Source organism: Panicum virgatum, chromosome 4N, assembly GCF_016808335.1.
Source record: "Panicum virgatum strain AP13 chromosome 4N, P.virgatum_v5, whole genome shotgun sequence".
NCBI lineage: Eukaryota > Viridiplantae > Streptophyta > Magnoliopsida > Poales > Poaceae > Panicum > Panicum virgatum.
In genome coordinates this window covers 31257986-31400542 of record NC_053148.1, presented here as the reverse complement: position 1 = coordinate 31400542, position 142557 = coordinate 31257986, and the positions used below count along the sequence as shown (strand labels likewise).

At 48.2% G+C, this 142557-nt stretch overlaps 8 protein-coding genes, 1 long non-coding RNA gene and 1 pseudogene across 12 annotated transcripts; 3 read left to right on the top strand and 7 right to left on the bottom strand.

The window, feature by feature from the left end:
* Positions 1-32524: 32524 nt before the first annotated feature.
* Positions 32525-33448, bottom strand: LOC120669319. Its single transcript, XM_039949092.1, has 2 exons — positions 33158-33448; positions 32525-33058 (listed from the first exon to the last, which is right to left on the bottom strand). The coding sequence occupies exons 1-2, from the start codon at positions 33446-33448 to the stop codon at positions 32525-32527; spliced, it is 825 nt and encodes a 274-aa protein (XP_039805026.1).
* Positions 33449-39281: 5833 nt separating this feature from the next.
* LOC120669318 lies at positions 39282-47745 on the bottom strand. Its single transcript, XM_039949091.1, has 3 exons — positions 46376-47745; positions 44960-46308; positions 39282-39620 (listed from the first exon to the last, which is right to left on the bottom strand). The coding sequence occupies exons 1-2, from the start codon at positions 47640-47642 to the stop codon at positions 44978-44980; spliced, it is 2598 nt and encodes an 865-aa protein (XP_039805025.1). The 5' UTR covers positions 47643-47745; the 3' UTR covers positions 39282-39620; positions 44960-44977.
* Positions 47746-49422: 1677 nt separating this feature from the next.
* On the bottom strand, positions 49423-54598 carry LOC120670210 (T-complex protein 1 subunit gamma-like). Its single transcript, XM_039950274.1, has 14 exons — positions 54370-54598; positions 54044-54105; positions 53666-53738; positions 52655-52722; positions 52499-52568; positions 52332-52400; positions 52160-52231; positions 51909-51982; positions 51528-51805; positions 51000-51384; positions 50659-50784; positions 50378-50482; positions 49986-50060; positions 49423-49901 (listed from the first exon to the last, which is right to left on the bottom strand). The coding sequence occupies exons 1-14, from the start codon at positions 54398-54400 to the stop codon at positions 49713-49715; spliced, it is 1677 nt and encodes a 558-aa protein (XP_039806208.1). The 5' UTR covers positions 54401-54598; the 3' UTR covers positions 49423-49712.
* Positions 54599-59419: 4821 nt separating this feature from the next.
* LOC120670700 lies at positions 59420-77196 on the top strand. 3 transcript variants are annotated; one of them, XR_005673303.1, is made up of 5 exons: positions 59420-59774; positions 60112-60631; positions 75572-75626; positions 75710-75790; positions 76043-77196. It is a non-coding gene; the product is annotated as an uncharacterized LOC120670700 (long non-coding RNA). The 3 variants fall into 3 exon arrangements; XR_005673302.1 differs by having other exon boundaries at positions 59426-60541; XR_005673301.1 differs by having other exon boundaries at positions 59426-60631.
* Positions 77197-81583: 4387 nt separating this feature from the next.
* Positions 81584-90842, top strand: LOC120670219 (PLASMODESMATA CALLOSE-BINDING PROTEIN 5-like). The gene is made up of 3 exons (XM_039950282.1): positions 81584-82092; positions 82241-82268; positions 90390-90842. The coding sequence occupies exons 1-3, from the start codon at positions 81732-81734 to the stop codon at positions 90541-90543; spliced, it is 543 nt and encodes a 180-aa protein (XP_039806216.1). The 5' UTR covers positions 81584-81731; the 3' UTR covers positions 90544-90842.
* Positions 90843-90885: 43 nt separating this feature from the next.
* On the bottom strand, positions 90886-91751 carry LOC120670220 (RING-H2 finger protein ATL39-like). The gene has a single exon (XM_039950284.1). The coding sequence runs from the start codon at positions 91519-91521 to the stop codon at positions 91036-91038; it is 486 nt and encodes a 161-aa protein (XP_039806218.1). The 5' UTR covers positions 91522-91751; the 3' UTR covers positions 90886-91035.
* A 2128-nt stretch (positions 91752-93879) lies between these two features.
* LOC120670989 lies at positions 93880-96650 on the bottom strand (annotated as a pseudogene). The gene is made up of 2 exons (XR_005673462.1): positions 96478-96650; positions 93880-95687 (listed from the first exon to the last, which is right to left on the bottom strand). The product of XR_005673462.1 is annotated as an F-box/LRR-repeat protein 14-like (transcript).
* A 24600-nt stretch (positions 96651-121250) lies between these two features.
* On the bottom strand, positions 121251-121913 carry LOC120669317 (RING-H2 finger protein ATL68-like). Its single transcript, XM_039949090.1, has one exon. It carries the CDS (start codon positions 121911-121913, stop codon positions 121251-121253), a length of 663 nt encoding a protein of 220 aa, XP_039805024.1.
* Positions 121914-127437: 5524 nt separating this feature from the next.
* LOC120669316 lies at positions 127438-127995 on the top strand. The gene has a single exon (XM_039949089.1). The coding sequence runs from the start codon at positions 127438-127440 to the stop codon at positions 127993-127995; it is 558 nt and encodes a 185-aa protein (XP_039805023.1).
* A 2270-nt stretch (positions 127996-130265) lies between these two features.
* On the bottom strand, positions 130266-130776 carry LOC120669314 (RING-H2 finger protein ATL39-like). Its single transcript, XM_039949088.1, has 2 exons — positions 130712-130776; positions 130266-130659 (listed from the first exon to the last, which is right to left on the bottom strand). Exons 1-2 carry the CDS (start codon positions 130774-130776, stop codon positions 130266-130268), a joined length of 459 nt encoding a protein of 152 aa, XP_039805022.1.
* Between the last annotated feature and the right edge of the window lie 11781 nt (positions 130777-142557).

Below are 142557 nucleotides of genomic sequence, written 5' to 3'. Positions count from 1 at the left end.
CTCAACATAAACCTTGGAACTCATCACACTAACATGGGCGCCAACGTCACATAGAACATTGCAACATTTTGTTCCGTCTATCATGCAACCAATACGAAGTGTGGGTAATGGATTACCTTCGCCTTGATCGCTTCCAATCGCATATACTTGGGCTATGTGCGCGTAGGGTGATGATTTCGATTTTACTCCCATGATCCTTTTGACCTCCATCACTTCGCCCAAGTCAATCTCTTCCTCTTTTTTTCAAAAAGTTTCCGAATAATATCACCGGCCGATTCGTTGTCAAATGTATATCTCGTGTGATTATTCGGCGGAAAGTCTTCCGCTATCACCTTCGTCATTCCTCGCTAATTTGGATGCGGTCTTGCTTTGTCGAACAATCTTCCGAAGTCAATTGGTATCCAATCCATTTGCTCGAATTCCCATAGCGATTTTGTGACACCTCAGGTGTCAATACTTTGAAATCCAATCAATACACATTAGGGAAAGTTAAAAGAAAAATTTGGGAAACTAATTCAAAGAGAAAGGACCAAATAAAATACAAATCATACAAAAGAAATTAAAGGAAAAAGAGAAAGGAGTGAAAAACTACTCAAATTTTAATTCAAAAATGTGCACAAAATTTTTGTTGGCTCATGAGAAGTATTTCAATTGACATGTGCTCAATTGAACTTCAGCCAAAGTCAAGTCAAAAACTGATTAAAACTAAAGTCCTTTTGTGCAAATATGTAAATGTACCAATAGTTCAAAATGTGAGTTTCAAACGAAAATTTGCATAACACAAAAGTGGTAGATCTTGAAAAGTTATACAAAAATGGTATTCAACACTTTTCCATTTGAGCCCTCCAAGTAGGAGATAATTTTTTTTTACCGAGAGGTCCCTGAAATTTTCAGAAATCGCAAAAGAGCCCCCATCTCCATCTCTCTCTCCCGGCTGGCTCTGTTTCGCCCGCCGCCCGCCGTACGCCGCCGGTGGACTTCGTCCACCGCGCGCCCACGGCCAAATGGACCCGGGGAAACCGTTTAACGCCACCTGGCCCGCCCCTTGGCACCTCCTCGCGCGCACACGCGTCCCAGGCCGCTCCCGAGCCGCCACGACACCCCGGCCGGCGCAGCGCCGCTGCCTCCTCCGCCCGCTCGCCGTCGAGTCGCCCAGGGCCAAATCGACCACCCCCAGTCACTACATTGCTCACCCAGGAGCTCTTTGGCCTATAAAGACCCCCAGAAACCCACGGTCGCGCCCCTTCTTCCTCTTCTTCCTCCTCCCGCCGCTCCGCCATGGCCGCCGAGATCCAGCTCGCGCGGACCGGCTAGCCCAGCCCCACATTGCCCCCTCCGACCACCGCAGAAGCTTCTCCACCTCCTAGTTACGCTCCACGCGCGCGGAATCGAACCCAAAACCCCTCCCGAAGCCGTTCCCCTTTTGCGCCGCCGCCGGCGAGCTCAGGCTCACCGCGGACCGGCCAGCTCCGGGGAAGGCCGAGCCCGACAGCTACCCCAGAAGCATCCACGAGCTCACGCGGTGCTCGTGCGCGCCTTGTTCCCCTACCCCGAGCCCTCCTTCACCTCCAGCGCCGGCGAGCCGAACAACCGACCCGCCATCAACGCCGACGAGCTTGAACCTGTGCTCCAAACGCTCGAACGTCGACCAGGGTAGGTGTTCCTCGATCCTTTCTCCCCCACGCGCCTCCCCGTGGCAGCCCCGGTAAGCCCTGCACCGCAGAACACCACCGGCAAGATGCCACGGCGGAGAAGGCCGGCGAAGGACCCGGTTGTAATTTTTTTTTTCGTTCAAGGGTGTCTCTGCAAGTTTTACAGTGTATACCAGTGAACTTCTAAAATGCGAAACAAATCACAGAAAAATCAGAAAAATGCAAACTCAACTGATCTGGAATCCTTGTAACAAAATCTACAAATTTTGTAACATTCACATTTGCAGAAACCCAACCGAATTTAATCTAGGGAAAAGATTAAGAAAATCACCTTATGCATGTTCATGAAGTTCTGCTCATCAAATGACTTTGATTTTTGGATATGTTATAACTAATGGGATGGTAAGATCACAGTAAAAAGATGACACCAAACCAAAACAGTTATCGGGTTAGAACAATCAAGATTCTCTAATCTGTTGTTAGCAATCTCGATTTAATTCTGGAAAATGTGTACATGAGCTTGCTCTGAAAATTTTACTACAGCCTTGTGCCACTGAATCCCTGAAAATCTCTAAAATTCAAATTTATTAGAGTTCATTTGCTATATACCATGATTTATTCTTGTTTAAACAACTTAATTCCTCATATATAGTTCTTATACTCAGAAAAATTTATATTTATTTCTGGAGTCTCTTTTTAGCTCTATGTTCCTGTCTAAAAATTTTGAGCTGCAGTTACAGAGTTTTGCCTTGGTGAATAATCATGCTTAACATCTTAGGGCTAGATTTACTATTTTTGTTCTGAGTAATCTACAATGTTTCTGATCATCATTTTTGGGCATGATCTTGTTTAGAGTATGTTCTACCTGTGATAAAAAGTTCAGATGCAATACTGGTCGGATGCATCTTGAGAAATTCATGCAAACTCATGTTAAATTAACTGAATAACTAATTTATCATAGTGAGTTAAATCTTGAAAAATTTTCTGGAGTATGTTTAACTCAGGACCTGTCTCTGGTAAAAATTTGAGAAGCAAATCCTTAGTAAAACTTTCTGTATATTTAATCTTTGTTAATTTCTTGCTGTTTTTAATCTTTTTATCACCTCTGCTATATAAGTGTATAAAATCTGGAAAATTTTCAGTACTGAGTTTATTCTTTGAAGTTGCTTGCATAAAATTTGTAGCACCAGAATCCATGTTGAACATTCTGTACAAAAAGATGAAGTAACTAGAGTAATCCTTTTGCATGAATAGTTATAGTTCTTGCTCTATGGTAGATGCTGAAATTTATACCCTAATGTTCAAGTTTGAATCTGAGTTACTTTAGTGTTTCATCACTAGCTCTTTAGTAGTGGTGTTGTTAAGGAATAATGAAAGCATGCTATGTGTTGAAATAAAAAAATGAAAACCCAAAACCCCACTCATTCATGAATAACCGTAGTTATGTTTGCTACTCTATAAACGGTTGCCCATGCAATGAAATGTGAAATCATCACTAAATTAACTTTCATGGACTACAACTTTATCGTGAAGGAAAGAAATTATATCCCTGAATAACTCAAAATCTTGCATTGCATATAGAAACGGTTAACCTCGCGGACGGAGACTACGAACTGGTGCCCGCGGACTCTCGTGCGGAGCAGGAGGTTAATCTGAACTGTACTAACTTGTCTCAAGACCTGGGCCAAGCCCCAGAAGCTTTTCTGTCTGACAGTGCCCAAGAAGGCAAGCCCCGGAGCATAATCCCACTATTTTTTCCGAATTACCATTCTGCTATCTATTTATTAATGTATGGTAATAGTTGGTTTTCTGCAATTAAGTTCTCTAGGCATTGATCGAAAACCCTAGATGCATGATCCATAGGAACCTATGTTTGATACCATATCTTTTTATCGACTAGTTGCCATGCTAAATAGGTTCGGTAGAAGTCGAGTGGTTCCCTGCCTCTCGCGAGCAAATAGGATTTGTACTGACTTTAATTCCTGTTGAAATGTAAGGACAACGGGCGGGGTTGTGTAGTTGTGATACCCCGCTGGTATAGTCAAAAATGGCTAAGGTCGCGGTGTGTGGCTCATTTCGTTAAGTGTTTGAAAGTACTAGCCACATACCGAGAAATATGGTAATCGGTAAGCTTAAGTACCTGATTGGACCGGCGAGTGGAACGATCTCGCACCCTCCTGGTAGAAGTAGGGTTTATTTTTATGTCGCGATGTACGGGTGCAGAGTGGTCGGACTCTGTAGTCGGGGAGGGTGTTCCGGATCCACGGACTGGAAAGAAAGGGGAAAAGTAGCGTGGGCGGGAGCGAAGTCGATCCCCATGCGTGTGGTCTAGGTTCCCCTGGCCAGGTTGAAATTCGATTCAGAATCGTCCGCCTCTCACGGCATGAGATTGCTTAATGTTTTCGGTCACATAGAGTAACAAGTGAAATCCAATGATGAAAATACTGTTGGTTGATTAAATGGTTGCTCTACCATGTTTGAGTAGAGTCAGTTGCAAATTTAGAATGGTTAATTCTACTAGAATCTGGCTAAGTAAAACCTGAAATTAAGGATCAACACTTAGCGGCATTTTTGGCAAACAAACCCTACCAACCAAAAAGCTTGCATGTCTAGTTATCGGACTATGTTATATCCGGAGACGGGTCAGTCTTGCTGAGTATTAGTATACTCAGCCTTGCTTGTGGCACTGTTTTTCAGGTACTAACTTTGAAGACCTGTTTGCGAGTCTTACTTGGCCTTGTACTCTGCCTCCGGGTTGGTCTGTTGAGTGGGATGGCCCTTCAGCTGGTGCTAATCACCCTCCCACTGAGTGACGCATTCGTACGGGCTTTACCGATGCGTCACGTTATTTCGTTAGTTATCTTTTAATGCTTCCGCTGAACTTTGAGACTTGAATAATTTGAGGAGTTGGAACTCCGTAGTACTTCGCTAGTCTGAACATGGTTTGTAATAAGTTTTCTTTCCGCTGCAATCACTCTGAGATGTATGAAATGGTTTGTGTTGTAATCTCTGGGCTCACCTTCGTGTGAGTGTTGTCTGCTGATCCTGGAATAGCGTGGCTTTTATCGAGGCTTCACTCGAGGAACTGCCGGTGAGTGCCAGATTGGGTCAGAGTTGCTTAGCAACGAAGATCAGTGCACCCGGGCCCTGTAGTTTTGGGTGGTTCCGCCACAGCTGGCATCAGAGCTCGCAGACAGCCTACCAGGGATGGCAACCTCGGTTTTCACAACAACAACTTAAAACTTGACTTCAAAGCTACTAAAGTTTTGAAAGAGTTTAGGATCTCCAAGGACAAGTCTAGGACGTAAAGCCCTAGGGAATCTTATGGGTATAATCAGGTGGCTTATTTTGTATGGCTAACTTCCAGCACCTTACTTCTCAGTATTTAAATCCTGTAATTTAAATTCTGCAACTACATCATCGCCACGAAGGTATGCTTACTCAGTCAGCTGAGGGAGTCTGACCTTCCCGTCGGTGATGCGAGCCGAACGCTGGAGCTCAAGCAGTGGCCTACTTGAGCTGCTGCCCATATACCAACTTCGGTTGAGTATATGGGGAGTAATAGTTCGAAATTGGAATTCAATTCCCCGTCAAAGACGGTACTCAGTCAATACGTTGTTTCGATAACGTATTCTTAACGTTGTCCATACGGCGGTAATGGTATGGATGCCGATTCTATAGTAATCGGTAATGTATGGGGACGCTTTCGTGAGTGCTGGCACGAAAGGTTCATTTTATATACTGTCAATCTTCTGCAGGTACGCTAACTCGAAATCGAATTATAGGCTATCTAGCTATGTCGAGTAGCTATATAGTGAGAGACGTAATATGTATGCCACCAAAGTCATTGCGTAAGACCAAGGTTACTTAGCAATTTTTCTCCTTGGTGAGGACGTAGGCTCTGCATTCATTCTCAAAAAGATTAGCAAATAAATCTCTGGGGAAATCGCAAGCAAATCCGTTAAAACACTATCCTAGGGAGTATCCAGAAAGTCTGCAACCTGGTTTCCACGAATTTTAACCTTCTGATAAGTTACTTAAATCGACTTGGGGTAGTAAGACTAAATGATGTTTCCTAAGTTATCAAGCTTCTGTAAAAATTTGAAAATTTTTGAAGCCTTCTAGCATGGTATTTGTATTTTTGGATCAACCCTGTGTAAAACTGTTAACTCTGAACCGTCTATACAACTGAAATTTTTCGACCTTTATAAGTTGCTCAAACTAAAAATCGTTCAACATGAAAGTTGTAGACAACTAAGTGATGAGCTTACCATAAACATTTGAAGAATTTTTGACGACTGGGTTGAGAGTTATAGTCAAAATACACCCTCTCTGGACACTCAGTTTTCCTGGTTAACACCACTCTGAATACCTGAGCATATCACCCCCATGGAATCCGAATTGAGCTTAGTGATGACTAGGTGAATTGTTCCTTAACATCAGAGGGATCTTGTGTAAATTTTTGAGAATTTTTGAAGCAAGCTCTCTACAGTTTTGGCCATTTCTTTCACTATTCCAGAGTTAGTAGTTCTTGTTACCATCAGCTGATCCATCGGTCTTTTGTTGGGACAGATGGAAGAGCTGCTGGTCGTTGACGCGCAGGGGCACGTGCACTCCGCTTGCCTGCACTGGGACGGGTTTCCCCGCCGTCTTTGGGAGCTTTTGAGTGCAGCCGGTTACCTCCAGCCACCGGTTTACGACGGCCACGAGTTTGTGGAGGACGGAGTTCGTCGCTGCAGTGTGACGATGGTGATCCCGCAGCACCCGCTCAACGGGTGGGAGCCGATCGTGACTCAGATGGTCGGTCACTACCTGCTGGACACCTGGGAGCTTACCGCCATGAGGGCGATGACCACCTTTTGCTCTTTGCGCCCTCTGGAGGTGGTTCTGACCGCGTTCGGGTTGTTCCCTGCACCTGACCCGGCAGACCCGCTTTGGCTCGACCGGATGGCACACGTGGACGTGGTCGCTACCCTTGACCCGGTCGGGGCACTTCGGACAACAGCGATGTGCTTGGACGGCCTTTACAGACTTCACACTTACCAGAGTTACGCCGTCGCTCAGTTGGTGGACCACGCTCAGGCCTTGCACCTGGCGGTCCAGCTGAGAGATGGGCAGCTTCAGGAGGCTAGTACCGAGCTCGAGAGCAGGGCTACTCTTATCGCCCAACTCCACGGCTAGGTTCACGAGCTTCAGGACACTGTGTCGGATCATGACGCTACGATCAACTTCCTGGAGGACCAGTTTCACGACCTGCAGCTTGAGTTGGACGAGGCTCAAGGGCAGCTCCACGCGATACAGCACGCGCAGGATGCCCTTCACGCACCTCCCGACGAGATGCAGGTGGACGAGGAGGACGAGCCCCAGGAGATAGAGGGCGTTTCAGAGATGGACTCCGAGGACCAGGCGCCGCAGCCCGCACCGGTTGAGGTTCACACTCCCGCGGCGAGTGAGGCATCGGTCAACATGTAGACCGAGGCGCTGTTTCTTAGCTTTTGTAGACTCCTCTTAGTGTAGCCTACTTTTGGATCATGGCTACTAGGCTAACTTAGAGTTGAGTAACCCCCTTAGTACTGATGTTAGGAGTGACCAAGTAGAAATGAGAGAACGATGGATGTAATGAACCCCTAATGCTACTAGTGTTAAACATCAGTGATCTGCAAAAAGCTGAAGGCAGCAGCTAGTTCGAATTTTTATCCTCTTTTCCTTTCGGATTTAGCTCCTGAGTTGAATACCAAAGTTGTTCCAAATTTCATCAGGAACCTGCTCGCAAAATTTCAGCCCAAACGGATTGGTATTGCAGGAGATAATCGCAAATTACAGAAGCTCTGTTTTCTGTGAAGCAGAAAAACCAGAGGAGGAGTAATTGAATTTTTCGACTAACCTACTCTGGAAATATGACTTTGTGATGACTACCAAAGTTGTAGATCATGAAATTTCCTATCTCTTGTAAAAATTTCAAGTCCATATCATGTACCAAACTCCAGTTATGAGCGTTTTCGTATCGCTGGTCTTGCTGCACAACCTGATTAAGCAATTTCCAGTATTTCCATGTCATTTTGAGTTGTATATTCCATTTGAAATGATGATAATGATGAGCCTAATGCAAAAGTACTCACATTTCAGATGGTTGGATCAACTCGAGGCACCCCTAGTGGTTTTGGAGCCGGAGGGAATGGCGATCCACCTCCACCTCCTCCACCAGTGGGTATTGCTGAGGTTCTTGCCGCCCAGACGGAAATTTGGCGGCAGCTGGTTCAAGCTCAGCAACAACCGCGGGGTGGGCATCATGCTCATCACGCACAAGAGGCGAGCTACCAAGATTTCCTCAGCACTCAGCCTCCGCTGTTCAATAAAGCGGATGAGCCTCTGGACGCTGACGCTTGGATTCGCACGATCGAGTCCAAGTTTTCTCTATTGACTACTCCTTGTTCCGAAGCGAACAAGACTCGCTATGCCGCGCAGCAGCTTCGCGGATCAGCTCGTATGTGGTGGGATCATTACCACGGGATGCTACCGGCTGATCATGTGGTGAATTGGAATGAATTCAAATTGGCTTTTCGAGATCATCATATTCCAGCTGGACTTCTTGACCGTAAGCTCAACGAGTTCTTGGCCTTGACTCAGGGCACTCGTACCGTGGTGCAGTATGCTCAAGTATTCCATCAATTGTGTCAGTATGCTGGACATCATGCCGATACCGACGCTAAGAAGCGTGAGCGCTTCCGTCGAGGCCTTAGTACCAAATTACAGGAGAGGCTAAATCTTGTCCGAGCAGACTCATTCAATGAATTGGTGAATATGGCTATATCTCAGGAGGATCTGATTTCTGCACACCGCGCTGAAAAGAAGCGCAAGGCACCTGCTGGACCCTCGAGTGCCTCTGCACCGAGGTATCGTATTGTGCAAAATAACCCACCCGCATCCTCTCAGAAGGCCCCTCAGCCAGGGCGTTGGATTATTAGGTCTCCTCAACAGCAGCAGCCGACTCGATTCGGGCTTCCCCAGCAAGCTCGATTTGCACCTCAGCAGCAGCAGAACGGCCCTAGGCCGAATGCTCAGCCAGCCGCTCGCCCCGATAATAATAACCGCTGTTTCAGATGCGGGAGTCCGGATCACTTTGCCAAGATGTGCCCCCAGGCGGGACAATCTCAAGGGCAGGCTTCTCGCAGAAATGATCAGTACAAGGGCAAGAGGCAAACCATTCAAGTCAGGCAGGGCCGACTTAACTTCACCAACCTTGCTGACCTTCCTGAGGGAGCACCAATCATGTCGGGTACATTCTCTATAAACCAACACCCCACTGTTATCTTATTCGATTCTGGTGCATCTCATAGCTTCATTAGTTCTAAATTTGGAGCAAGGGTTGGGTTAGATTTCTGTCACACAAAAGGGTCATTCATGATATCTACCCCGGGTGGTAAAGTCGCATCAAACCAAATCGTTCATAATGCGCCACTTAGTTTGGGTAGTAAAACTGTTCCTACCACCTTGATATTGTTGCCACTAGAAGGTATGGACATTATACTAGGAATGGATTGGATGAAAAGACATGGGGTAATGTTAGATATCTCTTCCCGAGCCGTTGAAATAAATTCTCCAACTCATGGTCATTCGGTTCTATATTTACCACATCCTCAATGTCACAACTCTTGTGCCTATGCCATGAAAGATATTCGTCTCGAAGATATTCCGGTAGTCCGTGAGTATGTAGATGTTTTTCCGGAAGATTTACCTGGTATGCCGCCAGACCGGGATATCGAATTTGTCATTGAACTTCAGCCTGGTACAGCACATATTTCAAAAAGGCCATATCGAATGCCGCCTAAAGAATTGGCTGAACTAAAAATCCAGCTACAAGAACTGTTGGACAAGGGTTTTATTCGCCCAAGTGCTTCACCTTGGGGCTGTCCAGCATTGTTCGTAAAGAAGAAAGATGATAGCCTGAGGTTGTGTGTTGATTACCGGCCTCTCAATGCGGTGACCATCAAAAATAAATATCCACTTCCCCGCATTGATGTATTGTTTGATCAATTGGCTGGAGCAAAGATTTTCTCCAAGATTGATCTTCGTTCGGGTTATCATCAAATTAAAATCCGGCCTTGTGATATTCCCAAGACCGCCTTCTCAACCCGATATGGTCTCTATGAGTACTTGGTTATGTCTTTCGGTCTCACCAATGCTCCGGCCTATTTCATGTACCTCATGAACTCGGTATTTATGCCGGAACTTGACAAGTTTGTCGTGGTCTTTATTGACGACATTCTGATCTATTCCAAAGATGAGGCAGAACATGAGCAACATCTGCGCATTGTTCTTCAACGTCTCAGAGATCATAAGCTATACGCAAAATTCTCCAAGTGTGAATTCTGGCTGGACACAGTCAAATTTCTGGGTCACACTATATCTAGTGAAGGCATTTCAGTTGATCCCAGCAAAGTGCAAGAAGTGATGGACTGGAAACCTCCTACTTCAGTTCATCAGATCCGCAGTTTTCTCGGCTTGGCGGGGTATTACCGCAGATTTATTCCGGACTTCTCCAGAATTGCTAAGCCCATGACAGAACTACTAAGGAAAGATGTCAAGTTTAAATGGAACACGAAGTGTGATGAAGCATTCCATACATTGAGAGCACATCTAACCACTGCACCAGTCTTGGCTCAACCTGACAACAATAAACCATACGACGTTTATTGTGATGCTTCAGGCACTGGTCTTGGTTGTGTTCTAATGCAAGACAATCGGGTGATAGCTTATGCTTCCCGAGCTCTACGGCCACACGAGCTAAATTATCCCACTCATGATCTGGAACTAGCCGCCGTTATTCATGCTCTCAAGCTTTGGAGACATTATCTTATGGGCACTCATTGCAATATCTATACCGACCATAAGAGTCTCAAATACATTTTCACTCAAAGTGAGCTGAATATGAGGCAACGAAGATGGCTGGAATTAATTAAAGATTATGATTTGGAGGTTCATTATCATCCGGGCAAGGCGAATGTGGTAGCCGACGCGCTCAGTCGCAAGGTTCACTGCAATTGCCTTTCAATGGAGTCGTATAATGACACATTGTGTGCTGAAATGCAAAGGCTGAAATTAGAAATTATTCCTCAGGGCTCTTTGAATCATATTTCGGTGGAACCGACACTCTATGACCAGGTCATCATGGCACAATTACACGACAAAAGTGTTGGTATCATCAAGCAGCAAGTAGTAGAAGGTGAAAATAAATATAAGTGTTTCCGAGTGGACCATAAAGGAATTTTGTGGTTCGAGGATCGCCTAGTCGTTCCCAAGAATCCTGACCTGCGGAAACAAATCCTGGACGAAGCACATCTCTCTAAATTCTCTATTCATCCGGGCAGCACCAAGATGTACCAAGATCTCAGGCAAAATTTTTGGTGGACTCGCATGAAGAGAGAGATTGCCAAATATGTCGCAGAATGTGACACCTGCCAGAGAGTGAAAGCTAGTCACTTGAAGGTTGCTGGAACTCTTCAACCTCTACCAATTCCATCTTGGAAATGGGAAGATATCAGCATGGATTTCATTGTGGGCTTACCAAATACTTCTCAGCACCATGATTCCATTTGGGTCATAGTTGATAGGCTCACAAAGACTGCTCATTTTATTCCAGTGCATACTGAATATCAAGCCAAGAAATATGCTGAGATCTATATTGATCGGATTGTCTGCCTACACGGTATACCCAAAACAATTATATCGGATCGTGGTCCTCAGTTTGTGGCAAGGTTTTGGGAGCAACTCCAAGAGGCTCTCGGAACTAAATTAATTCGAAGCTCAGCTTACCATCCACAGACTGACGGACAGACCGAAAGGGTTAATCAAATTCTTGAAGATATGCTTCGAGCATGTGTCATCCATTATGACAAGAACTGGGACAAATGTTTATCCTTGGCTGAGTTTTCTTATAACAACAGCTATCAGGCCAGTCTGAAGATGGCACCCTTCGAGGCCTTGTATGGTCGACGGTGTCGAACTCCTTTGAGTTGGTCCCAGACTGGAGAACGTCAAATCTTTGGACCTGAATTAGTGGTCGAGGCTGAAGAGAAAGTAAAAATAGTACAAGCAAATCTCCGAGCAGCCCAGTCTCGGCAAAAGAGTTATTTCGATAAAAGAAGGGATCCTTTGAAGTTCATGGTTGGTAATCACGTCTATTTACGAGTGTCCCCAACTCGAGGCGTTCAACGTTTCGGAGTTAGGGGTAAGCTCGCACCTCGCTATGTCGGGCCATATGAAATCATTGAAGAATGTGGACCCGTGGCTTATCGTTTGCGACTTCCTTCACGACTTGCCGCCATCCATAATGTTTTCCACATATCCCAACTCAAGAAATGTGTTCAAGTTCCTACGGAAATCATTGATCAACAGGAAATTTTAGTGGAGCCCGATCTCTCATATACCGAATATCCACTCAAAATTCTGGATCAAAAAGAGAGAGGTACTCGTCGAAAGGTGTTAAAAATGTATAAAATTCAGTGGTCTCATCACACTGAAGAAGAAGCCACTTGGGAGACGGAGGATTATCTTAATCGACACTATCCGGGTTTCCTTAGCTCTACCTCAGGTATATCATTTTTCCCCGCCTCAATTCAATCATCCAATCTCGGGACGAGATTCTTTTTAAGGGGGGTAGGTTGTGACACCTCAGGTGTCAATACTTTGAAATCCAATCAATACACATTAGGGAAAGTTAAAAGAAAAATTTGGGAAACTAATTCAAAGAGAAAGGACCAAATAAAATACAAATCATACAAAAGAAATTAAAGGAAAAAGAGAAAGGAGTGAAAAACTACTCAAATTTTAATTCAAAAATATGCACAAAATTTTTGTTGGCTCATGAGAAGTATTTCAATTGACATGTGCTCAATTGAACTTCAGCCAAAGTCAAGTCAAAAACTGATTAAAACTAAAGTCCTTTTGTGCAAATATGTAAATGTACCAATAGTTCAAAATGTGAGTTTCAAACGAAAATTTGCATAACACAAAAGTGGTAGATCTTGAAAAGTTATACAAAAATGGTATTCAACACTTTTCCATTTGAGCCCTCCAAGTAGGAGATAATTTTTGTTTACCGAGAGGTCCCTGAAATTTTCAGAAATCGCAAAAGAGCCCCCATCTCCATCTCTCTCTCCCGGCTGGCTCTGTTTCGCCCGCCGCCCGCCGTACGCCGCCGGTGGACTTCGTCCACCGTGCGCCCACGGCCAAATGGACCCGGGGAAACCGTTTAACGCCACCTGGCCCGCCCCTTGGCACCTCCTCGCGCGCACACGCGTCCCAGGCCGCTCCCGAGCCGCCACGACACCCCGGCCGGTGCAGCGCCGCTGCCTCCTCCGCCCGCTCGCCGTCGAGTCGCCCAGGGCCAAATCGACCACCCCCAGTCACTACATTGCTCACCCAGGAGCTCTTTGGCCTATAAAGACCCCCAGAAACCCACGGTCGCGCCCCTTCTTCCTCTTCTTCCTCCTCCCGCCGCTCCGCCATGGCCGCCGAGATCCAGCTCGCGCGGACCGGCTAGCCCAGCCCCACATTGCCCCCTCCGACCACCGCAGAAGCTTCTCCACCTCCTAGTTACGCTCCACGCGCGCGGAATCGAACCCAAAACCCCTCCCGAAGCCGTTCCCCTTTTGCGCCGCCGCCGGCGAGCTCAGGCTCACCGCGGACCGGCCAGCTCCGGGGAAGGCCGAGCCCGACAGCTACCCCAGAAGCATCCACGAGCTCACGCGGTGCTCGTGCGCGCCTTGTTCCCCTACCCCGAGCCCTCCTTCACCTCCAGCGCCGGCGAGCCGAACAACCGACCCGCCATCAACGCCGACGAGCTTGAACCTGTGCTCCAAACGCTCGAACGTCGACCAGGGTAGGTGTTCCTCGATCCTTTCTCCCCCACGCGCCTCCCCGTGGCAGCCCCGGTAAGCCCTGCACCGCAGAACACCACCGGCAAGATGCCACGGCGGAGAAGGCCGGCGAAGGACCCGGTTGTAATTTTTTTTTTCGTTCAAGGGTGTCTCTGCAAGTTTTACAGTGTATACCAGTGAACTTCTAAAATGCGAAACAAATCACAGAAAAATCAGAAAAATGCAAACTCAACTGATCTGGAATCCTTGTAACAAAATCTACAAATTTTGTAACATTCACATTTGCAGAAACTCAACAGAATTTAATCTAGGGAAAAGATTAAGAAAATCACCTTATGCATGTTCATGAAGTTCTGCTCATCAAATGACTTTGATTTTTGGATATGTTATAACTAATGGGATGCTAAGATCACAGTAAAAAGATGACACCAAACCAAAACAGTTATCGGGTTAGAACAATCAAGATTCTCTAATCTATTGTTAGCAATCTCGACTTAATTCTGGAAAATGTGTACATTATCTTTCTCTGAAAATTTTACTACAGCCTTGTGCCACTGAATCCCTGCAAATCTCTAAAATTCAAATTTATTAGAGTTCATTTGCTATATACCATGATTTATTCCTGTTTAATCAACTTAATTCCTCATATATAGTTCTTATGCTCAGAAAAATTTATATTTATTTCTGGAGTCTCTTTTTAGCTCTATGTTCCTGTATAAAAATTTTGAGCTGCAGTTACGGAGTTTTACCTTGGTGAATAATCATGCTTAACATCTTAGGGCTAGATTTACTATTTTTGTTCTGAGTAATCTACAATGTTTCTGATCATCATTTTTGGCCATGATCTTGTTTAGAGTATGTTCTACCTGTGATAAAAAGTTCAGATGCAATACTGGTCGGATGCATCTTGAGAAATTCATGCAAACTCATGTTAAATTAACTGAATAACTAATTTATCATAGTGAGTTAAATCTTGAAAAATTTTCTGGAGTATGTTTAACTCAGGACCTGTCTCTGGTAAAAATTTGAGAAGCAAATCCTTAGTAAAACTTTCTGTATATTTAATCTTTGTTAATTTCTTGCTGTTTTTAATCTTTTTATCACCTCTGCTATATAAGTGTATAAAATCTGGAAAAATTTCAGTACTGAGTTTATTCTTTGAAGTTGCTTGCATAAAATTTGTAGCACCAGAATCCATGTTGAACATTCTGTACAAAAAGATGAAGTAACTAGAGTAATCCTTTTGCATGAATAGTTATAGTTCTTGCTCTATGGTAGATGCTGAAATTTATACCCTAATGTTCAAGTTTGAATCTGAGTTACTTTAGTGTTTCATCACTAGCTCTTTAGTAGTGGTGTTGTTAAGGAATAATGAAAGCATGCTATGTGTTGAAATAAAAAAATGAAAACCCAAAACCCCACTCATTCATGAATAACCGTAGTTATGTTTGCTACTCTATAAACGGTTGCCCATGCAATGAAATGTGAAATCATCACTAAATTAACTTTCATGGACTACAACTTTATCGTGAAGGAAAGAAATTATATCCCTGAATAACTCAAAATCTTGCATTGCATATAGAAACGGTTAACCTCGCGGACGGAGACTACGAACTGGTGCCCGCGGACTCTCGTGCGGAGCAGGAGGTTAATCTAAACTGTACTAACTTGTCTCAAGACCTGGGCCAAGCCCCAGAAGCTTTTCTGTCTGACAGTGCCCAAGAAGGCAAGCCCCGGAGCATAATCCCACTATTTTTTCCGAATTACCATTCTGCTATCTATTTATTAATGTATGGTAATAGTTGGTTTTCTGCAATTAAGTTCTCTAGGCATTGATCGAAAACCCTAGATGCATGATCCATAGGAACCTATGTTTGATACCATATCTTTTTATCGACTAGTTGCCATGCTAAATAGGTTCGGTAGAAGTCGAGTGGTTCCCTGCCTCTCGCGAGCAAATAGGATTTGTACTGACTTTAATTCCTGTTGAAATGTAAGGACAACGGGCGGGGTTGTGTAGTTGTGATACCCCGCTGGTATAGTCAAAAATGGCTAAGGTCGCGGTGTGTGGCTCATTTCGTTAAGTGTTTGAAAGTACTAGCCACATACCGAGAAATATGGTAATCGGTAAGCTTAAGTACCTGATTGGACCGGCGAGTGGAACGATCTCGCACCCTCCTGGTAGAAGTAGGGTTTATTTTTATGTCGCGACGTACGGGTGCAGAGTGGTCGGACTCTGTAGTCGGGGAGGGTGTTCCGGATCCACGGACTGGAAAGAAAGGGGAAAAGTAGCGTGGGCGGGAGCGAAGTCGATCCCCATGCGTGTGGTCTAGGTTCCCCTGGCCAGGTTGAAATTCGATTCAGAATCGTCCGCCTCTCACGGCATGAGATTGCTTAATGTTTTCGGTCACATAGAGTAACAAGTGAAATCCAATGATGAAAATACTGTTGGTTGATTAAATGGTTGCTCTACCATGTTTGAGTAGAGTCAGTTGCAAATTTAGAATGGTTAATTCTACTAGAATCTGGCTAAGTAAAACCTGAAATTAAGGATCAACACTTAGCGGCATTTTTGGCAAACAAACCCTACCAACCAAAAAGCTTGCATGTCTAGTTATCGGACTATGTTATATCCGGAGACGGGTCAGTCTTGCTGAGTATTAGTATACTCAGCCTTGCTTGTGGCACTGTTTTTCAGGTACTAACTTTGAAGACCTGTTTGCGAGTCTTACTTGGCCTTGTACTCTGCCTCCGGGTTGGTCTGTTGAGTGGGATGGCCCTTCAGCTGGTGCTAATCACCCTCCCGCTGAGTGACGCATTCGTACGGGCTTTACCGATGCGTCACGTTATTTCGTTAGTTATCTTTTAATGCTTCCGCTGAACTTTGAGACTTGAATAATTTGAGGAGTTGGAACTCCGTAGTACTTCGCTAGTCTGAACATGGTTTGTAATAAGTTTTCTTTCCGCTGCAATCACTCTGAGATGTATGAAATGGTTTGTGTTGTAATCTCTGGGCTCACCTTCGTGTGAGTGTTGTCTGCTGATCCTGGAATAGCGTGGCTTTTATCGAGGCTTCACTCGAGGAACTGCCGGTGAGTGCCAGATTGGGTCAGAGTTGCTTAGCAACGAAGATCAGTGCACCCGGGCCCAGTAGTTTTGGGTGGTTCCGCCACAGATTTGGCGGTGCCCAAGGTTCTTCCTTTCTTTTCCGGTCGTCTTTCGTTGCACCCCAGATCGATGCTCCTTCATCGTGGTTTGTCTCCATGACTTTTCCATGCTTTGGTTGTTCTTCCCTCACTTCCGATGTCTCTTTTCTGAAAATTCCAGCAAGCACCCACACTTGAGATTCTTCCTCGGAGCTTGCCAAACATCGTTTTTCCCAATCTCTTCGCATGGCCGCACCCTTGCTGATTTTTTGTAGGAGTTGGGCGGCTTCCGTGAGTGTTTTCTCCATGAGATCTCCTCCTGCACACATTTGAACAAACTGCATGCACTCGGGGGGTTAGGGAAAAGTAAAAGGTATGCAAGAGTACTTCACCGGAAAATCCGAGCTTCGGTCCTTGTTCAATCAATCCATTGAATCTATCCCATGCTTGATCTATCCCTTATTCTTCTCCTTGCACGAAGTTGATCACTTGCTTCCGAATATGTTGAACCTTGCTTAACGGAAAGAACTGCTCGCAAAATTTCTTCATCAAGTCATCCCAATTTCCTTTTACCTCGAAGGATGCAAGTGTAAATCATCTTCTCGCTTCTTCCGCAAGTGAGTATGGGAAAAGATTCCATCTAAACCAAGCTAGCGGAACTCCATCTTGTTGTACCGTGTTGCATAGCATTGTGAACCATTTGATATGTCTATATGGGTTGTCCGTCTCATCTCCTCTAAAGGGGTTTGCCGCCACCATCTTGATGATTTGAGGCTTGATCTCGTACTCGGTGGCTCGCAACACCGAATCTGATTTTTCCAAGTCGAAGTCCTCCGATCGCGAGCTTGCATAATTCCTTAGTGATTTTTCTCCTTCCTCCACATGTTGAATGAGATGGGCCATCTAGACAATCAAAACAAAAACAAGAAAACAAAAATTTTCTAGGGAAAAGGTTAGGTGTTAGTAACCAACAAAATTAATACAAAGTTAAACGTAGCAAAATCGCTTGTTCCCCGGCAACGGCGCCAGAAAAGCTTGTTGACGCTTCTTAGAGTGCCAATTTACGTACCGCAAGCGCATGGATCGTGTAGCTTTTCCCTTAGAGTATTCCCCCAAGGTTTATCAATCCACGGAACAAGTGTATTACTATGCTTAACTAAGCACTAATGATGTTGGTAAAAGATCTATATTGAGTGATTGAGTGTGAAATAGATCTAATCTAACCAATCTAATCCAATCTAGACTAGTGAGCAATGATAGGTGTGTGCACAAGATATGAAGAGCATTTGTCCATAGGGTCTAGGATCACTAGAGATGTAATCGCCAAGCAACGAAGAACGGATCTAATCTACCAAAGGTGTGTTCCAAGATCAAAACCTTTCCCTCCCGCATACTGTCACTACACGAGGATAATCGGTAACGAATCAACAAGAACACGATAGTTGATGTAATCTAAGTAAACCATGCAAGAGCAAAGCAAACCAAAAGCCAAGTCGTGAACTATTAGGCATCAAAGCATCATCAACAAGAATTGTGATAGATCAATCTCATAAAGGATTCAGCAATTACAACTCAAGATCTCCTTACAACCCCATGAACAAACGAGGACTTTACCCCATGAAGCTAACCGAAGCGTAGTCGATCATGGTGACGAAATCTTCGGCAAGGGATGGATCCCTTGCTGTCCTCCAACTTGCAGCGGTGCCGAGGGACAATGAGGCCTCCGGTGTCGCCTTTCTCTCGTGTCTAACTCGAATGGATCTCTGAAACTCATCTCTGGATGCTCTCTTCCGAATCTCTCTGTGATCCCCCCTCTTTGACGGCGGCTTCGGGGTATATATAGGCGGTTCTGGTCGGTGGTTTTGGTAAAACACAGATTAGGGTTGACGCATACTTCGCGCTGAAGAAAATTCAGGCCGATTGGGCGCCGGAATGGGCTAGGCCGACCGGCTCAGAGGGCCCCAGGCCGGCCGGCCTGGGCCCTTTCTGGCCCCTTTAGGTCCCATCTTTTGCGTGCGGCCTCTTCTCCTTATTCCTCATCTTAGCCCAGTTGTGACCATGCGTCAAAACATCTCCGAAAATGTCCAATTTCCTGCCAAAACACAACATGCTCCAAAATCCAGGACAAAATCAAAAACGGTCAAGTTCGGGTGCCAAGTGGCGGGTTAGTACATGAATCATCCCGAAGAAATTACCAAAACCTCTCCTAATTGTATAATAAAATGGGTACTTAAGGAGCGCCAACAGTGTCACATTACCCTGATTTATCTTTATTATCATGGTTTACTCCTGCTAGAGTTTTGCCTATTACTTGAGGAACGATGTCATGATTAATGTTAAGTACAGTACGTTTGCTACTGCCATCCTTTGGGAAAATATAAATAACGATATCCTTACTCTTCGGGTGAAATGCTACAACGGTATATCCGTGCACTTGTGGATCCCATCTGTAATCGTATAGACTAAACCACGAGAATGGCAGTCCTTGGTGCAATTGCTAGGGATGGGCTTAACACCCCCGTTTCTAGTGATTATGCCAAGAAAAGTCAACACGCGTTTCTGGCGTCGTTACGGGGAACTAACCCCTCCTGGTGGCAACGTTAAGAAATGCCAACAGGCACTGGCTTATATATCCTGACGCCTTTGGTACCGGGTGAAAGCATCACCCGGTACCTAAGAAGGCTTAAGACACCGGTTACACGACCAACCGGTACCTAAGGTGAGCCATAGGCACCGGTTGGGTTGTCACCAAGTACCTTAGGTCCTCAACGGGCGGGAAATGAAATTCCCCTTTGGTACCGGGTGAGGACCTCCAACCGGTGCCTTAGGCTGCGAAATCCTTTATTTTTTTGGAATTTTGCCACGCACCCCATTTTTGCCAAAAGAAAATGGACTTTGGTTCCGGGTCATCTCGTCAATCGGTACCAATAGAATTTTGGTTTTCATTTCTTTTCTCCTTTCCGTTGATTGCCCAATAATTCAATTAATTGCCTAATAAATCATTTAATTGCCTAGTAAATTATTTAATTAAATAATAATTTGATTATTGCCAGGTAAATTTGTTAATTACCTAATAATTCTATTAATTGCCTAATAAATCACTCAATTGCCTAGTACTTTATTTAATTGAATAATAAATCTAATAATTATATTAATTTCCTAGTAAATTTATTAATTGCCTAATAATTATATTAATAGCATAATAAATCATTTATTTGTCCAAAAATTTTGTAAATTAGTTAAGTGAAGAATAAATCTGATTATTGCCGAATAAATCAATTAATTGCCTGTAACTATATGAATCACCTAAAAATCATTTAATTATGCAATAAATCAGTAAAATGACTAATAAATCAGTTCATTGCATAACAAATCTAATAATGTTCACAGAAAATATTACAAGACATAATCATTCAACTAATGAAATATTAACGATGGTTCGCTTTACAATCGTCCCTTCATTGTGATCATGGCGTGCGTAGAGAGCCTCCTCTTCGGCTAAAAGAATACTTGTGTCAACCTCCACTGCGAACGGAGTCATATCTTCAATATTATTGTATTCTTCTTCATCTGTGACATCGTCGACTCCCACAATTTTCCTTTTGCCTGCCAGAACTATGTGGCGCTTTGGCTCATCTCCAGCACCTAGAAAACTTGATTTATTTTTGGAATTGTTCTTTTTCGGTTTGCTAGACATGTCCTGCACATAAAAAACTTGAGTGACATCCTTAGCTAGGACGAATGGTTCGTCTCGATAGCCAAGCTCTTTGAGGTCTACTGTTGTCATTCTGTACTCGTCAATATCGACACCTTTTCCTATCAGTTTAACTCATTGGCAACGAAATAGAGGGATCTTCAGCAGCCCATAGTCGAGTTCCCAGATCTCTTCAATGTAACCAAAATATGATTTCATTTGGCCACTAGAGTCAGTGGCATCTATACGGACACCACTATTTTTATTGGTGCTTTTGTTATCTTGGGCTCTTGTATAAAATGTGTATCCATTAATTTGATATCCTTGGTACATCAGGATTGAATTTGCTGGACCCCTGGCCAGCCAAGCTAGCTGCTCGTGAATTTCATCATTGGCCATGACTTTCTTCTGCAACCAGGTGGCGAATGTATCGTTATGATGTTTTGTAATCCATGTCTCAGACTTCAAAGGGTACATGCTTCGCACAAATTGCATGTGCTCCTCCATGTATGGAACCACCAAGGCTGATTGTTGCAGAACTGTGAGATGTGTTTTGCTCAACGTGGCATGATCTGTGGCATTTACTAATTTTCTTCCAAGTGTGCTCTTTCCAATCAGCCGCCCCTCATGACGTGATACTGGAACCCCAATTGGGCAGAGTTCTTCCACATAGTCAACACAAAACTCAATGACCTCCTCTGTGACATAACCCTTCGCAATGCTTCCATCTAGACAAGCCCAATTACGAACGTAGTTTTTTAGGACTGCAAAGTATTGTTCAAAAGGGAACATATTATGAAGGAAAACAGGACCGATAATACCAATCTCTTTGACCAGGTGAACTAGAAGATACATCATAATATTGAAAACTGATGGAGGAAATATCATCTCAAGACTAACTAAACTTTGGACTACATCCTCTTGTAGCCTGCTTAGACTCGATGGATCGATTGCCTTCTGAGAAATTGTGTTAAGAAATGCGCATAGTTTTATGATTGTTGCTCGAACATTAACTAGTAGAATACCTCTAAGTGCAACTGGAATTAATTGCGTCATCAACACGTGACAGTCATGAGACTTTACATGTGCGAATTTCTTCTCTTTAAAGTTCAGTAGCCTCTTTATGTTCGAAGAGTAGTCTAATGGGACCTTGATACTGTTCAAACAGTCGAACATACTTTGCTTCTCTTCCTTGCTAAGAGTGTAGCACACAGGACCTATGTAATGATGTCCTTTATCCCTTTTTTATGGATGTAGAGCGGCCCGTTGTTTCATGCGCTGAAGATCTTGCCGCGCTTCCAGTGTATCCTTTGGCTTACCGTAGACACCAAGGAAGCCTAGAATGTTCACACAAAGATTCTTTGTTACGTGCATCACATCAATTGCGTGGCAGACTTCTAAGACTTTCCAATAAGGTAAATTCCAAAAAATACTCTTTTTCTTCCACATAGGTGCACATCCGTCATCACTCTGCACTGATCTGCTATCAGATCCTTTTCCGAATACTACTTTTATATCATTGGCCATTTCAAACACTATTTTTCCACAACAGTGCCTAGATTTGGTACGATGATTTGCCTTTCCACTGTAGTGAGCATGCCTCCTACTTAATGGGTGCTTGATCGGAAGAAATCGACGATGACACATATACACGATCTTCCTATAGTGCTTGAGATACGTGCTGTCGGTTTCTTCTAAACAATGGGTGCATGCCCTATAGCCCTTATTGGAATGTTCGGAAAAGTTGCTTAGTGCTGGCCAATCGTTGGTGGTTACGAAAAGCAATGCGCGTAGGTTAAAATATTCCTCTGCGTGCGCATCCCACATACGAACACCCTCCTCTTTCCACAACAATAGAATATCATCAATCAGTGGTTTCAGATACACATCTATATCGTTACCAGGTTGCTTCTGGCCAAGGATAAGCACCGGCATCATAATGAATTTCCGCTACATACACAACCAAGCGGGAAGGTTGTATATACAGAGTGTCACAGGTCAGGTACTATGGCACTGCTCTGCTCACCAAAAGAATTCATGACATCTGTACTTAAGCCAAACCTTATATTCCTCGCATCATTTGCAAATATTGGGAATGTTCTATCCACCTTTCTCCACTGTGACCCATCAGCAGGGTGTCTCAACATATTGTCTTGCTTACGTTCTTCTTTGTGCCATCGCATCAATTTAGCATTTATTTTGTTCATGAACAAACATTTCAGACGTGGTATTAGAGGGAAATACCACATCACCTTGGCAGGCACCCTCTTCTTGACACGCATCCCCTCAACGTTGTCTGGATCATCTCGAGGGATCTTATACCGGCATGCATTGCATACAGGGCATGAATCCAAATTTTCATACTCATGTCGATATAGGATGCAGTCATTAGGATAAGCATGTATCTTCTGTGCTTCTAATCCTAAAGGACAAACAACCTTTTTTTTGCCTCGTATGTTGTCCCCGGCAAGGTGTTACCCTTAGGTAGTAAGTTTTTTATAAGTTTCAGCAACTCCTCGAATCCCTTGTCAGACAAACCATTTGATGCCTTCTATTGCAACAATTCCAATGTGGTACCCAACTTCTTTTGGCCTTGTTTGCAATCTGGGTACAACAATGTTCTGTAATCCTCCAACATACGCTTCAAATATCTCGATTCCTTTTCTATTTCGCAAACTTCCTCAGCTTCGCGCAGCATCTGACCCAGATCATCTTCTACAACGTGCCCTTCAGTATCTTCTTCAGGCTCATCCATTGCAGTGTCATCAAAAAAGGCACCGTAATTGGCTGCAAAGTTAGAAATCCTATCCTCTTCTTCTTCATTTGGCCGGTCCGTCATATACATCCATTGCCGACTCTCCATGCTTGGTCCAAACATAGTAGTTCGGCATGAAACCACTACTGAACAAGTGACTGTGGATGGTTCTTGATGATGAGTAATCCTTCTCATTCTTGTAGTTTTTGCATGGACAACGAACGAAACCACCGTACTTGTGTTCTCAGCAACTTTATGAATTCATGCATGCCATCAATGAACTCCATTGAACGCCGGTCCGTCATATACATCCATTGCGGACTCATCTGGGTTCACATTTCATTTGTTAACATCGTTAGAGTGTCAAGGCTTTCCATTCTTTAAACTATATTTGAAATATATTTGAACTAAAAATTAAATTAAATCTCTGCTAACTAATGATATGGCAATGGAAAAATATTGGAAGTAAAACAAAAAATTGAATATATTGGAAGTAATTCAATAACAAACAATATTATAGTAATTCGTTCATCAAACAATATCATGTGTTCAATGGAATAAATTTCAAAGTAATTCGTTTGAAAGTAAAAAAGAATACATATTGGACAATTTGCATCATTAGAGTGTCTTCAAAATATATTATCTCACATGCGTAACAATTATAGTAAAATAATAATGAAACAACAGGTTTCCTAATAATTATATTTTGCCTAATAATTTATATAACAGTATTAACTAAAATAAATTACCACACGTATGTATAGCAAATAATATAACAACTATATATATATGTATAAATTAAATCATGTGTAATCTACATCTAAAAATATTTATCTATAAACTAAATCAAGTAATAACAACTAAAAAATTAAATTGCTAAGGTATGGAAAAAAATTACTAACTGTTCTTTAAAAAATTGCAAAAATTCTCCTCCCCTCCCCTCACTTAGCTGCCATGGACAGTGAGTTCACGGCAGCTTGGAGGGGGAAAAGAGTGGGATATTTATAGGAGCGGACCAAAGACACCGATTGGTGCCAAAGATCCGGTGCCTTTGCCTACGCATAGGCACCGGGTCGTGAGTACAACCGGTGCTTTTGCTGTAGGCACCTTCCGGAACCGGGTAGTGGCCGGTGTCTTTTCCGCCATGGGCATTTGGTACTGGCACGTAGCACCAACCGGTGCCTAAGCTGCAGTATTGGCACCAGTTGGTGCCTTTACCTGATACCAATTACCCTATTTGGCCTCAGCCCAGGCCAAAGGTACCTTTGGGCTGGACCTTTGGCCCGTTTTCTAGTAGTGTGGTGGGCCTCCTCCCCTTAATCGTGCATTTGTCCGGGATTATGGGTACCCCTATTTTCATTACGCTGGCAACCGCGCATGAAAATTATGCTCATTTTTAGGAGCGGGTGAGGGATGACCCGCCCCTAAAAATGTTTTTCTAGGGGCGGGTTGGAGCTATAGTAACCTCATTTGATTTGTAGCAACAAGTGAAATTTTAATTCACTCCTGAAAAAAATGGGGTAGTTGGCGAAGCTCGTCTTGGCTATGTGCTCAATGTTGTCCGGGTTGGCGGTGATGACGACGCCGGGCAGGCCGGGGGCTTTGAAGGCCGTGGTCTGCGTCGGGCTCCGCTTCGCAACCTCGACGGACCGTTCGATAAGGCGGTGGCCGTTCTTGGCCAGGTGAGGAAACCTGCCGACGATTGGGTAGGCCTTGAGGTCGCCGTCTGATGCGCGAGGTTGCTGCTTCCTGTTGTGATCCTGGCGCAGGTACAGCAAGCATACGAGGGGGAGGAGCAGGACGAGGAGGAGAGGCCATGAAGCCTGGGAGAGTTGCATTTCCATCGGCTACCTTTGCCTTTCTCGTGCGTGCTGCAAGGCGATTTTGTGTGTGTCCCATGCCGACCTCTTATGGCCACCCATTATCGACCTGCACTGCACATGTGAACCATCGGTGGACCAACAATGCGGTACGAGGTACGACCTCGTGCTCCGCGTGTGTCCTCCATGCGGCACGGCGAACAATTAACTCAACGCTCTGCTATTTGCAGAAGTAGCTGAAAACTGAGGTACTGTTTAGATCCCAAATTTTTATATCTAAAAATATTACATCGAATGTTTGGACATATATATAGAGTATTAAATGAAGTCTATTTATAATTTTTTTTCACGAATGGACTGTAAATCGCGAGACGAATCTAATAAGCCAATTTAATCCATAATTTACAACAGTAATGCTACAGTACCATCCACTAATTATGGATTAATCATAGATTAATTATCATCATTAGATTCGTCTCGCAATTTACAACTCATCTATACAAAAAGTTTTATAAATAGACTTCATTTAATATTTCAAATTAGTAAGATTCCGTTCCAAAATTTTTGGTCAATCATCTAAACACGGCCTCACGTTTGAACATGCCTGCACGTGTCATGTCACCCTACTGCATTTATGCCGGCTGCACGTATTATTGGACCAGTGCTTTATTTCTGAGGGCATGTTTAGTTCCCAAAAATTTTTAAATTTGGCTGCTGTAGTATTTTGTCGTTATTTGATAATTAGTGTCTAATTATGGACTAATTAGACTCAAAAGATTCATCTCATCATTTACAACTAAACTATGTAATTGCTTATTACTTTAACTACATTTAATGCTCCATACAAGTGTTCAAAAATTTGATGTGACGGAAAATCTTAAAAAAATTTAGAACTAAACATGACCTGTTACAAATAGTTTTCGTAGCTAAAAATCGAATTTCTAGAGACAGGTAATATGACCGCCCCTACAAATAATTTATTAGGGCAGGTCATGGGCTCACCCGCCCCTACAAATCGATTTGTAGGGACATGTCATCGATTTGTAGGGACGGGTCATGGTCTCACCCGTCCCTACAAATCGATGACCCGTCCCTACAAATCATTTTCTAGAATATAAAAAAATTAGAAAAAAACTCGAAAATAGCAAAATAATAACAAATATCCCTACTAACCGGCCACCACCACAAGCCCCTCTCCTATCAAGGTACAATTTTTTTGACGAGATATGCCCACTTGCGTAAATCGGTTTCGAACTGCTTACCACAAGTCTCGCGCGTACCTTTCTTACCACTACACTACGTAATCACTTGTGACTCTATAGGGTATGATATTGTTTTATATTAATTCTAAAATTAATATGTAGGGGCGGGTGATGCCACCACCCGCCCCTAAAACTAATTTTCTATTTTATCTAAATATTTATTTAATTGTTTACATATAGCAAAACAAATACAAAAAATGTGAAACTTCAACACTATGGTTATTGTGAACTATAGAAACATAAAAAAAAATATGCAATGTATATTTCAGTGTATATAAAGGTTAAGATTGTGGAAGCTTCAAAGTATGACTTGTTTTATATTAGATACTATATATTTATTGCTATTAAAGAACTTGTAATACTTTTTAGACCAATAGATGACCTTAAATGAAAAAGTTGTCAACTACAAAGTTTTAGATCTCGTCATTCTCTACAATTTTGGAATAAAATTTGACTTCATTCGAGATCATATGAAAAGTTTATGAATTTTTTATGTGCAACCATTTGTAGGGGCGGGCCATGCCATCACCCACCCCTAAAAATGGATTTGTAGGAACGGGTGAGGACATGACCCGCCCCTACAAATGCCACCATTTTTAGGGGCGGTTCATGGCGTCACCCGCCCCTAGAAATGCTCTTTTTAGGGGCGGGTGATGCCATTAACCGCTGACGGTGGGTGAGTACCGCTAGCAGGGATTCGAGGGAACCCCCGTTTAAAGATTCAGCCAGGGGTGTAAAGCACGCAAGGATCTCCCTTACATAAGTGAGCTGAGACGGTGGTTTTTAGACAAGTTCAGGCCGCCCGGAGGCGTAATACCCTACGTCATGTGTGTTGCGATTGGTTCTTGCTGATCCCGAGTTGGAGAGCCCATGCCCGGAATGAACAAATCTGTTCCCGAAAAAAGGGTCCTCTTACATGTCCTGAGATCTTTCTATTTATAGGCTACAACTGCCTTCCCCTCGTCACGTGGGGGAAGTGGGAGAGCTTGGAGCAGCAATGGCTGTACGTCAAGGTGGACAACCCATCTCCTCGCCTTCGACTTCCTCAGGGACCGCAGGCGAGCAATGCCCGGCGGTCCGGTGTGCCGGCGCTGGGCACGGCGTGGCAACCGGTGTTGGAGCGGTTCGATTAGCTCCGGCAGGTGGGCCTTACCGTGACCATGGTGGCCGCGGATTTCTTCCGCCGCTGCCTGGCACCGCTGCAGGCCCGCCCGCATCTGGTGTGGTACTACACCAGCGACGACGATGCCGGCCGCCTGATACGCGGCACGGAGTCTAGCCCTGGCGCCTCCGTGGTGGCGGACTGGCTGGACTTCATCCTGGAGGAGAAGGATCCAGTTGTTGCCTTCCTCCCCGAGGGGGTGATCCCCCTGTGCGAGGACCTGGGGGCAGAGGCCATGCGTGGCCTTCTCCCGGAGACGGACGAGCGCGGGCTGGTCCAGCTGTCACCGCCCCCTCCCCATGCAGGCGTTCAGGCGCCGCTGGGGAGGGACGATCTTCCTGGACCGAGGCGGGACATGCGAAACCAGGGAGGAGCCAAGCTGGGGAGGTGGACTCCTCATCGGTGTCGCCCTCATCCTCGACGCTCATGGGGAGCACGCTCCCGGGGGGTTCTTCCTCAGCTGCAGCCTCACCAACAGCCGGGGGGCACGCACATGCGAAAAAGCGGGAGGCGGTCATCTCCCCACGTTGGTGGCAGGTGCGTCAGCCGAGTACCAGGTATGCCCTGGGCCCGTATTCTTCTTCTTTGTCTGCTTCTGAAAACATCTAGGCCCCTAATTCGAGTTTTGGTAATTAATGACAATGTTTATGGACTAACGATTTCATTTGAGATGATGAGCATTGGTTGGTCAATGGATGTATGGGGTTTTATTGTGATCATGCAACGCTTTGGAGATGATATGCAAAGCATGAGCTCAAGACAAAGGTATATTGTAGGGCTTTCGCATTTTACCGGTCATAAAGGTGTGTAGTGGATGAAAAAAAACTGGTGGAAAGATAGCCGTACTATCAAGAGGGGTCGTGTACTCATGCTTGACGGGTCTCTAGTGCCATTTTGCTCAAAATGTCTAGTTGCATGCATGAGGGCTAACTTCATTTCGAGAAAATGGAAACTCGGTTTCTTTTTGAGTACTGACTGCCTAAGGGTGGACAGTCCGGCCCAAAAGGGCGGACGGTCTGCCATACACTTGTGAAATTCGTCTAGAGACATGGTTGTCTCTGGTGGGAAAAAGAAATGAAGGGCGGACGGTCTGTCCCTGTTGGGCGGATAGTTCGCCGGTATAAAACATTTTTGTCCAGAGAGGTTGTTTCTCTAATTGGGCCGAAGGTTTGAATGGCGGACGGTCCGCCCCTGGGGTGCGAGCGGTTCGCCCCTGGGGCGCGGACGGTCCGCCGGTCATTTGACAAAAGTGACCAGAGATGTTTGCGTCTCTGGTGGGATTTAAGGTTGAACGGCGGATGATCCGCCCATGGGGCGTGGACGGTCCACCGGTCATTTTGAGGAAACGTCCAGAGACGATTTCTGTCTCTGGTGGGTTGGAACTCATAACCGCGGACGGTCTGCCCCTAGGGAGCGGACGGTCCGCCAGGGCTATAATGGCTAGTTCTGACATACAATCATTGCACTCTGACTCACTGGTTTATAAGGGCAGACGGTCCGCGATTACGCAGAAAAGAGTGTAACGGCTAGTTTTTGAGGGGAGCTCTCTATATACCCATCTACCGGCCATGTGAGGTCTCTCTTGGCCATTTGGACAGCATAATTGACACATTAGAGCTGGTCTTCCCTTCTCTCACACTTGCTTTGCTTAGAGATTGTATTCTTGAGAGTGTGAGAGCATCCTAGTGTATTGCTTCAAGAGTTTGAGCTTTGTGGTACTAGGGAAACTTCAAGCAAGCATCATCGACTTGTTACTCTTGGGAGTTGCCGCACCCTAGGCGGCTTGGAGGAGTGGATTTCGTGGAGCACCTCCAAGGAGATTGTTGAGGAGCCCCGAAATTGGTTATGAGAGGTTTTGTGCTCACCTCACCGGAGTGGTGAAGAGCAACTCTAGTGGAATCGAGGTGTGGAGCAGTTCTTTGATTCAAGCCGGCTCAAGATCAAGAGGTCTCTTGATAGAGGAGTGGTTGATTCTTGGGATCCACCTCAACGTGGATTAGGGGTGATCGGCAAGTTATCGACACCACGGAAAAAATCTCTTGTGTCAAGGTCAGTTATTTCTCTTGCTCTATTTGATTCTTGCATTTACTTTGAACAATTTACTTTACTAGATCTTGAATTGTATCTTGTCATCCTAGGTTGCAAATCCAAACTAGAGATAGTAGTAGCATGACATAGGCCTCTCTTGTTTTACTAATTAAATTTCTCTAGTGGTTTTTTATTTAAGTTTTAAACCGCTTATTCACCCCCCTCTAGTCGGTGTTCTTGATCCAACAAGTGGCATCAGAGCTAAGTACTCCTTAATTGAGGATTTAATCATCTTGGAGTAGAACCATAACTAGTGAACATGGGATTCATGTTGGAAAGTTTCTTTGATGGAAATAATTATGATTATTGGAAGAATAGGATGTCGGTTCATCTCAAGGCAATGAGTAGAAAAATATGGAGAATTATAAATGATGGATATGTCATTTTAGATGAGAAGAACTTGACCGCTCTAGATGAAGAAAATAAACTACTCAATGATCAAGCGGTGAATGTGCTTTTTAGTGCTCTTGATGTGCTTTTAACTAGAGCTTGAATTGTATCTTGTCATCCTAGGTTGCAAACCCAAACTAGGATAGTAGTAGCATGACATAGGGCTCTCTTGTTTTACTAATTAAATTTCTCTAGTGGTCTTTGATTTTAGTTTTAAACCGCCTATTCACCCCCCCTCTAGAATGTGTTCTTGATCCTACAGCTTCTTCCTAGGGCGACACTTGACGTGTCTCCCTTGACTTGGATAGGAGAGCCATCGGAGGCCCCGTGACCGGTGCTGCGTCTGCTGCGCCACGGATGGGCCCTTCGGTGGGGATGTCAACCACGCTTGCTGCAGGGCCCTTGGTGCTGCCTGTCGCGGCCGACGCCGAGACCGCTGACACGGGGGTATCGGCCAACCCGCCGGCGGCGCCGGCGGGTACTCAGAGCACGCGATGGTGGTGCCTGACGCCGATGATGGGACCGGGCCCCTGGGGGATCGCCCCGTCCAGGTCGAGCCGCTCCAGCCTGTCGGAGCACAGGAGTTGCACCACCCCAGGATGAGGCACCGGTAGCCCCCCTATCCATGGCACAGGTTGTGCCGCTGTTGAGGCAGCGCCCAGCGATTCCTCCCGCCTTGAGGTGTGGGAGCGTGACCTTCGGGAACGCGAGGAGAAATTCCAGCGGCGGAGCGACCAGCTGCAGCTCGCCCTGATCGATGCCGCCCACCATGCGAAGGCCACGGCAATGCTAGAGCAGTGCCAGGCGGTAGAGGCTATCGCGCTTGCCACATGGGAGGCCTGGCTCCTGGAGAAGGAGGCGGAGGCCACTTCCAGCGAGGTGGATCTGGACGCGCGCGCCCAAGACCTGGTCGGCCGGGAGGAGGTCTCCCGCCGGGAGATGGCTGCTGCTGCGGTGGCCAACGATCGGGCGGCGGCAGTTCAGCAGGAGGCACACTAGCGTGTCAGCGGTGGTGCTGGACTAGGCCACCAGGGTCAAGGAGCCCCGGGCCAGCTTCGACGCCGAGCTTTGTGAGGCCACCCATCGTGCCACGTATGCAGAGGCAGTGGCAACCGACGCTGTTGCATGTGCTACGGCCATCGAGGAGAAGATTGCCCGCCTAGAGGGGGAACTGCAGGCGGCCATCCGCGCTAGCCACCGGTCGGAGGCGGCCGAGGCTCGCGGCCAGCTCCTCTGGCTTGTCGACGGGGTGCGCACCCTGGAGTGCCGGTTCAAAGAGGTCTGGGAGTCGATGGGCCTGGGTGAGGTCAAGATCCCACCCCGGTGTGATCTCCCAACGGGCGAGCTCTACCTCCTTCCCAGGGCCGCTGCTGCTCCTGCTCGGGGAGTGCTAGCCCCCAGCTAGCCAGCATCTGTCGTAGGACTCAGTCGACCGACGAGGGATCCTCATCTTCCTCATTAGCTGGCGGCTTCCCTCCGGATGTTGGAGCTGGCTGCTACTGGTGCCATTGCTGGGGCTGGGCCAGTTTATGCTGCTGGCCTGGATGAGGGGCTTGGAGCCTTTCTCATCTTCCCCAGTGTGACATCTCCACCGGCTTTGCCCCAAGGTGGGGTGTAGCTTGCTTCGTCGGCTGCGCGGAGGTCGTCAACTTCCTCTAGCAGCATCTTCAGTGGGGGCCACTACTTTGCAGAAGTTGCTCCAATCTGCTAGCTCGGGATGCGAGGGGGGAGAGAGCAGTTGAACTTATCTCCTCCTCAATCCCGGAGCCGCATATTGCCTCCGCTGCCCTTCCTGCTCTTGCTACGGCGGGCGAGGCCTCCTTGGCCTCACTGTAGCCCCGCTTCGGCTGTGGCGTGGTGCTCCTGGCGTACCAGGAAGTCCTTCGCGGCAGCTTCATGTATCTGGATCCGTCATCTGTACTGTGTATATGCCGAAAAAATTAATAAAGTTCTCCTTTTTCTGGGATCCAGAGATCCCGGTCTCTTTCAACCTTTCTTGTTTGTGGAAAACTTTATCTCTTGTTGTTGTTTCTTTTACAGAAAACTCATGTCCCGGGGTGGTTGCCTGTTCACTACTTCGGAGCATCCCAGCGCGAGGTGGAGTGGTGAGGGCATAGGGTTCCCGACGGGCAACTGGTCCCGGGGTCCGAAAATAAAGCAGGGAGTCAGAGTTGGCTAGGAAGAGCCTGTGAGCCCCATAGCCGACATGCCGACCTGGGCTAGAGTGTCCTTCTGTCATGACGCTAGGCGTCCCATCCACAAGACACAAAGGTTTTTGAATTTGCTAGGAATTCAAAACATGCTCATCATAAATGGAAAAAGCAAGGTAGTACATAGGTAGGAGGGAGCCCCAGGGCTAAGCTTCCCGAGGTGGCCTCGGGTTGCTTGGTCCTTATGCCAGAGCGTAGAGACTCTCCCCTATCTACGGGTAGAAGTTACGGAGATGCTCGATTTTCCAGACGTTGGGTACCTGCATCTCGTCCTTGTCGGTGAGCCGGAACACTCCGAGCCAGTGTTCTTTCGTCACACGGAAGGGACCTTCCCACGTAGGTGAGAGTTTGTTAATCCCTTCGCGCGATTGGAACCGGCGGAGAGCCAGGTATCCGACTTGGAGGGACCTTGGTTGTACGTGGCGCTAGTGGTGTCAGCGGAGGGCTTGCTGATAACGAACAGCTTTTAGTGCCGCTCGGCATCGAACTTCCTCCAGATAGAGAACATCTTGTTGCCACCATGATCTTTATCTTCTTCCTGGTAGGCCCTAACGCGGGGGCTTCCCGGGGTCACTTCGGCAGGGAGGACTACTTCGGAGCCATACACAAGAAGGAATAGTATTTCCCCGGTTGCTCGGTTTGGGGTGGTGCGATTTGCCCAGACCACCGCAGGGAGTTCATCTATCCATCTAGACCAATGCTTCTTGAGCTCGTTGTAGGTCCAGGTCTTTATCCCTTCGAGAATTTCTGCGTTGGCTCGCTCCACCTGTTGGTTGCTGCGAGGATGAGCGACGGAGGCGAAGCACAACTTGAGGTTGCTGGTGAACTGGGTTCCATTATCGGTGATGATCCGATTAGGATTGATGAACTTGAGCGCCGAGTTCTTGTTGGCTTTCACGACTGTAGTTGCCTCGGGCCACTTCGTGAACTTGTCGATCGCCAAGTACAACCATTCATAATCCCCGATGGCTTTTGGGAAAGGTCCCAAAATATCGAGGCCCTAGACCATGAACGGCCATGACAGGGGAATGGTATGGAGTGCCTGTGATGGTTGATGTATCTGCTTTGCATGGAACTAGCACGCCCTGCAGTGCTTAACTAGTTCGGCTGCATCTTGAAGGGCTGTACGCCAGTAGAAGACGTGCCGAAAGGCCTTCCCGACCAGCGTGCGAGAGGATGAGTGACTCCCACACTCGCCCTTGTGGATGTCGGCTAGTAGCTCGCCGCCTACTTCCTGAGAGATGCACCGGAGAAAGACCCTGTCCGTGTCGTGCTGATATAGATCCCCATCTACCATGGCGTAGCGTTTGGACTGTCGTGCGATGCATTCCGTGGTGGCATCATCCTCGGGAAGGAACTTTTCTTTCAGGTAGTCGCGTATGTCGTCCATCCGTGACCTGATCTAAGAACGTGCCGACGCCAAGTGGTTGGCTTCAGCGGGTGGCAAGGCCTGGGTCCCCCCGCTCGACGGCGGGCTTCCCCCTTCGTGACGTTCGGCAGCGGTGACAATAGGTTGGCGTAACTTTTCTTCGAACACCCCGGGGGGTAATGGAGCTCATGAGGAAGCGAGCCAGGACAGCTCGTCAGCCTCAGTGTTCTCTTTCCTGGGAACGTGTCGTAGCTCTAGTCCATCAAAGTACCATTCCTTGCACCGGACCTCGGCTATGTAAGCAACCATCTGATGGTCGACGCACTGATACTCCTTGGAGACCTAGTTTATGACAAGTTTGGAGTCGCCCTGTATGAGCAGGTGGCGGACTCCCAACCCAACGGCAACCCGCAACCCAGCAAGGAGACCCTCATATTTGGCCATGTTGTTTGTGGCTCGGAAGTCCAGCTAAACGGCGTACTTGAGGGTGTGACCATCTGGGAAGGTCAGGACCACCCCAGCACCGGCCCCCTGAAGGTTAGCGATCCGTCGAAGTTCATGCACCAGTACTTGAGGGTGGATGAAATGTACAGGAGAAGTTCCTCCTCGTCCCGGGGTGCCACCAGGATGGGAGGGGAAGTGAGGTACCTCTTGAGTTCCCGGAGCATGACGTCAGCGTCTTCCGTCTAGCTGAGGCGTCCGATTTTCTTGATCAGCTTGAAGAGGGGGAGGCCACGATCCCCGAGCATGGAGATGAACCTCCCCAGTGCCGCCATGCACCCCGTGAGGCACTACGCCTCCTTCAGGTGCATTGGGGGTTGCATGCAGTCAGAGTCAATTGCCTCCACCTTTGCTAGGTTCACTTCGATGCCTCGGCTCGACAACAAAAACACATTTTTTGAGGTTCATCTTGAGCCGGGTGGTGCATAGGCTATCGAAGGTTTTCGGCAGGTCCTGCAGGAAGGTTTCCCGCTTTAGGGTCTTGACCACAATATCATGGATGTATGCCTCGACATTGTGGGACTGCAAGTCCTGCAAGGTGATGCACATGGTCCGCTAGAAAGATGGACCAGTGTTCTTGAGCCCGAAGGGCATGCGGACATAGTAGTACGTTCCCACCGGAGTGGTGAATGATGTTTTCTCCTCGTCCTCCTTTGCCATGCTAATCTGGTGGTACCCGGAGTACGCGTCCAGAAAGCAAAGGAGGTCACACCCCGCCGTGGAGTCGACAACTTGGTCGATGCAGGGTAGAGGAAATGGATCTTTTGGGTAGGCCTTGTTGAGGTCGCTGTAGTCGGCGCACATGCGAAGTTTGCCGTTGGCCTTGGGACGACGACCGGATTAGCCAGCCACTCGGGGTGGATGACCTCCCGGATGAAGACGGCCTCCAGCATCTTCCGAACCTGGTTGCAGATGAAGTCTTGCCTCTCCGAGGCCTGACGCCCGATCTTATGTTGAACGGGCCGCGCACCTGGTGCGCGGTGAGATGGTGCTCGATCACCTCCCTGGGGAACCCAGGCATGTCTTACAGTTTCCATGCAAACACGTCAGTGTTTGCCCGGAGGAAGGCGATGAGCGCGTTTTCCTATTTCCCCCCAGCTCTGACCCTATGGTTACGGTTTTCTCAGGATCATAACCAAGACGGACCATTTTGGTGAGGGTGGAGCTGTCGAGAGAGAGGCGTTGCTTCGCCGTCGGATGGCGGATGGCTCAGGGCGCTCCCCGTCGTCGAAGGACGTGGTCGCCACCGCTTCGAAGAGCCATTTGGTGCAGTGCACCGAGCCCTTCACGTCGGCCATGATTGAGATGACCCTGGCTGGACCCGGGATCATGAGGACGCTGTAGGTGTAGTGGACCGCGGAAATAAACTTGGCGAGCGCAGGGCGCCCAGGTATGGCGTTGTAGAGGAGGTCGAAGTGCGCCACATAAAACATGATGTTCTCCAAGCGAAAGTTGTCCCTCCCGCCAAATGTGACGGGAAGCTCGACCTGCTCCAACGGGAGAGTTTTCCCGACGGTCACACCACAGAAAGGGGCAGAAGGGGCGAGCTTGCTCTCCCCTATCTGCATCTGCCGGAACACCTCTGGGGATAGCAGATTGAGGCCCGCTCTGTCATCCACCAGGGTCCTGCCGACCCCGATGTTGCAGATGGTGGGTGTTACGATGACCAGGAGGAGGCCCACGCCTGTCATGTTGGAGGGGGGTCGCTCCGGTCGAACATGACTGGAGTGCATGACCACTTTAGAGGCTGGGAGCCCCCGGGTGCCGGGGACGTAACGCAAACCTCACGCCAAAGGAGCTTGGCCCTCCTCTAGGACAGGGATGCACTTGCCCCACCGAATATGGTGGCGACCATGTGCTGCAGCTCCTGGAAGCCTAAGCCAGCTCTGCCTGGGTCAGCCTGGTCACGGTCACCGCGGTCATTGTGGCGGAACCACCCAAAACTACTGGGCCCGGGTGCACTGATCTTTGTTGCTAAGCAACTCTGACCCAAATTGGCACTCACCGGTAGTTCCTCGAGTGAAGCCTCGATTAAAGCCACGCTATTCCAGGATCAGCAGACAACACTCACACGAAGGTGAGACCAGAGATTACAACACAGAACATTTCATACATCTCAGAGTGATTGCAGCGGAAAGGAAATTTATTACAAACCAGGTTCAGAATAGTAAAGTACTACAGAGTTCCATCTACTCAAATTATTCAAGTCTCATGGTTCAGTGGAAGCATTAAAAGATAACTAGCGAAATAACGTGACGCATCGATAAAGCCCGTACGAAAGCGTCACTCAGCGGGAGGGTGGTCAGCACCAGCGGAAGGGCCATCCCACTCAACAGACCAACCCGGAGGCAAGGTACACGGCCAAGTAAGACTTGCAAACAGATCCTCGAAGTTAGTACCTAAAAAAACAGTGCCACAAGTAAGGCTGAGTATACTAATACTCAGCAAGACTGACCCGTCTCCGGATATAACATAGTTCGATAACTAGACATGCAAAGCTTTTTGGTTGGTGGGGTTGTTTTGCCAAAAACGCCACTAAGAGTTGATCCTTATTTTCAGATTTTAATTAGCCATCTTCCAGTTGGATTAACCATTCTAAGTTTGCAACTAACTCTACACAAACATGGTAGAGCAACCATTTAATCAACCAGCAGTATTATCATCATCATGTTCCACTTGTTACTCTGTGTGACCGAAAACATTAAGCAATCTCATGCCATGAGAGGCGGACGATTCCGAATCGAATTTCAACCTAGCCAGGGGAACCTAGACCACACGCATGGGGATCGACTTCGCTCCCGCCCACGCTACTTTTCCCCCTTTCTTTCCATTCCGTGGATCCGGCACACCCTCCCCGACTACAGAGCCCGACGTCTCTGCACCTGTACGTCGCGACAAAAATATAAACCCTACTTCTACCAGAAGGGTGCGAGATCGTTCCACTCACCGGTCCAATCAGGTACTTAAGCTTTCCGATTACCATATTTCTCGGTATGTGGCTAGTACTTTCAAACGCTTAACGAAATGAGCCACACACCGCGACCTTAGCCATTTTTGACTACACCAACGGGGTATCACAACTACACAACCCGCCCGTTGTCCTTATATTTCAGCATCAATTAAAGTCAGTCAAAATCCTATTTGCTCGCGAGAGGCAGGGAACCCCTCGACTTCTACCGTACCTAATTAGCATGGCAACTAGTCGATAAAAAGATCCGGGATCAAACATAGGTACCTAGGGATCATGCATCTAAGGTTTTCGATCAACGCCTAGAAAACTTAAATGCCGAAAGAGACTATTACAGCACATTATAAATAGTTAAGTGAATAATAACTCGGAAAAATAAGGCATAATGCACCGGGGCTTGCCTTCTTGGGCACTGTCAGGCAGAAAAACCTCTGGGGCTTGGCCCAGGTCTTGAGACAAGTTAGCACAATTCAAATTGACCTCCTGATCCACACGAGAGTCCACGGGCACCAATTCGTAGTCCCCGTCCACGAGATTAACCGCTTCTATATGCAATGCGAGATTATGAGTTACTCATGGATAAAAATCTTCTTTCCTTCACGATAAAGTTGTAGTTCAACAAAAGTTAATTTAGTGATGATTTCAACATTTCATTTCATAAGCATTCATTTATAGAGTAGTTCTTAATTTCACTTTACTTCATAAAAGAGCTGTGTGGTTTGGTTTTCATTTTTATCATTATAACACATAGCATGCTTTCATTATTTCATAACAACAAAACTACTCATGAGCTAGTGATGAAAAACTAAAGTAACACAGATTCAACTTAAGTATTTATGGTATAAATTCCAGCCTCTAACCATAAAGCAATTACCACTACTATCCATGTAAGTAGATTACTCTAGTTGCTTCACCTTTTTTCACAGAACGTTTTGTATGGTTTCTAGTTCTACAAATTTTACGAGAGCAACTATATAGCATATACTCAGTACTGTAATTTTTCCATATTTTATACACTTATACAACAGAGGTGACAAAAAGAACAAATTTAGCAAGCTTTTAACTAAGATTAAATCTACAGAGAGTTACATTAGGGATATGGTTCTTAAATTTTTACCAGAGCCTATTCATGATCTAAACATACTCCAGAAAATTTTTCAAAATTTATATCAACATGATAAATTAGTTATGCAGTTAACTTAACATGAGTTAGCATAAATTTCTCACAGTTCATTTGACCAGTACTGCATGTAAACTTTTTATTACAGATAGAAAATACTCTAAACAAGAACATGTCCAAAAATCAAGATCAGATATGGTGTAGTTTACTCAGCACAAAAATTGTAAAACTAGCCATGAGATGCTAAGCATGATTTTTAACTAGAGCAAAACTCAGTAAATGCAGCTCAAAATTTATAGGCAGGAACACAGAACTAAAATGAGACTTCAGAAATAAATGTAGATTTTTCTAAGCATAAGAAATATATATAATGAATTAAGTTAATTAAACAATAATAAAACATGGTATATAGCAAATAAACTATAATAAATCTGAAATTTTTGGATTAACAAGGTTTCAGTTACACATGCATGCAGTAAAAATTACAGAGCAAGTTCATGTATATGTTTTCCAGCATTAATTCAGGAACGCCAACAATAGATTAGAGAATCTTGATTGTTCCAATATGATAACTGTTTTGGTTGGATGCCATATTTTTACTGTGAGCTTAATATTCCATTAGTGATAACATATTCAAAAATCAAGTTCATTTGTTGATCAAACATAAAAATATAAATCTAAATATTATAAACTATAAAAAATTTCATATAAAAATTTATCAAACATAAAAAGTTCACCACAATTTGATCAATAATTTATCAACTATAAAAAAAATATAAATCTAAATCTACAGGAAAAACTTTATACTAAAGACTATCATATTATATTTTTTATAATTTAGATCTACTCATGTGGAGTCTAACAAAATTAAATTTTTTATTTTATAATTTAATATAATTTTTTAAAGATTCAGCCCAAAAAAAAAGAGAGAAAACCGCGCCACTATAGCAAAACCACTGTCCAAAACCAATTTGGGAGGTTATTTGATCAGTTTTGAAAAATTTAGAGGGTAGAATATCCAATTTTATAGTTTGAGAGGTAAAGTAGTCCACCCTGAATAGTTCGGAAGGTTATATAGACTTTTTTCATTATTCAGCTTAATGCAGCACCGTAAGTCTATAAATCCAAGCATTAGCAAGGCATAGAATTTCCCATGGTTTTTGCTACGATTTGTGAATTGTATTGGAGTACTTCAGGGACTGGAGCCAGATGTGGCACCAAACAGTATCTGCCCACAGAAATGCAGAGCTTAATACTACCTGCAGTCAAGCTGAAGTTGCTGTGCTTCAACAAACCAGCACTCTTAACATCCGAAGGCCTGTATTACACCGTTAATGCACAATACGGAATTCAAAATGCGAACAGAGGATATGAATGCACACTTCGTTATAGATTAAGAAACCCTAAGTGCATGTGCATCTAAGTTAAGCACTAATCATCAAAACGTCCCCATATGAGGATACATCCAAGTTACATGCGAAATGATTTATCTTTACAACAGTATGCCCCGCCAGGTAGCCACAACTGCTGATGTGTTCTCGTTGACATCAAAACATACGGCAGAAGGGTAAGGCAGTAGCGGGGAGCCATCTTCACAGCTGAACCTGATCAAAACAATGGGAGATTTTCAGCTCATGCAAAATGCTGTCCAACAAAAAAGAACATGAACCAGAAAGTATAAATTTTGATACAACACCAAAGATAAGACAAGATAAGAGGTCAATATTAAAGTTAGTGATCTCATGCTTGTTTTATTAAACCTCAACATATTACACCAAACTAGAGCAAAAAGGGAATAATAAAAAAACAGTGTATACAAAATTCTGGGTTCTATACACATACATCTCATGCTTACCATTAGTTGGATTCCAATTCTGGCAAAAGAAAACTTCCAAAACATAAAAAGATTAAAAAAGAGCATGGTTTTTATGTCGTCCCCTAGGCGGACGGGCGGAAAATGAAGCAGGAGGCATCAGTCCGTAGAACCTATAAAAAAGAGATGGTTGTGGCGTGATGCTTTCCTGTTTAGAATAAAGAACAGAGAAAGTTTGGTGAATCCTGGCATCACGGTCACCAGGAATTTCATGGGTGTGGCGTCCAGAGGCATCGCCTAGGCGGATTTGGCATCGATTTTGCACTTGCCGGATGCCGCGCACGCAATTGAGGGCGCGCGCGGGGAACAGAGGTGCAGTGCAGGAGAGCTACGCAAGCAGAGAAAGGGCAGGAGCTACGTGTGCCTACAACTCCCGGAGCGACGCATCTGAGGGGCGCGGATTCAGAATGAGGGGAAGAGAGAGGGTGGCAGGACAGCAGCACCTGGAATTCGCGGCAGCAGCACGCTGCTCCGATCCAGTCATGCTTGCTCCCCAATCCCGTGACTCCAGCCCCTACTCCTCCAATCGATCTGCACCTTCTTCCTCTCTCCGACAAATCCCGGTGGATTCCCTCCACTCCTCCATCCAGGAGCTCCTGGTTCTTCACATACGTGCTCACCTCTGCCTCCCTGCCAGCACCCCTACAACAACTGTATCACAGACACACAAGTATCTCTTCCTCTCCCGTTCCTTCGCTCTGCTCAGGTGCTTATGCTTTTGCTTGAGTTCTAGTGTATCAGCTTGTGCTTGGTTCTCTACTGTTAATCTGCATGCTACATGGAACAAGCTAACAAGGGCAACTGGAAAGAGGATTACTAGTACATGTGCTCCAATATTGGAAGCAAAAATCTATGTATCTGTGTCTCTGTTTTCAAGGCATCGCCTAGGCGACAAGGCGGTGGCGGCTCGCCTTGCTTAAGGTCTCGCCTTAGCCCGCCTTAGCCCGCCTAGGCGTCGCCTAGGCGATAAGGCGGTGGTGGATCGCCTCGCCTCGCCTTACCGCTTTAAAAACATAGATCTGTGTATGTTTGTGCTATTCCATTTTAGGTGACGGTATGTGTATGGCGTCGTCTCACTGTGTCAGGACGGGGGTGGGTCGCCATGTCTCTCCTTACTGCCTTAAAAACCATGAAAAAAAAGTATACAATTACTAAGTTGTAGGCTATGATATGGTCCCATAGATAGCTGCAAACTAAAAATGGAACACTCTTACATAATCCTCCCTAACTCTTGAGGGCTCCAGCTGGTTTTAAAAAACAGGCCATATCTGAGATTGGTACTGCAAGAATAAGCCAGAAACCAAATCCCAGAAAATTAGGCCTGCTCATCCAATGACTACTCTTTTACTCCGAAACATAGAAAACCCTTTGTATTTTGTCTTTAAGATTAAAAGTTTACAATTAATTTCAAATGAATTAGTAATAACTACTCCCTCCATTCTCTTTTGATAGTCCTATTTTCAAAACTCAAATATTCAAAAATGATAGTCCTATTTGCTATTGATAAAGACCATGGCAATAAATAGCACCAGTAACGAGGAGTTTCTAGCAAATACATTGGAGGACTAGCAAAAAGCTGTATTACCGGGACACGCGTGTCCAAAAAAATTTTGGCATGTCGCCGCGTATCCGCGCGTCGATTCGCGTCGGACGCGATTCGACGCGTACAAGACACGCCGCAGCAGTATCCTCCGCCTCGCCCGCGCTGGCCACCGTCCTCCGCTGTGCCCCCCCCCGGCCCGCCCATCCCCGCGCGACGCCGGCCGTTGGCCGCCGGCCGTCACCGCCTCCTCCCGCGCGGGCCGCCGGCCGCGGTCCTCCGCCGCACGCACCAGCCGCCGTCCTCCGCCAGCACAGGGAAGAGAAGGGAGAGAGAGAGAGAGAGAGAGAGAGAAGTGGAGGCGGCGGAGGAGGTAGGGGCAGATGCACAGAGGAGGAGGAGGCAGGGGGCGAACCTCGGCGGCGGCGGAGGCTGGGATGGCGGGGCAGAGGAGGTAGGGGCGACGGACGAGCACTTGCCAATGGACCCGAGGCGTCGAACAAGGGAGGGAAGGCGTCGGGTGGAAGATAAGGTGGGGGATAAGGTTGGCCTAGTGGTCTGTTTGGGTAAGGACATGGTGGGCTGGAGGTTAACATGGGCCAAAGAGCAGGGCAGCCCATCTCATTCTCTATTTCCCTTATTCATTTCTCTTTTCCCTTATTTGTATATTTGCATATTTATTTGTAAAATTAAAAATAAAAAATATATTTGACGAATCCTCGAATCCTGTTTTTTAGAATTTGCCGAATCGGACACCCACACCCGAGTCGGATTCCGACACCCGCACCCGTGGCCATGTAACACAGGTAAAAAGTCTTGTGTTACATTAATTAGATGACAAGCAAGGTTGCTTTTCCTTGGTCATTGTGTCAAGGTGAAATAGGACTATCAATAGAGAATGGAGGGAGTACATTCACTATACTGTCCAAGTACATTTGAAGACAGCTAGTATAATGGTACAGTTTTTACATAACAAAGGTTTACACTCGTACAGTGTTAAGGCATCGAACCAGTAACTATGTATGTGCCTGCAGCGTGCATGTTTTAAATCAATTTGGGGACTAAATATTAAAATGTAATATTGACAGCTACAGAAATTTATCAATGAACACAAAAGATTCTTATCGAACTACAGTTACTTTGAAACAAAGAACATCACTCGACAATATCATTTAGAAACTTTCCGAGTAGCTCTTTGTGAATTTTTTCTCCTTTTCTGCTAAATAATCAGCTGTTATTTCGGGGACATGTTATTCCCAAACTATGGTTCCTAAACAATCTCAACCTTGAATGCAACAGCAAAAACTAGCCAATCATGGAATGTAATTTATTAATTTAATCTTCAAGTAAACCTAACACCGGCTTACTCACATCAAATTCAAAAGCCATAGTGAAACTATCATAACCTGTCTTTAAAATATTCACGGGTGCGGACATCATGCACTGTAATTTAATCTAACACTAGCTTACTGACATAAAATTGGACACAAGTAATGCAACAGCCATATGACTGAAGTTCCCCATGGAGTAGAATATTTTTAGCTTACATCCCATATACAATGTCATTTTAGACAAACAATATGAGCACATATATCCAGACTACCAGGTGAAACTGATGCAAATAGATTTATGAGTAAAATGCATACCAGGTCCCCAAACTTGCCCCGCTAGTGCACTTAGGTCCCCAAACTCCTAAACCGTGTTAAGAGATCCATCATAGGTCCCAAATGTGTCACGCGAGCAACCAAAGCTACGTACCATGCCTCGTAGCGCCACACTGACAAACGACGCTGTTTTCATCTTCTCCCATTTGCTCCTTCATGCCTAGGTTCGTCACCTCCCTCCTGCTCCTCGGCCATCTATCACCAAGCTCCTGCTCGTCGGTCCACTGCCTCCCTCTTGTGCACTGACCATCCGCCTGCCTCCCTCCTCCTCGCCACCTTTGCGCATGTCTCGCTGGCCATGGTTGTAGCACAGACAGAGAGGGAGGGGAGGCCCCTGCTACCGCTGTGCCCTTGACGAGCCGGTCAAGTAGCCGAGCTTGGCGACACCCATCAATTAGCTCCTTATGCCGCACCATGTGGCCACCGCCGGGCCAACGTATCCTTCTACTTCCCGACGGCGGGCCGGGCCGCTGCTACACAACCATGGCCGGCACACAGACCACGCCGGTGCTACCACAAGCCCCATGCGCATCAATCTCCTCTTCTCCTTCCTCTTGTTCAGATTGGTGGAGTCCGAATTGTTGCCAGCGAGGTCGGTCGTGTCAGCAACCCAAATGGAGTAGACCTCGCTCGCCGTCAGACACGGTGCAGCTCCGCTTGGGCGTCTCGGCTGGCGACTCCACCTCCCAGATCCGGAAGACGAGGCCGTGGGTGCACAAATCCAGCTCCCGTTTATTCGTCTCTGGTCGCGGGGGGTGATGGCGCCTCTTGAGCTTCTTGAGGCGGACATGGTTTTTGATGATGAGGTCGGCGATGGAGGTCAAGAAGCCAGTTTGGATGGGAAGTGGCCCCGCGCGGGCTGGCAGGCTAGGGAGGAGAGGAGGCAGCACAGGAGGGAGCGAGGGTAGGATAGGGGATGGGCAAGAGGGAGAGAGCGAGCGGAGGACCAAGGCCGTAGGACAACCCTTGTGGCGGCGATCGAAGGACCGAGGGGAGGAGAGGAGAGGAGAGAGATAGGAGTGGAGGAAAGGAGAGAAGACATTGAGTTTTCTAAATGGTTTGTCAGCATGGCACCATAGCATGCCATGTCGACTTTGGTTGCTTGTGTGGCGCACTAGGAACCTGGAATGGACCCTTTAACACGGTTTAGGGTCCCAGATACACGTTTTGAGAGTTTGTGGACCTAAGTGAACTAACGGGACAAGTTTGGGGACATACGTTGCATTGTACTCTAGATTTATCATAAACCTAGCCCAAGCCTGGTGTAAACCTATATCTAACCATTTCCTTCCCAACCCTAACCTTATGGCATTGGAAGCTATGCTAACCCTATAGCAAGACCGCATATTCTATTAACTTACTAGAATATCCATGCTTATAGCTATATTCCTGGCATGAACCCAACTAATATGACAGGTGATTTACCAATGCATTCACCTATCAAGGATACTGGTAAAATATTATAGCTTAACACATATTAAGACAAACTCATACAATATTTACCAAAGATGGTTGCTAACAATCCAAAACGAAAAAAAAGGAGATATAACAGGCCTCCAGTGATTCCAGGATGTAACAGTTAAATGGGAAGTTTGAATACCAAAGGAAGAAGTTAATATTGTAAAGCATTTTATTATGTTTATCTGTCCTAGTTTTTCATCACTTAATTCATTTAAAGAAATGCTAAAAAAACTAAGTCTCAAAAGCATTCTCCTGATTCAAATGCAATGTGTCATACTCTATGCAAAAAAAAACAATAAATAACGCAATAAGCACATCCAAATCGTACAGAAAACATGGCATTCTCCGAGACAATTTTATTTCTTCATATTACAATAGACTGATTTTATATGCTAATCCACATACCTCTGACCGTCAGGAAACTCATTCCTCTGTAGCTGGGGTAGCAAATCTTGCTCTTCTGCTTTCCTTGAGAAGATCAATCTCCTTGTACAATCCTTCAATTCTGCTGCACAGTGAGTTGACAGAAAGGCTCCAATCGTCAAGCTTTAAGAACCATTCATGCTGGAATTTGTCAATCATTTCATTTGTCGCAGCAAGTTTTCGCTGCTCCTCCTCAAACCGAATCCTCTCCAACTCCTTCACACTAAGAACAAGACCACCACGACCAGTAACGTCGCCATAAAGAGGCTTGTTACAAGGGAATTTCTCCCTGTACTCATCAAAAGAAGCTCGGGTCTGTTTCAAAGCTTTTTTGTAGAAAGTGACCAACTGGGCCATAACATTCAGATCATGCTCGAAGCGTCTAAGCTCCGCTTGATACTTATTCTGTTGCTCAAACCGAGCTGAGTTTAGGGATTGAATAAGTGCTTCTTTCTGCTGCAGCATGTCAGACCAATGTTGTTTCTCAAACTGCAAACTGTGAAGTTCTTGCTCTTTCTGCTCATAGAGTCTGCTTGCCTCAACCATCAAGTTCTGTATAGGTACTGAAAAGTTTGTATTGAAAAAACCTGATCCAGATGATATGCTGCTACTGTTGCTATGGCGCATCCTCTTTTGCTGATTGCACTGAGGAAACTGCTCTTGTGCCTGCATATTGCCATTGTACCCATCAATATCACCAATGTGCCTCTTGCCATTATTCCCAAATAAATATGAGCTCCCTGGTTCCAGGTCCACTCCACTCTTATGTGCATCAGCCCCCATAGACAAGAATTCCCCAGGTAGGCCATGCACATTATCTGTTATGTTGTACGATGAGGGAATTGAGTTCATAGCCTGGAGGAGGTTTGATGATGTCATCCTTTCCAAGGATCCCCTTGCAGTGAAATCATCAAACCCCAACTCATCCCTCATCTCGGACTCCCCTTTATTCAAATTTTCAAACTCCATGCCCCCAAATGTATTACAGCGCTGCAAGGAGTGTGTCATTCCCTCATCCCCGTTGTCATCCCCAATTCTCCAATTCATGTCCTCTCCACCATTATCCTCCTCAAATGCATCATCCTCTGAATCCTCTGCCTCTTCATTGTCACTGTCGCCCTCATCCAGATTTTCAACATGTGTTTCCTCTTCCACATCCATACTATCATAACCGTTTGTAGAGTTAAAACCCAAGCTCAACCCCATTGCAACCTTCTCTTCATCCCCCTCATCCTCGTCGTCTCCCACCTCCTCTGCTACAGCCACCACTTCCTCCTGTGTCACAACTACTGTCTCCACCAAGGGCTCTTCTCTGTCCTCTTCTGCAGCCACTGCCATATCATCAGCCCCTGCTGGTTCTGCATTCCCCACATCCTCTTTGTCATGAGGCATCACCTCAGCAAGGCACCGCTTCAACTGCCACAAACCCCAAACCCAATCCATCCAAGTTTGTGCTGCTTGCGTGCCCATCCACTGTCCCTGATTCATCTAAGCTCTTACCCCTAACACCCTCATCCACCTCCAATTCATCTAAGCTCTTGCCCACATCCTCATCCACCGCCTCCGGTTCATCTATGCTCTTGCTTCTAACAGCCTCAGATTTATCCAAGATTTTGCTCCTTGCATCTTCATCTACCACCTCCAATTCCTCTATGTTGTTTGTGGCATCCGCATTTCCCAAACCCAACTCCTCCAAGACCTCATTCCTTGTAACAGCATCCCCGTGCTCCAACTCGTCCAAGCCCCCACTCCTTACATCAGCATTCCCCGATACCGACTCCTCCAAGCTCTTGCCCCCCACATTCATATCCGCATCTGCATCTGCATTCCCCACCTCCAGCTCCTCCAAGCTCTTGCTTTTCACATCAGTATCAGCATCCGCATCCTCCTCGTCCATCTCCACATCCACGGATGCCTCTGGAACAGCCTCCCCTCCCTCCCCAGTGTCCAACGGCTCAAACAGCTTCGGCTTCTGCGCCCAAATGAGCCTCTGCAGATGCGGCCCGAAGTAGCAAACCCCATCGTCCCTCTTGGGAAGCTCAACCAACTCCTTCTCCACGAGGCCCCAGATCAGGCCCGCCCAGTCAACCCTATGGGCTGACCCCTCCCTGACAGCCTGCTCCGCGGCGGCGACCTCCTGCGGCAGTATACACATGTCGTCGCCCTGGAACGGAAGCAGGACGTAATCCTGCAGGAGCTGCATGACGGCGGGCACCACCGCGGCAGGGTCCACATCGGGCGGCGCCGCCGCCGCGGAGGCGGGCTTCGGTGGGAGGGAGAGCGCGCGGGCGAGGTCGTACCGGGAGACAGCGACGCGGACCCCCCGGACGAAGCTGCGCTTGCAAACCGGGTCGTAGTAGGCGACAAGCGAGGCAACAAGGTCGGGCCGCGGGGCGTCGGAGTGCAGGTCGAGGCGGGCGAAGTTGAGGAGGCCGAGCGCGCGGAGGGCCGCCTCGTGGGGCGGCGGGAGGGCCGGAGGCCCGGCGGCGGGGGAGTCGAAAGGGCGGAGAAGGAAGTGGGCGCGGAGGTGGGCCAGGCGCTGCTCCGCGGCAGCGCGCTGCTTCTCGGTAAGGGGCTTCTTGAGCTTGCCGCCGCCGCCACCGAGGGGCTTCCGCGGCGGCATGTCCGGATCCGGCGAGGTGAGGGGATCGGCGGAGTCGGGCATGGCGGGGTGGGGAAATCGGGGAGGGGGATCGCGGTGTCGTAGGGTGGGGGCGCTTGCTTGGGTTCTTCGTGTGGGTTTGGGTTTCGCCGTTCCGGTTTCGTAGTGGGGTAGATGGAAGAGTCGACGAAAGTAAGGGGCTTAATTGAAAGTTGGAGGTCCTTTGTTCAGTTCAAGTTTATGCTTGTGTCTAGGATGGAATCATACGAAATGGAACCAAAGATTTGAGTAGAGTGTATGGTCAGTCCTCGAACTTGTGGAGATGTGTCATCCCGGTCCCCGAATTCAAAAAGTATGTCATTTCGATCCTTAAACTCTGTTCAGGTCTCATATTCGTCCAAACAGGTATGGATCTCTACCATGAACTAAGAATAGATTTGATTGCTTAAATAGAAAATTAGCGGGAGGTTAAATGCAAAATCACCCAGACACAAAAATTACACAAATACTTATAACTTTATAATGGTTCTTTTGAAGAAAAAAAATTACCTTCATCCTCTCATTTGTGGCCGCGTCGCCGGCTCGCCGTCGCGGCGGGGCATCAGGCGAGCCGCCACCACTGCCACACAAGCACTCGAGCGAGCACTCGCCGCGGGCGTGCGTGTGAGCGGCCGCCGCTTGGGGTGCGCAGGTGAGCAGTCGCCACCGCGCACAGGCACGCGCATGCGCACGAGGGAGCAGCCCCCGCGGTAGCGCGGCCGAGCAGCCACTGTCGCCAGCACATGGGCAAGCACCGCCGCCGATGCGCGAGTACGCGCAACAGGGCTTGGTCGCGGACCTCACCGATCTCCGGAGCTCGGACTCTTCCACGACGCCAAGTAGGTGCGGTTGCAGCTCGTCAGACGTGACGCCGAGTTCAAGACGCTATTCGGCCACCCCGCGCTCCTCCATGCCGATCGCACCGTCTCTGGCCGCAGGGTCCGCTACATCGAGGACTACATCCTCAAGCACGTCCTCCCCTTCTACGGTCAGCGTGCGTGCCTCTTCATTCCGCATGCTCCACCATCGATACATGCATCACACGCCTCCTGCTCCAGCACAGCACCGCCGCCGCTGCTCGTACCCGCACGGGACGAACAGCGGCACGCCGACTAGCTAGCCATGGCCATGAGAGAGGTGGGAGATGAGGATAGAGCTGGCATGTGGAACCATACCCATTTGGATTAATATGAGACCCAAATAGAGTTTAAGAATCGGAATGACACATTTTATGAATTCGAGGACCGGGATGACAAAGTCCACAAGTTTGAGGACCGGTCATAAACTTTACTCCAAAAATTTTATAAGTACTGTACTCCGATGACGACGAACACGGAACACCCCAAAACAATTACGAGCAGGGTTAACCATTTCGTTTTCCGATGAAATCCCGGTGTTTAGCGGAAACGAAATTTCGTTCCGAAATTTCGGTAAATTTCGGTGGATTTCGGTGAATTTTGGACGAAATTTGTTGAATTTTGAATTTTGAAACGAAATATATCGAAAAATACCGAAATTTCGGATCCCGATAACTAGCGGAAACGAAAAAAAACCGAAATTTCGGCAAAATTCGGCCGAAAAGTTAAACCCTGATTACGAGTGCAGATGATCTTCGAATCTGCCAAGGGCTTTCCACCGCACGACGTACAATAAATCATTGCAATTAGAACTTTCAACGCCGATGAAAACCAGCCGACTTTGATCAGACCACTATTTCCACTGTACCAGACTACCAGGACTTCCCTGGCAAGTCAATGATTTCTTGCAACAATGGCCCGAATCGTGCAGGCATCCGAAGTTGTAATGAGCACAGTTACAAGCATGGGAACGATAGCATTACCAAACACATAGCATGTGTCATACAACAGACAGTTAGCCACAAAAACTACTAGTCTAACTGCTGACTGTCGTTCAGCACAAGTCCAAAACAAGATGAACAGCAGCCATACTTCAAAACCTGGACCCCAAAACCCTCGAACCACTCAACCATAAGAATTCAGGTACATTTTCAAGCCAGGACCAGCCACAAACAAACACTGAAATAATGAATTCGGCTCATCGTGCTATTCTGGCCTAAGAAATGACTCGCTACATCTACTCTGGGATCATCTGCTCGTTGTCCGCATCACCTTCCGTTTCAATCTGGGGCTGCTTGGGAGCTGAGGCTCCAGGAGCCTGCTTCTTCTTGATACCGCTGACAATGTCGTCGATTCTCAAAAGCATGCAAGCAGCCTCGATAGCTGTCTTGAACGTCTGCGCTTTGACACTGTAGGAGTCCCAGATCTAAAAATAGAACACTGGCGCTTAGAGAGGCACAGAAACATTGGAGGCAAATTGGCATGTATGCAGATGGAGGGAGACATGTACCTTTCGCTCTTTCATATCAACAATGTCACCACTTCTTCCATCAAGGCCAACCCAGGCATTTTCGCCATTAGCATGCTGAAGCAACAAAAGCCATTGGTGCCATAAATCTAATGCATCCATAATATAATTACAGCAAACATCTAAACAATGAAAAGATTGTTTTGGAGGACTAATCATTTAGATCTCAAATCCACTATACGTCAAGCACTTCCATCTAAACAATGCGTGAAGTCATTTTAAATGTTAACAAAAAAATTGTTGACCTCACATCTTTTCATTGCTCGAAAATGCTAAGCCCTACTACTATTAGAAGTCAAGCACTTCCATATAGGCCAAGTCCAATAGATAAATGAAAGGTAACCCTCAATTTACACAAGATTAGGGATAATCACCTTTCCCTGGAGTTGAGTCATTGTCCTAATAACATTCAAACCACAATTTTGGGCCAATGTTCTCGGAATTGCTTCAAATGCCAAAGCAGCAGCTTCATAGGGCCACTGATAGAAACAAATAAAAAACAAAAAGATCAGATATTCAAGCATAGTTGGTAGAAAACAAAAAGATCTTTCCCTGTGCATTGAGCCACTCAGAAATTTATGTAAATACACACTATGGTATTACGAATCCTATATGATGGGATACAACAGAGGCAACTAACAATACAAAACAATACCTTTTCAACACCTTCAACTGAAGAACTCTTTTGCTTCAGTGTTGCCGATACAGTCAATTCAGTAGCGCCACCTCCAGGTAGGAGTTTTGGGTTTTTCAAAATGTTCCTCGCAACAGACATAGCATCCTGCATTAAGAATAGCATCTTAGAGGACAACTACATAACCTTAAACTTGTTGGCCTTCACATGTATTTCATGTTTGGGAAATGAAAAATAATTTTAGCACAGCCTTTTACATAGTTGAGTTCAATTTAATTATCTGATCCAAAAATATGCAGCAGAATGAGTTAATAAGGAGCAATAGAAGGAGGGAGATGGAAAAGGCCGAATGAGGAAAATACCTGCAGGTTCCTCTCAACTTCATTCAAGACATCCTTGCTTGCTCCCCTCAACAGAACAGTGCAAGCCTTAGGATCTTTACAATCAACAACGAAGGCAAAGAATTCATCACCTATCTTCTTGACCTCAAATAGGCCAGCTCCTGTGCCCACATCAGATTCCTGGAGCTCCTCAGGCCTGTTCACTATAACTGCTCCACAAGCCTTAGCAATTCTGTTGTTGTCAGTTTTTCGAAGTCTACGAATTGCACTAACACCAGCCTTGCTCAAATAATGGATAGCAAGATCACTAAGCCCTTTCTCTGTGATGACCAAATCAGGCTTAAATTTTAGAATTTGTGCACATAGGTTCTTTATGTACTCTTCCTCCATCTCTAGCAGAACCTGCCTGCAAATAGTAATTTGCCAATCATATTAACATTTTACTAAAATAACATAAGACTATTGCAACCATTGAAGTTCAAAAGGACTTATGTGATTCAGCATATTATGTCTACATGGCAGTAAAAGTTGCATGTAGGAACCTCTTACCAATCTTCTTCCTTCATCAACTCAGCATTGGTCTGATTTTCTCCCTTCTTATACTCAATAGGGCTGTCCAGCAGAATTATACGTGGGTTAACTATCTTCCTTCTCATTTTGCCAGGAGCCACAACATCCTTATTGATCATAACTCCTTTGAGGACCGTAGAATCCTCTAACTGGCCACCAGGAACCTTTTCTACTTTAATATACTTCTTGATATCAACTTCCCGCATACCCTGACCTAGGTCAACACCTGCTGTTGTAGTAGCATCGATAGCAAGGTCCTGAGCAAAGCAACATAATATGTCAGAAAATCCATAAATTGAACATAATAAAAAAAACAAGGTGGGGACAGCTGGTTGTTGAAGTTTCAAACAAAATACTTACAGCAATAAGGTCACCAAACTGACCAGTGAATTTTGTGCCGATGGAGCTCTTCACAAGACCTAGCATTGCCGTGCCTACATAATGTATATCACACTGACATCAATATATTATGTTATATAAATCAAATGATCATGTAAGAGGAGAGAGCTCATGTCCCTGGGAAGCACAAAACATAATGTTTGCAGGGTTTTTGGACTTAGAAGAAACCATAAAGTCCATGTAAACAAACCATAACATCCATGTAAACTTACGATCATTCACATCAACAGGCATTGCAATCTTGTCAAGAACAGCTATAGCGTCATCAAGCGCTTTGGTGTATGCTGAAATTGGAACAATATAAGTGTCAGAACAGATAAGAAATCAAAGAGAAAGAAAATAAGTCTTACTCCAGTAAACAGGCCCTGAGAACTAATGAATCACCTCGGCAAATGACGGTTGGATGATAGCTCTTGTCAATGAATGCTTGAGCAACGTGGAGCATCTCACCAGCTACCATTGAGAAATTTAATGCAAATGAATGAAAATATAGCTAACCATCATAACTATCAAAGCAAAACTGCCAAAAAAATGACAGATAAACCATATACCTAGAACAATCACAGAGGTTGTGCCATCGCCCACTTCCTCATCCTGTGTACGGCTTAGTTCAATCATAGACTGCACAATAACAGGGAACATAATTAGAGTGGCAACGTGCGTTCATCCATTAAACAAAAATATAGTGATCGCTGAATATGGTATACCTTAGCTGCAGGATGTGCAATGTCTATTTCCCTCAATATAGCATTCCCGTCATTAGTAACCACAATACCTGCAAAGCACAAATTACCAAGATGACACTGTCAAGACAAAAAGAAAAGGCACTAGAATACATTAAATATGGCATAATTTAATAATAGCCAAATTGATGTAATTTTATATACTGTACAATGACAAATGAAACAGTTAAAGACATCATTACACCATAGCATGACATATTTCTATTCTCAAAAGTCACTACTGCATAGACAAATATTTCATATTTTACAGGAATATAAACAAAAACATAGTTTATTTGCTCAAATAATTCACAGGCACATATGCATAGACAAATATTTCATATTTTACAGGAATATAAACAAAAACATACTTTATTTGCTCAAATAATTCACAGGCACATATGCATGTTCCCACAAAGTATGTATGCCGAGCACACATCAAGTTGTGTTGTTTTTAATCAATATGCCAAAAATATTCGTACTAAGCAAAAGGAATTTAAGTTTTCTGTAGGAAAACTATCTTAACAAAAGAATAGGGAAGAGGATCGCTAGAATTATCTCTAGGAGAACAAAATGGCATACATAACTGATCAGCAACTAAACAATTTCATCCCACACAGGTACAAGCCAGTAATAGGCAAGTTGATCCAAAATTTTCAATTAGAAGTTCTCATTGCAGAGACAAAGAAAAGGTTCATGGGAGCAGGTTAACAATATCAATGCTGGAGGTTATAATATGCGTAAAGGTTCAACTCTCTGTGGGATACCAGTGATTCCGTAATAGAATCTCAGCTAAACAGCCAAGGGGTTCAGAAAAAGGACTGGCAACACATAATTTGTATGAAGCAAGAACAATCCAGCAGAAAATATATTGCCGTATTACCAAATGCCCACAATCTCTTTAATATAAAACAGTTCATACGAACTTTGTGACCGAATTGAAATTTCAACTGATAACAATGCAATGAATATACTAGATTTGAGTTATTGGCACACCTCCGCCAGCATCAAGAAGCATCTTCAACATGGATCTGGGACCCAGTGTAGTGCGTATGATGTCTGCCACAGCCTGCAAATCAAATCCTAACATGTAACTTCACTGAACAATTAAGATTTAAGTTTACTCAACAACTAAAATGTCAAAAACATCTAGTAAGACATGTGGGGACATCCTCTAAAAAGGATACTTTTCCCCATATAACACATGGGGGCTACGGTAGTAGGCAATCAACAACAAAAAAGAACAGCTTACACAGAAAACTAATCAAACTAGTGCCGCGTCCTGCCCTGCACGCAGAAATTGACTGCCACACTGCCAAACTACCAGTCTACCACCAAAACAAAGCGGGTGAAAGAAATCGTAGAAGCGCTCACCTTGGCAGCCTGGATATTGGCCTGGTGCACCTTGGCGCCCGACTCCCGCTTCATCGAGTCCTCTGCTCAAATCAAACCATAAAAGAGATCAGACAAAAATTCGCACAAACCCAAACCGGAGAGATCAGATCAGCCTAAGCAGAACCCTAAAACCCGAAACAACAAATCGAATCGCGGGTCCCAACAGCGAGATCAAGCGGGTATCGACACGAACAACCGAAGGAAAAAGCCTAGACTAAAACCTAGGAGGAGCAAGGAAACACCATCTCGCAATCGGAAAACCAGGCACAAAAATGGCGGCGCGCACGGAGGAGGGAAGCGCATACTCATCACGAGGACGGGGGCGTGCAGCGCCATGGCGGTCTCGCGACGGCGGCGACGAGTGGGTAGTGGAGAGGAGAGGAGGGTGCAGCGCCGCGGGATCTTCCGAGCTTTCGAGGGTTTGTTTCGGTTTGTGGGTTCAAGTGAAACCCGCGACCTCGCCGCCTCTCGACTCCAGAGGGTTCGCCGCTCACGTGCTTCCGGCGTGCGACCTCGGGTGCCCTAGCTAGAGCCCAGACGGTGATCCCATATGCTATCCATATGCCATATGCTAATGGGTTGATGGCCCCTTTTTATTGGGCCTCATGCTCGGTCCGTCCAAGGCTAGAAAAGCCCAAATACGGTGGACAGGGAGCGAACAACTCAAATTTGCCCGCGGCTTTGCCGCGCGGGGCCTGTATCTCGTGTGGTAGTATTGTAGTTCATGTAAACTTTAGTTTATGCATGTAGTAGTTTTTGTCGCTTCATTATTTTTGTTTAGGTGTCGTGGTTTGTAGCCCACTATTGCACCTGGTATATATTATTGTCATTCTATTGCCGCGATGCTATTATTTAAATAGTATATTATTTTGGATATTGAAATGGAGGTATGGTATTTGTTGTTGTATTTATTGTGATGAAAAAAGGGTAAAATAATTTATTAGAGATTGCGGAGCGCAATCAGTAGGAAGCTTAATGTATTTGCAAATCATATGGCAATTAATAGTTGTATTGTTTTCTTGAAGGAAGTAGCTATTATATTAAAATATGGCGTGTTATTGAGGATGTAGCATAAGAAGTTATAGAAGAGTGGTGGTGCAATATTATATTTTTAGCAAATTAAGATGTTGTGTTGAACGAATCAGGAAAATATTTTGAATTTACAAAATTTTATTATATAGTGAAGTTGTAGGTTTTAAATTGTAGCCAAGTTTTGTGTTGATCATTTGTTGATTTGAAGATGTTTTGGTGTTCAAATTGTAGGTACAACAGGTTGCAAGTAAGCATTTGTGCAAATAAATTCTGAAAACATTATAAATTTAAAAATTTGCACTACAATGAATTTGTAGTTTTTGAATTCTTGATCCAATTCAATGATGAGCAACACTTGATTTCAACGCGTTTTGGTGTTTCAATTGTACATATAACGTTGCGCCTATAGAAGTAACAGATGCAACGAGTTGTGGATTGTTTTAATTAAAATTCGAGAGTTTTTCTTAAAAAATTTGCTTAGAGAGGACTAGGACGGCGGGTTGATTCAACGAAAACCTAAGGTCTTCTTTGCAAATTTCTATAAACCTTGCTTGTTGGACTGCAGGTTGATTCTGTAAAAAAATTGAGAGCTTTTTCGCAAAATTGATTGAGAGAGGAGGCCAAACTGAGGGTTGATTTCTTTGAAGTTCAAGGGCTTTTTTGCAAAAAAATCTGAGAAAGGTATGATCCAAGCTGTCCACCTGACCGATCCGACGATTGAGAATCGCTGGTGACATGGCGACACTGGTTGGCCTTTTTGTTCCAAGAATAGTGTATAGAGATAATTGTATCATGTGGCACGAGAAGCTGTTATGGGAGCGGTGGGCTTCCGTCTGTATTTGGTAGCCCAATAGCAAATGCGGCCTAAGTACACAGTTGGAACTTGGAAGTAGTTTTCTGTTAAAAAAATGAACACAGAAGCCCCTCATGGACAATTGGACATGATGGCAAATGCATAATAAATTGTACTGATCGGCATTTAAACAGATTAATGTCAGATGGCCTGCAATTTAAGGTGGCTGGATGCTACATTTGTACAGGGTCAAATGAGGCATACAGTTGTCCTCATAGAAACACAGCAGTGTTTTTGGTGGATAAATGCTGTGTTTAGCAAACCAATAGTACATATATGGAATTGTGGATTACATATATTACAATGAAACAGATGTTTTGGCAAAGAGCTAGAAACATTGTTGCCGTCTTCTTTGTTGGCGGCGCAAGACTTGATACCAGTTTTTTCGACTTGATAACTGGAAAGGGTGCAAGACCATTTAGTTTATTCGGCATGATACCTGCAAAGGGTGGAAGATCAGTTGGTTAGGCCTTTGTATTTTAATGGACGAATCTGAAAGCCAGGTTCACATTTTAATCATTGTATGTCAAAGCCAGGAATGTATAGAAGCTGAAACAGCCTTTAAGAGGGAGATGAACTATGCACCAATTACTAACTCGCTATGTATATTTAGTTACAAGAAATGTCATTCCCCAATTTATACGTAGGGAAACATGGCATTGCTTGAAAGGATCTTTGGCAGTTGCATGCATCTATCCAAGCTGTTGAGGATCCTAACAACAATGGGCATAACAGAATGACTTTCATAATCAAATATTGCAAGTACATAAAATGATGTGAACTTTTTTTCCTCTTCTTTTAAATTAGATTTAGGAATGCCAATATGGTTAAGACGCTATTTCTTTCTTTGAACAACTTTCAATTCTCTAATATATTTACTCCTTGTCAGTTGTTCAAAAAGTTTCGTTTTGCTACAATATGGAACCGTTGGAGATAAGGGGGAAATGATTTGAATTCCAACTTTGTGATGCAGCCTTACCATTCGTTTTTCTCTTACTCTTTCAAGCTTCTGCAGATCAGCCAGTGGGCAGTGCCCCTAACAGACCAGGATGTGGTTTACTGCTGATGAATCTGAAGAGTCCTCCAAATCCTAGTTAAATTCATTGAAACTACATGCTTGTGGTGACTGAACTGAAATTATGGGTTCAGATATGGAGATTCTCCAGTTCCCTACTTGGCTACTTGAAATCAAAATGAATGGGCCCTCATGTACCCTCCTTTCTGTTAGACGCACATCTCAAGATGCTCAAATTGAAGCTGAAACCAAATATAATGACACCTTTGTGCTGCCCACCAATTGAATTGAAACTACACTAGAGTTTTGGTTAGGTGATCAAGATTTCCTAGGTTCAAGTAAATTGCCATATCACTTAACATATTGCTCAAAACTATCCCATGAGTATGAAAGCGTGGAAAAAACTATCCTTCCTCTGCCCACCGACAACACAGGGCACTGCATACTTTTGGTGGTCCATGTTGCAGATATGAAAGCGTGAATAAACTATTGATGACCTTGGGAAATGTATCCAGGGTTCTTTTTTTTTGAAATATTATCCAGGGTTCTTTTTCGTAAACTACTGATGAACTGAGGAAATATAATGAGGTCTGACACATTGTTCTTTTTCCTAAGTTACATGTATCATATATTCAGGCCCTGTTTAGTTCCCACCCTGTAAACACAAAAACGCAAAAACGCAAAATTTTGCAAAGGAATCTTGCTAATTTGAAGTACTAAATGAAGTCTATTTACAAAACTTTTTGCATAGATGGGCTGTAAATCGCGAGACGAATCTAATGAGCCTACTTAATCTATAATTTGCAACAGTGATGTTACAGTAACCATCCACTAATTATTGATTAATCATAGATTAATTAGCATCATTAGATTCGTCTCGCGATTTACAACACATCTGTGCAAAAAAAATTTGTAAATAAACTTCATTTAGTACTTCAAATTAGCAAAATTCCGTCACAAATTTTTTGCGTTTACAAGGGAAGGGAACTAAACACGGCGTCACTCTAAATTTCATGACAGAATGCATTTAGTGGAACATCTAAAAGTCAACCACGTCCACATTAGAATTGCATGTCTAACAAAGCAAACTATAAATATTTACTTGACTGACAATTCTCTCAGTTCTAAATCTTGAAATGCAAATGGAACAGAATAATTTAAGTTTGTGTTTGCTTTAAAAATACAGAGTATACTTGGAGGCCTAATGCAATGTTCTTAACACTTAATGCCCAAACATATTTGGAAATAATACAACTGGACTTGTGTTTGTACCATAAACAATAATTCACTTATATGAATAGGAATATCCGTCGATCAGATTGTCAATAGAAATGCTGAACTGACAGGGCATTTTCTAAACTAAACAATAACCATGCACATATATGAAAAAGAATAGATGTGTCTTATATGTGGCACTCTATTTTATTTTTCAAATACAAAATTCCCACATCAACCAAATCTGGTCCTAGAACTTGCATAATTAATAGGATTGAAGAAAAGTAGCTCATAGTATCTGCCAATGTCTTGAGCAGCATGGAAGGACACAACTACCTCTAAAGGTGCTCTTGCAAGACCTGTAAAAATAGAAAGACCATATTCTGTAAATCTCTATCTCTTCTCTTCTCTACTACTAAAAATTCTCTAAGCGGGACGCCGCTTACATCGTACGTCGCCCAGGTGCGATTTTTCGTCCGCCAGCTTCGTCCTGCCTCAAGCGGTCACAGATCACCCGTTGAACCAGCGTTCCCGTCCGATCTACCCTCTTCGCACCCTTCCCCCGTGCGGCCGCCGCCATCCTCGCCGCTGTCCCCGTATCTCCTCCAGGGTTTTCCTAACCGACCGTTTGGACCGAACCGGCGCCCACCGGTTCCGGTTTACCGGACCGGTTTGACCGGTTACCGGTAGAAACCGGTCAAATTCAAATTTGAATTCAAAAAACTCAGTTCAACCGGTTCGTACCGGTATACCGGCCGGTTAGACCGGTTTACCGGCCGGTTTGACCGGTTTGAATTCAAATCCAAATTTAAAATCGCATGTGAAACCGGTATACTGGCCGGTTAGACCGGTTTACCGGCCGGTTTGACCGGTTTACCAAGTGGGCCTTAATGGGCCGTCTCATTTTTTTCTTTTTCTTTTTTGTTTCAACTTTAAATGCCCGAAAAGTATGTTAAACGAATGCATTTTTGAGAAAATTTGACACCATTAGATTCGTCGCACCTTGAAGTATTTTTAAGAATTTTTTGAAATTTTTTCATTTTTAAATTTAAATTTGAATTTTGAATTTGGACCGGTTTGTTACCGGCCCAAACCAGAACCGGACCGGACCTGTTTAACCGGTAACCGGTCAAACCGGACCGGTTCCGAACGGTTAGGGAACCCTGATCTCCTCCCAACTCTCTCAAATCTCCCCCAGACCCTCACCGGCCTATGTGCGCCGCCGCGCCGCCTCCTCGATGACTCCCGCGCCCGTCCGATTGGCGTCCCCCCTCCCCCCGGGTTCCCGAGATTCGGCGGCGCTGCTGGGCTAGGGGAGGCGTCTAGCGCGGGGCTGCAGAGGAAGGCGCCGACGATCGAGCGGCAGCTGGCTTGTAGTCTGGAGAAGCCCGGGGACGATGACGCGGGGGAGGAACCGCCGCCACAGATAGGGCGCTTGCGGGTGCGGATGCGGGTGTGTGACGCGGGCGCCGGCGACGCGAGCGGGGAGAGGAAGGAGGGGTCCTACTTCGTCCTGGAGGTGGCGGCGGGGGTCGCTCGTGGCCTCTCCATACTAAGAAGGTGAAGATCTCCAGGGATCTTCTTGACGCCACCGGGTGAGACCGCTGATTCCTTGTCCAATTTGTTTGTTGTGTACTACATACTTACGCCAGGTTTTAGCATTTTGTTCTTCTGAATGCAAATGGGGGTGTACTCTAAGATTGGTGCACTTCTGCACCAACACTCTTTTATTGAGGAGCATTAATCAAAACTTAGTTGTTTCAGTCCATGTCATTTCTGTTACTGTTGCCCCCTCGTACGGTGGTCCATGGCACTTCTGCACCAACACTCTTTGTGGTTGTTGTGGTCTGATTTTTTAGATGGGAAGTGGATTGCATGGTGTTTGTTTTGCTCACTAGAATAACATTATTTAACAACTAATTGTGGATGAAGGTTACTGGTAAGTGGCACTGGTGCAATGGCTAAAAAGATGCTCTGTTTCTTCTTGTGAGCATGGATTATGAAATTATTAACACACAGATACTGCCCAACATAAATTGGCATGCTTTCAGGACTCGTGCCTTTCGTCTGCCACTATTTCTGTGGATCATTGTCTGTGATTAGTGCCATGCCATTCTTGCTTTATCTCAAACTGATTGCCGATGAGATTATTGGTTTTGTCATTAAAGGTGGGACATATTAAAGCCTGTGACGCCTGTGTTTTCTCGTGCGAAATCAGAACCCTATCCTCCCTGAAGTTGAAGAGGGAGCTCTGCCAGAACTTGTCTCACTCCAGGGGCTATGTAAACACCTAACTGGTTTTTCAGGCATCAAAATTAAACGCCTCAGAAAGCTCCAGGAAATCGAGGATCCATTTACTGAGGTATGTGTAAGCTACTGAAGCTCATACCATGTTGCAGATTCACTACGTCAGCTGAGAATTTCAGAAGCCGGCGCCGCACCACAGCCATAGGTTTATATCCATTTCAATTTTTTTGTTAAATACTACTTAACGCTGTCAATGTGCACTGTACTTATTAGGTAATGCCATCTGTTTAACATAGATTTAGACATATGTGCAAACTATGATTTCTGACTTCACTGCTCATGTCTGTGACTTATTCTCCTTTTAGGAGAATTATCAATTATGGTACTAAGTGAACCGAACACACTATCCGATGGTGGACACTGGACACGACAATTATGTGACTTATTTCTCTTCTTGCCTAATATTTTTGTCGTGGTGTGGCAAACCATAGCCGGGTGGCAGAAGGCACCCGCCTAAGCCCAGATGGTGAGTTCTCGGGGGTTAGCTAGTGACTAGTTCAATCTCGCTCAAGAACACGATGAACACAGCAGGATTTAGAGTGGTTCGGGCCGCCGGAGCGTAATACCCTATGTCCACTGTGTGTTGTATTGCCTTGCCTCGAGAGAGTCCGCGAGAGCTTGTGTTGTGTCCTCGTGTGTACAGCGAGCGCCGCCCTTTTATATCTCAAGGGGACGCGTACATGGCCGTTGGGACCCCGACAGGTGGGCCCAATGATGTAGTACAAGATAACGTACTATCCATAATTATGGCGTCGCAGGCGAATGAGATCTCTCTCCTGGATTCCATTGTCTGCTCCTGGAGTTCCCCGTTCAGCGTGTCCAGGCGCTGTCTTGTCGAAACGGCGCCAGGTATAGCTAGCGGCGTTGCCTGCCACATAGCTGAAATGGGCCGCGTAGCTTGCGGCGTAGGCGGCATGATGGAAAAGTGACGTGCCGTCGTATCCAATTAATGCGGCAGACGGGCTCTACGCGGGTGCGGCACAGGCGGCTGCACTGTGTACCTTGGTAATACGCGGTGCACAGTGAGGTCTGACAAAGGCTGTCCCGCGTGCTGAGGCGACAGAGCACGCCTCAACCATCCGCATTAAATGCGGTGGGTGGGTGAGTCTTCCAGCGGAAGGCTCGCGCACGCGCTCGCGCCCGTGCCTCCGGGACACGTGGCGGCTCCGGACCCCCACGCGGTAAGGGAGGTCCGGATGGACGCTGGAGGTCCCGGACCCCTATGGGGGGTCCGCGGCCTCGGCTGTCAGCTCGGAGCTTCCCTTCCTTAGGGACACGTGGCGTCTCCGGACCCATCCCCAGGCGGGGAACGGGTCCGGGGCCATTGGCCTGGTGAGGAAAGAGCCTGACCTGTGGGGCCTGGCTACTCCGTCCTTCCTGCGCAGTTACAGATAACTACGCGGGTCCTGCCTTGCCGCAGTAAGAGTGGGTATCCCTGCTACAGGGTACCGACAGTGGCCCCCGGGCCCACCTTGGGGGAGGTACTAACCCGCAGGTGGGGCCACTACTGCGATTTGGCTCTGCATAGCTTGAAGCTTCTTACAACTGGGGTCTTTACCGGCTTTGACCATCCATCGGGTTGTTTGCTGCCTCATCACATCGTAATAGATTACTGACTCATGGCCCCCACGCACAGTGGTTAACCTAGTCACGCGCGCGACGCTCGGCATTGTTGCGGCCGGAGTAAACAGAACATTTACCACCGGCGCAGTTCCCGAAAAGCTCGGCCATGCCAGCGCTTAATACGCGCACGTCAGCTCAGCTTCCGCCTCGCTTCGCGCGTGGGCGACGGTTCAGATCCCGCCTTTTCACACCTTTGTTGGTTACCCGCACTCCCTGACAGATGGGCCTGGGCCCCCTTGTCATAGACCGGCGGTTAACACCAGGTGCGGGCGTCGCTTGGGTTCCAGCGACGGTTCCGGGGCGCGCCGGTTGAGTCAGGCTTTATAATGGGGCGAACCGCATACCTTGATTACTTTCCCGCATTCGTCTTCTTCCTTCCAACCTTTGCGCCCCTTTGCCTTCGAGCTTTCCTTGCCCCTTGCTCCTCCACGCAGATTGTTCTTCACCTCCACAGAGAGATGACATCCCTTGTTCATCCCCGCCGGTTCTAGACCGAGGAAGAGTTGAACACGGTGCGCCGCTTGCTAGGGTGGAGCCCACAGGAGACTGGCTGGGGGATCCGAGCAGGCTCGGTTCCCCTCGGCAACCTCCGCGCCGAGGAATTCGTGCTATTCACCTCGCACATCTCCTGTGGCGTGGGGCTGCCGATCTCTTCGTTCTTGCTCTGTTGCTGGAAGACTTCGGCCTCCAGCTTCAGCACCTCACACCTCACTCCCTCCTCCTGACGTCCATCTTCGTCCATTTGTGTGAGATGTTCGTGGGAGTACGGCCCTGCGTCATCCTCTTCCGCCATTTCTTCATACTGGTGAAGTCCGGGAAGGCGAAGGATGAGGTGGGGGCGTATTACTTCCAGACAAGGAGTGACCTGCCGACGCCTTACATTCCCGGCCTCACTGGCGGGAGGTGGGAGGAGTGGCGCAGGGATTGGGTGATCGCCACCACCGAAGCTAACGAGCGCCTCGCCCTGCCGACCAAGGGACCCGCCACCGACCGTGCATCCTGGAGGGCCAAGCCGATCCTGCAGCCGGATTTCGACTCCGTGCTGGGCAAGATCAGGTCGCTTGCGGAGAGCGGCCTCACCTCGCTGCATGTGCTCGGAGATTTCTTGAAGCGCCGGATCGCCCCCTGAAGCAGAGGCCGCGCCCCGCTTGGAGCTTCACCGGCCTCAACGACTGCAGCAGAACCCACCGCGGAGAGGGGTGCGACCTGACCCAGGAAGCACTGGAGGTCCTGGTGCGGGCGGTGACGGGAGAAATCTTCGTCCCGGAGAACCTGATCCTTCCCCATGGCGTCGTCCCCCTCTGCGAGGACGGCGGTGCTGGCTACTCTGCCAGCTCTTGACGACGGTGGACTGGCCCCACGCCAGACCGGAGGCGACCCGAACCGAGGGCTCCGGATCCCTGGCGCGTCCGGGGACCAAGCTATTCCGAGCGCCGCGGGGTCCGGCCCCACCACGAAGGGGAAGCAGGCCGTGCCCGACAGCGCCGCCACAAGCGGCCCCAGCCAGGTCCGGAGCAGTCCCGGCGCGTCTTCGGGAGATGCAGGCCGGCGCAGGCTACTCAGGGGCGACGGGACCCCAGTCACGGAGCCCGCCGCGAAGCGTCAGAGGACCGCTGGGGGCGCGGGCCAGGGTAGCTCCACCATCACCGCCGAGAGACAGTTCCCTCCTGCAGCAGCAACAGCAGCAGTAGGAGCAGCAGCAGCAGCGGCAGGAGCAGCAGCAGGAGTCGCAGCAGCAACAGCAGGAACAGTCCCGTGTTGCGCCCCCGTCGCCGCCACAGGGACAGTGGCAGCAACAGAAGCAGTCGTCGAGCCTCCGTGGACGCTGGGTTCCCGGCGCTTCAGGGTTAGTATTATTCTGGTCACACCCCTTATTCTCGGTGCACTGCTTTATGCTGAAAGCTCCTTCTCTTTGTTGCCAGGGCTCCTTGCCCAAGCATCCCTTCCACCATCGCCGGCTCGTCGGCTGGTGCCCAGGCGACCGCGGCCTTGGCGGCGACAGCGGCGGCGACGGCGGGTGCGGGATCCTCGGGTGCAGCGACCTCTGCCAGCCCGGTGGTGCCCGATGCGGTGGTGACGGGCGCGCCATCACCAGGCTCAGTAGCGCCTAACGCTGCAGCGGCGGGTGCGCCTGTGGCGGGCGCGGCAGATGCAGCGGCGGCGGAGGCGCCGGTTCTGGGCGCAGCCGCACCCGACGCAGCGGCGGCGGAGGTGCCGGTGCTCGGCGCAGCCGCACCCGACGCTGCGGCGGCGGTGGCGCCGATGCTGGGCGCAGCCGCACCTGACGCAGCGGCGGCGGCGGCAGAGGCGCTGGTGCTGGGCGCCACCGCACCCGACGCGGCGGCGGCGGAGGTGCCGGAGACAAGTGCTGCAGCGGAAGCTCCCACCTCCAGCTCCGGTCCTGTTGCAGAGGAGGAGTTGGAGGTGGTTTTTGGCAGGAAGGTCCTGCAGCTCCAACTCCCGGAGGAGGAAGCGACTCCCCTTCCCCAGGTGCTGATCCAGGTCCGGCGGTCGACAGAGGAGGCAACCTCCTCCGCCGAGGCGGCCTTCCGGCGGGAGTGGGCTGCCCTGGAAAGTGAACGCCAGCGCCTCTCCGACTGGCACACCCGCCTGGAGGCGCACACGAAGGCTGAAGCCTCCCGTGCTGTGGAAGCCCGGTTGAAGCTCAAGGCGGACCAAGAGGCCTACCGAGTCAACCTCCGGAAGGTGTTTGACCGGGAGTTCGCAGTGTCGAACTGGGAGCAAACCCTGGCGCAGCGGGAGGAGGCTTTTGCCCTGGAGGTTGTCGGCTCCGCGGCTCAGCGGTCCGATCTTGAGACTCTGCTCGCTGCCTAGCGGTCAGAGCTTGAGACCCGCAGCCAGGGTCTCGAGATCCGCAAGCAGGAGCTGGATGAGCTCTCTGGGATCCTGGCCGGATGGCAGAAGCAGCTGGAGGAGAGGGCCAGCAAGCTGGCTGTTGTCGAGGCGGAGCTGGAGGAGGACCGGAAGTCCCTCTATAAGCGGGAATCCCACGCCACCAGCATAGAGAAGCGGCTTGGGATACAGCGTGACTCCCTCAAAAAGCAGGAGTCGGTGAAGAAGAAGAAGGCTGAGCTCGAGGAGAGGTCCCGCGAGATGGACGTAGCTAAGGTGGCTCTGGACACCCGGGTGCAGGAGGCGGTCCAGGAGGCGGTTCAGAAGCACCAGGAGGACCAGCGCGTGGGGGCCCAGCGGATCCCTGACTGGGCGACTGAAGCGAGCCTAGCACTGGTGCCACTTGGAATGAGCCCAATCCAGGTGGCGGAGCCGCCAGCTTCGATAGCTGACGCACTCCCAGTGCTGAACTCCGCTTCGGATAGGCTCCGGCGTCTGGAGCCGGTCCTTGCTGGCCAGCTCGAAGCCGAGGGCCGCGAGCTGATCCGGATGGTGGAGGAGCACATCCTGACCTGCCTCCGGAGCTACGACCCGGCCATCTCGCTGACGCCCGTGGTCGATGGCCCTGTAGCGGAGACGGAGGCTGCCGCTCGGGACTTCGTCGCCGCCTACTTCAAGCGGGAGCCTGCAGACCCTTGAGCTGGGCATTGTATCTTTTTCCTTTTGTGTTATGTAACAAACATTGTACTAGTTGAAAATTTTGAAATAGAAGAAAACTTTAACTTAGCTGTTTGTCAGTTGCTGGTTTGCGGTATGCAGCACCCCGGCGCCCTGGCCCCCTGGCGGATAGGTTCAGTTGTTTGGACATGTCTGCCACCTGAGGCGTAGAAGATACTCCGGACCTCCTTGGGCATAGGTGCCGCATAGTTTGCAAGCCGAGCGAGCGTCTTATTCCTTTCCCTGCGTAGCAGAAAGAACTACAGAGAGAAGAATCAACTTGTTCGCATGGTAGTAATGATACTGCGACTTAGCTGTTTGATGCATGCAGGATCGATCGTTGGTGTCTGGCTCAAAGCAAACGCCCCGCCCCCCTGGGAGATAGACTCAGTTGTTTTGAGTCTGTCTACCATCAAGACTGGACCTTGATCTGCATGAAAACCTTTAAAGCGAATGCCGGTACCCCCTGGTAGGTAGGCTCAATGGTTTGAGGCTGGCTACCACCAGTCAGGGTTTAACCTGTGTACCACTTCAAAGTTACAGCTTAGTAGCAGGCCCGCGGGACTCATCCTGGACTGGCCCCAGGCTAGTACCAGGTCCGGGGCTCTATATGCACAGGTCCAGGTAGCTCAGTGCTTGTTACAGAGTGGCGGAGTGTGTAGGCTTAGGGTGCGGAACTAGGCTAAGGCGCTACACAGGGCTCCGGACCACTCCAGGAAACAACACAATCTTTCCGGACCTGGCTTCGACGCCCCAGACCCTTCCCAGCAGTGGGTGAGGTCATTTTGTCGTACTCGATCCTTTGAGATATGGAGCTGGACATGCCGTGTAGGACTTAGGAAGCCAACTCCTGGGCTAGAATGAGGTCCAGGCCTCTAATTACCCAGCCCCGGGTACTAGGGCACTCGTTACAGGGTGGTGGAGTGTATGCTTTGGGTGCGGAACCGGCTAAGCGGCTACAAAGGACTCCGGACCACCCCAGGAAACAAGCACCCCCTCTCCAGAGCAGGTCCTTAGGAGTCCGGACCCCTCTCCAGCAGCAAGAGAGTCTGCATTTGGACGGCAGTCCAGCAACTCAATACAGATCTTAGGTATAGCGACAAGAGTGGAAGTCCGCGCGGAGGTTAGAAAAGCAGAATCTTCGAGAATTGAAATGCGAAATTAAATTTTGACACAAAGACAAAACTGGGGTAAAATTTTCCTTTGCAACTTGACATACATGGCTTGCGCGATGGATGCCAGAGGCCGGGTTTACGAGGGCGGACCTCTACCGCTCTGGGCCACGCGTTAATGCTAGCCGACGGTGCGATGGTTGCCAGAGGTCGGGTTTACGGGGGCGGACCCCCAACCGCTGTGGGCCGCACGCTGATTCTATCTTATTACAAAGGAAAAGTTCATTTCCCTGCCCTACCTAAGTGTAAAACTTACGCAGATGCTCTATATTCCATGGGTTGGGCAGCGGCACTCCATCTTCTGTGGCAAGGCGGACGCACCCGGGCCGGCACACCTCTGTCACCTTGAAGGGCCCCTCCCAGCTGGGGGAGAGTTTGTGGAGCCCTGCTCGGTTTAGGATCCGTCTGAGGACGAGGTCGCCAGCCCGGAGCTCCCTACTGTGCACGAACCGTTGATGATAGCGCATGAGCGCCTGGTTGTAGCGTGCATTTCGGATTGCTGCTCGCCACCTACGCTCGTCGACGAAGTCGACATCGTCACGCCGCTGCTGCTCCTGCATGGATTCGTCAAAAGCCTGGACCCGTGGTGAGCCCAGGTGAATTTCTAGGGGAAGGCATGCTTCAGCCCCGAAGACCAGGAAGAATGGAGTCTCCCCGGTGGCTCGGCTGGGTGTGGTCCGATTGCCCCATAGTACGCACGGAAGCTCGTCAACCCATTTGGCACCATGCTTCTTCAAGCAGTTGTAGGTGCGGGTCTTGAGTCCCCTGAGGATCTCTGCATTCGCTCTCTCAACCTGTCCATTGCTGCGGGGGGTGTGCCATGGACGCAAAGCATAGCTGGATGCCGATGTCCTCGCAGTACTCTTGGAAGAGTCTGCTTTTGAATTGGGTCCCGTTGTCCGCGATGATGCGGTTTGGACGCCAAATCTGCACATAATGGACTTGAGGAATGCGACTGCTGACTTTTTGGTGATGTTCACCACAGGGGTAACCTCCGGTCACTTTGTCAACTTGTCGATGGCGACGTAGAGGAACCGGTACCCGCCGACGGCCCGAGGGAATGGCCCCAGGATATCCACGCCCCACATGGCGAATGACCATGAGGGCGGAATCATCTGCAGAGCTTGAGCCGGTGTGTGTATTTGCTTTGCATGGAACTGGCATGCTTTGCAGGACTTTACCAGCTCAGCCGCATCCTGAAGTGCTGTTGGCCAGTAGAAGCCATGCCGGAAGGCTTTGCCAACAAGCGTGCGAGATGAGGAATGATTTCCACACTCGCCTCCATGGATCTCCGCGAGCAACTCACGACCCTCTCCCTGGGAAATGCACCGCATGAAGGACCCCATTGGCGCCACGGCGGTAGAGATCCCCTTCTACCACCACGTAGCGTTTAGCCAATCGTACTATGCGCTCAGCGGACACATCGTCATCAGGGAGGATATTGTCTTTCAGGTAGTCCCGTATCTCGGAGATCCATGCATCGGGGGCTTCCTGAGCAGGTGGGAGTGGCTCTATGAGGTCTCCAGGATCCTCAACAGAGGTCACAACCCAGGGCGGGCACCACACGTGGAATGCCGCCGGGACAGCTAGCTTCGAGGTGCTCACTTGATCCCCTTCACCCAGTTCGGCTGGCTGGGCGGTAGGTCTCAGCAACCATCTTTTGAAGACGCCCTCGGGCACGGATGCCCAGGTAGATGCTCTCGCGGAGAGATCATCTGCTGCTGAGTTGAGTTCGCGGGGAACGTGTTGCAGTTCCAAGGCGTCGTAGTCCTTCTCGAGCTTCCTCACGTGGATGAGGTATGCCGCGAGCTGAGGATTGTTGCAGCTGCAATCCCCTCGGACCTGCTTGGCGATTAGCTATGAGTCCCCATTCACCAGAAGCTGCCGGACCCCCAGAGACAGGGTTTGCGTCAGACCAAAGATCAGAGCTTCGTACTCCGCCATGTTGTTGGTGGCCTTGAACTCAAGGTGCACCATGTACTTCAGCTAATCTCCGTTTGGGTCGATGAGGACCACACCAACTCCGGCCCACTTCTCGCGCGTGGACCCGTCGAAGAAGAGTGTCCAGTGGGGCTCGGTGAAGACTGTGTCCTGATTTCCGGCTCCGGGGGTCCGGCGTTGAAGTCCGGACCCCCAGAATTACTTGGGGAAGGAGTCCATTCCGCTATGAAGTCTGCCAGGATCTGGCTCTTGACTGCGTGGCGAGGCTGGAAGTCCAGTTGGAACTCAGCCAACTCTGCTGCCCACTTGGCGATATTGCCCGTGGCGTTGGAGTTGTGCAGGATCGCTCTTAGCGGATAAGAGGTCACTACAACAACTCGGTGTGCCTGAAAGTAATGCCGCAGCTTCCTGGACACAATAAGTATGGCATAGATAAGCTTATGCGTCTCAAGATACCTGGCCTTTGCCTCGTGGAGGACTTCGCTGACGTAGTAAACTGGCTTTTGAATGGTCCGGACCCTGCTTACCGGGTCCGGCTCGCCCTTATCCACCACATCAGGTCCTTGGGCCCCCAGCGGCTCTGGGTTCCCACTGGGACGAGGCTCCTCCGGACCCCCTTGTGCGGGGTCTGGACCTTCAGGCTGAGGTGAGGCTGACGGGCCCTGTGTCCGAGGTCCGGCTCACCATCCTTGGCTGGGGAGACACTGGTGCCCCCCCCGGCGAGTCTGCTCCGTCCTTTCGGCGACCAGCACCATGCTGACCGCCTCTGCAGACGCAGCAAGATACAGAAACAACGGCTCACCGGGCTCTGGAGCCACCAATACTGGCAGTGAGGTGAGGTGCTGCTTCAGTTCCTGGAAGGCTTGCTCAGCCTCTTCGGTCTAAGAGAATGGACCGGACTTCCTCAATAATTTGAAGAAGGGGAGGGCCCTCTCAGCCAGCCTCGATATGAAGCGGCTAAGAGCGGCGAGAGATCCAGTAAGCTTTTGGACGTCCTTGATGCGGCCGGGAGGCCTCATCGCTTCGATCGCCTTGATCTTGGCTGGGTTTGCCTCGATGCCTCGATGTGAGACCAGGAAACCCAATAGCTTCCCTGCTGAGACGCCGAAGATGCACTTCTCGGGGTTCAGCTTCGTGCGCGTGGCGCGGAGCCGGTCGAAGACGAGGGACATGTCCTCCACTAGTGTTGACCCTAGCTTGGTCTTGACCACAATGTCATCAATATACACCTCAACAATATCTCTAATTAGATTACAGAAGGTTTTGTTCATAGCCCGTACAAACGTGGGCAAGGCATTCCTTAGACCATACGGCATGACAATGTAGCAATAAAGCCCATCTACTGTTACAAAGGCAGTATGCTTCCTATCCACTCTAGAAATCTAAATCTGGTGGAAACCAGAGTATGCATCTAGGAAAGACAAAAGGTCACCCCCAGAGGTGGAGTCCACGATCTGATCGATACGTGGAAGAGGATAGGGGTCTCTAGGGCATGCCTTGTTGAGGCTGGTGTAGTCGATGCACATCCGAAGCTTCCCGTTGGCCTTTGTGACGACGACCGGATTGGCCAACCACTCGGGGTGGTGGACCTCCTCGATGAAGCCAGCGTGTAGGAGCTTGCGGACTTCTTCGCGGATGAAGTTCTGCTGCTCCACGGACTGCTTCCGAGGCTTCTGGCGCACCGGCGTGGCGTCGGGGTAGATCCTCAGATTGTGCTCGATCACTTCCCTAGGGATCCCGGGCATCTGTGACGGTTCCCAGGCGAACACGTCGTCATTTGCCCGGAGGAAAGCGATGAGCGCGTCTTCCTATTTCTCCCCCAGGTTCCCCGCGATGCGGGTGGTCCTGGTGGAGTCAGCCCCGATCTGGACCGTCTTCACGGGAACATCGTCCGGATCGGACGGCTGAACCCTGGGTGCTTTTGCAGGTGCCCAGGGTTGCGAGGGGGATGGGTCCTCCTCGGAACATGCAGCCTCTGCCGCCAGAGCATGCAGTCTCTTGACTGCAGCGACGGCAGCGGTGCGGTCTCCCTGCACGGTGAGGACACCGGCAGGGGAAGGCATCTTCAAGACCAAATACCCGTAATGGGCAATGGCCATGAAGCGGTAGAGCGCCGGCCGGCCAATGATGGCGTTGAACGGGAGGTTCACCTCCGCTACATCGAACAGAACGCTCTCTGTGCGGAAGTTCTCCTCGGTCCCGAACGTGACCGGCAGTGTGATGCTCCCCAGAGGCAACACCGGATGTGGGACCACTCCGGAGAATGGGCGAGAGGGAGTCAGCTTGGACTCTGGGATCTGCAGCTGCTTGAACGCTGCATAGCTGATGACGTTGAGGCCAGCCCCACCGTCAATCAGCACGTGATAGAGCTTCACGTTGGATATGACAGGGGCAGTGACTAGAGGTAGTACACCAGCCCCAGCCATATTCTCCGGGCAGCCGGATGGCCCGAAAGAGATGGTGGTGTTCATCCACCTCTGGTGCGGCGCCGTCTTTGGGACCCCCGGCTTCACCGAAAGGACCTCTCGACGAAGGGTCTTCACGTCCCGTCGGGAGACAAGCTCCCAGCTTCCGCCGTACATTACGTACAGCTTCTTGCGGCGGTCGCCGTTGTCGGAATCGGAGTCGTCGTCGTGGTAGACGCCCTTCAGCTCCCGAGCGGGGGACTGGTATCCCAGCTCCTCCCCAGCAGCGGCTCCGCTGTCGGAGGCTTTCTCCTTACCAGGCCGCTGGCGAGGAGGGGGTGAACCATCCTTGGAGGACTGCTCACGCCGCCCACTGACCCGCTTCGCGAGCTTCTGGATCTCGCGGCAGTCAGCGGCGCTGTGGCGAGCGGTGGGATGCACTGGGTATGAACCTCCGCTTCCACCTTGCGGGTGAGGGCGTTTGCCATATGCATTCTGGCCCCCAGCCATTGCTGCAGCAGCCTGCGCCGCTGCTGGCGCCGCTGCTGCAACGACTGGCCCGCCAGAATGTGGCTCCCAACGACTCCGGTTCTTGTTCTTCTTCTTACCACCGCCCTGAGCGGTAGCACCGGAGCTACCAGCCTTGGCGTCTCCGTCTTGGGGGGCTGAGTGCCATGCTCGGCCCCTAGCGGCCCTGGCACACTTATCTGCCAGGGAGAAAAGCGTAGTAACGCTTTCCACATCGTGCATCGCCAGCTTCTCGAGAATCTTCTCGTCACGTACCCCCTGGCGGAAAGCAGCGATAATAGATGCATCGGAGATACGAGGAATGGTACCCCGTACCTTAGTGAAGCGCGAGATGAATGCCCGGAGCGTCTCTCCGGGTTTTTGCCTCACGGCGTGGAGGTGTGCCTCCACACCATGCTGCTGGTATGCACTGGCGAAGTTCGCTGTAAACCTCGCACAGAGCTCCTCCCAAGACTGGATCGTCCCAGGAGTGAGGTTCATGAGCCAAGTCCGGGCTGGCCCAAACAAGGCTACATGAAAGTAGCTCGCCATGACGGCGTCGTTACCACCGGCTGCTGTGATGGCAGTAACGTACACCTGCAGGAATTCCGACGGGTTAGTGATACCGTCGTACTTCTTCGGCAGGTGCGGGCGGAACTTGGACGGCCATGCCACCGCGCGGAGGTGCTCTGCCAGCGCAGCCCACCCCAGCCACCGGGGTGCCCGCCTGTATCCGGGCGTTCACCGGGGGCTTGGGCGCTACCACGTCCAAGTAGCCATTGAGGTTGCGGCCCTCAATGTTGAGACAACGCTCTCGCGCCCTCTCGACGGAGATGCGGGCGTCCTCACCTGCACGCCTGCGGTTGAGCTCCGCCCGCAGATCTTCTGTTCGTGCGCCCCTCACCGTGGGGGAGCACACGGATGCCGACACACCACCCTGGCGCCGGTGGTAGGGTACCACCGCATTGCCAGGAGGAGGTCGTTGCCCAGTCCTTGCAGAACTGGGGGAGGTCTGAGCCAGATGGAGGAGACGGTCAACGTCGTCCCGCCACTGCCTCAGGGCGTCTGGCGAGGCTGCAGCAGCCGGGGTGCGAAGCAACTCCCTAGCGCCGCCAGCGCTCCGCCGCTCGCAGCGCGCGCCGTCGCCGACTGTGGCTGCTCCACAGGCACGGTTGCCCCTGGAGCAGGAACGCGAGAGGCGTGTGGCGTGGAGGACGCCACACCCTCCGTCATCTCCACGTCGTCCACACGAACCATGGAGACGAGGAAGAGATGAACTGCGACCAGCAAAAATTCCCCTACCTGGCGCGCCAAATGTCGTGGTGTGGCAAACCACAGCCGGGTGGCGGGAGGCACCCGCCTAAGCCCAGAGGGTGAGTACCCGGGGGTTAGCTAGTGACTAGTTCAATCTCGCTCAAGAACACGATGAACACAGCAGGATTTAGAGTGGTTCGGGCCGCCGGAGCGTAATACCCTACGTCCACTGTGTGTTGTATTGCCTTGCCTCGAGAGAGTCCGCGAGAGCTTGTGTTGTGTCCTCGTGTGTACAGCGAGCGCCTCCCTTTTATATCTCAAGGGACGCGTACATGGCCGTTGGGACCCCGACAGGTGGGCCCAACGATGTAGTACAAGATAACGTACTGTCCATAATTATGGCATCGCAGGCGAAGGAGATCTCTCTCCTGGATTTCATTGTCTGCTCCTGGAGTTCCCCGTTCAGCGTGTCCAGGCGGGTGCGGCACAGGCGGCTGCACTGTGTACCTTGGTAATACGCGGTGCACAGTGAGGCCTGACAAAGGCTGTCCCGCGTGCTGAGGCGACAGAGCACGCCTCAACCATCCGCATTAAATGCGGTGGGTGGGTGAGTCTTCCAGCGGAAGGCTCGCGCACGAGCCCGCGCCCGTGCCTCCGGGACACGTGGCGGCTCCGGACTCCCACGTGGTAAGGGAGGTCCGGATGGACGCTGTTGGTCCCGGACCCCTATGTGGGGTCCGCGGCCTTGGCTATCGGCTCGGAGCTTCACTTCCTTAGGGACACGTGGCGTCTCCGGACCCATCCCCAGGCGGGGAACGGGTCCGGGGCCGTTGGCCTGGTGAGGAAAGAGCCTGACCCGTGGGGCCTGGCTACTCCGTCCTTCCTGCGCAGTTACGGATAACTACGCGGGTCCTGCTTTGCCGCAGTAAGAGTGGGTATCCCTGCTACAGGGTACCGACAATTTTCTTTGCGCAAGTTGTAAATTGTTTAACACTTACCAGTGGGCCTGTACATTGATGCAATTGGCTAAGAACTACTTGTGTCCCTTGAGTTATGCTCAGATTGCCTATTAATTTGAGGTCAAAAATGCATTCTATAATCGGTGGCTTCAGAGTCCTTTGCTAAGTATAGGTATACTCAAGGGACTAATTCTTGGGTTTTATCGTGTGCCTAATTATCATTGTCTTAGTTCAGTCATAATATTCTGCAGTGTGCACCAGTGCTGTGAGTAGTCTTAGTTCAGTCATAATATACTGGCTTGGTTTGCTAATGTAGGATTCCTTCCTTTTGTTTGATAGTTGGGCTTATAAGTTTCTTTTTCAATGTACAGAAAAAGGGATGAAAAATATACTTGTATTCTCATTGATGTTAAATGGGTGGCTATTTGTCGGTACCTCAGGACTGGGGTACCCCCTCTTGCTATGTCAAGACTCGTGTAGTTATCCGTAACTACGCCCTAAGGAGCTGAGCAGCCGGATCTCTGGGTCCGGCCCCATCTCACCGGACCAACAGCCCCGGACCCGCTTTCCGCTCGGGATAGGTCCGGTGTCGCCACGTGTCCTGGAGAAGAAAGCGCTCAGGGCCAAAACGGCCGGGGGCCCCGGACCCCCCACGGGGTCCCGAACCCCCATATACTATCCGGACCCCTCTCCGGGAGGGAACAGACACCCCGCCTGGGGGGTCCGAAGCCGCCATGTGTCCGCAGGCGCAGGTACGCGTGTGGCCACCAAGCTCCCTCGGAAAGACTTGCCCACCTACCGCATTCAATGCGGGAGGCGTTAAGTGCGCTCTGCCACAGCAGAGCCCGAGGAGACTTTTGCCAGGCTGTGCTGTTAATCGCGTGTTACCAAGGTGCACAGTACAGCCGCTGGCACCACTCACGCCACGCGCGTTAGCCTGCTACGCCAGTTAGACACGACAACTCGGCAACGGAGTATCATAACGCCTATGCGGTAGACCCAACAGTCTACGCCGCAACCTACACTGCCTCAACGGGCGCCTCGCCGATGGGACAGAAGAAGACCTCCCTCAGTCAGGGAGTCTACAAGACGATGAGCGTATCCGGCAAAAGATGCTCCATCACTGTAGCATCATTAGTGTCTATTTAGTATAGTATACATCCTTGTTGGGCCCACCTGTTAGGGTCCAACGCCTATGTACGCGCCCGCCTTGCTCTATAAAAGGGGAGCGCCCGTTAGAGAAGCGCTCAGGTCGAAAGAGAGACTTGGGGGCAGAGGATAGACTCATTCATTCCTAGTGCAATACACCACACAGTGGATGTAAGGTATTATGCTCCGACGGCTCGAACCACTCTAAATCCGTGTGTTCTTGCGTTCTTGCCCCGAAGCTAGATCGGCCTAATAGCTTAGCACTTCCCCGAGTACTCCCCCTCGGGGATTAGGCGGGTGCGTTCCGCCACCCGGCTGTGGGTACCCTAAAAAGCCCACGACACTGTTGATAATATTGCTCGATTGGATGGTTGCTGGAAAGTGTTTCTTTGCAGAATATGGATTGTGATTTATTCGTCGCCCACCTAATTCAAATTCTGGTAAAAGTTAATAGACCTCTTTTGACTCGCAACAAATTTTTTTTATTTTTGCATTTTGCGTGCAGAGCACTGTCATTTTGACGATTGGAGGCGGATTATGCTATATGCAGGAGCTTCGAGGTACAAAGACAACTGCCAAGTTATGAACTCTGGATTTAATGTATTCGTCAGTGTTCCTTCAATCATATTTTTTTATTATGTAGGTTGGTTTGTGTTCTAATTGACTGAACTGATGGATGGCATATCCATATTTTCATTTTTCAAATTTCAGCCGATGATTTCAGGTTAGTTTGTATTATGATGGATATACCCGATGGATAGTATGAGCATTTCTTCCTATCTCAAAAAGTAGTTTATGAGTCCTCTACAAATCCCTATCTCAAAAAGTAGTTTATGAGTTCTCTACAGATTATAAATGTCAATAACATTTGTTATCCATTTGTGGACTTGCTCTAATATATCAATGCCAGATTGCCAGTTAATACAAGCCACGAGATGCTTTTGAGCTTTTGACTATGTTAACTCCATTTTCACAGGATGAGAGTACGAAACAAGGACTCACATCTTTGAAGAAGTAAACCATGATATGGCTGAATAAATTGCAATGGTATATCCTGTCCTTTTATTTCCTAATTATAGTTCGATGGTGCCCAGCCATAGTAAAAGACATGAGTCTAGGCTTCTTGGTTCTGGCTCACCAATGCAGATCACTTTATCATAGGGAAGGAGCCAAGACCCTCAATTCTTTTTCATATTACCGCTAAGTCCATTTATTCTGTTATATATTGACATTGTGCACTTATTACTCGCTTACTCAGAGTCCTGGCATGATCATGGTTCACCTGCTTTCTTAAGAAGTCTTGAAAAAAATTTTCTCCAATCTCACTTTGCATACTCTAAACTTTGATTAACTTATTGTGTCTGTACTGACAACTAACTCTGCAAGAGTTTTGCCGTACCTCTGAATATACTGATATTTGAAATGGGTTTCCACCCTAGCAAGAAAAATGTTTAAGCTGCAAATCTCCATATATTTTCATGCAATGTATCTGACTGTGGCATCATTGTGTCGTTTTCAAGTTGAGCTTATCATCGAATACAATGTTTGGCATATTTTCCATACATGTTTTTTCCTGTTACTTGTTTACGAAGCTGGAACTAAACATTTTCTTCTTTGGCTGAATGCACATATGGCCAATAGCATGTGGTTCATGTCGTTTTTTCATGTGTTTTACTAAAAAAAAGACTATAAAGAGTGTATGTTTTCTCTTCTTTCGGGTTATCTCTTGTGCCATCTAAATCATTGCAAGCCAATAGATTTTCTCTTGTGTCATCTAAATCATTGCAAGCCAATATATTTTCTAGGGGTCATTCAGCTGATGGAGGTGATGCCAATTCATCAAGATGTATGGAGTTGCAATGACAAAATTCCACAATTTGAGATACTATATTTGAGGAAAATAGATTATTCATCCACCAAGAGTTAGCAATTGTATACTGATGGTGCTCTAACTAATGATGTAATAAACAATATATTATGAGTCAGTTCCATGGAAGTTAGGAAGGCCTGATGGAGCAATCTTTTATTTGATGAAAAATTAAATGTATATGGAGTTTGCTATATTCTTAACTGAGCTATACATATTCCTGCATAGAGTGTAAGTGTTTGGCTCTTTCTCTGGGAGCCTTATTTGCCTGTGATAGTTTAGTGGGGAGAATTCACCGCAGACTGTTTATTTTGTTTGCTGCACTTCTTAAATAAGAGACTATCGTATTGCACCTTGTATGTGATGTATCCACATGCTGGTGTATCATACATGCAACCAATATGTCATTATCAACACCATGTTTTCCATAATTTATGTATTGCTATGAAATTTTTTTATCGCCCTTAGCAACGCACCGGCACAGACCTAGTGCAAAATGATAAAACTGGTTAATACTTGTATAATCCTAATGTCAGCTTGATCCTACATGACAAAGAAGGAATATCACCAGGAGGAATATGCAGGTACAGTGAGTGTTGTAATCTCTCAGCTCAAGCTGCCAAATCTAGGGAAAAAGAATGCTTGAAATCTGTGAAGGCAGAACCACTGAAGCATGAGCTTGTTGGTATTTCGTACCTTCTTTTTTCTTCACTTCTGGTTGTTGCTTATTTGGGATTACTTCCTGGTGGTAGTTCCTGAAAATACATGGTAATATTTTGTTAGAATAATTAGTATTGAAATTGAAGTAATTGAAATCGACATATCTGTAAGAGTATATTATGTGTTTGTGCACATGTTGTTATGCAATTAAGACATACTAATTGTATATATGTAGGCTCTGTGCATGCAAATCCAAGAAACATCTCAGTTACATATAAATTGAAGAATCAAATGTGATTCATGTGTACAATATAAGATAAGATACATATGCTATTGGTATGTAGTCTATACAGTTTACCATAAATTCATGATATACGAACATCAAAGCTTAAAATATTTGAAGATATGGATTGACAGTTTAATTGCTGGAATTGCATTAAGCATATGATAGCATGAAAATGGTATCACATTTATTTGTGATTGATGGGCTTCATCCGGACGGAGGATTCTCAGCCTACGTTCTTGATGGCATTTCCTCGAGCAGTTAGTGAGCAGTTGGTGGACGGCTGGGCGTCATCCATTTAGATCGACCGGTGTCGTGTCGGGTCTGGTGCGCCGTCCGTGCAGTGTAGCCTTTCTAGGGGTAGGGGCGGTGGCTGGCAAGTGCCCCAACCAGGCTTCCTCCCAGCTTGGTGAAGAGCTAGCGAAGTGATCAATGCAGTGTCCCCCACCCCACCCCGAATGGCCAGAGCGGTTGACGGCCGGAGGCATTTCCGGCGGCGGTGTTCGCGAGCGGGTGCGTTCGCAGGTGCTGGCGGCCGGGGGAGGCTGCGGACGGCTGTGGCGGTTTCGGGCAGCGGCCGCGGGCGGTGGGTGGTGGGCGGCGGCGGCCTCTGGTGGCGGCTACGGGCGGCGGCTAGAGGCGGGCGGTGGGCACTGGCGAGCCTGCGGCTCCGCGTCCGGTGGCGATCCGGCGCCGCCGCGGCACTTGACCCAGGTGAGGTCGCTGCCGGTGTCCGCCACCAGCGCAAACGGCTACGCGGGGATGCGCACGCGGCGACCAAAGGGAAGATGCTACAATGGGGTGGCGTGCGGGAGGCGGCGGTGCGGGGGGAAGGAGGGGCGGCTGCAGTAACGGGGCGCGCGCGGTGGAGGCGCTATAGGAGAGCGTCCACCTAACCGATCCGACGGTCGAGAATCGCCGGCGACGTGGCCACGTTGGTTGGCCTTCTTTTGTTCCAAGAATTGTATATAGAGATGGGTAAATTGCTTGCATAGTTGTATGGCCCCCGAAAGAGAGCAATTTTGTAGTTCTAAAAGTTCAAACTCCTTCTTTGACCCTGTTTTTATCCTCCACTTTTTTGGTCTTAGCATAAGTCTGTTAATTAACTCGCATGAACAGAAACTTATGATTTTTACCCCTCTTTTCTTGATCAAAACGACCTTCAAATCACCTCCAACTTTTCACCCCTCTTTGGAATATGAAGAGATTTAGCAGTGGAATGGAAACTGATGCCCCAATCCACGACAAGCATGCTTCCTTACATGCTCCTCGCCCGCATGCCGGCAGGTGGGGGGCTTCTATTCATCATAGGTGCGATGGGAAGGATTCCCATCGCAGAAGGGCCGCCGTGCTCCTCCAGCCTTGCTCCCCCGCCTTCCGGGCTCCGACGCCGCCCCCGGCGTCTCCGCCGCCGCCCTCCCTAACCTAGCTCGTCGTCGCGCACCGCCGTCTTCTCCTCGCCCCCGCCGCCGGCACTGCCCACCGGCAATCCAGCCCCCGGCCGGCCGGCGGCGCTCCCGCGCTGCCACGCCCTCCGCCGGCCGAACCGTCGCCCCCCCCGACCCCCTCCTCTATGACCTGCGACCATGAAGCTACCCCACCCCCAGCAATCTGGATCATAAGGCCGCCGGCGACCTCGCCGACGGCCGCTCCACCCACCAACCACCCATTCCCGCCCCCACCCCCTACCCTGTCTGGAGGAAGAAGATGAATAGGAGAGGGGGCTTCTGCGATGCGCCGCCCAAATATCGTGCGCACGATGAATAGATTTGGCGAGCAGGTGCACACGCTAACTGACGCGTGGTTCGTGGTGTACTGGCGTGGCCAAGCTCGCCCCTCTCCACTGCAGGCTGCAGCACTCTCCACTGCAGCCTTCATTGGAGCCACAGTTGTTGCAGGTCCCTGTTGCTGCCGTTGTTGCCTCCTCGACTCGCCCTCAACTCACTCGGCCACTATAGTTGGCCTAATGGGCCGCCCGGCCCGATCTGACCTTAGACCTGCTCGGCCCAGACATGATACGGCTCGGGACTATCTAGTCTGATCAGTTTGTCGATCGTGACAAGCCGGACCACCCAACGTGCCACGCTACTGGCCCAGGCACGGCATGATGGCAACGGAATCATGTCGTGCCGCCCAGACGTGTCCGACAGGGTTGTGCCGGCCTGTGTGCCCACAAGAGGCTAGGGTGGAGGAGCCGAGCGGGCGGCTGGTGGGAGGGCAGGCCACCAAAGGGGAGGCCCGGCGAAGCCGAAGTGGTGGTTTCCGGAGCTAAGGTAGGCTGGATGGGGGGGTGATCGAAGTGGAGGGTGGCGTGACAAGCCTAGAGAAGCGGCGGTCGAAGCGGAGGGAGGCGTGACGAGAGGCCGAACGCCGGAGGCACGACGAGGCTGAAGCGGAGGTCGGAGGCTGGCGGCGTTCAGGAGGGTGACGGCAACATGGAGGAAAATGGAGAGGGTAAGGGAGCGGGGTAGAAATGCATGAAGCCTGTGGCACGCTATGGTGACGACGCGCGGGGAGACTAGCCGGCGCTCAGGGAGACCGGCTGCAGTGCAGCGGCTACGGCGCGCGTAGGTCAGCGGCGGTGCGGTATCGGCACAATGGGGAGAGAGAAGAAAGATAGATGAAGCTAGTCACTGGTGCCAGCTAGATAGGAAGAAAGGTTGGTGAAAATTACAGTTGGAGAGATTAGATATAGAGATGATAGATTATGGGCCGTTAATGGATAGCTATCGAACCGGGCTTTTAGTTGGACCTAGAGATGATAGATTATGGGCCGTTAATGGATAGCTATCGAACCGGGCTTTTAGTTGGACCATGCCCAAACCAGCACTACAGGTCCATGATGGTGGCCCAGGCATAGCTCGTACAATCATGCTGAGTCGGCTCGAGCACTATTACAATCATGTCAGACCGTACTTTAAGCCGCCCATTTAGTCCAGCCCATTTACCAACTATATTAACTATATTGGCCAACACTCATCTGCATCACCCCCGGCATGACCATCACTTGCGCTTCAGTCTCCACGGGCTCGGCGTTGAGCACATTATAAACAACGATGTTCACCTAGCGCGTCGATAATCAATCTCGGTTGAGGAAATATGTTTAACTCTCTTCTCTCGGTTTGCTTTGCTGTACAAAAAGGACGAAGCGCGGTTTGCTTTGCGGTACAAAAAGGACGAAGCACATATCGATTAAACATGTCTGACCTTGGACCTCGCGTAGATGTGGTTTTCTTCTGGCTTCTTCTTTATGTCCGGAGGCCGGTTTGGGGTGGATTGAATTTTTCTTATGTTACAACAATTAGATTAGAATTTGATTCCAATTACCAGTAAACGTGTGAGAATGAGAATATGACGGACGAATGAAAATTGACGGGAGGCAGAAAGCACGAAGGATTGCTTGCTTGCTTGAAATAATTAATGCTAATATGATCTCACAACTGGGAATGAATAGACTTCAATTAAAATAATTAATGCTAATACTCTCACAATATTCTCTCCTTGCTTACATGCAGCGTCAGTATACTTGTCCTAAGAAAAAATACTGTTCATGTTATGCCTAAAAAGAGGAAAAAGCACCTGAAAAAAGAATGTTTTAAAGAAAGAACCACAGCGCATTCGCAGTTCCGGTGCGGCGGTGCCCACTGGAAAGCCGGAGATGAAGCGAAAGACGCGCTCGCGCACATTCCAAATTTCCACTACGACATCACCAGTTCACACCGAACACTGTACTGAACATACCTCACCAGTCACCAGCTCACCTCCCGACCTGTGCTGTCGGCCTCTGTCCCGCAACGGGTAGCATTTGAATCCTCCTCCGATTCTCCCCGAATCGCCGCCGCCCTGGCGCACCCAATGCCGGCGCCCTCCCCGCTCCGCCTCCTGGTCCTCGCCCCCATCCTCCTGCTCCTCGCCCCGCGCGCGTCCGCCGCGGGGGCGGCGGTCGGGGTGAGCGGCGGGGGTCAGCTGTGGTGCGTGGCCAAGAACAACGCCGAGGACGGCGCGCTGCAGAGCGCCATCGACTGGGCGTGCAGCGCCGACGGCGGCCGCGCCGACTGCGCCGCCATCCAGCAGGGCGGCGCCTGCTACAATCCGCCCGACCTCCAGCGCCACGCCTCCTACGCCTTCAACGACTACTTCCTCCGCGCCGGCGGCGGCGCCAGCCCCGCCGCCTGCGACTTCTCCGGCGCCGCCGCGCTCACCGCACTGAACCCCAGTAAGCGCCCGGAATCTCGCCGACGCAGCATCCTCGGATTTGAATCTTTTTTTTTAGTGTAGTTCTATTCTTTGTTGTTGGATTCTGCTCTTTCTACAGAAATGTGCAACTAACTGTTAAGTTGTCGGTGCTACCGCTTGGTTTGCAGGTTATGGAAGCTGCGTGTTTCCTTCCAGGTCAGTAATCCGCGTTTATATAAGCTACTGTGGAGTATCCTAAAGCTTGGAATCTTTGATCTGGCACAAGCATGACAATAACATAAAAATAAAATGAATTAGGAGCAATGTATGCACAGCACATCACCAACCTTCAGGCATCAGTACACCTTGAAATTGATAAACTATAGTGATGAGCGGTGAGCCTAAGATGAACCATATAACAATATGAATACTACTGTTCAAATAATCATTGACCTGCCAGGCTGCCACAGCCATCCTGTATGATATTGTTCATGATGGGATATGTATCTCTAGTGGAGAATGCATCTGAAGAACCACCAAATGTTAGCAAATGCACAAGTGTGTTGAAAGGAAAATGCTTTTCAACCTTGAGCAATGGGCAGTCTTATTTCAACTCTCAGCTTCAAAACCATTCATTTATCACGAGCTGTTTTCAACCCTAACCCCTCCCCTATGGTGGTTTTATGATTGTTTTTATTTTGCCATTTTTACAAATACGATCACTAGTACATGCATAGCACGTAGCAGCTACTTTTTTTTAATGTGCATGTGGTGATTAGGATGCTATCAGGTTATATGTTATTAAAATACTACATATCATGCTGCTGTTTTGGTCAAAACCATCAAGAAAATCAGTCTAGGTTCTATGAGCAATTTTGATGTTAGTTTTAAAATTGACCAAAGCATTAGTTCAAGGTTGAAAAGTGGGCTTTCACCAGTGAAAGTAATACTACTTTTCTATTTTGAAATCCCTAATTACATTTATCAAGTTTGTGACTTTTTCACATGACTTGTTAAGGTGGTTCTCAGTTCTCAGTCTTAGTAATGCAGAATAATGCTAATGTGAAAACTCCAGATGTTTGGTGCTCAAGAAAACAAAAAAGAAAAGAAAAAATAAGACAAGAAAAGGAAAGGGAAAAAAATAAAAAGGAAAATAAATAGTGAGCAAACCTTAATGGAAATGTGTGCCTCAGAGGTCAGAGCTGCTATTTGGTTATGATTGTGGCTTGTGGATTGTTACAATCCAGGGGGAGAAGCTGCTTGTTTGTTTGAGCTTGTGATCGTAAATCCACAAGCCTAAAGATGAAAGAAACAGAGCCTTAATTGTTTTCCTAGAGAGATGTTATACTGCAGACAGAAAATTGGTTAAATCAAGCTCTGAAAGTTACAGCTTTGCAAATCCTAATGGGTAGCTCCTTGAATTTATATATGGATCCATTCCTCTACGATCTAACTAGGGATTGATATATCATGTGCTTACCGAACAGCAGGGCTGATGCTAAATTGCTACGCACCTGTACAAGGTGCCTCACTGTGCGAGCAGCAGCAGAGATCCATTTCTAGTACCCGGTATTTGAGGAAGTACTAATAGATAATTCACTGCCTCAGTAATTGCAAACTGCAACAAGTACCTTTAGAGTGGGATAATAATTTAGTACCCAACTAATTAGGGTGTGGAAACTTTACAGTCTTAACTTAAGATCTTGGTGGAATAACCTGAATATGTTATTCATTAGGATGGAGGTTTTCTGGTCAATTAGTTGTATCTGTGAACAAATTTTCGCTGTGAAACTGAATATTTTTTCTGGCCACTCAATCATTCGAGGAGGACCTTAATCAGTTATCAGTCACCTGTGTACGTGTTTGACAAATCTGACCCAATGGTTCAATAATTTTAAACTTGGCAACATTAATACACGTTGCCAGACTGATGGTGCCTATCATTTGCAAACCAAGCAATCTCTGTTCCTACCAACCTGTTAAAAAAATGGAGCGCTTCAAAATCATACCAACCAAATATCCCCTCTGCTTCAAAATAATCTAGGACATCGATACGGCCTAAAAGGTGAAATTTTGATCAGCAATTCCTATAAAATCATTTCAAAGTAACATAATTCAATATTTGAAAAATACTTTTCATGGTGTGTCTACTAACATCTTACGGTTTTAACTGTCTGGACACTTCCAGTATTACTCACCATGATCTTGTCATCCCAGAAGCAGCCCAAACCACCTAGTCTATAGTTATCTACATGTAGGACAAAGTACATTCCTTTGCTTCTGGACTTCAAGAGTGCCACCACTGCATTAGGGAGGTTGGGCAATTAGGGCGAGGGATGTGTGGGTGGGGGTGTGGGGTTATGTTATTCACAATAGATCTAGTTTCTGTCCCAGGTTAAAAGTCTTACTATAAAACTGGTACAGCGTGGCCGGCGTGGAGTGCGCAGAGGGGAACATAGAAGCAGCTGGGATTGGGGAAGAGAGCGCAGGACGTAACGCGAGGAGTGGACGGGCGCCGGGCTGTCTTCGTCACCGGCGAGGACAGGTTCCTCGGCCGTGACCGAAGCCAGCTCGCACCCAATGCGGGAGAGCTTTATTCTTCGATGATCCTGATTACAAGCTAGGCGGTGACCTTTATAGATTAGGTCCCGATCAAGCTAGCTACTAACAACCTGCTAACAACCTCCTACTAATGCGGAAACAAACTCCTAGCTTCTCCCGTGAAAACAGCACCTGAAGCCTGCGCTAGCCACCTTGCTGTTGCGCCTGTTGCCGCTTGTTGCGCCGGTGGTAGTGCTTGCCAACAAATGCGTCGACAACATTTCCTCCCTCCCCACGGAACAGCTCGTCCTCGAGCTGCCACTGAGGGTAGAGCTTGACGAAATCCTTTAACGGCTCCCACGAAGCATCTGCATCAGGGCGACCCACCCAGTGCACCAGCAGCTGCCACACGCCACGGTTCAACTTGGCGCAGATGACCTTCTCCGGAGTAGGCAGCACGCGGCCATGCACCAACGGTGGCAGCGGCGGAACTGACGTCGGCGGCGTGCCCTCGAATTTCTTGAGGAGGCCGACGTGGAAGATATCGTGTATCTTGGCATTGGCCGGCAGCTGCAACCGATAGGCCACGGTCCCGACGCGCTCCACCACTTGGAACGGCCCGTAGAAGCGTTGGGCCAGTTTTGTTGGGCGACTGGTCGTGATGCTAGACGCCGCCCTGTGATGCAGGCGCAGCCACGCCCACTCACCCACAACGAACTCAACGTCGCGCCGGTGCTTGTCATGCCGCGCCTTCATGACATCCTGTGCGAGGAGGAGACGTTCCCGTATCTCCTGCAAGAACTCGTCGCGATCCCGGAGCTGGCGATCAACGGCGGCCACCCGAGCCAACCCCGGCGAGTAGCGAAGTAGAGCCGGTGGGGGGCGGCCGTAAACGACCTGGAATGGCGTGGCGCGCAGGGCCGTTTGGTACGAAGAGTTGAAGCATAACTCCGCCCAGGGAAGCCACTGGAGCCATGAACGCGGCCGATCTCCTGCCAAACACCGCAAATACATGCCGATCGTGCGATTAGTCACCTCGGACTGCCCATCCGTCTGTGGGTGGAACGCGGAGCTCATGAGCAGCTTGACGCCGGCGAGACGGAATAGTTCAGCCCAGAAGTTGCTGGTGAAGACCGGGTCGCGGTCGCTGACGATGGACGTCGGGAAGCCGTGGAGGCGCACGATGTCGGTGAAGAACGCCCGCGCCACAGACGCCGCGGTGTAGGGGTGGCCGAGCGCAATGAAATGGGCGAACTTGGAGAAGCGGTCCACTACCGTGAGGACCACCGACTTCCCGCCCACCTTGGGAAAACCTTCCACGAAGTCCATGGCAATGTCGCTCCAGACCTCGTGCGGCACCGGGAGAGGTTGAAGGAGCCCGGCCGGGTGCAGGTGCTCCGACTTGTTGCACTGACACACCGCACAGCTGCGAACGAAGTCGCGCACGCGCCGCAGCAGATGTGCGTTGTAGAAGGAGGCTCGCAGGCGGTGTGCTGTCTTTTCGACTCCCTCGTGCCCCATCTCGTGCGCCTCGGCCAGGAGACGCTGCCACAAGGAGGAGTCATCCGGCACAAAGATCTTCCCCCGGAACAGCAACAGGTCATCTGCCGTGGACCACCCGTCCGGCGCCGAGCCGGCCGCGACCTGCGCCAAGAGGCCCTGGGCGAACGGGCTGGCAGCCACCTCCGCCTTCAGCTCATCGTACGCCGAGAACGCCGGCATGGACATAGCGTGAACCGCCAAGGCCTCTTCATCGCGGCGGGACAGCGCATCAGCCGCCGCATTTTGCTTGCCCGGCCTGTACTCCACCGTGATGTCATGGCCGAATAGCTTGGAGACCCAGGTGTGTTGTGGTATGGTGGTGAGGCGCTGGTCGAGGATGTACTTGAGACTCCAGTGGTCGGTGCGGACCGTGAACGGGCGACCCCACAAGTATGGCCGCCAGTGTCGGACGGCCTTCACCAAGCCAATGAGCTCGCGCTCATACGCCGGCGGCTTGGCGTGCTGTGGCGCCACCGCCCGGCTGAAGAACGCCAGCGCGCCGTCGCCCTGGTGCAGCACCGCACCAAATCCCGCCCCGGACGCGTCGCAGTCGACGGTGAAGCGCTTGGAGAAATCGGGCAGCTGGAGTAGCGGCGCCGACGAGAGCGCCCGCTTGAGGTCGAGGAAGGCGCGTTCGGCATCGTCGGACCACCGGAACGCCTCCCGCTTGAGGAGTGCCGTGAGCGGCTCCGCCACGGCGCCGTAGTTCGCGATGAACTTGCGGTAGTAGCCGGTCAGCCCGAGGAAGCCCCGGAGTGCCCGCACGGTGCGGGGACGCGGCCAGGCCTCGACTGCTTCAATCTTGCTGGGGTCCATGGCCACACCCTGAGCTGTGACAATATGGCCTAGGTATGCCACCGACTCTGCACCGAAGGAGCACTTGGATTGCTTCGCGAATAGCTGGTGCGCTCGGAGCTGTTGGAGCACCGCCTTGACATGCTGCAAATGTTCTGCCCATGATGCACTATAAATCAATATGTCATCAAAAAACACGAGTACAAAGCGGCGGAGAAAGGGCTTGAGGACGTCATTCATCATTGCTTGGAAGGTGGACGGTGCGTTCGTCAGGCCGAACGCCATGACCAAGAACTCGAAGTGGCCATGGTGGGTGCCGAAGGCCATCTTCTCGACGTCGGCGGGGTGCATGCGCACCTGGAAGTAGCCACTGCGCAAGTCGATCTTGCTGAAGAAGCGCGCCCCTTTGAGCTCGTCGAAGAGCTCGTCACTGACCGGGATGGAGAACTTGTCTTTTACCGTGTGCTCGTTGAGAGCGCGGTAATCGACACAGAAACGCCACGTCTCGTCCGGCTTCTTGACGAGGAGCACCGGGGAGGAGAATGGCGACGTGGACTCCCGGATGATCCCTTGGGCGAGCATGTCCTCGCACTGGCGTTCCAGCTCATCCTTGAGGAGCTGGGGGTAGCGGTACGGCCGGACGGCGATCGGCGCCGTGCCCGGAAGAAGATGTATCCGGTGGTCGTGGCGGCGTTGCGGCGGGAGGCCCCGCGGCACGGCGAACACATCGGCGTACTGGCCAAGCAGGCTGTCGAGGACGTCGCGCGGGTTCTCCAGGGCATTGACGCAGGGGCCGGGGCTGCCCACGCCACGCCACACGATGCTGCGGCCGTCTCGCCAGATGGCCATGGTGAGCTTGTTGAGGTCCCACGTGATCGGGCCGAGGGTGCGGAGCCACTGGACGCCCAAGATAACGTCGAAGCTATCCAGCGCGAGTGTGTAGCAGTCGACGTCGAAGGGGACTCCGTCGATGACCACCGGTGTCGCACGACAGACACCCTGGCTTGGCACACGGTCGCCGTTGGCGACCTTGACCGTCAACCCCGGTCGCCGTTGGCGACCTTGACCGTCAACCCCGGTCGCCGGGTGACGGCGAGCCCCAGGCGTTGGGCCACCTCATCGTGGATGAAGGTGTGCATAGAGCCGGTGTCGACGAGAGCGACCAGATCGACGTCGCGGACGCGAACCCGGAGCTTCATGGTGAACTGGGCGTCGGGTGGCGTCGCGATGCCCGTGAGCGCCGCGAGCGAGACGCCCAGGTCGGCATCAGCGTCAGTAGGCGTCTCCTCGTCAGAGATCTCCAAGAGGAACACGCCTTTTGCGGCGCATTTGTGGTCCTTGGTGAACTTCTCGGGGCAGAAGTAGCATTGCCCGCTCGCCCGCTTCTCGGCGATCTCCGGCGAGAGGCGTCGGAACCGCGGACGCGGCGGTTCGTCGGGCTTGGTCGCGCCCCCGGGCGCGGGAAGCGCCAGAACGTGGTGGCCCGGGCCAGATGGCGTCCGCGTCTGGGCCGGCGTGCGAGCGACTCCGACCGCGGCCGCCTCGAGGCCCCGACGCTCGTATGCGCGCGCCAGGCTCATGGCCATCTGGAGATTGCTGGGGCGCTGCAACTCGACGTCGGAGGAGAGCGGTTGCCCTAGGCCTGCAGTGAACAGATCAATCTGGTGTTGCATGGTCAGATCAGTACAGCGGCACAGGAGGGCAAGGAAGCGGCGCTGGTACTCCTCAACCGAGCCAGAGCGACGGAGATTGGTCAGCTCGCCGAGGGAGTTGGAGCGGATGAGCGGCCCGAACCGGAGGTTGATGTACTCCACGAACCGTGCCCAGGACGGCACGCCGACGTCGTGCTCGAGCTGGAAGTACCACTCTGCCGCCGCGCCGTCGAGGTGCAGGGACGCAGTCCAGACCTTCTCCTCCTCCATGGTGCGGTACCCCTGGAAGAAGTGCTCGCACTTGTTGATCCACGGCAACGGATCCGTCTCGCCGTCGAAGTGGGGAAAGGTGCGCTTGGGTTGGCGCGGGCGCCGCCAGTCGTCATCACGGCGACCGTGACGACCCCGACGGAAGCCGCCGCCGGCGTCCGAGTCGTTGCCGCTGCTGCCACCGTCGCCACTGCCGCTACCGCCGCTGCCGCGGCGCTGATCGTGGTAACGTTTGGGCGAGCGGAGGCCGTCATCCTTCTCGTCGTCTGGATCGCCTTGCTTGAACTTCTCGGTGCGGGCGATGCGACGGTCGTGGGCGTCAAGGCGGGTGTTCACCGTTGCCATCTGGGCGAGGAGGCGATCCAGTTTGTCATCCACGGAAGCCAAGCGATCGCCGTCAGGATTGACGGGGCCGACCATGGTAGGTGATGCCCCACGACTGGTCTCTGATACCAATTTGGTACAGCGTGGCCGGCGTGGAGTGCGCAGAGGGGAACGTAGAAGCAGCTGGGATTAGGGAAGAGAGCGCAGGACGTAACGCGAGGAGTGGACGGGCGCCGGGCTGTCTTCGTCACCGGCGAGGACAGGTTCCTCGGCCGTGACCGAAGCCAGCTCGCACCCAATGCGGGAGAGCTTTATTCTTCGATGATCCTGATTACAAGCTAGGCGGTGACCTTTATAGATTAGGTCCCGATCAAGCTAGCTACTAACAACCTGCTAACAACCTCCTACTAATGCGGAAACAAACTCCTAGCTTCTCCCGTGAAAACAGCACCTTAAGCCTGCGCTAGCCACCTTGCTGTTGCGCCTGTTGCCGCTTGTTGCGCCGGTGGTAGTGCTTGCCAACAAATGTGTCGACAACAAAAACTCACTTGAGCATATGAGTTCCCTGGTTAAAAGTATTACTTATGAATTATTCTGCCATATACTCCACTGTACAGTTTACACTGTTCCAATGATTGTGGATTGCAAGATAATTGCTTCTTTTTGGTAAATGTTCTTCCAATCAGAAGCATTTTGGCCTTTGGGCACATATCTGGTAAAAGTTTCTTGTAGTTCTAGCCAAGTATATATTGCTTGTTCTTTTCTGCAAGATCACCAGAACATTGTTGTGGTTTGAAAAATTGATATCCTCCAGCAGTTCAATATAATTTATAGTTTATAAACCCTTTAACTGACAGATGCCTGTAGATACGTGTACGTATTTGATAAAATTTGTGAGGCATTGGCTGTCACTCTACAACAATCTTTAGCCATCTACACTAGTTAGTGTTGATTTCTTTCAAATAATGTAAATATTTGACTGAAGCATTATTTGTTGCAAGGAAGAAGATAACCTTTTCTTTGTAGATTATTATTGGATATACTTAGCTGGTATTTTGAACTTCTCTACTCTGCCCACTGCCTGTAGAAATTGGGACTGCTAAAGTTTCATGTTAATAATTCAATATCTGAATTCTCTTTTTGTTGAACCTGTTTTTGTGAGACTTTCATGTTAATAATTCATATCCAAATTCAAGTTCATAATTTTTTGCAGCACTTCCCCCAAAAATGGCAGCTTCACAGGAACAACAACCTACGGTTCCAGTGGTACAGAATTAGGTTACAATTCTTCGTGGAAACCCAACTCCTGGTCGTGGCTCTCACATATCTCTTTATCATTAATTCTTTTGTTTGTCACACATTTGTGACGAGTTTTCTTAAAATCTTGTTTGCAAGTATGATGAACTATGAAGCTTCTGGAATGCAATTGGTTTTCTTTATAGCTGCTGCTTTGCTTTGGGAGGCTGCGGAAGAGGGAAGATAAAAAGGGATCTCCGCGCCTCCTTGGTTTCATTTAGTTCCTCCAGTTCTGCTTTGACTGGCCTTTTGTGTTAATCGTGGATTCATTATAGCATTGTTGGTGATTTCTTTGACCTGGTGTCTTGTCTTTCACCGCGTCCACAGTGTACATGCTGACACTGGAAAGCATTCTCTGCTCTGAAAACAATTCATGAATCCTGAACAATTGAGATGTCAACATGCTCGAGTTCGCAGTGAAATCCTGTATGCACATTTGCTTGAGCGTACCATTATCCACAATATGTACAGCATGTACGCATCCTGCTCATAAAGCTCAAAGCAGGGAGCGAAAAAGACCCTAGTAGAAACATTGATTGCAGGTCTGAAGAACTGAAGACGGTCTATGCTGGGGAAGGTTGGGCGAGCTGGCGGCTTGGCTCCTGGCAGGGCGCGGCGTCGCCAACCCTGCGCCGGCAGAGCGGGCACGTGGAGCGCGACGACAGCCACAGGTCGATGCAGTCGCGGTGGTAGACATGGCCGCAGGCGGGCAGCAGCTTCACCATGGCGCCGACCTGGATGGCGCCGAGGCAGACCGCGCACTCGGTCGAGCCGGCGCCCTTGCCGCTGTGCTTGACCAGCCGGTTGTACATGAAAGCGGGGAGCCCCGCCGCCGCGGCGCTCAGCGGCAGGAGCTCATCCTCCGAGCCATCGCCTCCAGCCGCCGCCGCGGCCGCCAGCGCCAGGGCGACGAGCCCGTCGTCCGCGGAGGGCTGGGCTCGCCGGTGCGCGAGGTGCCTGTACAGCGAGACGAGGGCGAAGGCGGCGGCCGCCGACGCCGCGACGGAGCAGAAGAGGAGGAGGCTGTCCGGTGACATCGCGAGTTGCATTGTGTTGCGCTTGCGCCGGACTGGAAGTGGAGGGCGGCGTCGGATCGGATGGACTTGTCGGAAGAACTCAGCTCGGGTGGAGGGATTCTTTATGCCGCCTGATTGCGTACGCCGGCACGCTGCCTGAGATGAGAGGTGAGCGCCACTTCAAGCTCAGCTTTTCTGCCTGAGATGGAGCGTGCTCTGCTGATTGGGGTTGGTGTGCCTGAAAGCTGAGTGTGGCCTTAACGAACGCTTCACCGGTGGTTCCCATAGCGACTGTTCCTCCTATTAGTACTTTGGAAAATTCAGAAGCATATTTTTATCGGAGCATACAGGTGTCAGGGATGATGTTGGTGTGCTATGACAAGGACCTGCTGGTTGAACGAAAGGGAGACAAGGCATATATGGATTAGGCGAGCGATCACATCGGCGATCTTGTGGATTAATAGAACTTGTAAAACTTAGATGAAACGGTGAAAATGTTTTGTTGCGAGAAGTGAAGCCAAACACGATTGAGTTCTGAGCATTATAGCTAAATAGCTCAACTAGCTACATTTTGGCTACTCAAACACCAAAATAGCTCTTCAACAGGATGGCTGTCCATTATCTGGTTCTCCAAATTGGTCTACTCGCTAGTCAAATTTGGCTAGCTAGACTGACTAGCTAAATTGATTGGCCGAGTATGGGCCCCACGTGCAGAGGTAGAATTGATTGTAGTAGTTGAGATTTGGAGTGTGAAAAATGAAGAGTCTGTTTGAGTGAAATGTTCAATATGGAGAGAAATCTCTATGAAGAAACAAATAGAGTAAACAAAGAAGAGTCTCTTGGAGATGCTTTTATGCAAAAGGTCCGAGTCTCTGATCACTATTTCTTTTTTACAGAATGGCACCTCTATCACCGTCTTTTTTTTTTGAGCGGACCATTTTTTTTTTGACACGGAGGCCTATCACCGTTACTCCGTTATGACATGGACGGAAACATTTAATGGGCCTGCGTGGCATGGCCATATTACTCTGGTCTTACGGCCCTGTAGCATATCCAAGACACATGCGGTATTGCGGCCCATGGCCCCATGTACACGGTACTAAAGTAGGAATTCGAGGTTTTTACTTCATTTCTCCAGTCGACCTGTGGGTTTCATCGGAAATAATCCAGGTCACGCGCCGGGAGTTGATGCACCACACAAGACGGAACCTTTTTATGTTATTATTTATTAAAATAATTATTTAACTTCACACTAAGGGTGTGTTTAGATCTCACCCCGTAAACGCAAAAAAGACCGTAAACGCATTAAAGTGAAAAATAATCATGCTAATTTAAAGTACTAAATGAAGTCTATTTACAAAATTTTTTGCATGGTTGGGCTGTAAATCGCGAGACGCATCTAATGAGCCTACTTAATCCATAATTTACAATAGTAATGCTACAGTAACCATCCACTAATTATTGATTAATCATGGATTAATTAGCATCATTAGATTCGTCTCGCGATTTACAACCCATCTGTACAAAAAGTTTTGTAAATAGACTTCATTTAGTACTTCAAATTGGGAAGATTCCCATGCAAAATTTTTTGCGTTTACACACCACCTGATCTAAACACGGCCTAAAGTTGTTCCCGCATTCAAAAATTGTTCCAAAATGGTGCGGTCCTAAGAAACAAACATATTCAAGTGTGGTCTTATTTTATAGATTTCACCGTAAGAAACAAAATGGTTCAGTTGTATTTTGATTTGGATATATGATTTCCAAAATACGATTTTTTCTTATGATTTCTTTTAGGCCACGTGCACAGCCTATTCTTGTGTGATACTTAGACTTCTAGTCCCACATGTGATCTCTAACAGCCCCCGGTTTCATCTGGACTGTACGTGTTAGTAACGTATATGAATGAAGTCACTAATACTGAATTTCCGCTAGTGAGTGTTGTGCCTGAATTCAGCCTGCTGTAGAGTCACAATACAAAATCTGACCAGTCCGCAAGTTTGTGTCCTCCAAGGAACAAGCATCGAGATTATCAGAAATTTACCATGTCAGTTCAGGGGTGAAACTTTCCTGTGAATCACTCCAAGTTGAAGCAATCAACTCCGTTCACCAATATATTAACTTTAAGCATTTTATATATCGATAAAAGAACATTAAGAAAAGCCTCATGCCATGTCAGCAGTGTTAAAAAATATCCGACACTTGCATGTGCGAATACTATTTCCCAGAATTGGACTATTTATGAAGAAACATCTATCGCAACTGTCAAGAGAAAACGCCAGGCATATCTGCCTCCCAGATCATTTCCACAGAACTTAATGTTTTTTTTATCATGTGGCTGAAAGTGGTACTCTTAAGATCTTCATGTAAACAGGGAATATTGGGAGTTCGTGGCTGAAAGAGGTGCTCTTAAGATCTGCATGTAAACAGGGAATATTAGGAGTTTGGGACCACTTCCTGTTGATTTCGAAAGCGCAAGACACATGAAAACCACAAGAAATACACTACTAGTATGGTTATCAATAGCCAGATGCCTTCAAAACATCCAAAGTTCAACATTGCACCCTAATATTATCCAGCAATGAAAAGCAGTGACAGGATGAAGGTCAAGCAGGTTGGGAAATATGATGCACAGTTTTCCACCATATGAACTGAGAATTTTGTGGGGAATTCAGACAGCAAGATGCATGGTCACACCTGAGATCCATACACACAGCCCTCCACCCACTCCTTGAAGCCTGGGCAGTCATCAGTGTAGTGAACAGTTTTGGCAGCCTCTTGCACAGCTTTGAGAGATATCTGAGAACATTTTTCAATAGTCAGAGACTCTAACTTCCGTGAGCGCACAACCTCGACCATTCCATCATCAGTCAAAGCATCACATAGCTCTAGCGTGAGATTGATCAAAGATGGGCTACGTGCAAGGAAGTGCATCCCGGCATCAGTTATCGCAGAGCAACAGACAAGCTTGAGCGATTCTAGGAATCGTGCACATGAGAGGGCCTTCATCCCCTCATCATCAAAGATGTTGGCACCACCGAGCTTTAGATCACGAATTGGACATGACCAAATTAGCATCACAAGGTCCGCCTGTGTGAAACCTATTTCAGGCCAATCAGGTTCACATCCAAAAAATGTGAGCTCGACAGACTGAAGCATAGGACACCAGAGGGCTAGGGCCTTCAGGCTGTCATCAGTCAATGCTGTCCTGTAACCATAACCTTCACAGTGCTGAGGTGTCAGCATAAGTGAGATGCTTCTAAGGTTTCTGTTGCTCTGGGCCATCGTAATCATGTCATTGTCATGCACACCAAGAACATAATAAAGGGAAAGGTTCTCTAATGCTTTGCACTTTCTCAGGAGAGAACAAAGTCCTATTTCTTCTTCCGTGGTGATCAGTGCCAAAGTCAAATCCTTCAAGAAATCAACAAGAAGTCATATCTAGACTGGCTGCCTGCCATATACGAAGGACCATCAAACTTAATAAAGCTGTGTGGCAAACAGCTATCCTGAAACTCAAACTTCTGGACCTTCATAAATCCTGAACCAAATGTTAGGAGGTCGAATTGACGAATCCTCGCACAGTTCACTACTACGAGTTCTTCCAATGATCCACTCTTGCCAAGGTACTCCAGCCACTCTACAGAATGTACATTCTTGCAGCTCATAAGGCGGAGAGCAGATAGACTCTTGCAACCAACAGCTACCGAGAGAAGACCAGCTGAAGTTATTTGTTGGAATGCTTTCAACCTGAGGAACATCAGCTTTTTGAAGCATGCCAGAAAACCAAGACCTGAGTCATCGATGTATGAGCAGAAGCTTAAGGTGAGATCAGTCAGCGAGGGGCAGCAAGATGAAAATACATGGAGGCCTTGGTTTCCCAACTGCATCCCATGGTTGGGCGTCCAACCAGAGTAATTTAACTCCACTTTGCACAAATTTCGGAACCGGGAGCACAGTGATGCCAAGGCCACTGTCACAGGGCAAACACCACAGCCAACATAAATAGCATCCCTTAGCTCTGCCTCAACAGTATATAGCCGCTTGGAAACAAGGGAAAGAGAATTAAGATCACTTGTGGGAAGCCGCTTGATGATCTCTCCAAGAAGTGCCTCTGGGAGATCTTCCACTGAAATGGCACAGCCGTGCTGGTTTGGCGACCTCATGGTTCAACAGATATCCAGAGTGCTAGACTTGAGCTAAGGAAACCAGAAATTCAGAATAAAGGATATATACAGCAATAACAAGATTGTAGCAGTTAAACTAATAAAGAAGCACATATACATAGTGATGCTTAAAACTAGGTACTTCAACATCTATTAACATTCTGTGAATCTTGAAGATGAAGACTAACTTAACTAAGGAATTTGCCATCGCAATTAGTGATTGGTATAGGACCGTATTCCATTTTTCAGGTTCTTTTCACTAGGATGCTGATCAGAGAGTGGATGCACGCTCCATCTAGTGATGAAAGTGCAAGCATAATCATAATGACAATTGGAAAAAAACTCAGAAAAAGTGTCAATACATGTGTAGGTGAAGTTCTGAGAGACCTTTTCCATATATCTGTTGAAAGTTTAGCGTGTCAAGATAATAATGCAGGCAGCCTCCTATTTATTTGGCTCAAAAGCCAAAACCAGTGAGCAGACAGCAATCATGCTCTAAGCAAAGACTAACTGAGAACCTAGCCTCTGGAATTGCTGAAACAACACAACTAAAGGACTTGTAAATTGCAGGCGAAGTGAACTCACAAGCCAAATCAACTACCGAACTGGTGTATTTTACGAAAATCGCCTAACCAATCGCATAAACCAAACCTGTTTACGAGGATGCCTAATGATTCATGTGCAAGCAATGAAGCGATGTAAACGCAACCTAGGGGTTCGCTAGATGGATGGATTCATGGCTTCGAAAAGAACAAAGAAACGATTCCTCTAGTAGGTTGCCACCCAGACTGCAAGGGGAAGAAATGAAAATCCAATCACGCACCTGAAATCAGAAGAGGCTCCAGTGGGGTTTCCTGTGACGGGATCAGGGGAGAGAAGGCGGCGCCGACATCAGACGGAGCCGACAACCGGCAGGAAACCCTCGCCTCCCGCAATGGCGGCTTCGTTTCCCCGTCTCCTCTTTTTTTTTTCTTTTTCGAGGGGTGTTTCCCCGTCTCCTCTTTTCTATTACACATAAGAGGGGTTTTTTTTTTTAAACACACACATTACACATAGATGTACATGCACGTATACTCACCCATATGAAAATACAAAAGCAACTCTACGCTATATAAACACTTTTGAAAGACTAAGGCAGCAATCATTATATTTGGTATTTATACATATTTCTAAAGCAATTAAGATTTCCACCTAAACCAAATTGGTTTGGTCCGTGTGTTATTGATAGGTGAGGCTTAGTTCATCATATACGAGTCGGAGCATCTCTCCATCCACGACTCATTTACGCAGATCCCTACGAATTAACGAACGGACAACTATATGTATCCGATACTTACATCAATTCTGTCTATAGCAACGCACATGCGTAATTGCCTTATCTCTACTACTATTTCTAAAACAAGCAATGTTTCCTTGGTTCGTCAATCGAAATTCTAATCGAAGTCTGGACAAATCAATCGAAATCCGGACAAATCAATCGGAATCACAATCAAATTATGGGCAATCAATATCCCGCACTGTGAAAACCCACCTTATTATGAGTATGGATTAACCCTAAGTGACTAAGGTTAAGAAAATAAAAAAGGAGAAGAGATAAGAGAAAGAGAGGAAAAGAATAAAGAAAAGTCAAACTAAGTTAAAATTGGTCAAATTTTGACCAAAATTGAAAAGTTTGAATCACAAACTCTCTAAAGAGTGTCAAACAGCAGATTTTGATAAAGGACTCTCAAGTTTCAAAGATGTAATTCAAATTCCATAAGAAAGAGATTGAATTTAAGGAGTTACCTCAAAAGACAAAATGACTACTTGACCATGTTTAACAGCTTATAATTGGAAATGTTGCTAAGAAAGTCAAGCATTGGTTAGCATGAGAATACAGTACAAAGTGTCTACTTTGCAATAGAACTATGGTTTAAGTGTTTTGAAGATGACAAGAATTTATTTGAAGCATTCAAAATTTTGAGAATATAAGAATCAGCTCAAAACTTGCAAAAAATGTTTAAGCCCATAAATTTCAGTGAAAAGTGATGGACTTTATAGCCAAACAAAGTGTGATTTATTGTGAAAATATTGGACAACAAGAGTATCATTGTGTAGCTAGATGTTTGGACTTCTGAAATGTGCCATTTCATATTCAGGAAAAGATCAGTAAGGCATCCAAAAAGGGATCTAAAAATGGCTGGTTTGAGTAAACAAACTGAAAGCTGAATATCTCTGAATGAGGTTTAAACAGCAATACTCAGGTATGAGTGGGATGAAAAGGGCTCAACTATGTAGAAGGATGTTTGGGATACAGAGTGATACCATTTGTCTACTTGGAAACACTTGGATAGAATTGCAAATTGGAATCAAAAGCTTGCTGTTGTAAAATAGGGAGACTGAACCTCTGAATTCAGATTACGTTTGATTTATGCATCAAGATGGAGAGCTATTTTTGAATGAGTTAGAAGCTAAATCAAGAGATGTGCCTGTGATGAATGTTGTAGATAAATGGTCTTTCTACAACTTTAGTTTTGGACGAAATTGGTGTTTAATAATAAATTTTGGAGAAAACTTGGATCCAAGACTGGCAGTTTTGAGAAGTACATACCAGTTCAGAACCAATTTTGAATAGGTTAGAGCCTGATTCAAACAAAGTGCGTGTAGTGGAAATTGTATAAGAAAGTATTATCTCCCACTTTTCTTTTGGACAATTTGTAAGTTAACATTTGGAATTTGGAGTTCAAGGAGCTGAATCTCTGATTCTGACTGAGCCCAATGAATGCAGCAAGGTTCAGAGCAATTTTTAGATATTTAGAGACTAATTATGAAAAAGTGATTGAAATAAAAGTTGTAGAGAATTTTAAAATCGACAACTTTTCCTTTAAGAGATTTTGAAGTTCAGTGGAAGAAATTGGAGAAAACTGCACTGCAAGTTTCAGGTTAAGAGATATTCAGTTTTAACTCGCTGCAAACAGCCATGTTCAGAGCAGTTTTTGGCTATGATAGAGGCTGAATTGAACCTGTGCTTGAAAGAAAAATTGTAACCCTATGTCAGATCTAGAACTTTTCTATTGGATAATTTTATTGTGTAGTAGTGAAATTTGGAGAAACAGAGGCTCAAAGTTCAGGGTTTGTGCTGAAATGAAATTGATTCAGAGTATTCAGTATACTACAGTACCCGGTCATCCTTATCTTCCTATAGACGACGTGCAGATGATTTCACGGGTGAATTCAAAGGAACCACATGTTGAACATGAGCAAGCTTTACGTCGAAGCAAGAAAGTAGGAGCTGGCCAAGGGATGGCGGTAAAATTTTGAATAAATCACCGCCCTGAGGCCGTTCATCTCATCTGGTCAGTTCACCTTGTTAGGTTGATCTCTTCACTAATAGGCCCAATGGCATATTGGATCCTTGATCCGCGTCCTGAGTGGAGGTGCCTAACCCACTACAGTTGGCGGGCCCTATCACACTATTCACAAGGTTGACCTGAACCATATTTCCACCAACATAACCCTAATCCGATCGGAGGGGGTGCAGCCAGTGACGGGAAGATCCGCCGCCGCCGCGCCTGAGTCCCCGATGACCTCTACTCCGGCCACCGCTGCCCTTGCATAGATCTTCGTCAAGGAACCAACAATGGCCAACAGTTCAAGCTCCTCCTCCGGTGAGGGTCTCTCTCTTCTTCCTCTCAGTGTCCTCTCTCTGTTCTTGTTGTAGATCTAGGATCTCATGTAACTTGTAAAGAAAAGATCAATGAATACCCTCTTTGATCTACTTCCTAGTGATCTTAAAGTTCTAAAAATGGTATCAGTCGCCTAGATCTAGGTCTAGATCGAGTTAGAGAAAGAGATTTAGAAGGAGAAAGAAAGTTTTTTCAATGCAAATCAAAGAAAAGAGTCAAACCCTAACCCTAGGAAGAGAAAAGAGGCGGCAAGGCTTACCTGGGCCATGCCGCCAGCCTCCACCGCAGGGAAAGACCACAGAGCTGCCGTCACGCCACAGTCGTCATGCGAGCGAGTTCGAGCAGCCGCTGTCTCTCTTGGACGCGTGTGACAGTTCCGTCCCACATGGGCGAGTGCGCATGCCGGCGAAGGTTTCGGCGGCGGCTCCACCACCTTTTCCCGCCACCATGGCCAGCCGCCGCTCCATGTGCCGGCTAGAGAGAGAAAGGGGGTATAGAGAATGACCTAGGGTTTCAAGGGGAATCACCGGCGCCGGGTTTTTGCCCTGGCGAAATCGACTGGCGGCCGTTGGATGAGATCCGACGGCCAAAAGTGTTTGGGTGGCTGGCGGGCTACTTTTAGCCTAGGAGCAATGGCGCGCTGGCCGTTTTGGCCGCCTAGTCATCGGTTTTTCGGGTTACAGGACCAGGAGGGCGCTGGTGTCCACTGCACAGAGAAAGGCCTTGTTATCCGAGCCGAAGGCACAATAAACAAAGTTTCTAGTTTCTTTTTTTCAGAAGCATCTTCAATGACCTTTTGATCAATCTGTTTAGTATTTGTTCTCAATTCATTTTTGCACCATGTATATTGTTTAGAGAGAAAAATGAATACAGTAATGCTTCTAAATATAGAATTATTTTGCTTGTTTCCGCTGCAAATGTTTAAAGTTGTTGCTCTTTAATTTAATTCGAACCAACAGGATAATTAAATTTCAAGAGCATGATTAAAGAGGTTATTTTGAGTATTACAATGCTGCTATGTTTTGACCAACGTTGGTAATAGCAAAATCATGTGTTAAGTGGTAATTTGTATTTATTTCTATTTTTGCCCAACAATGTTATAGATTTAATTGCATAAACAGTTGTATGTCTTATTTTTTGACCAACGTTGGAAGTATTGCATGCAATTGTTATTATTGTGTTCTCACCTTTCATTGTGATTTCAAGAGGGATGTACTTGATGAGCTGCATGAAAGATATCCCGGTCCTCAAAGGTGACAACTATGGTGAATGGCACAAAAAGGTTGATCCAGCCTTAGTTTGTGCTGAGGTGGATTGGGTTCTCACTGAACCGCAGCCCATTGAGCCACCGGTGCCGGTCAGAGCAACAAACGATAGTGATGCTGCATGGCAGAAAAAGGAGAGGGATTATGCTCCTTTAAAGATGGCATATGACCTCGAGAATGAAAAGTGGACTAATGCCAACGAAAACTGCATGGCATTCATAAAGAACACGATTGAGCATGCGATAGTGAGCTCAATCGCAAAGTGTTACTCCACCATAGAGTAACTTGATAGAATAAAGAGCCAGTTTACTGGTTCTTCAAAGACATATGCAACCTAGCTGATCAAACAGATGGTCACAAAGAGATACCATGGCAGTGGCAGTGGCATTAGAGAGCACATACTGAGGATAAGTAACTTGAACTCCAAGCTCAAACCAATGGACTTGCACCTCAAGGATCAGTTCCATATCCATATGGTTTTTGCTTCCCTCTCAGATCAATTTGAGGCTTTTATTGTTAACTGCCAATTGTTTGCGGTGACCCCGTATGGATACCAGTCCCCTAGCCCCTGGAGTAAGAGGAAGAAAGAATTAAAGCTCAGCATGGTGGTTCAGTCAACTATGTTCACAATAAAAATAAAAAGGCCTTTCATGCTGGCTCTTCCTCAAAGGCAAAAGACAAGCCTCGCATGCAGCAAAACTATCAACCAAAGAACTTCACAGTGGACAAGGATCGGTGCCGCCACTGCAAGGAGAGGGAGCATTATGTGTATCAAACCTCCCGCAATGTTTGCCTGCCATTTTTCTTTATTAACGATAATCAACACTGGTCGAATAGCATCGCACATCGACTCAATAGGAAGTAAAGTGAGAGCCCCATCTAGTATCTCCAGATCTAACCAAGATAGTCATTTGATGCTGACCTCGCCCTGAAAGTATCTCTCCACTATCCAATCTATCCAAAATATTATCATGATGCTTCTCAGTTAATAAATCCTTCCTCTTGCAGGAGGCACCAACATTGGTTACAACCAAATTGACATGATGCTTTCACAAAGTTAGGGTTCAATACCCAATGGGCTCTAGGTTTTCGTGGGCGGTGGCCAAACGGGTACTTATAGGTGCGCGGAGATGGGGGAGGAGCCTGAGGACGAGGTGTGCGGCGTGGTGTGGGTCATGGACGAGGTGTGTGATGTGGGTCAAGGTCGAGGTCTGTGGTGGAGTTGAGGGCTACGACCAAAATGTGCCAACCAAAATGGCTAAGTCCGTGGGAGGGTGTTCAATATATAGAAATCGATTTCTAGTGTTGAGAGTGATCCTCCCGACCCGCCACCCGCCCCTACAAATGTATTTTTAGGGGCGGGGTCACCCGCCTGTGATAATAGCATTCATTTTTATTTTGAAAGTTGTATGGGTCTCCCACATTAGTATCTCATATAACTCAAGCCATACTTTGAGGTTTCCACACTCTCAACCCAAATATTTACCGAAATATGCTTGTCATATTGTTTTATTGTTTTATGGGTTACAATAATTGTAGGGTACAAGTTTCCCCTTTTTGGAATATTTTTTTTCTATATTATATAATTTTAAAGATTTTTTTGATAAATTACAAAACTATTTGTAGGGGTGGGTGACGCCATCAACCGTCCTTGAAAATGGCACCCATTTTCAGGGGTGGGTTGTTGAGGGCTATTAAGTACCAATTTTAGGTCGTCAAATCCTGCGTAAATATATAAAAGGTCAACACCAACCTAGTGGTAGGGGTTTATTACTAACCATTTTCACAAGTGTCGGTAAATATTTGTATGCAGGTGAAATAAGGTAAAAACACACCTCATGAGCAAGGAAACACACTCTTCAATCCAAGGCAAAGAGTGTCGACCAATCAGGGCGTCACATACATGGATCAAAAGGCCCACGAAAACAAGTAAACCAACATACCAGAAGGAGTTGCCTTGCAAAGGTTAGGGGTAGAGGTACTCAGGAGTGGCGCCGATCTTCTATGGATGCATTCTTCTCCCAGCTTGTACCTCTATGGATGCTGCTACATTCTTCTGGTTTTAGTAAGTATTCGTGGTTCCTATCTCTAGTATTTTACTTGGTACAGTAGATGCTAGTCATGCTTGTAGTTGAGTGAGATCAGTTCTCTTACTCGCGGGTTCGTCGCTCTGTATTTATACGGAGTGCTGTAGTTTTCTATGGGGATCCGTACGTAGTTAGATTGCAGTAGTAATCAATAGCATAGTCGTGGTGTCTAGGCTAGGGGTTATCCTTCGTTTGCCTTATATCCCATGGTTTTTCAAAGGTAGGCCGTAGGTGGTGACATCCCTATTGGTTCTCTGTAATCCTCCATGTTCGGATATAGCGTAGAGCTGTTGGTTGTAGTCGCCTGGCAGACCAGGTATAAGCCGGTGCCTGAAGCGAGTATTGTGCTCGAGAGATCGATCTTAAACTCAGCTATTGTGCTATCTTAAAAATTCTTACCCTTCTACCTATCTTGGTGTGTACTTGGACTGACTAGAATTGGGTTTGTGCCCACACGTTCCCTGTAGATTCGATAATCCTTGGAATACTATGAGGTAAAAGCTACAACGGTATTTGTGTGTTTGCGAATTTATTTGTAACGCAAAAATACCCAACATAGCTAAGGGTGTGACCCGCACCTATAAATTGTATTTTCAGAGTCAGGTCACCCCCTCACTCGACCATGAAAGTGGGTGCCATTTTCAGAAGTGGTTGATGGCATCACCTGCCGCTGAAAATGCATTCCCAGTGGTAGGTTGGTTGCTACAGTAACCCCCTCCCTTTGTAAGAGTGGGTTACATTTTGAGCCACCCCTGGAAAAGAATTAGGACGTTCCTATGAATTGTTTTTGTAGTAGTGAGTGTCTATATTGTCATATCATTAAGACACCATCTTTAGAAACTACTTCCTCCGTCCTAAAATACAAGTCACTCTACGATTCAAATTTTGTCCCTAAAAACATGTCATCTTACCCTATTTTGGTCTGTGCATGCGCATGTAAGAATCAATTAGTGCCAAATATAACTAATAAATAGGGGCAAATAAGTTCATGTTACCACTTTCTTAATCTATCCTAAAATTTATAAATTGACTTGTTTTTTTTGGGACAGAGAGAGTACACTCTACAATCCAAGATGTCTTGGTGTAGATTCCTTTTAAACTCACTATCTCTTCTGCACCTATCATATTTGTTCTTCATTTATTACGAAAGTGTCACCTCTGCCCCAATGCACAACTTGATGGGTTCTAGCTCATAAATTTTTAGATTAACACTGGGTCTTGTATTAGATAACTCCTCCTCCCTCACAATCAAGTAGAATACTTCACCCCTTGAACTACAAACCAGATATTGTACCCATAACTATCAAAAACTGGTCAAATGACCACTCAAATGATTTTTAATGGTGATTTTGCCACCGTGGCTGCTGATGTGGATGACGACGGTGGCGATAGCCCACATGTCAGCCCCACTCTCTCCTCTCCTCTCCTCCGCTCTCTGTGCTCCTGTGAGACCATTTTGATGACGCTCTAGCTGGCGTCGTGTAACACCCTAATTTAATTTTCAGTATTTAATAATAAATTTAATTGGCTTTATTCAATTTTTCTAAGGTTTATTGTGTTAGTCTTGCGTTTAATCTAATTTTGATCATCAAGTAATTAAAATTTATCATAGGTTTAATTTTTGTTGTTGCATCATGCTGGAGCATTGTTTTATTTGTTGAGTGCTTGTGTGAATTCAAATTCATTTGCCTTGAGTTTGAATTAGAATTAGAAAGGAAAAGAAATAGAAAGAGAAAGAAAACCCAAAACCCAAACTCAAACCCAATCCCGTGGCCCACTTCTCTCACTCAAGCCCAACCCTTTTTCCCACGCGGGCCCAGTTTTCCCCTCCTCTCCTGGCTTAGCAAATCCCGCGCCCGCCCAGTCCGCTTCAGCCCGAGCGCCCGCGCAGCGCCCCCTCCGCTCGGCCCGCTCACCCCCGGCTCCTTCCCTCAGCCCGCGAAACACACCGAACCTAGTGCCGAGCACGTGTCCGGCCGTCTAACGCTCTCCCTCTCCCAACCCAGCTCAAACCACCACACCAGCTCAGCCGCGCGTGTCATGCCTCCCCGACAGGATGGCCCCGCCCGTCAGCTTCCCATCACGTCCGCACGGCACCGCTCAGCACTCGACCCAGCTCTTTCCAAACCGGCCCAGCCAGGCCACGCCCCGCGGCCCGTTACCTCCCGCGCGCCTTCCCGCTCAGGCGATGGCCGCGCGCACGCGTTTTCCCCCTGCCGTGCGGGCCCCGCAAGTCAGCGCAGCCAGCTCCCCTCCCTTCCCGCGTGGGCCGCTCCCCACCTCGGCCCAACTGCCTTCCGCTACCTCTCCCCGCTCCGCCCTGGCCCAGCAGCACCGCTCAGCCCGGCCCGCCTAGCGCACCGGCCCACTCTTCCCCACGCCGGCCCAGTCAACCCCGCTCGGCCTACAGCCGCACTCGCCCGCGTCCCCGCCGCTGCTTCCACTGACCAGCCGGGCCCGTTTGCCAGCTTCGTCTCTTCCGCAGCGCAACGACCGCGCCCAATCCGCCGAGATCACCGGCGAGTTTCCCTTTGGGGCACGCCTCCCCAGGATCCACACCGGCCTTTAATTGGGCCCCACGGCCTCCTGCTCCCCATCCTAAAGGCTAGCACCGCCACCAGGAACCCTAACCGCACCACTACATCTAGCTCCGCCCCAAAAGGGACCCCTGCGCCGCCGGTGAGCAATTCCGCCGCGCCACCGCACCAGAGCCCCGTCCAAGAAGCACACCGGCTCCACCTCGACGCTAGGATCTTCCCCGAGCCCGCTGCCCCGCTCTGGCCTCTGCAGCGGCCCTTCCTCCGCGAGCTCCGCGAGCTCCGCAGCGACTCGCCGCCCGACATCGCCGCCATCCTCCCCTGCACATCATCACCGCTCGTTCTCGAGCCTCGGTGAGCACCGCGTTACCTCCAGTTTCCTTTTTCGCTAGATCTGGTAGGTCGTAGTCCACCCTTGCAGCCAGAACGTGCACGCCGGCGCCACGCCGCCGTTGCCCCGCCGCGGCCATGTCCCCGAGGACCTGCAGAGCACCCCGCAACCTCGGCTTCTTGTTGCACTGGCCTCACACTTGCTACCCGAACCTTTTGGTGCCCAAAGCCAGGCCCCGCGCAGCCCACACACCACACGCCGGCGAGCCTTGTTGCGCAGAGCCGCCGCCGCCATCGCACTCACAGCTCAGACCTTCCCCGTGCCCATCTAAGTGCCCAGGTGAATTACACGTTCCGCGTAGGCCACTCCGGACCCAAGTTCGGGTCGATTTGACCCCCGGACGGCCAAGTTTGGCCAAGTCCGGTGAGCCACCGCCGCGGGAGCACGTCGCCGGTGAGTCCCCGCCGCCGCCGGCGCCCACGAGAAACCCTGGCCGCCCGATCCGCATCCCACGCCCACAGTTAGATCGCAAAACGTTTTGTTCTGAGCCGCGAGATCGTGATCCAACGGATCAGATCCGCGCGTACCCCTTCGCCCTGTCGTTTTTGCAAAAGAGACCCTGCGTTTCCTTGTAATCAACCCGCACTCCGTGGCAGTGTAAAAATATTTGCAGACCTGCCCATGCTTTTACACGCAGCCCCCTGACCTTTCTAGATTTAGTACCCGCGGTCCAGCCCTGGCATTTTTGCGAGTTAGACCCTAGAACTAAGGTTTAATTACGTTTAGACCCTCGGTTTTTGCAGAAAACCCCCTGGAACCTAGTTTTTCTCGCAGATAAGCCCCTAGAACTTGTTTTAGGCCTAGTTTATGCGTTTTAGCTCCGTTTTTAGCGTTCTTTATATCCACGCGATCGTGATAACGCGTAGAATAGTTTTAGACTAGTTTAGTGTGCTGTTTTTATGTATTGATGTACTGGTTCTTAGTTTTTGTTAGTATTTGCTTGTATGCTTATTGTTATGCCTTGCTTTGGCCCTGTGTTCGTGAGTAGACGCTGAGTTACCGGAGGAGCCCCAGTACCAGTACCCGGAGCAGCCGTCTTCCGAGCACTTTGAGCAGCAGCAGGAGCAGTACGAGGAAGGCAAGTGTAACATGAACCACCTACCACTTTTAAATACATTTTTCATACTGCATTTAATACTGTATGCCTATAAGGATTTCCTAGCCACTTTACATCCTTTATATATACCTTTGGGTTGCATTTTGGTTAGTTGTGCTAGGTTGCTGCGCTATAACACAGTCTGGTCCTTTTTAAATTAATTTGATTAATGGTTTACTTAAATTTAATTCTGAGAGTGGCCCTCTGTGCTTCGTGCTTGGGTGGCTCACGTCTCGTTAAAATATGGTTTTTGTAGAAACATGGTTTAGGGGGCTCGCACGGTGCTTAGTGCTTAGTTGGCCACTCTCCATAAGGACCGGTTCATAGAGCGACAACCTGGGACAACAGCGCTACCACAAGGCTAGAATGGGATAGACTTGGCGTAATAATTAGGTCTTTTTTGGTTTGGAGTAACTTACCTGCGGGGCAGGGGCGGTAAGCTTCTATGTCCCTCGTGCTGAGTGGCCTCGTCTGTGCTTCATGTCTTGACGCCCACTAGACCTGCTCCATAGTCGCCGATCCACCCACGCGGTTACTCCCTACCAACGAGATTCTTTGTAAAGGCCTCGTAGTGAGTTGCTAGTCATTTGACCTAAGGAAGTGTGATGAACAACTGGCATAGCTCACGACTTGTGGGTAAAGATGTGCAACCTCTGCAGAGTGTAAAACTGGTATACTAGCCGTGCTCACGATTATGAGCGGCCCAGATCCTCCTTTTGATTAGTGGGGTTGTCTCCTTCCGACGAGGGAGGTGCCTCTCGGGGTTACCTTGGAGGCTTGGTTTCGGTTTGGTTCCCAGTAGTATCATGATTAAATTTGACTAATTACTATGTAACTGGATTAATGATAATTCATCAACTCATAATAAATAGCTTTAATAAAATTTTGCCAACACTTAAAAGCTAATGCAGTTGAGTCAGCCAACCTTAGAGCCTCATAGTTTGTGTTATACTTGTTGAGTACAAGTTGTGTACTCACTCTTGTTTCTTCTCTACTTTTTTCTCTTGGCTATGCTACTGCTACTCAGTTCCTGCCGACACGAGGGAGTTTGCTCAGCGCTACCAGGACTACGAGGACTTCTAGGCGTTCGTCTCCCAGTCGACGTCCCTGTGGCACCCTGCTCAGCTTCGGAGAGTTCTTTTATCGTATTTGTACTTCGCTTCCACTGTATCAGACATTTTGTCATTTATGTAATAAATAACATTCGTATTTCGATTTATTATGTCTTATTCGTGATATGTGCTGTGATATACTGTTCATTCTGTTGTATATACGTGTGACTTGATCCTGGCACGTATATGATTGCTCGGTTTATGTTCTTTTATAAACCGGGTGTTACACGTCGTCTCTCTCCCTTGCTACGGACATCGCTATAGCCGGCGATGATGTCGAATCATTCCCAACGCTCCAGCACAGGGCGTGCCATGCCGTCCTGGTCACTGGCCTAGTACTCATGTTCCTCGGCATGCTACATGACATGCGTTGGTGCTCGGCAAGGTGGTGTTGGGTCTCACGGAGCTTCATGTCACGCGCGCTGTGTTAGATAAGCTAGCTGTAGATATTTGCTTTCCGTTATTCAGTTAGATGGCGGGCTCACCATGTCGAGTTCTGCCAAGGTCATGCGCACGTCCGCGCTGCGACGAGGGACGTGCGCCGTGGCGTGGTCACCGCCAAGACCGGATCATGGGTAGGGTGGGATGGCACGTTTGCTCCCGATCAGGGCGCGATCACAGCCGAGTCATAGGTAGTTTGTTTCCCTATTTATTTGCATCAATACAACAGAAAACGCTGCTTCGTGTGGCACAAAAAAACTCCTCCGTGTTCATCATCCAGTTCGCGTGTGTACTCGTGTTTCTCGGTGTGATCCATTGCTCGCCGGAGCTCATCGTCGAGCTGCCGAGCTAACAATTGGCATCAGAGTCAGCAACCGTCGCCATATCCGCTCATCCGTCGTGCACGCCACCTCGCGATCCGTCGCAGTCCCGCTCACCCCCTCGCGATCGAGATCGTCGCCGTCGTCCTTCACCATCGCCAATCCCGCGGCGCGGCCGCCGCGGCCGCGAGACGGAGACGCGCGTCGTCCGCGAAGTCGGGGCGGCCAACTACCCCATGCTGACCCGCACCAACTATGTCGATGGGCGGTGCTCATGGAGGTGATGTTGGTGGTCCGGGAGCTCTGGACGGCAGTGAGCGTCGGCACCGTCGACCGGCACAACGACCGCATGGCCATGGAGGCCATCCTCCCCGCTATGCCACCGGAGATGTGTGTCTCCCTCGCTGGGAAGGGCACCGCCAAGCGGGCGTGGGACGCCATCAAGACCGAACGTGTTGGTGTCGAACGGATCTGGAAGGCGAAAGCGACGGACCTCACGCGGGAGTTCGACGCGCTCACGTTCCGCGACGGCGAGTCCGTGGATGACTTCATGCACCGCCTGCAGGCCCTCGTTAGCGAGCTAAGTATCCTTGGTGAGCCCCTTGGAGAAAACACTGTGGTGTGGAGAATCCTGCAGGCTGTGCCCCCTCGTTTCGACCAGATCGCCCACTCCATCGAGACGCTCCTCGACGTCGACGACATGACGGTTGAAGAGCTGGTGGGGTGGCTCAAGTCGGCGGAGGTACGTGACCGGAGCCGCAATCTGCCGGCAGTGACGAACTCCAACGGCAAGCTACTTCTCTCCGAGGAGGAGTGGCTGGCCCGCTACAAGCACCGCCTCGCGGGCGAGGGCTCTCGCTCTGGCGGCAATAGTGGCAAGTCGTCTGGAGGTCCACGCGGCGACGACAATGGTGGTGCGCGCACTGGCAGATCCTCTGGCGATCCGGCCAGGGTCGCCACCAAGACGGACAAGTGCAAGTACTGCGGCAAGAAGGGCCACTGGGCCCGTGAATTCCACAAGAAGAAGCGCGATGAGGCGGCGCTCCTTGCCCAGGCCGGCGGCGATGATGACACTGAGGAGCCTTCCCTGCTGATGGCCATCGGTGCCATCGAGCCAGAGTTCATCGCGCCGCACGTTACACCTATCTACGTCGGCGGGTAAGTCTACCTCAATGAAGAATGCACCGTGGTGGAGCTGGGGGAGTCCGAGGACCACTCCGGCAAGCCAATCTCCGACGTGTGGTACCTTGACACGGGAGCGTCAAACCACATGACGGGGAACCGAGCGGCCTTCTCCGAGCTGGATCAGTCCATCACCGGCGTGGTCAAATTCGGTGACGTCTCGGTCGTGGACATCGTCGGCTGCGGCACCATCCTCTTCGCGGCGCAACATGGACAGCACCGAGCGCTCACCGACACGTACTACATCCCCTGTCTCAGGAGCAACATCATAAGCCTTGGCCAACTCGATGAGTTCGGCTGCAAGGTTGTGATTGAGGAGGGGATTCTACGAGTACGCGATCCGCAGCGCGAGCTCCTCGCCAAGGTACGCCATTTGGCAAACCACTTGTACAAGATCTCGCTCACCTTGGCGCAGCCTGTCTCGCTCCTGGCGTGCACCGGCGACCCCACCTGGCTTTGGCACGTGCGGTACGGCCTGGGTTTCGACGCGCTGCGCAAGCTGTCCGGCGGTGGCCTGGTGCGCGGTCTGCCACAGATTGATCACCCTGGTCAACTGTGCGACGCGTGCTTGGCCGGCAAACAGCGCCACGCGCCGTTCCCGCAACAGGCCAAGTACCGGGTGACAGGCCGGCTCGATCTGGTCCATGGCGACCCCTGCGGCCCTGTCACCCCGGCTACTCACGGTGGGCGGCGATACTTCCTCCTCCTCGTCGATGATGCCAGCCGCTATAGGTGGCTCGTGTTGCTGTCGAACAAGAGCGAAGCCGCGTCCGTCATCAAGAAGTTCCAGGCCGGTGTGGAGGTGGAAATTGTTGGAACCGAGGATCGACGGACGATCACAAGAACACGAGATATGGCGACGAACGCCCCGGCCACCGAACGGCCTGTATGTTGGCTTCTCTTATTCCCCTCGGCTCAACCCAAATAAACGAGACTACATTGCGCTTTATAGCTGCAGCGCCTAGCAACTGCCACTTCGGCACTCGCACGCATGCACTAGCTCCTGAAGACCCGGCCAGAACGTACGTGAGCCACTCTTCATGCGCACGATCTGGCCTCTCACCGAGCTCTACGGAAGGCACGTCTGTGACTCATTCCTGCAGCTAACAGCCCCGTGCAGCTATCCTGCACACGCACACGCGACACACCAACGCACACACATGAACTGTCAGGTTTATTTCTAACAGAATCTGGGCGCAAGCTACGCGCGCTCCGGACGGACCGGGGTGGCGAGTTCACCGCCATCACGTTCGCGGAGTATTGCACCGACCAAGGTGTTCACCGGCAGCTCACCGCTCCATACTCTCCACAGCAAAATGGAGTGGTCGAGCGCCGGAACCAAACCGTGCTTACCATGGCGCGGTGCTTGTTGAAGGCCAGAGATGTTCCCAGCACATTTTGGGGGGAGGCGGTGAGCACTGCTGTGTTCATCCTCAACCGGTCTCCCACCAAAGCTCTGAAGAACAAGACCCCCTACGAGGCTTGGCACGGGAGAAGCCAGCAGTTCACTTCATGCGCACATTCGGGTGCATAGCGCATGTCAAGGTAACTCGCCCGCACACTGCTAAACTTGATGATCGCAGCATGAAGATGGTGTTCCTCGGGTATGAGCCGGGCTCAAAGGGCTACCACGTGTACGACCCTATGAGTGGCCGGCTACGTCTCTCAAGATGTGGTCTTCGATGAGACAAAAGGCTGGAACTGGGAGGCGCCGGACAACGTCGCCACACCGGACACGTTCACCATTGAGTACGTCGTACGCGCTGCGATGGCGAACGGCCAGTCCGAGGCTCCAGCCACTCCGTGTGGTCCTGTGACTCCTACTACATCCCCAGGCATGCCACCAGTGGCTGAGGAGCCACACACTCCGGTGGGCGGCGGTGGCATCGATATCGGCTTCGCCACGCCACCGACGCACATTCCTTCGGGGATGGACCTCAGTGACGAGGGGGTGCCACGCCGTTACCGCACGGTGACTGACTGCATCAACACCTCTGAACCACAGGAACTCAAGATGGAGGAGCTGTTCCTGGCGGCGGCCGAGGAACCAGCGACGTTCGAGCAAGCGAATGTGGACCTAGCATGGCGCGCAGCAATGCAAGAGGAGCTGTCCTCCATCATCGACAACAAGACCTGGTAGGCGGTCGACCTGCGAGCCGGCCACCGATCCATCGGCCTCAAGTGGGTCTTCAAGCTTAAGAAGGACACCTCCAGCGCTGTTGTGCAGCACAAGGCGCGATTGGTGGCAAAGGGCTATGTCCAGCGCGTCGGCATGGATTTCGACGAGGTGTTCGCACTGGTGGCGTGGCTGGACTCAGTGCGCGCGCTGCTCGCCGTGCGGCGCACGAAGGCTGGAAGGTTCATCACCTTGATGTCAAGTCGGCATTCTTGAACGGCGAGCTCACAGAGGAAGTGTACATCGCCCAACCCCCAGGCTTCTCCATCCCCGGGCGCGAGCACTAGGTCTTGCGCCTCCACAAGGCGTTGTACGGCCTCCGTCAAGCCCTGCGCGCATGGAACTCCAAGCTCGACAGCACACTCGTGGCGCTCGGGTTCACTCGGTGCTCCAAGGAACATCGCCTTCTCCTCGGCGTGTACGTGGACGACCTCATCCTCACCGGCGTTGACACCAACGAGCTGACACAGTTCAAAGAGGAGATGAACGACCGCTTCAAGATGAGCGACCTTGGCCTGCTGAGCTATTACCTCGGCATCGAGGTTCAGCAAAGGCCGGGGATGATCACACTCGGGCAGGCAGCTTACGTGGCAAAGCTGCTCGAAAAGGGGGCATGAGCGACTGCAATTCAGTGCAAGCGCCAATGGAGACACGACTCAAGTTGAGCAAGAAAAGCATAGCGCCGGCTGTGGACTCCACTCTCTACCGCAGCCTCGTTGGCAGCCTGCAGTATCTCATTCATACACGCCCGGACATCTCATTCGCCGTCGGCTACATCAGTCGATTCATGGAGAACCCGACCACGGAGCACATGGGTGCCGTCAAGCATGTTCTCCGCTACATCGCCGGCACGCTGCACTTTGGGTGCTGCTACCGGAAGGGCGACGACAACTTCATGCTGACCGGGTACAGCGACGTTGATCTGGCCGGGGATCAGGACGACCGCAAGAGCACATCTGGCGGCGCATTCTTCCTCGGGCAATCTCCCGTCGCGTGGCACTCCATCAAGCAACTTGTGGTGGCTCTATCCTCTTGCGAGGCGGAGTATATCGCGGCAACCTCGGCAGCTTGCCAGCTAATTTGGCTCGGACAGCTGCTTGGGAGCCTCTAGGGCAAGGCAACGACGGCCGCTGAGCTCCTCATTGACAACCAGTCGGCGATTCAGCTCTGCAAGAACCCGGTCTTCCATGGCCGGAGCAAACACATCGAGACGCGATTCCATTTCATCAGGGAAAGCATTGAGAACGGGAAGGTCGCCGTCTGGCATGTCAACACTGACGATCAGCTGGCGGACATCATGACAAAACCACTTGGGCGAGTTCGCTTTCAGCAACTTCGCCTGAAGATCGGCATCGTCAACATCAAGGAACATCTAGCTTAGGGGGGAATAATGTTAGATAAGCTAGCTGTAGATATTTGCTTTCCGTTATTCAGTTAGATGGCGGGCTCACCATGTCGAGTTCCGCCTGGGTCATGCGCACGTCCGCGCTGCGACGAGGGACGTGCGCCGTGGCGTGGTCACCTCCAAGACCGGATCATGGGCAGCGTGGGATGGCACGTTTGCTCCCGATCAGGGCGCGATCATAGCCGAGTCGTAGGTAGTTTGTTTCCCTATTTATTTGCATCAATACAACAGAAAACGCTGCTTCGTGTGGCACAAAAAAAACTCCTCCGTGTTCATCATCCAGTTCGCGTGTGTACTCGTGTTTCCCGGTGTGATCCATTGCTTGCCGGAGCTCATCGTCGAGCTGCCGAGCTAACACGCTGCAGAAGTTGCAGCTCCTGCTCGCCGACTGTGCGCATGGGACACGACCGTGGGTGCTCATGAAGGCTAAGCTTAGAGCAACTCCGGCTTCTATTTGGGTGACTAAATCCATAATTTAGTCATTTTGCTCAAATTTTCATCTCCTGCAGAACCTCTACTTGGGTGACTAAAATAAAGGGGTGACTAAATTTTCTCTCCCACCCCCTCAATTTGGTCACCCTCCACCAAAAGTAGATCCCACCATTTTTTAGTCTATTTAGTCGGTGCTGTTGGAGTAGAAACTACATTTTAGATGACTAAATTTGGAAAGTGGATGACTAAAATGAATTTTAGTCACTCCACTGGAGTTGCTCTTATGTCCTCCAAGCCCCGTCTGGCACTGGGTCCGTCACTTAGTCACCTAGTTTCCGGGATGATGGGAATGAGGAATGGGGACGAGGAACGTGATTCTTTGATTTTCAAAATTCTGGAATGAGAGGGATATATCTATGGAATAATGATTTTGAAACGTGGAATATGTTCTATATTAGTTCGAAATGATATACCGGAACTGTACGTCCGGAACGAGGATCGTGTTCCCAAATTTTGTTGCACCTTACCAAATCAAGAAAGCAAATATGTGGACCGATGTTGATTTAGTTCCGTGTTTGATGGGGCTGTTGCACCGGCGCCGTGATTGAATGTGGCTCTATAGGCTACAACTGTTAAAAAAACTCTGGTTATCCAAGTTCCAAGCGCTGCATCTGCTCGTCCTCCGCCGGCCGCTCGTCAGGCTGGGCAGTGGCGCCCTGTCGCTCGTCTTGCAGCTCGGCGCCGGCAGGCTCTCCTACTTCCTGACGCCATTCCAGGGCGCCAATACGACCAGCACGCTCCTCCTCGGCATGTTGGCGTCGCTCAACGACACCACCGGCGTCCCCTCCACGCCGTTCATCGCCAGCCCAGCCATGGCGCCCATGACCCGTGCGTCGCGGCCACCACCGCGGGGACGCCGCCCTTGCGAACAGCCCAGCCGGATGAAGAGAGGGCGGCGGCTGGACGGGGGAGAAGAAGCCGACGTGGCTGGTGGAAGGGGCGGCCGGCCTCCACGGACGCGACGGACGCCAGCAGCCGGCCGCCGAGCTGATGCGCCGAGCCGCCACGTACCAGGTACATGGTTCTTGTTCCGCTTGCATCGGCGACGATGTTTGAAGCGCAGTTCCCTCCGCATACCAGCCGGCGCCCCGCGTCGTCCCCATTCCTCATTTGGGAACGAAGTTCACGGAACACGGAACATTGCGTCGTTCTGCGTTCCCGGTGACTAAGGGCATGTACAACGCAGAGACGGCCTCGTCGACTTCCCTCGTACGTGATGAAATACGCCGACCCAAACCTCATTAATCACGGAGAGAGAGCGAAGCCGTCGCTTCTTCCGTCGACGGCAAAAGCTCATGCTCCGATGCAAAGCGACGGCTCCTATTGCCCGCTGTACGAGCCGCTGCGTTTGGCGTCGGCGGGGAGGATCCCGTGCGCAAAGGACCCCCACCCCCCTCTGGTCCTCGGTCGTCCCCTCCCCTGCGGCATGCTCCTGGAAGTGGTCTGTGCATCCAGGTAATCCTGGTTGTGCGAAACCACCTCCAAAAAGGGGAGTCTCAATCGCACAACAGGAGAAGAAGCGAGCGGAGTCGTCTCAGAGAAGAAGAACAGCGCCGGGCCGGTATTTGGACTGTGAGATGGTCTGTTGATTGTGTTTTGGTGTCCTGGCTGCTGGCCGGCTTGGCCCAACCGAAGACATCGAGTGGGAATGGCCCAAAGGTCCAAAGCACCAAATAGCGACCTTCACGAGGCTATAAAATGATATAATAAAGTATATTGTAATCATCCTTTAAGCATTGTATACGTTCTCATCAACAAATAAAACAAAACACATTCTCATCAAATTATGCACTAGATCATCATGATTTATGTGTCAAAAAATAAATTAAATATCTAGTAGACAATTAAGCAGACAATCTATTATACAAATTATTTGTTTAGCTATTTGTATGTGACAAATAAACAGCAGCCGTCTGAATCAATGTACATGCCCTAAGCTCCGTCACCTCCGCGATTGCTGTGCTATGCTAATGCCGGGGGATGCTGTCGCCAGCACGTCTACGGACGCCCGGGAGTTCGTGCAGATGGCATCTGACCATGCGTGGCGCGCTACAGCCGGACCCGGAGGACGACGCAGCGCGGAGTGTGCGGTGGGTGCTCGCGTGATTCCTCGGCGGCGTCACGCCCAATGCCGAGGATGCTAGGCTCGTGTTACCCGTGTCGGCATCGCCACCTAGTTGGACTGTGCGGAGGAGGCGGTGTTTCTGGAGACCCAGCATATGTGAACGCCATGACACATTGTCACTCCGGCCACTACTGCCGAAAGGGTGTGTAGGGGCGGGCGAAATGCCATCTTTAGTGGCGGACTCCCCAACCGCCCTTTGTTTTCGCTGTTAAAAATGACGATTTGTAGAGGCGGGTACGAGAGCCACCCCTATTAATGTATTTTCAGGGGCAGCTGACGCCCCACCCGCCTCTGGAAAATCGATTTGTAGGGGCGGGTGGGGGCATTATCCGCCTCTGAAAATCGTTTTGTAGGGGCGGGTGAACACCCTACCCGCCCTACTAATGCATTTCCAGGAGCGGGTGACGCCCCCACCCGTCCCTGGAAATCGTTTTCCCGCCCACCCTAAAATTTTTGAATTCGCAATTTTTTTGACGGGATTTGAATTCACAATTTTGTTATATACAATCACGTCCAAACTATTGTATGTATTTTGTTTCATTAAAGCGTACCATCACGTCCGCACTATTATACATCTATTAGTGATAACGTCCGAACTTCAAACTTATTCGCGATCGAGACATCGAATATGTTAGACATAAAATACTTACACATACAAAATTAATAATAGATGAAAATTAAATATCAATATAGTTCATCATTACAATTCACATCTTATACATGTTTTTGCACTATTCACCTGGGACGCTACATTAGCGTTAACCGTGCCCTTAATTGTGCCACTCACGAAGTGAAATGTATTTATCGTCCATTGCTAATTGTTGTGTTTCGTTAAAAATTTGCCTTTCACGTTCAACACTTCATGCAGAATAAAACGGCACAAATCATCGACTACATTTAGAAGTTGCTTCTCGTGGAGCTGGCATCCATGTTTCTCCGAGTGAAGCTGCAATTATTGAATCCATGATAAAATTAAGCATGTACTAGTTATAGTAAAAATAATGTTGAAATATGCATCTATCCCTAATGAAGAGTAGTCCCTTATGCGTTCGGGATCAGTAGTATATTTCCCTAAAATCTTCAATTCTCGCACAAGTAGTACCCATAGTACACGGAACCCGCTGGTTGATTGTGGCACGGGAAATTTGTGCGAAAAGTCATTTTCTTTGGTTTGTCGTGGGGATGAGCTCCTCCTTTATAAATGTAGAACTGGTAAACCCTGTTATAATTAGAAAAAAATGAAAAGTTAATTTATATAGGCATACTTCTATAGAGAAACAAGCCGGATATGCATAGGGAAGATAAGAAATTCACTCACAATTGTATAAGGTCTATGAATTCTTGGTATCTGTTGGTGTCCCGGTCCAAGGAGTCATATACGATGACTTTTCCAAGTTTTGGCTTTAGTTTGAATGCAATCCAGTGATTTCTGCGAAACAAAAAAATATTATGTACAATTTGTAGGCATGGATCGAAGCAATGGTTAATCATATAATTGGTATTTGACTTACTGGATGTGGTATGGCGCGTATATGAAATCCATGTCTTGCCATCGTTCCATCATAAGCGAAATGTAGGCCGCAACCCTCTTCATGGTCTCTTCGTGAAATCGTTTTCGTTCCTTAGCTTTGGCGACCACTGTTTAAATGGCTTTAGATGGTCATCGTCGTCCTTCATCCATTTTGGCCCGGCGTGCAGAGACTCGCAAATCGCTACGGGATCAAGGTATCAGACCTTTGCATTTATAATAATAGCATCCATTGTTTGCATCATGTAGAATATAATATATGACATTAAATATTTATGCATATGCAGTACTTTAGACCGTAATATATAGCATATTAGTATCGATGAGGCACTTACATGCACCATAGTCAAACAATTTCGACACCAAGTTCTTTGACGTGGAACATGTGCTAGATGTCTGCAAAATCAATCGTGATATCAAAGACTCCCTGTGCCTTAATTCCGAATACATCCGGATGGTGCGGAGCATATATGGTTTTCAGCCCAAGTCTACATGCCCTTTTGTACCAATTATACATCCTCTGCATGAAACTAGGACAATCACATAGTATCCAGTTCAGTAGCAAGTCTTTTCCGTACGTAAACTCTAGAGGAGCATCGTCTAAGTTTGGAAGGTCATCAACCGCAAGCTCCTTTTTGTGCAACGTGTCAGTGCGGGGCGTAGAAAAGCCCGACCTTTTACTGGCACTAGAAGTTGCTGGATTTTCTTTGGACTTAGCCTTCTTAGCTTTTCCATCAGACTTCTTGTTTGGGGCGTGCCATCTATTCACAATTTCGGATCCTTCCTTGTCCTTTTGGTAAGACCGCAAAACTCGAGGTAGCACTGGTCTGGCCAGAGGAGCCAAGGCCGGTGCCTGTGCGGATGGCTCTCGTGGTGGTCAATACTAGAAAACAAGCCTTAGGTCCATCCAAAAGGACCAGTACAGTGATGAACCGGTACCTTAGGGTGGATGGAATCTATGAATGAGCCTTAGGTACCGGTTAGTATTATCAACCGGTACCTAAGGCTCTCCATAGGTACCGGGTGGTAACTTTTATATTAGTACCGGGTGGTACCACCAACCGATACCTATAGACGAGCCTCAGGTACCGGTTGGTAACACCAACCGGTACCTTAGGAGGTTACCAACCGGTACCTAAGACTCTCCATGGGTTACTTCAAAAGGAAAATATCTCCTTCTCAATTAGAACTACTGCGTAGGTGAGATGGTAAAGTAGCAACGCGCGAGGCTAGAGATCGCGGGTTCAAATCCCAGCCAAAGGATATTTTGCGTGAATATTTTAGCCATAGGTACCGGTTGTTTTACCCAGTACCAAAGGCTCGAGCCTTTGGTACCGCTTTCAGGGTACCGGTTCAAGAAACCGGTACCAAATGGCACTTTCAACCGGTACCCAAGGGCATTTTTCTAGTAGTGGGTGGTGATGTTTGAGCAGGTGGTGATGTTGGAGCCGCTGGTGAAGGCGGTGCCTGAGGTGACGGATCTCGTGGCATTGGAGCTGTTGGTGATGGTGGAGCCTGAGGTGACGGATCTCGCACTGGAGCCGCTGGAGATGGAGGATCCTGAGGTGATGGCTTTCGTGGCACTGGAGCTGCGGGTGATTTCTCACGTGGTTGCGGTGATGGGAGGGCATGTTCTTGTTGTGGTCCTGGCTTGATATGGTCCGTAGCAGACATAGTTATCTGACTAACCAATAAGATATCTCGTTTGTGCCACAGAATTGTGCTGCAGACACATTCACCAAGGCAATTCTTCCCACTGCAGTGGGGATGTCTATCTCGTTATCCTCGTAGCTTGATTTCAAGAGTTCCTCCACTTCTATGCACGCATATAGGGCCGGGATCGGGTTTCCCTCAAACAAATCCTTAGCCGGATGCACTCAGGCCCTAGCAACTTTCTTTGTTTTTCCAGCTCTACCGATCGGATAGAGCAACAAGCAAGGAGTAATACTCGTTATGGCATCCACCGGGTATGGCTGTGCTGTGTTCGAGGCAGCACTACCTTGAGCACATGTCGAACTCACTTGGCCAAGTACTGGAGGGGCCATGACCACCATCTGTTGCTGTCCAACCTCTTGCGACGGCTTGAACACAATTAGCCCTGGCTGCTGCTGCTGCTCTGCAAGTGCTGCTCTCAACATATCCTTTAACTTGGCTTGCATCGCGTTCTCTGCTGCTGCCACGATTTCTTCTTTGTTGCGGTCATGGCTCCTGTACCTAGCCTTGTCCTTATCGAACCCATCCTTGATGCTCAACTTAGAGGACAAGCTTGTAGTCGATCGCGCCGCTGCACCAAATCCGCCACATTTGAGCTGTCCTGGGTACGTTGATTCCTTACGCCACCAACACCTCCTCTGCCCTATCGACTGCTCCGACGTCTCATCCAAGACCATCGTGCGCTGGAGTGTTCTCCCACCGGTGAGCCCAAGCCGCCCCACGCCGCTGCCAAGACCCCATGGTGAGCACTCCCACCTGGTCATTGCCGCCACTGTTTAGTCCCCAAATTGGTTCGCCGCCGTCCCTTGGAGACATGCGCGTGCTACTGCTCCGCATTCATCACTGGCCTCGTTGGAATAGGCACAACACCGCCGCCGGCGCCATGGCTGTGCCTTGTAACATCATGGGCACAAAGAGAAGAGGAGAGGAGATAGAGGGGTGGCTGACATGTGGGCCATCACCACATCATCGCCCACATCAGCATCCACGGTGGCAAAATCACCATTCAAAACCATATGAGGTGTTATTTGACCCATTTTGGATCGTTGAGCGCGGATAGAATATCCGGATTTGTAGTTCAGTGGGTATTCTGCCGATAGTTTGGGGCTTTATCTAGACTTATTCCAAAATTCTATGTGGCAATTTAATTAGTGTTGCGGAAACAGAAGGTTGGGGATGCCCTTAGAGCAATTTTCACTATTTCTCCTGTTTCTACTCCCTCTGTCCTAAAATATAGCTATGTTTAGACTTTTTTGAGATAAAACATTTTCAATTTTGTCTACAAATAGCAAAATAATCATAGAGGCTATAATACATAAAAAATGTTAGTAGGTTTATGGTGAAACCAACTATTCTAACATGTAACTCTTTCTATATGAAATGATTTATTTTAGAGATATTGTTGGTCAAAGTTTAAACGTTCGACTTTAAAAATTTAAACCTAACTATATTTTGGAATGGAGAGAGTAACTCACTATGAGAAAGTGTTTCACCAGAAAAAGTGATTGTGACTTAGTGATTCTGTAGGTTAAATTTAAGGATAACAACTATGCACTGAAAAGAGCTCTGCACTGAAAATAAAGATCCCCCATAGGTGAGACATTCTGGACATTATAATTCTTCCATAATAAGGTCATAAACTCATGGGCAGTGCCGGTATAATCTCATCCAGCCTTTAGAGCATTTCACAGTGAGTATAGGCTTTGGAAGGGCAATGCCAAAGTCCTACGATGAAAAAAAAGAAGGCTAGTATCTTGTTAACAATGCAAATCTCACATGTACAAAATTCTAAGGTACATTGCTCGATCGAAAATAAATAACAAACGAGGTAGCAAATCAATCTTAAATTCCATCACTACTTTATTGCTGCTAGACAGAGAAACCTATATACTACAATTTGAATCCATGGTAATAAGAGACGAGGATCAGCTAGCTGAAATATATCTGCACTGCAATTAAACAATTTATGGAACAAAAATAATGCATTTCTACCACGCACCTCACTACCCAATACACATGCAAAGCCGTGCGACGCCCCCAAGCCGAAGCCGAGAGCTTTGCCTAGACCGGAGGAAGCAGGCTGCCTTCCGTGTTCAGGTCGGTGCCCGACCTGCAGATCGGGCACGTCGAGTGCGCGTCCAGCCACGGGTCGATGCACTCGACGTGGTACAGGTGCAGGCACACCGGCAGCAGCCGCACCGTCTCCCCGACCAGGAACGCGCCCAGGCACACCGAGCACGTCGCCGCCTCCTCGCCGCCGGTGCCCGTCACGTTGTGCCGCACCGACCGGTTGTACGTGAACGACGGGAGGCCCGCCGTCGGGCTGGCTCGCCGCGGGCGGTCGCTGCTGCGGTCTCGCCCGCGCAGATGGTGCTGCTCCTCGTTCCAGTCGTCCCATGCGGCCGCCGGCAGTACAGGTGGCGCTGGCACCCGCGGCCGCAGGGCGAGGGCTGCATTCGCCGCCGCGGCGTCGGCCGCGGCATCGGCGCGGCTGTTGCGGTACCCTCGGCAGAGGCTGCACAAGAAGGTGAGCACAAGCAGGAAGGCTCCGGCAGAGATGGCGACGCCCGCGATGACCCCGCCTGGGGACGCCGGGCTGTTATCGCTTGACGACCTCGGCGGCGTCACCTGACGCGGTCGCGGTGGCGGTGGCGGTGGCGGCCGCGCCCAGCGCGACGGGGGCGGAGTAAAGTAAGGGAAGCCTGGCGGCAAGTAACCGGCCATGGCTGATGAAACCTTGAAGTTGAAACCAGCCGCTGATCTTGTTACCTACAGAGGTCTTGGGTGCATGGTCTTGGTGCCGCGAGCAGGAGGGTTTTAAGGACATCTGCGGCAGCGGCAACCTGGAAGCCAATGATATATTTGTGAGTCTGCTGTGGTCAAATGGTTAATTGCTGGATCATTGCCAAATGCGCGTCGAGGAGACAGACAACGATCCATGGACTCCGCGGTTTCGATTTGTTTACGCGTGACAGCAACCGGCCGGCAACGGTAGCCTTACGTTGTCAGGGTCGCTCGTCTGAACGTGATGTGGTGATTCAGGTTGTGATGCCTTGCATCCTGGTGACATTTAGTTATCTTTGCAATAGTTTAACTGGCTCGTCTTGAACAAGAGAGAATACGGTTGGGCGAATCTGCCAAACGGATGGTCGTCAGGCGGTGCGTGTCAAGATATGTTTTGGGGTTTATTAGCGAAATTCTTATTTGGCGCTCGTGCGCCGCTAGCGGAAGCGGCACATGGGCCTCTTCAACCTCGCGCACGGCGCGGGGGCAAAGCGGAAGCGAGCTAGGGTTTGGGCAGAGGGGGGAGGGGGCGGCCAGGGAGGGTGGGAGGTGGGCGGAGCGGCCGCCGGCGAGGTCGCCGGCGGCCGGGGTGGTGGCGGGAGGCGGCGGCCTTTAGGTTTTCGGGTTGCCGGGGTTGGGGGCGGCTCGCCGGCTTCCATGGCCTCCGGTCATAGAGGAGAGGGCCGGCGGTGGCGGCGGCGCGGGAGCGCTGCCGGCCGGGCCGGGGCCGGACAGCCGGTGGGCTAGTCGCCGGCGGCGGGGGCGGCGGGAGAAGACGGCGCGACGGTGGCGTGCTCGGTTAGGGATGGCGGTGGCGGAGGGCGGCGGCGGAGGCCGCCGGAGCCGGAGGTGGCCGTCGGCAGCGGGGGCGTCGGGAGGAAGAAGAGAGGAAGAAAGAGGAAGGAGAATGCACCTGTTCACTGGCGACGCACGCGCGCGGAGCAACGTCCCCCGTTTATTAGTGGCGGAAGGAAGGGGTTGATTTAACTGACTGACTGCATTAGTGCATTGTCCTACCTATGTGGTGCATTGGTACGGATCGTTGTTTGTTTAGCAGCTATCTTATATAATCGCTAATATACCCGCGTGTTACTACCCGAATGATAATTCATGCAAATGTTTTTTATATTGATGAGTTGCTACAGTACCATAGACCATCCTGCGCATTTAATTAAATCTTAAACTTAAATTTAGAAGAGTCTTGTGGGATAACTCTATACATACAATCAGAAAAAAGCTAGAACTGATGAAGCCAAGTTTATGCATCTTAGTTGCTGTTTCAAAATCATTTTGATGTAATGCATAGACCTAATCATAGGCGTTCTAACCTGTCGAACCTAACCCAACCCGCCCATAAAAAAACGACCCTACGAATGTATAGATTGTCTTGGGCTGAAATTTTCGACCAATCATAAAATTGACCCTACGTGCTCGAAATTTGGGCCTGAAACCTGTAAAACCCTAAAATTATACATGAAAAATAAGGTTTTACGCGACCCGACCACGTGTCGGGTCGGGCTCGAGCCGAAAAATCTAGCCCAATGGTCGGGTTGGGCGCGGGCCGAAGGAAAAAACCAATGGGTTTCATGACTTGACCCGAACCCGACCCAATCCGACGAATGATCAGGTCAAACCAAGCATTGGAAGCACAAAGAACCATTCACCATGTCTTCATAGGTCTTTATTCTGCCCCTTTGCAATAAAGAAACAAAAACATGAATTGTCAGTGGAAGCTCCATATATTTAGTTGAACTAATTAAAAGAATCTTAAAATGATACCTAAAGGATAGGGGTCGCGCTTGTGAATGATACCCAGGTTGTATCTGTGCCCAAACATAATGTAAACAAATGGAAAAAAACACATAAAAATTCACCAGGCTTACCTTGTTTATCTGTTTCACGCATTCTGTCCAGCATAGGCCTTCAAACAATTTTGCCTGCAACCTTTGCTCCCTCCTCACGATGAGCAATAGACCAAACAAGGCACCACGACGATGTGCACGTGCAAGCAGGAGGATGAGAGGACGGGGGACAAAGCCGCAGAGGCCAGGCCTGGCTAAACGATCAAGTCCATCTGTCAATGACTAATGGCATACCCAGGGGCAGAGCCAGGAATTCTGGATGGGGGGCGCCGACTAAACCCGATCAACATAGTATATTGTATACACGAATACGATGAGTATATTTCATCGAATATTCGCTATGTATGTAGACCCAAAGCACATTTAAGTACACAAATGCATAATCCGATTCATAAAAACAATACATGAAAAAAAGGTTTAGCGACACTAACATTTTTCATTTGAGTCGAACTCTGCGTGACTTCATGTCCCAGAAGCCGTCAATAAGTGATTCGGTAGTGAACTTTATTGCAATCTCTTTCTCAATGTAGAGTATCAAGCAATCTCTTAGAAAGTCATCTCCCATTTTACTCCGAAGCCTTGTCTTAATCAGTTTCATTGCGGAGAATGCACGCTCCGTCGTTGCAGTTGTAACCTGTAGAGTTAGAACAAGCCGAATCAATTTGTCAAGTGACAACAAAAAATAATTAATATCTACAAACTGAAATATAGTGACAAAATAGTAAGCAACTAAAAATGAGAATAATAGGTGTTATATAACCTGTCAATCAAATAATAATCATCTGATTTTCCTGTTTCTTTTAGCCGACGGCAAAGATCAGCAATATTTGACAAATTCTGAAACCTTGGATTGGTAGGTACATAAAGCTCATAATGTTGTAACTGATGCCTCAAATTAACCATTTCTTGTTCTGAGAAATCCGGATAGAACTTTGATGCCAACAAGCACACATCATCAATTTTGAGTGAACTGAACGAATCCTTAAGATCCAAAGAAGCACACAAAACAAGAAGCTCTGTAGCTTGTTCACTGAACCTGGAATTCAACTCATGTAACTGTTGATCCACAGCAACTGTGAAAATGTCATATCTGTAGTGATGCTCAACTGTTAGCTCATTTTGCGCATGTGATCGAATGTAGTCTGCATAAAAGGCATTCAAATCTGGAATTGCAATGTCTTGTTTCTTGCAAAATGATGTCACATCACTGATAAGGCTACTCCAACCGTGATCTCTTAAATTCTGAATCAGCTTTTTAGTAGTGGCAACATCATCCATAGCATTGACAATGTCCTGGGATTTTTGCTGTAACTTTTTGCAGAGGTGGTTTGTGATACCCATAAGTTCTTTCATAACATGCAAAATAAAAACAAAGTCAAACGACATCATTAATTTCACAGCAACAACAGCCTTTGCTCAAAAAGAAGCTGAAGTCCCTGAACCTCTAGTAGTAGCAATATCTTTCAGTACTAGAAATGTAGGCTCAAGAAAACGCTCTTTGACGAAGCCATCTTTATCAACAAAGCGAACAACAATTCCCATTTGTTCTTTTCTTGACTCATCTCTAGATTCATCGACAATCAAGCAAAATTTAGCATCACCGATTTCATCACGAATTGCTGATTGCACATTACTGGCCATAAGATCAAGGATTTCTTTTTGAATATCTGGTGAGGTGTACTTAGCATTCCCTGGAGCATTGCCTAGTACAACTGGCTTGACCTCATCATCATATGAAGCTAGAAGTTTTACCATTTCAAGGAAATTACTTTGGTTATTTGAGGCTGCTGATTCATCATGCCCTCGGAAAGGGCATGCTTGGAATGCTAACCATCTGATTGCATCGATTGATGCTCTAAGACACAGTCTGTTCTTTCTAATATCTTCATTTGATTGCTTCTCCATCACATGTACAATATGGCCTTGCTGATTCTTTAAATTATCATAACATTGAACAGCATAGTTATGAGCAGAGTTACCATCCTTTCCCTGATGAGTCAAGACACTTGTCTGAATCATTAACCTTCTTCCAAGTCCTAAAACCTTTCAGATCCTACTTTTCCAATTGGTTTCTTAGAAAATAGAAAGCAAGGAAGGCAGAATGCAGCATCTAATTTAGGCGAATATTCTAACCAAGGGAATGCCTTGAACCAATGAGCTTGAAACCTGTGTTGGTGTTTCTTTGGTCCTGAAGGAGGGTATAGTTTATTCTTGAACTCAAATCGGTATGGACCATGTTTCATGTATGCTCTAATAAATTGATCTTGTTTCTCAGGAGGATAATCCGAAATTTGACAATGTTTTCCTGGATCTCGTTCTACTAATAAAACACTTGTCTCTTCAGAATTAACCCCAGTAACTGTATGCAGTGACTGACTTGGAGCTTCCTCCTGCTCCTCCTCCTCTTCTTGAGTGCCAAACTCAGCGATCCAGGCAGCAACTTCATCTAACTCAGACTCAGAGCATGGATCATCTGAAACATGAACATCTTGTCCTTGTACTACCTCATTTACCTTGTCTTTCTTCTTGAAAAAAGATTCAATTGTCTTTAGTTTATGTTTATTCATGATTGCCCTTTACAAATCAATAGCTCAATCAGATTCAAGATATTAGGATTTATAGGATCATAGTATCATACTACTTTAGTAGGAAAATAGAAGTTAAATATGATAAAAAAATATGAAATAATTTGTCACCTAGGAAAATAGACGACAGGGTTTATGGCGAGACCAATTGCCTGGCGTCCTGGCCAACAGGCGATGGCCGCCGGCTGGCAGCAACGACAATCGCGAGCACTCCGCTCCGCACTCAGGTCTGCAGGCCGCAGGTGGACATTGGGGAATTGGGGAGGCCGCCAGGCTGGAGGCGAGAGCGATCGCGAGATGCAGCAGAGATCGGGAAGGGGAGGCGTCGCGAGATGCAGCAGGGATCGGGAACGTGAAGGGGAGGCGAGACGTCTCTGGGCCCTGGTGCTTGTCGATGGAGAATTGGGAGAGGAAGGGTGATTAGATTGTTAAAAGGCCAAGGCCCAAGTGAGTTTTTTCTTTGGCCCATAACATTAGATTAGTGGATTGAATAGAATTAAGAGTACTAATTTTTTTTTGCAACTTTGTTGGGGGGGGGGGGGGGGGGGTGCCATGGCCCCTGGGCATACCAAAGTCAAAATACCATAGAATTGATCCGCTTTTTAGAAATAGGGAAATATTATGCGTTGGGCATTTGTTATTTGCAGGTGAAAGATCATATACGGGTCAGCCAATTTTGATTGTTCTGAAGTTCTTATCCTGTTCCTGATCTGCTTCCTTGTCAACTGAGCCACAACGCCAACGGCTAGACCAGACCGCGTCCTCCGGATCCTCAAGTGGCAGCGCACGTCGCGCACTCGTGCTCCTAGAGCGCGCCACCCTCGCGCCCGCAGAGCATGCTTCATCACTGCATGCGCGCCTGGGCTCCTCGGCTCACGCCGCTCACTCGCACTAGCGTGGCCTAATAGCACTGTTGTACTCTATATATTGTACACAATGATGGTTAATGAAATGTCCAGTTCCCGTATACAATTCTATATGGTATCAGCCTAAAACCAATCCTCTTTTGCCGCTCCCATGGCGCACTCGCCCAGCCACTCCGGCTACTCTTTCTCGTCCGACGATGAACTTCCCGTCGTCCCAGCCTCCTCCTCTGTGATCCAAGGCATCTCCATCCGCCACCACGTTCCTGTCATCCTTGACATGGACGACGACAACTACGGCCAGTGGCGCCTCTTCTTCGACTCTACGCTCGGCATGTTCGGCGTCAAGAGCCATGTTCGCACCCTGCGGACCGCGATGGCGAATGGCGCATGGTGGACTCCTGCATCGTCAACTGGATCCTTGCCACCGTCGCTCTCCACGGGCATCTACGACATGGTTCGCCGCGATCGCCACAACGCCTTCCTCCTGTGGCACGCCATTGAAGGCCTTTTCCGCGACAACGAGCTGCAGCACGCCGTGCTCCTGGAAACCGAGCTGCGCTCCCTGCAGCAAGGTGACATGTCCGTGAACAACTACTGCACCAAAGTCAAGCGCACGCCGACAAGCTGCGCGACATCGGCCATCCCGTCTCCGAGCCGAGCCAGGTCCTCAACCTCCTCCGTGGCCTCAACCCCCACGTCAAGCTGGTGATCACCTCCAAGTACCCGCTACACTCCTTCCAATTCTACATTCGTGTTATTTGTCTGTCGATTGCTATCGAAGTTTATGGTGATCGTACGTCAATATTATAGCATGAGTATCTGTTGAGATATAGTCGCATTACTCAAAGTTATTATATCCGGGGCCTGCGCGGCAGATCAAGTGAATATTTTTTTAGGAGAACAGGATGGGCGTGCTCCTGTTGCTTATATATTCATATAAAAAGAGGTTTACAAAAGAGAAGAATGAAAGATTATACAGTGTAATCTAGCCAATTCTACTACTATAGGTTCGTATCTCTTTTTTAGTTTGTCCTTTGGAGAACCATAGCAAACTCATGTTTAAAGGCAGATTTGCATGCTTGTAGCGATGGTTGAAAACTGCAGCATTTCTAGTTGTCCAGATATCCAAGCTATGAGTATGATGACTTCCATGAAGAAAGGCCAGAGCAGCTTCTGTTTGAAGTCCTGCAGGACTTGGAAGGGACGATGGGAGGTTGGAGCGATCTGCTGTTGTAAAATACCCCAATATTGTTGTGAAAATGAGCATTGTAAGAAAAGATGATGTAAAGAGTCTTTACGTCTTGTCTACAGATAACATAATAGTAATTAATTTTGTGGCTCATTTTATGTGTCGTGTTACCACGTTTTGGCAACGACACTTGGCATCAAGAAGCCAGACAACCAGTCCAAAGAGACGCTAGATCTAAAAGTTGGAATATGTGTGAATGACACTGAGTAGTAGACCCCCCTGCTAAAGAAACTAGGACATATATAGAGCAGAGTGTTTGCCAGAGTTTCGCTTTGGACTGAAATATCTTATTGAAACTGCAAACCTTAGGGTACGTAACATCACACTCTCACTTTCGACCATTCTTTGCCTGTACGTTACCGTATTTGAATGAATAGTCTCCCAACGACAACTCCGAAATCCTTAAATCAAGGTATAGAAAAAGAAGTCCTTTGGTCGATAGCAAATCACATCTATATACATATGTTGCAATCACATTAGCCATAGGCAACACACAAAATGAGTCCCTCTGCCTCATGTTTCCTGGACATAGACACCTATTTTAGTATGAATCTACGGTCAGAAAAATAGTCATTGAAAATTACAGTGCAGTTGCATCTTATATGGGTCCGTCAATCCTCAAATTTGGTTTACGGTGTCATCCACGCCCCCAAACTTTCAAAATACACATTAACATTCTTAAACTTGCTAATCATATCACATAAGGTCCAAATCACTATTGCTTAAGCTAATTCAAAGTTATATAATTGATTAAAATATTAAATTATCCAAAATGGGTACACACAAAAACATTAACATGAAACTGAAATATTGAGGATTTCGCTTTGGATTGAAATATCTCATTGAAACTGCAAGGTAGAGCTTTAGGTACGGTGTTTAACATTAGGTCTTTATATCAATTGCCAAAATAATTTAACATGAAGAAGAACGTGCAAAGAGTTCTAATGAATCACCTTCTTCGAAAAAGAACTATTTTGATTTGAATCAATGGTTAAAAAAACAATATTTGAAAAATTACAGTGCATCCCCTTATATGGTTTAAAAATATTTTGCTTGAAAGAGTAAAATGCACTCTCGGTTCAAGAACTTGGCTTGAGGTGTCACCCAAGTCCCCAACTTTCGAAATGCCTATTTAGAACCTTAAACATGCTAATCGTATCCTAGGAGGTTCAAATAATAATTGTTTAAATTAAATTGAAAGTTATATAATTCGTTCAAATGTAAAATTATATACATGCAAAAAAAGTTATAGGAAATTTACTTTGTACAAATATCTCAAAGTACAAAAGATATGGGTACACGAAAACGGAATTCATACTATAAAATCTGTAAAAAGAATCAAAAAAGTAAAAAGTGATAAATTTTGGAGGAAACCTTGGAAAAAGTTTTACGTGCATGAAGTTTTGTATTAAACTTTTGGATAAAATTACAAAATATAAAAGCGTAGCATAAAAATAAAAAATTCAAAATTTGGGCTCACATGTAAATTCCACATTCGCAGAAATATTTTCTCTTTGACTTACGAAATAGTGACTGGAGTCTGGAGCTCACGTGATACAATTAGCAAGTTTGAGGATTCAAATATGCATTTTGAACGTTTAGAAATCTAGATGGTACTACGAACAGTTTCGGGAACTGGCGATGTATTCTTTTTTTCTCCATAACAAAAAAAAACAAATACCTCACTACAGATGCAAAACATGGTGCACGCCCAAAGAAGACGAGCGCGCTTAAACCGGCGGCAGAAGGCCGCCGTCCACTGCCGGCTCCAGGCGTGTCCGGCAGATCGGGCACGAGGAGTGCGCCTCCAGCCACGGATCGATGCACTCGACGTGGTACAGGTGCAGGCACACCGGCAGCAGCCGCACTGTCTCCCCGTCCTGGAACGCGCCCAGGCACACCGAGCACGTCGCCGCCTCCTCGCCGGCGCCACCGCCCGTCACGTTGTGCTTCACCGACCGGTTGTACGTGAACGACGGGAGGCTCGCCGTCGCGCTGGCACGCCGCGGCTCGCTCTCTGGTGGAAGCGCGTCGCCGCGGCCGCGCGCCTGCTGCCCGCCGTAGCGCGGCTGACAATCGGCGGCCGCGTCGGCGCCGCCCTGGCGACGCTGCTCCCCGATGAGGCTGCATACGCAGGTGACAACGAAAAGGAGGACCCCGACGGCGTTGCTGATGCCTGCGATGGCCCCGCCCCCAGAACTCGAGCTTTGAGCCTGCGGTGGCGCCGGCGGCGGCCTCCATTGCGGAGGCGGCGGGCGCGGCGGAGGTGGAGAGAAGACCAACCCTGGCGTCGGGGGCAAACGGATGGACATGGGTGCAGCTTCAAACAAACCAGCTGATTGTTGCTAGGAACTCTTATTATTGGCGCATGGCTTTATACTACGAGCTCAGGTTTTGAGCAAACCGTACAGTGTGATCCGAACTCCGCAACATGGACGGGGACGAAGCCAATGATCCCGAGCCTGATCGAGGTCAAATGGTTAGTTTCCGAATCATTGCGAAACGGGAGTCTAGGGGAGGAAGACGACGGGTTATCGTCTCGGTTCCATTTATTAATCAATAATCACTACGTGATAGGCGCCCGGCCGGCGACGGTACGCTAGCGTTGTCAGGATTCTTCGTCTGAACCTGAAGTCGTGATTCAGGTTATCATCATGCAGAAGAGATGGACAAGCTTACATCTGCACGCAGCAGTGTTTTTAAGTCGTCTGACTAATCACAATTAGTCAAGATTAATCACGCTTATCAGTCTACCAGCACTGATCGTGTCCGCCGAGGCAATTATCTCGATTAGAAGTCTGGTTGCCCGACTAATCATCGACAAACCGTAATTTGTCATCCGATTAGCATGGAGACGACTAGCAGTTTATGGCAAGCTTGGGGTAACTTTTGGGCCGGCGATGGTTTTGATCGTTAATCAGTGTGTGACGGTTCCCTGTTTTATTCTCAGTGGCGTTGAATTAACTTGCTAGTTGCTTTAGAATCATAAATTACTAAGTTAATGACCATCTGACATATTGATCTTTATTTTAAACAATATACTATGTACTATATCAGTCCTAGACTAGAATATAAAGGACGTCTAGACTACGATCAAGACCAACTAGGCTCGACTAATCGGACCGATCTACAACCTATCACGACTTACCATTTTATCGATACCCTTACAACTGGACACAATTTTCCGATGTTTGGCACATAAACAAGCAACGGAGACTAATTAACAAGCAAGGGAAATTAATTATGAGTTGGTCGAATCTGCCAGAGGTATATGCTTGTGTCAATCAGTCAATACGGAGGAGATTATGAACACGGAACTTTTTGGAAGAACATAACGGAGGAGATTATGATATTAACTGATGGAGTGGTTTGGCTGCATCGTAGCTGCGACGTGCTGCATTTGTATGATTAATTTAATATAGAGAAAATTCCCTATATATTGTCCTACTAAATTTACCTCTTCCTTCCTTTGCCCTATTTTTTCACAACACTACTACAGAACAGGCGATTTGTCCCGGTTGGGAAACCCTTTTTGTCCCGGTTTCCCAACCGAGAATGCTAGGCCGGGACAAGCACTCTTTTGTCCCGGTTGGTGTTACCAACCGGGACAAAAGGTCCATTTTTTTTCTATTTCTCTTTTCTCAATTCTTTTTCTATTTCAATTATACTTTTGCATTTCAATTAAACTTATGTATTGGAATTCAGTGTGTAAGATCTCCACTAATATATACATATATATAGTTACTTATATAATATTTGTCCTAGATAGTTTCCATATATAAATATATATATATATATATATATATATATATATATATATACAATATATATTATTGGATGGCTTAATTATATAATACATACATACTCATAAATAGAAATATAATACACACATATATTTACATAGGTATATTCGTTCTTAATTATATATATACGCATATATTATCAAATTTGCTGCGATTGTCAATGTGAGATTGTCCATCATAGTAGAATTCGACTTTTGGATCGATGACTTGCTCAACAATAAATCTGGACAATTGTTCTTGAATCGTCATAATCTTTTCCTCCGGTATGAGTTTATCGTGCATCTCCTTGACCTATGGAAAAAGGGGATAATTAATTTTGATTAATTAAAATACGAGTTCAAACATTAACAAGTTTTTTACTTACTTCCTCCTCCCAATCTGCCAAGGCCCTTGGAGGACCTACCAGACCGTGGATGTTCTCGCATACATAGTATGCGCATAAATTAGTGCATTGTTTCTGCCTCATATACTTTAAGAAAGAAGAAATTATCAGGTATTTACATGAATATATAATAAAACTAATGAAACGTGCAACGAATCATCTAAGTGCGTACCGCAAAATCTGTCTTGATCTTCAATTCCTTGTCCAATTTGCCTAGATGATTTTTAGTGACTTGTTTCCAAACCCTGTACATGATTAGAACAATTATAGTCAAGTAACAAAGTGATTCAAATTATCGGTCATCAATGGAGTAGTGGTAGAATTACTTTTTCATCATGTTAAGAAGATCACTGTATTATTCTGGAGGTCTCCTTAATGAGTCCATAACCACCATCATGCTAATGTCGACAAGTATGACTATTAGAACCCAGTGTTGACTGCAAGATTATATGGAATAGTTAAGGTTTAAACAATTCGATGATACATAATAGAAAGAGTTAGACGGAAGGAATCACTCACGCAAAGTTGTAAGGAAACAATATCATTTGCTTGTTGTGATGAACACTTATGTACTTGAACAAGTTTTGGAATATCTCATCGGAATTGTCACGTAGAAGCCTCTAATTACAAGTAATTGGGTCGATGAAGCCGAGGTGAGAGTATCCCTTTCTCCTGCAAGTTTGTATCTCCATTCTACATAATACCGAATAAATCAAGGGATCAGTATGTTGAGATCATGCAAAACAATACGTAAGGAGAGTAAAATACTTACAGAACCCACAAGCCGACCATAGAGATGTCGAGGTCCTCCTAATGAAATAGTTGGTAAACTTCTTCCCAGTTTATCCATATAATGGCCTCCCCCCGTAAGAAATCGTCATCTTTAATCTTTGCGCCTTGCATGAAGATGCAATCGGCCATCGTACGCATGTAGTGCTGGTGTAGCTTATACATTTGCGTTGGAAGCACGAACACTACTTCGGGGGTACAAGAGATTTGCCCAGCTCATACGTTCATTTGACGACCACATCAGCCTTTGGAATATCTTCTCCCCCTGCAATCTGAGCCGCCGTCAGGTTTGCTTCTTTCAAAAATGTAACAAAGTCTTGTTGTTGCGTCGTCTGTCCCACTACGAGAGGCTCTATTGATTGTTTCTTTTGGGCTCCGAGCTGTGCAACGTCGGACGACGATGACTTTGATTGTCTCTTCTTTTTCTCAGTAGTTTTGATAATTGTGCGGTTGTAGTCAGAAGGGGGATGTCTCGGAATGAATTTTCTCTTATTTGCTTCGCACATTCCGTTAAAAAATTTCAAATCTCCCGGATTTATCACTTTCTCGGGCTCCAGCTTTGGCTCCGGCTTGAAGTGCTCTTTAACTCTTTCTTGAGTTATCCGATCGCATTCTTCAAGGCTCATGTCCCAGGGTTTAATAGGAGCCTCCTTGGTTTTTTTCTTCTTTTCCTTCTTCTTTGGAGGCTCCTTAGCCGGTGTAGCAGCTACCTTCTTTGCAGGCGACTGTTTCTGTTTCTTTGCCGGCGGCGGAGGGGGTGACCAAGGAGGTGACGGTGACGCTTGAGTGTTCATCGGCGCATGAGATGATGGTGATGGAGAATGTGCTGGTGAACCTTGCCGAGACAGTGCTGCCCTTGGGGAGTTCTGCAGAGATGCCGGCCTTGGAGATGCATGCTGAGATGCCGGTCTTGGTGTTCGATCATCCGACTTTAGGACAATGTAGCGCTTATCCCATAGGATGTAGCCATGAATGGCTTCTGCTAGTGTCCTCTCCCCATCGCCTCCTGGAATATCAAGCTCGAGCGTCTCCCAACCCTGGCACACCTGCTCCACGCCAACTCTTGTGTATCCTGCCGAAATTTGCGGCCCGTAGTACACGTCGCCTGGTTGGGTTGGCATGGCGGTACCGTATGCAACAGTGAACATTAAGTTCTTAATGGCAGTTTGCAGGTCACAAGGTGTCCGTTGGGTGATCTCATCCACTGGAAATTGCTGCGGGGCTGTCGCTTCAACTATGGCCTGGATCCCCGTTGGCTCGACGGCGACGTCTGTGGAAGCGCAGCTGCTTTTCCGCTAAGAGAGATGATCGGCTGCGATATTAGGCTCTGGAGGCACCGGTTGCGCTTGCTGTTGCGGGCTCATTGCTATGGCCACTTGGCATTGAACCTCTTCCTCCAGTCTTTGATCGTGTGATATGAGCCGTTCCTCTAGCCTTCGCAAGTGCTCCCGCTCATCATTCTTTCTTCTTTGCCGGCTTCTATATGATTCGATGTAATCCCTGAACCCATACTTCCATGGAACCACGCCTTTGCCTCTTGTGCGGCCCGGATGTTCAGGATTCCCAAGGGTGTAAGTCAACTCATCCCTCTCTCTATCCGGCTGGAATGTTCCCTCGGCCGCTGCTTATATGGGCTCCTGTAGTATCTGCGCTGCTACCTGGATTTTTGGCCCATAGATGCAGGCCCCAGTCAATGGTTCCAAGCTTCCCCCGTGACCATAAAACCAGGTCCTTGACCTTTCAGGCCAGTTCATGGTAGCAGGTTGGATGCCTCTGTCAAGCAGATCCTGCTCCATCGTCTCCCATTTGGGTATTGCAAGCTTGTAGCCTCCTTGCCCTAGAGTGTGATGGTACACTTTCTTCGAGACATTATCTTTGGCCTTCTGCACCTTCTGAAGCCCAAGCTCCGAAGACTTGTATTGCACAAATGCATCCCAGTGACCCCTGAGCTTTTCGAGCTCGCTGGTGAACACGGGCGTGGTCCCGGTCTTGATATATTTCTTCGTCAAAATTTTCTTGAATGATTGCAGCTGTTCGGCCATCATGCTCAGGGTATAGCGCTTGCATATCTCTTCTGATTCAGCTGGAACCGTGAAGTTCTTCTTAAGCTCCCGCCAGCACCATTCTTTTTCTCTCTCGGGTACCACATCGCATTCCTCGCTTGGATTGGAAGCTTTCCATAGCCTGAAGCTGATCGGGATGTGTCCCTGACAATATATCCGGATTGTCTTACGATTTTTTTTGGCGGCAGCTTCTGGAGCGACCGGTTCACCATCTGTACCAACTTCCGTTATTATGTACCGCCCTTCCAGTTTCTTTGTCGGGCCTCGCTTCGTCTTTTTCTGCTGCGATGATGATCCAGATGGCTATACAAAAATATTCATATACTTATATAGTATTGTAACGAACATGGCACCATTGATGCCATTTCGAGTGATTTTGGTGATCGAATGACAACACAACACTTGGACTAATATGATTGTTAAGATGATCATTCTCAGGCTTTTAGGTTCAAGTGATAACAAAGATAAAGAGAAGATAGGCGTAGCAAGGCCCGATGGACCGCCCCTACGGGGGTTCCGCTACCCGGTTAGCGGACAGGGGTCGAGGGGGAGCCGCCCCTCGCGGGTCTCAGGGCAGAGCCCTGAAAGCTCTTCGGTCAGGTGCACCGGAAGAACCGACGCCATGGGCATCGGAGCATCCGATGGTAGTCGGAAGAACCGACGCCATGGTACTTTGGTGCAGAAGGGAAACGAAGCCAAGTCAGCCTATAGGCACCGGTTGAACCGACGGTCCAAGAAAGGGCATCGGTGCATTGGGCGTCCTATGATTCAGAGACGATGTCAAGTACCCAGGAGAAGTTTCTTCAGCACCGGTTGAACCGACGGTGCATCGGAGTATTGCATCGGTGCAATGACGTCAGCGCCCAGGAGAAGATTCTTAAGCACCGGATGAACTGGTAATGCATCGGTACAAAGCATCGGTTCAACCGGTGGTCTCTGCGTCAGCTGTCAGGATTTCAACGGCTACTTCGGGTTATGAGTGACCGGATGAACCGACGCTACCCTGCCAAGAGGCATCGGTTCTTCCGGTGATACACAGATTTTCAGCTAACCGTTGGAGCAACGGCTACAAGACTTGGTGGCCTATATATACGCCTCACCCCGGCCATTTGAAGTGAGTTGGAGTTGCTGGACATCCCCCACACACCCAAGAACATCTCCAACCACCATAGAGCTTCATTGTACATCATATAGGCTTAAGCACACTTGTGAGAGTGCTTAGTGCTTGTAATAGGGATTAGTTCTTGCGAGAGCTCCCTTGAGAGAAGTCTTGCTGCGGCAAGCAACTTGTGATCCGTCGTGTGACCCTCCGTCTTGGTGTGGAGTGGCAACGACACTTTGTGCGGGGGAAGAGGAGGCCCCCTCCTTGGTGGAGAAGCTCCGTAGTGGATTTCGGCCGGGTGACCGAGAGAGACGGTGGCGGTGCACTAGACTCGGTGTCTTGTGCGTACTTGCCTTTGCTTGCCGGCATCGCCTTGGTGGCGTAGTGCAAGACGGTGATCGGAAGAGCCTCGGTGTCCCGTGGACGTAGGCGTTTGTGCCGAACCACGTTACATGACCGTGTCTACTCGGGAGTTTGCATCCCTCTTGCACTTATCTCTTTACTTACCTTATTACGTTTCCGCATTTACTCTTTCTTGTGTGCCTTTACTTTCCTAGTTAGTTTGATTAGGATTGGCTATAGGTTGCAAGTTTTTAGGGGTAAGTAGAGAGTTGTATAGATAAACCTTAGTCATAACTAGCATGCTTAGGACGTGTTAGGTTTATCTTATGCAAGTAGATTGAGCCCTAGGACAGAAAAGCGATTAGCGACCCTATTCACCCCCTCCCCCTCTAGGGTCGGACACCCCGGTGATCCTTACAAGTATTCATATAGATTCTGATGAAAATATGATGTTCAATACAAGTAAATATAGTTGTGATATGTACATTAGCACTTTGTTCTCACCAGCAGCGTCATCTTGCTCTGCAGCAGCGTCATCCTGAATGGATGGTGCCTCAATTCCGTCACCGGACATATTCAAATATATATCGGTATTGCTGCCATCATCAGCATGTTCGGGGGCATCTCCTTGTGCACCACCACCTTCGGCAATCATATTCAATAGGAACTGTTCGTCTTCCGCGTCAGTTTGTTGTCGCGGGTCCATCGTAACTAAAAAATGAATACAAATAAAACCCTTAAGAAAATTCTCTAAAAAATTCACATATTTGTGTTAGCGCGAGTTTGCGAGCTCGAGAAGTAATATAAATGACACATTTGAATTAAGAATGAAGATTACATGTAATTAAAGTCTTTGAATGATATAATTAAATAATAAATACATGATAAATTAAAGTCTTTGAATAGATATAGTCACAAAATAGATATAAATCAATTCTACTTTATAGAATAGATATAGTCACAAGGATTCCAAAAAGTCCTTATTTGCCCCGGTCGAGTAGAAGACTACGTTTGGATCGGACTTCGTTTAGCTGGATGTTTCTTTGGATCGTCGTACGATTAGATGGACAAGGATTGGATCGGACGACAACGTTTACATGGACGAGGATTAGATCGGACGACTACGTTTACATGGAAGTGGATTGGATCGGCGTATAAGTAGATGGACGAGGATCAGCGTACGAGTAGATGGACGAGGATCGGACGGCTACGTTTACATGGAATAGGATCGAATCGGCGTACGTTTAGCTGGACAAGGATTAGATCGGCGTACGTACAATCATACACATATACATACACACATATACATACACATTAATATATTTACAAATTAAATATAATTTCACTATAAATTAACTCATTAAAAAAATTTACACATAATTTACATCAAATTAAATACCATAATTTATAATTTATGAAATTCACACAAAAAATTAACACATTAAACAAATTAAATTTACTAAAATTCATTTTCAACTAATTTCATACTACATCAAAATAAATACCCTAATTTACCATTTACAAATTAACACATTAAACAAATTAAATATACTCAAATTTGTAAATTAACACATTAAACAAATTAACACCTAATTTACATCAAACTATGGTTTTAATTTGCACAAAATTCACTAAAATTTGATCATAAATCACTATGATTTGAGCATAAATTCACAAAAATTCTAGGGTTTGGGGGCCGGGACGACGGCGGCGACGGCCCACGGTCGGTGCGTGCTTACGACAGCGAGGTCGCGGCGGCAGAGCTCGGGGCGGCGCACGGGCGAGGCGGAGGTTGAGGATGACAACGGCGCAATCGGCAAGGCGGTGGACAACGGCGCGCGAGCGGGGTGGCACTCGGGGACGGCAGAGCTTGGGGCGGCGCTCGGGGATGGCGGAGCTCGGGACTGACGGCGCGGTGGGGCAGCGGAGCTCGATCGGCGCGTCCTCTAGTGGTGGGGGACGGCGGTGCTCAGGGACAACGGCGGCGGCGAGCAGGAGGCGGTGGGAGCAGGGGATAACGGCGGCGCGGTGCAGATCAAGAACTGACCAAGTGTTGGAGGAAGGCGGAGGAAGAAGGGAGATATATTGGGGGGGGGGGGTCTTTTGTCCCGGGTGGAGCCACGACCCGGGACAAAAGGATCTTTTGTCTGGTGGCTTCACCCGGGACAAAAGGGGGGGGGCCTTTTGTCCCGGGTGAAGCAACCACCCGGGACAAAAGGGCCTTTTGTCCCGGGTGGTGGCTTCATCCGGGACAAAAGGGGTTTTTAGGCGGGCCGGGAAAATTCCCAGCCCGCGGCCCACCTTTAGTCCCGGATGGATCTACCACCCGGGACAAAAGGGGCCCGTTTTTTCTCATTCCCGTCAAATCTTTTGTTTGTTTTTGGTTCTTTTTACTTCTCTTTTAAAATAGGCTTTCATTTGTTAGTACCCTGGAAAAAAATTATGGTTCCAAAAATTATAGAATAAAATTTCTTATCTCTATATAGACTTGATACACGCAACAAAAATGTTTAATTTTCATTCAAGTGATTGGGTCAACGAAATATCTAACTTTTTTGAAATCATATTTTTTATTTTGACCATGCAAAAATATATTAGGTGAATAAATTTTTCCAAACTTTTGCTTTTCGACAGAAAGTGGGTTCTATCATGATATTAACGTTTAAAAAGTGAGTTTAACATAAAACTAAGCAATTTCATGACATTAATGTGTAGTGTGTGAGTTTGTTAGATAGTGTGTGTTAGTGAGAGAGTATAGTTTGTTAATGTGAATTTAATTTCATGAAATAAATAAAATTAGTTGAGTAATCCATATTATTGTATGAAAATTATACTCGAGTCTGATAATTAAGTGAAAACTATAAAAAATGATATATATATATATATATAATACATGAAGGATAATGGTACAATACATATATAATAAAAGTATTCGAGTTGTCATTACTTTTGTATACAATAATAGAAAATGATTCAAGTACATGAAAGATTAGCGGTAACAGACTTTCTCTTGACAAATGTCCCTTGATTATGATCACGGCGCAAATATGGAGTATCATCATTGGCTAGCAGGATGCATGAATCAGTATTTACTTCGAAAGATGGAATGGCAACAAAGTTATTATATTTTTCTGACAAGTCTGTCTTGTCCTCCACTCCAACGATGTTTCTCTTCCCTGATAGAACTATGTGTCGCTTAGGCTCATCTTTTTGCTTGTTTATCCCCTTCTTTGGCTTGCTGGACATGTCTTTAATGTAGAAAACCTGAGCGACATCCTAGGCTAGGACAAACGGCTCATCTCTATACCCAAGATTGTTGAGATAAACTATTGTCATCCCATACTCATCTTTTTTTACCCCTCCTCCCGATAGCTTAACCCATTGGCAACGAAATAGAGGCACCTTGAAATTGGGATCGTAATCCAGCTCCCATATCTCTTCAATGTAGCCATAATATGTGTCCTTTTTTCCATTATTGTCCATGGCATCCATACGGACACTGCTGTTTTGATTTACTCTTTTTATCTTGGGCTATCGTATAAAATGTGTTACCATTTATCTCGTACCCTTGGTATGTTAAGATATTCCAAGATGATTCCCTAGCCAATAAGAACAGTTGTTCACTTATATCCAAGTTATGCATTAGATGCTTCCGCAACCAGCTGCCGAAAGTGTTCATGTGCTCATGTGTAATCCGCCTTAGATTTTTTCGCGAATACGGAGAGCAAAATCTTCTTGTGTTCCTCGATATACGGGTCAACCAAGGATGATTGTTGAAGAACCGCATAATGGGCTTTCTTGAATGAGAAATCATCTGTGCAGACATAAGATTTCTTTCCTAATGCCAACACAAAAGTCAATGACCTCCTCAGTTCCGTAGGCACTGGCGATGCTTCCTTCTGGACAAGCTCGATTACGAACACATTTTTTGATTACCCCCATGAACATTTCGAATGGGAACATATTGTGTAGAAATACTGGTCCGAGGATATCAATCTCTTTCACAAGGTGCACTAGAAGATGTGTCATGATGTTGAAGAAAGATAGTGGAAATATCAGCTCAAATCCAACAAGGCATTGCACCACATCGTTTCGCAGCTTTATCAAATTGTCCGGGTCAATTACCTTCTGAGAAACTGCGTTGAGGAAGGCACATAGCTTCACGATGGTTAACCGGACGTTATCAGGCAGAATCCCCCGTAGCACAACTGGAAGAAGTTCGGTCATAAGCACGTGACATTCATGGGACTTGAGATTTGTAAATTTCTTCTCTGCCAAATTTAGGATTCCTTTTATATTAGATGAGTATCCAGATGGAACCTTTATACTGCTCAAGCACTCAAACATGCTTTCCTTCTCTTCCTTGCTAAGAGTATAGCTGGCAGGACTTAAGTATTCTCGTCCATTATCTCGCTGTTGTGGATGTAAGGCATATCGTTCTTCCATACATTGCAATTCTTGATGTGCTTCTAGTGTATCTTTTGTCTTTCCGTAAACTCCCAAGAATACTATCAGGTTGACGCAAAGATTCTTCATGAGGTACATCAAATCAATTGCATGACGAACATCTAAGACTTCCCAAAATGGTAGCTCCCAAAATATAGATTTCTTCTTCCACATGGGCGCCATTCCGTTTTCATTTGGAACAGGTTGGCTACCAGGACCCTTTCCAAAAATAACTTCTAGATCTTTTACCATGTTGAAGACGTCTTTACCACTACGGTGCATCAGTTTTGTTCGGTAGTCCGCTTGGCCTTTGAAATGCTTGCCCTTCTTTCGTACCAAATGCTTGATGGGAAGAAACCGACGATGACCCATGTATACAACCTTCTTACAGTGAGTCAACCATATATTATCGGTATCATCTAAACAGTATGTGCATTCTTTATATCCCTTGTTCGAATGTCCTGACAAGTTACTAAGAGCAGGCCAGTCATTGATCGTTACGAATAGCAATGCTCGTAGGTTGAAGTTTTCCTGTTTGTATTCATCCCACATCCATACACCTTCATCGCCCCAGAGCAATAAGAGTTCTTCGACCAATGGTCTTAGTTACACATCAATGTCATTTCCTGGCTGTTTTGGGCCCGGGATAAGCACTGGCATCATGATGAACTTCCATTTCATGCAGAGCCATGGTGGAAGATTGTACATACAAAGAGTCACAGGCCAAGTGCTATGACCACTGCTCATCTCACCAAAAGGATTCATGCCATCCGTACTCAAACCGAACCTTATGTTTCTCACATCCAATTCAAATTCAGGGTACGTTCTATCTATTTTTATCCACTGCGACCCATCAGCGGGGTGTCTCAACATCGAGTCTTGCTTGCGTTCCTCTTTGTGCCATTACATCAACTTAGCATTATCTTTATTTCTAAATAGATGATTCAAACATGGTATTATAGGCGAATACCACATGATCTTCGCAGGAACTCTGTTCCAGGGATGCTCCCCCTCGACATCGCCAGAATCATCTTTTCTGATCTTGTAACGCAATGCACTTCATACGGGACATGCATCCAAATTCTCGTACTCACC

Excerpts from the sequence above, each read along its gene's own strand:
- LOC120670220 (XM_039950284.1), bottom strand. The coding sequence starts at position 91,521 with ATGCAACTCGCGATGTCACCGGACAGCCTCCTCCTCTTCTGCTCCGTC.
- LOC120669314 (XM_039949088.1), bottom strand. The coding sequence starts at position 130,776 with ATGGAGGCCGCCGCCGGCGCCACCGCAGGCTCAAAGCTCGAGTTCTGG. Across the intron at positions 130,660-130,711 it reads TGGGGGCGGGGCCATCGCAG|CCTCATCGGGGAGCAGCGTC; the intron begins GCATCAGCAACG and ends CTGCGTATGCAG.
- LOC120670210 (XM_039950274.1), bottom strand. The coding sequence starts at position 54,400 with ATGGCGCTGCACGCCCCCGTCCTCGTGATGA. Across the intron at positions 52,723-53,665 it reads GCTTCTTGATGCTGGCGGAG|GTATTGTGGTTACTAATGAC; the intron begins GTGTGCCAATAA and ends TGTGCTTTGCAG. Across the intron at positions 51,385-51,527 it reads TTGATGAAGGAAGAAGATTG|GCAGGTTCTGCTAGAGATGG; the intron begins GTAAGAGGTTCC and ends TACTATTTGCAG.
- LOC120670219 (XM_039950282.1), top strand. The coding sequence starts at position 81,732 with ATGCCGGCGCCCTCCCCGCTCCGCCTCCTGGTCCTCGCCCCCATCCTC. Across the intron at positions 82,093-82,240 it reads GCTCACCGCACTGAACCCCA|GTTATGGAAGCTGCGTGTTT; the intron begins GTAAGCGCCCGG and ends CTTGGTTTGCAG. Across the intron at positions 82,269-90,389 it reads AGCTGCGTGTTTCCTTCCAG|CACTTCCCCCAAAAATGGCA; the intron begins GTCAGTAATCCG and ends AATTTTTTGCAG.
- LOC120669319 (XM_039949092.1), bottom strand. The coding sequence starts at position 33,448 with ATGGACGACATACGCGACTACCTGAAAGAAAAGTTCCTTCCCGAGGAT. Across the intron at positions 33,059-33,157 it reads TTCAAGATGCAGCCGAACTA|GGCCTCGATATTTTGGGACC; the intron begins GTTAAGCACTGC and ends TTCATGGTCTAG.
- LOC120669318 (XM_039949091.1), bottom strand. The coding sequence starts at position 47,642 with ATGCCCGACTCCGCCGATCCCCTCACCTCGCCGGATCCGGACATGCCG. Across the intron at positions 46,309-46,375 it reads AGTTGAAGCGGTGCCTTGCT|TGGCTGCAGAAGAGGACAGA; the intron begins GAGGTGATGCCT and ends ATGATATGGCAG.
- LOC120669317 (XM_039949090.1), bottom strand. The coding sequence starts at position 121,913 with ATGGCCGGTTACTTGCCGCCAGGCTTCCCTTACTTTACTCCGCCCCCG.
- LOC120669316 (XM_039949089.1), top strand. The coding sequence starts at position 127,438 with ATGGCGCACTCGCCCAGCCACTCCGGCTACTCTTTCTCGTCCGACGAT.